We start from the raw sequence: 144,179 nt of genomic DNA on the forward strand, positions 1-144,179 counted from the left end.
CCTTTGCCAGTTAAAAAAAAAGATTTCTAGGCTATGCGCTGCTTTGATAGAACTGCTTCTGATAGTTGATGGTACACATGGCTCCAGACCCAGAGCTGGTGGTAAACTGTACCACCACCATTTTGGGAAGCTGAGGTGGGTGGAGCCAGCAGCCACAGCGGCGTTTCAGTCTTACAAAGATGGATATTACACAGAGAATCTGGTTTATGTTGTCTTTGGGATTTTTAACCACAGAAAAAGATTTGATCATAAAAGCTGTTGAGTTAAACAAATATGTAAATTTTAAAGGTAACTTGACTTCAAAATTTGGATATAAGGATATGATGCTTTGGAAAAGAGTATCTGATTTTGTTTCCACAGAAAGCCAGAGGCTATGGATTTGTTCCAGATTAAGATACATCAGGTTTGATCAGCCAAGACCACCTGAAAGGTCTCCGATGACACCATGGCCCAGATGATCTGACATCCAGAATGGTTTCAAGGCAACTGGCTCAGAGGTTCACCCTAATGGACTACTCTATAATCCTAAAATTTTCTTTGTATCCCCATAAGATACAGCGCCCCCCTCCAGCAGGAAGTAGTAAGAGAAACTACGCCCACATTCCCAAAATTATCAAGCTGGCTTTGGAGATGGAATTGGCTCACTCCTTCTCTAAACCCAGACATATTGCTAAAAGAAAAGGTTAAGAGATTCTTGTGTCCCAAATCAGAAGAGCCCTCTGGTGTGGGACAGAGAAAAACCAATATTTTTCTTTAAAGCAGTTTGATTATAAATGAGATCTCTTTCTAAAGAAGAAAAGGGGATATGATACAGATATAATAGGATGAAAGGGTAGATTAAGGAACTTACTTCTAAAGAGCAACAACTTGTTTAAAATGTTTTACATTGGTTTAGATTTTAGTCTATTGATACAAACTTAGTTAATTTTGTTATACTATGTATATATTTCTACTCGTGTTTAAGGTTTGTATAGCTCATTTTAAATTAAAATGGATAATTAAAAATAGATTAATAATTAGTCATCTATGATAATCATACTCGTAGCCATGTTAGTTATGTCTTCTAAACATACATAGACATATTTCAGATAGATAGGTAATCTTCAAATACTTCAAAGACCTACAGAATATGGCATTTAAAATTTAGACTTTCTGGACAGTGAGACATGTCTGCTCCTGGCAGCACCGATTTACTTCAGAGAGGAGGATGGGCATTGAAGACACTTCATATGGAGTTTATTTTCACCTTGGCAAAAATAGCCATTTGGGCAAGAAACTGTTCTTGCCTGGACTGCTCGATCACCTGGACATGCAGGACCCATTGAAAGGTGACCACTGAACTTTGCTTTCAAAATGGTCCTTCAGGTTCCTGCTTCACAAAGGAAACTGCCAGACATTCTACAGGACACTGAGAGAAGTGACCGAGAGACTCTATCCCTGTGGGCTGAAGACAAATGCCCCAACTTTACAAAGGAACATTAGGTGATTGTCCAGGCTGCCAGCTGTCTCTGTCTACTCTTGCAAGACTCCTAAAAAATGCTTACATCCTTCTCCCGGTTCTCAGGTAATATTATATCCTTCTGAGGTCTTTGATGTGGTTGAAGGCTAGATAGTTATAATTTCCTCAGTTATGATAAAAGATAAGTTAGATATAAAACCTTAGACTCACAAATATAAGATAGATAGGATATCTTTAACATTGAAACTGTAATTCTTGCTAGATAATTGTTTTGTTATATGTAATTGTACTATGTAAAAGTTAAAACCTTCCTTTAAAAAAAAAAGAAAAGGGGAAGTGCTGTGGATATCGCTCTGTGTAAATAAAATTCTGATTGGCCAGTGGCCAGGCAGGAAGGATAGTGTAGGCAGGCAGCAAGATATGGCCTAAGCGCAATATCTTCATGGAGTAGGATAGTGAGTCCTGTTGGCCAAAGGGTGGTATAGCTGAGTCATATGGTAGATTTTTTGTTAGCTCTTTGATAATTCTCCACACAGATTTCTGGAGTGGCTTGATTGATTTGCAACCCCCCAAGAATTAATGAGGTTTCTCCTTTCCATGCATCCTCTCCAACATTTGTTGTTTGTTTTGTTGATCTTAGCCATTCTGATTGAGATAAAACGAAATCTAGTCATTTTGATTTGCATTTCCCTAAGAAGGGATAATGGACAACCTGTTCTTATTCCTGATTTCAATGACATGGTTTCAAGTTTTTCTCCATTTAAGATGATGTTGGCTGTAGTTTCCCCATATATAGCCTTTATTATGTTTACTATACTTTGCAGAATGTAGAGAAATCAAACTAGAAGTGCTGGAATCTCTTGTGACTAGCTTTCATAGTGCCTTCCAAATATTTATGTCTGCACCCATACATTAGTGCTGCTCTCAGCCTTGGTCAGAGAAGCTACTGTTTGCATTGGGCAGTGGGTATTGCAGAGACTCCTAACTGGCCCAAGTGTTGAAAATAAATGTCTTAAAATGGCTCATCCCTAAATGATATCTATCACTACCTCCAAGGCTTAGGGCAAATTGTGGAAGATGATGCTGAAAGAACATAAGGGTAGGAGGCGTAGAAGTGTGTTGGAAATGGTTTGGTTTTTTGTTTTGTTTTTTGGGTTGTTTTTTTTTTTTTAGCATGACATGACTGTTGCACTCATGAACCAACAGCAGCTTCTGCTACTTGCGTAAGACTGGGCCTATCAACATTCCATCACAGGTTCAGGGGAAGGTCATGAGGATCCACCCCTCTGTGAGCAGATATAGGTTAATGGCTGCTGGAGGAAGGTAAGGCATATTCTTCAATGATGTATCCACTACTATGTTGTCCAGGATCAAACAACCCTCATTAATTTTCATGCAAACAACCCTAACTAAGTGCAATGGGGGACACACACACACACACACACACACACACACACACACACACGAAGTAATGAAAATAGGATGGGGAACTTGCTGGGAAGTTCAGTTGGATGAGGAAAGGGAGAATTGAAGACAATGGAGATATGTAATTAAAATATATTATAAATATATACATGAATATGTATACATATGAGGGGCCGGAGCCATGGACCAGTGGAAAGAGCACTAGTGGTTTAGAGTATTCAGGGCTGGAGAGGTGGCTGAGCAGCTCTTCGTGACTAGGCTCAACTTCCAGCACCCACATGGCAGCTCACAATCATCTGTAACTCCCATTCCAGGGGATCAGATGCCATCTTCTAGCCTCCTGGGGCACTAGTCATGCAAGTGGTATACAGACATACATGCAGGTGAAACACCCATACATTAAAAGTGGGGTGGGACACTATAGTGATGGCTATTCTTGGTTGTCAACTTGACTACATCTGGAATTAAGTTACCTTTAATGTTGTCAGATGCAAGTTTGCATGGTGGCTCTGAGAAGCAATTGACATGGGGATCAGTGAAGTGAGATTGAGAAACCCTGACCTAAAGGTGAGCAGCATTTTTTTTTTAAGCCAGTAGTGTTTGGTTCTATCCCTGGGCTTCTGGTTCCTGTCCATCATATCAGTGGCTACAATGCTAAAGAAAAGTGACTCTCCCTCCCCTAGAAGCCATCAACTAAAACTAGGACCTTACAAGGGGTGGGGACTCAAAAAGCACTCCTCAGTCCACTTTTAGGAAATTTTCACTGTCATGATCTCATGACGATCTTCTCAGGGTAACCATTGCAGTTGTCCATTCATGTATGCAATATCCATGTCATGGACAGAGCGCAGTGCTCCTCCTCATCCTCCAGCTCTTATATTCTTATTTCAGCCATCTTTTGCAATGTTTCCCGAGCATTGAGGGTGAAGGTTTGTTATAAATGTCCTCTTTCTGATTATTCACAGTTGCTTATTTTCATAATTTAGATAGGTTATATCTCTCTATTAACTACCACTTCTACAATAGGAAGCTCCTCTGACCCAGGTTGGGAGCAATAGAAATCTATGAATAGAAGCACAAATATTTAGAAATCAGTGTGTCATCATGAACTTAGAAAAACATCAGTAGGTTCTCACTGAGGACCTATGACTTTCCTTGCCATGAGTTTTGAGCATGACTTTGCTCTTGTGGAGCAGGCTTGAAATCCCATTGACAGCTGTAACCTCCATAAACATTCTTTCCAGTAAGACTATAGCTTGCCTGTTTGAGTATGTCAGAATATTCAAACATTCAGAGGGATGGCCGTTTATTTAATCCTGTATTGTACCCCCCCTTTTTTTTTTGCATAGCAGTGGACATTCTTTACATTTAGGCTGATTATTTCTACTGCAGTAGTTCTGAGATCGAAGCACTGGATCAAGTTTGCTGGCAGACATTTCTAACTATACTGAACTAGCAGAGCTGATGTTTACTCTTGTGGTTTTCAATTTGAAAGCATTTGTAAAGATAAACTACCCCTAGGAAAGCAACTTAAGGTAGAAAGAGTCCATAGTTAGTATTGACCATGACCGAGAAACCAAGAAAGCAGAAGCATGAAGTACTTGGTCACACTGCATTCACCCTCCAGAACAGAGTGGCAAATGCTTACCTGCAGCTCAGCTTATTTCTACTTATGTAGTCTAGGATACCAGCTGGAGTTGGTGTCACCTCCTTTGGGTAGGTCTTTCTCAATACAGATGATCAACCAAGTTTTCCCTCCTCTTGTCACCCTGACACCCAAGTTCAGCCCCCTCATTACCCTGACACCCAAGTTCAGCATTTTCAAGTATAGTCTCCTACCCTTTGTCCCTATAGGCTCTGGTGTCATTCTTTGTTAATACCAGCACTCCTGTGGCAGAGGCAGGAAGAAAGTTGAGTTGGGGACTAGCTTTGTCTAGAGAGCCAGTTCCATGCTAGCAGGAGCTACCCACAGAAACCCTGTCTTGAAAAACAAAAACGCAAAAGCAAAAGCAGAAAACAAACCCAAAAAGAAAATATAATAACATTCTCCTTGCACTTTGGTCCTGTACTCTGGAATAAAGCTGTTCCAACTTGACATTTCACTGCATTGTAGGACAACATGCTTTGGGATTTGGGGTGCACTCATTCCTTTTCTCTCAGCTCAGTATTGTCCACTTGCCTTTCACCCCTAAAATTGTGCCTTAAGTTTGTTTTGTACATTCCAAACTCATGCCCTAAGAGGAAAACACAGGACTTCAGAGTGGAAGCAGACCACAGGTACATTCAAACAAAGGACCAGGCATAGGATTTGATAGGAAACTGAAAAGATTAGGGAAGAGGTAAAAACCCAGGAATTTCTCCCATTTTACATTTCAATGCATCCAGTTTCTGCCAATTTAACTAAAACATACCAATAAGAGACTACAATTACTCAATGTATAAATAAAATAGACAAAGATTTAGAGTTATAAAAAGCAATCACTGGGTTTCCATTCATAGAACTAAATACTCAAAAGAATTTCACACTGGTGAAAAACTGTAAAAAAAATACGGTAAAGAATTCATTTATTGGGAGTAATGTCATCAAGCATGAAAGAATTCACACAGGATAGTTTCCTTGTCCATGTGAGTAATTTTGTATCTCTTCACGAACCCATATACTCTCACAGTGAAAAGAAGTGCAGTGGGCAGAACTTATACAAGTACAGTGTAGCACTGCATTTGGTCAACTTGATTTTATTGTGAGGCATGAACAAAGAATATGATTGGACCATGGTATGGCTCTGATAGTAATGATTCTTGCCAGAAAGCCTGATGTTCTCAGTTCGATTCCTGTGTCTCACATGGTGGAAATAGAGACCAAGTGCCTGAAAGCTGTTTTATGACAATCCAAAAGCTGTTGTATGACAAACATACACACACACACACACACACACACACACACACACACACACACACACACACACACCAGCAAGTGAATGTACACAGAGAGATACAAATGAGTAAATTAAAAAATGCCATATTTAAAGGAGTGGAGACATAAACTAACAAATGCCTTTTTATGTTTAAATAAACAGATTGTGAGACCTGCAAAAGTGTTATTTTAACTACACTATTTACTATATGAAGGATGAAAGCCAATTGCAGTAATACTCAATGCTTACCTTTTCCTCCCTATGGATAGGACAGTAGCTTTCTACACCACTGTAGTGGTGTGGATGAGAATGGCTCCTACTGTGGGAAAAGGGGCTGGCTAGAGAAATCCACCCTGACTCTGGAGCCTAGAGCTAGGGAAAGATGACTCAGAAAAGGCCAGTGAAAGAAACACAGTTTGGCTCAAATCAGAGCCATCTCTGCCCCTAGCCCACAAAACTGGCCAGTCCCTGGGCAGAAAAAAAAACAAACAAACTAACCAATCACTGGTTGACTCTGCCTCCAAGGCATCCTATATAAACTGCCCTGCATGATCAGTTGTGAGCTCTCTCCACCCTGGTAGAGGCAGCTACTCTCCTGGACTTGTCCTTCCCAAATAAATCTCTTTCTCAAAAGAGTTTTGAGTCTGAAGATCTTCATTCGCTGGTATAGAGAAAATCCTTGCTGAGATGTCCCTCATTGGACAGAGCAAGAGGGAGCTGAAAAAGTAACACTTTTCTCCAGAGCGAGAGGAGATTGGTACATTTCTGCAGGGGTTTCCTCTTTTGCAGAGTGAAGCAAAAGAAACATCTTATGCTGGAGAAGCAGAGCTCTGCTAGGAAACTCCCTTAAGTGGGGGCTGAGCAAAACCCTGCTGTAGTAGCTCTCCGGGAGAGGAGCAGGATTGCTATATCCTGTAGGGAGACCATTCCCCATCATACCAGGTATAGCCTGATTCTCCCAAAAAGCCAGGATACTCTTCCCTTCAGAGCTCCTGGCAGTTCCAGACCTAACTTTCCCAAACAGTTAGGATACCCTTCCCTGCTGAAGTGGTTCCAGGGCTAACTCTCCCAAGCAGTTAGAAAAACTTCCTTTCAGGCCTGAGTTGTCTCTTGTCAGCTCCAGCCATCAGAGCTGGCCTAAGCATCTCCAGATGTCTAGGATACCTCGCCTTCCAGGCTTAAGCTGTCTCTTTGCAGCTCCAGCCATCAGAGCTGTCCTAAGCATCTCAAGGTGTTGCCTGACTCCCCAAGTTGTGAGGATACCTTTTCCCAGAGTTGCAGAACTCTGGGACCAAACCCACAGAATTGCAACAAATTTACTTACACCTATAGACTCATATGCTTGGATACTTTGTTCATTATTGGTGGAACTGCTTGAGAATTATTACAAGGTAAGATTTTGCTGGAGAATATCTGTCACTAGAAGCAACTTCTGAGGTTTTAAAAGACAAGTGAAGCTCCCAGTGTGCTCTTCTGCCTTCTGTTGTGCATTATGATGTGAGCTCTCAGCTGTTCCTGCTACCATGCTTTTTTGCTCCACTCTCATAGACTCTAACCCCCTGTAACTGCTACCAATTAAATAGTTCCTGTTAAAAGTTACATTGGTATTGCTGATTTTTCACAGCAAGAGAAATAAACTAACACAACCACTTAGGACTTTTAAGAACAAGCAAATCCAGTCAAATGAAATTTGCATTGTAAAACTATGAGAAAGCTATGTGTTGTATCAAAAGAGATAAAAAACTTGTGAAAAGCTTTATGTAGTTGAATCTCATAACAGAAATAATATTTTATGGAAGCTTATGCAGAATATTTTAGAAACAAATTTCCTGAAAGACAGAAAGTAAAATTTTGTGCATTTTTATTATTAATTTATTCTTGCACAAGTTTTATTTTGCATTATCGTGTTTAATTTTGAAGTTAAGATACAATTTCTCTGTTCACTCTAGGTTATTATTGCACATTGGAAGATTCTGAGCTAGGAAGCATAGATGAGAGAGGAAAAGCAATATCTGTCTTTCAGGGTCTGGGGTACTACAGTTATTTTCTAGTTCCACCCATCTACTTGGAAATTTTATGGTTTTGTTTTTCAGTTGAATAGTATTCCATTGGGTATTTGGTAGGGGATAGAGTGTTTATTTTAGGATACTGGTGATATGGAAGGGGAAATGGAATAACTGGGAAGGAAGAAAACTTTAATTGTGGATGGGATGAGGGAGATCAATGCAGGAGAGGGTATTGGTGAAATTATTTAGGCCACTCCATGTAGTTAAAAGGGAGGTTTATTTTGTGGGGTAACTTACAATGAAGGGGTAGGTTGCAGGGTCTGGCAAACGTATAGTGCAGTCCAGCGGTGTTCTCTGGAGAACTCTGCTCGGTCTCCCTCCAGCGTCCAGGGTCCCGGAACCAAGCGCGCGACCTCCTCTCTATCCTCTGTCTTCCGCTCCCTTCTCCACCCTGCCTTGTGGGCGTGACCATTACCGAAGCCTCAATGGGGGTTGGAACTTCCAGGCCAATGCTGGGATGGCTATCCACTACAAGAGGGAGGAGGAACTAATACATAAGATTTTTGATAAAGCCCCAAGGAATCATTATTTTGTATTTACCTAAAGTTATATAAAATGCATAGAAGTGTTCATATAAAATTATGTATGACACTCCATTATATATAATATAATTATATATAACATAACCATATTATATATAATATATACATAATACACAGAATAGAATATATACAGTAAAATTTAATGAGCAATACATCATATATAATGTGATTATATATTATCTATATATATATATATAATGAAGTTATGCCACTTGGGTTTACAGCGCTTACCCCAAGAGCCCTACAGTAAAAAAACTACCAATACCAGGCATGAGACATCTATTCTAGGTAGACTAAACAATCTAGTCTATTGCTGTTTCCCTTGATCTTCTATCAGAGGTTGAAGGTAAGTCTGTATTGTTGGAACCATTACACACTTTGGACGAGGACTTGAGAGATTTGAACTGAATCTAACAAGAAAGTCATTATTCATCAGGGTCAGTTAATATATCTACAACAAATTCCTGCACCTAAGGCTCAAGGAGGCTTTCAGAAGGAATGGAAAGATTGTAAGATCCAAATGACCAGGAAGTCTAGGGTGAGACTCTTAGAAATGACAGCGAATCTACACCTCAACAATATGGCTGTTTAAACAAGCACAATGAAAATGCCAATAGTCAGAGAAGAGGAAAAATCTCATGGCATGCCACCCCTAGACAAAGAACAATAGGTCACTAATGAGAGAGGGTGAAGTAGTATCTTCCAGTTAAGAGCCATGTAATTGGCCATCCAATACACAGTGGTCAAACCTAACATTATACTCCTCCAAACAAAATGGTTTCTTGAGGTTATAGTCATATCTTTATGAATTTCTCAGCAATTGGCAGTGCTTACTGTTCTTGCAGAGTACCCAAATTCAGTTCCTGGCACCCACACGGTGGCTCACAATTGTCTGTGACTCCAGCCCAGGGCATTCAATGCAACTTCCGATCTCTGCTGGTTTTTGTGAGCACATGGCACATACCTACTCACACATAAAATTAAATAAAGAAAAAATTTAAAGAGAAAGATTTGCTTAATGTTTGCATGATTCAGCTTACCTGGATTTCTGTTGCTTGGAAATCTGAAGAAAATCACAATCTCTCTAACAATAGCAAATATATAAAGAAAATGATTTTCATTCTGAGAGATGGCTTCATGATGAAGAATGTTGGCTGCTATTTGGAGAGCTCCACTTTGTTTCTCAGTACTCATGTCAGGTGACTTGCAATCACATGTCACTCCAGTTTCAGAGAATTTGACAGTTTCTTCTATCCCTCCAAAAATATGCATGCAATTGCATGCACTCACAAACACATAAATAAAAAATACAAATTTTAAAAATAATTGTGTTTCAGAGATGGTTCTATGACTTTTTTTTTTCCCAGAGGAAGTATGTCAGTGTTCTGTGTTGCATGGGACCATTAAAGAAAGAGGGTCACTCTAGAATGTAATTCAGGCTCTTTAGCAGCAGAAAGGCCTGGCCTCTGATGGTATGAATCTCAAAGAGCCATTCATAAATGTATTTATTGATTGTTTCACAAAGATTGTTTTTTGGGTAAAACAAGTTCTTCATACCAAAGCCTTTTGATCTACTCAATGTTTCCCAAAGAAATCACCATATCCCTGCAGTTTTAATCTTTATTGTGTACTGTTTGCAGTGCCCAATAATGCAAGATGCTCCAGGTGTGCAAGGATAGTCTTGTGATCAAAGTCATGCAACAGATGGTGAACCCCTTCAGAAAAACAACTCTACAAATCACAGAAAACAACCTTTCACTACAATGATTCCCTCATAGTCTAAGTACCTCCAACAAACAACTATTACATTTTACTGTTACACTAGATATAGTGAAAAACAACTATTTTATTCTGATGTTTACCCTAGACAAAATGATTCTAATAGATACCCACTACAGAAGTGGGTTTTTGTTGTTGTTGTTGTTGTTATTTTTGGTTCATCTGAAATTGAAACTATTGTTTTTTATACTAATATATTTTCATTGACTTTTATATGCCAAATTCCTGTTTTTCATTGTTATTTTTAGCTTATTGGTAATTACATTTATGTGAATAAAGGTTTTCTGAGTGAATTTTATGTAGATGGTCTTCAAATTTATACATTTCTCAACACATTCTCCTCCTTTTGTGTCCAGTTGTGGCCTGCTGAGTTTAATTTGAGTTTCCATCTGAAGCCTGTTTGGAAATTTCTTAACTGGAGCAAGAACAAATATCTGTGGATACACAACTGAAGAAATTGACTCTTCTTTCCCCAGAGACTATAGAATCCAAGTAGTCCTTTGAAATAGGTCACTTACCTTTTCCCTTGTCCATTCATGAATAAATGCTCCCACCCAATTGTGGGAGTCCACAGAGTTTTCCTAGTGAGATCTGAGCTTGCTTTACTCAGCAGGGCTGCATAAGGGGATGAAGTGGCCATGTGCATGGATACCAGGTATTTGGAAGGGTCTGTACTTGGCTGTGCTAGGGGGAGGTCTTTTGTTCTATGTCATATCCTGTTGTAGCCCACCAAGGTTTTCTAGTGACTTTACCCATCGTATAAGAGGATGATTGGACCATGGGCTTGAGTACCAGGTGTTTGGAAGGGTCCACACTTGGTTGTATCTAGCAAAGGGGAGGTCTTTTGCCCCTACCCTTGGCATTGTTATAAAAAGTTCTATTGAATAAAGTTTTGGTGGGTTTTGAACCAGGCCCTCCAAAGGCTATCCTATGTTTCTAACTATCTCTCTCTCCTCTATATTTCTATCTACATATTTCTCACTTCTCCTTCTTCAAGAGTATGCTGGGGGTGGAGTGGGAGCTGGTCGCCCTCAAATGGTGCCCAAAGAGGAACCAGGGACTTGGTGAAAGGGGGGTTAGATGGCCCCATGGAAAGTTACGGCTTGGAAAATCAGAAAAAATACGTATCAAAGATGAAAAAATGGGGAGAAAAAGATTCCCGTTGGAAGCTTTTGGTCCCGAGTGCCAGAGGAAAGAATTTTTCCTGAGGTGGATATAGGTGAAATAATACTTTTCACTCTGTTGATGCTGCCACTGTAACACTGTAACATCAGAATTAGTTTCCTCTTCACCATGAAGCCAAAGTTTAGAGAGCAGAAGTCTTGGGGAAACTTGGTGGTCTTTCTCTCTCTAGTAAAGTAAGTCATAAGTTATTTTGAGAAACATAGATTTGGGTATATTAGGGTAGAATAAGCTTTAGGCATAAGAATATTGTGTAGACTTGGGTATAATAGAAATTTAGAAAAGAGTAGTTTTTCCCCCCTGAGTACAAGCAGAACCTGAGATGCAGAAAGCAGGTCCATAGCAGACTACCAGCTTGGCAGTCTGAGTGGCTTCAGAAACCCCAGAAACTGCCAACAATGGTGGACGCCAAGAGCCAGCACAAACAGCAGTAGCCAGGCATCAGCAGCTGAGACATGCAGGACATCAGCACATCACAGGTGGCAGATGTCTGAGACAGCATGAGAAGTGAGGGTCTGCAAGCTTTCTGCCACAAAAAAAGCTACTGTGAGGACCAGAGATGCTGTGCTGTGAGAGACATGAATGGCAGGGAGAGGCTTGGAGTGCAGCAAAGACTTCAGACCCCAGCTGCTTGAGCAGGTCTGTCTACTGGAGCTTCAGTCTCTCGTGGCTGGAGCCTGACAGAGATGCCTGAGGAGAGGCAGGAGCACTAAGCGGGCAGCTGGAGAGCTGGAGTGCAGAGTGCTGTGGCAGCTGTGCAAGAGACAAAGCCTCCATAGAAAGATGCCCTCGGGGTGCACACCAGAAGGGCCAGGGAACAGGCACTCTGAGTCTGAGTGCATTCTGGGAACACCAGGGAGCCTGAAGCAGCATTTGGCAGAGCACAGGACATGAAGACCAACGTCAGAGCAGGTAATGCAGCTGGGGGTGGGGGGTGCATCGACCACAACTGGCTGTGGTTGGGTTTCCTCCCAGACCCCAGGTGCTGAGAGCAGTGGCTCATAGCAGCAGGGGTGGCCTCTTGAGTCCCTGTAGAATGAGGCAATTGAAAGCCCTCAGGGACTCAGAACACAGGGGTCCTGGGAATGGCCAGTTACCAGAGGCACAGACAGACAAGGACTGTGAAAGCTGTGAAAGCCAGGAGCCAAAAGCCTTGCAGCTTCTGTTTGCTGGCTATGCAGAGAGCTTTTCTGAAGAGCTTGGTAGCCACTCAGTTACTATGGCAGTTACTTAGTCGTGAAGCAAGGTTGCTAGGGAAAGACTGCCATAAAATGCTTCTGTTACTGTTAAGTGCCTCTGTGCCTAAGAATGAAAGTTACAGAGATGGCTTGTTTGAACTAAAATTATTAACTGCACAAAGTTTTTGGTTGTGAGAAACATTTCTTCATATTTGGAAGACTGGTACCAGAATTCATTTATTTTATTGAACTTTTCATTTATAACAATGCCCCTCCCCTTGGCATTGATATAAAAAGCTCATTTGAATAAAGTTCTAGGCTTGTGGGTTTTGACCTGGGTCCTCCCAAGGCTATCCTATATTTCTAACTGTCTTTCTCTCTCTCCTCTATATTTCTATCTACATATTTCTCACTTCTCTCTCCTCAAGAGTACCCTGGGGGAAAAAGTAGGAGCTGATCTCCCTCAATATCCTGAGAATTTAGTTGCACTTCTTCCCATGCTCTGGTTCTTAGAATCTGTCCACCCTTCTTCTGAGATGTTCCCAGAAGCTGGCTGCTTTGAACCATTTCAAATCAAATGCTCCACCTTTCCATCTAAGAGCACTTGTTGCTTTTCGAGAGGACTCAAGTTCAGTTTCAGTGTTCTCTGATCAATGTCTATATTGTCTTCAGCCATAGCACTTTACTATCAAGTTTTGATGGTCAACCATGAGTAATGGCAATATACTGTGTTTTGAGGGAGATCTTCGTGATTTCTGGCTTTAAAAAAAAATCAACAAATTCAGATGCCCATAGGTGTGTAGACTTATGTCTGGGTCTTCAGTTCAATTCCATTGACAAAAGAGTCTATTTTAATGTCAATACAATGCTCTTTTTATTGATATAGTTCTGTATTACAACTTGAAATTTGGGATGGTGATACCTCCCTCAGTTCATTATTCAAGGTTTGTTTTTGTTTGTTTGTTTGTTTGTTTGTTTGTTTAGTTATTTAATTTTTTTGTGTTTTGTTATGAAAGTGAAAATTGTCCTTTCAAGTTCTGTGAAGAACTGTATTGGAATGTTAGTGGGGATTGCACTAAATCTGTAGAATGCTTTCATAGGATGGTCATTTTTACTATATTAATCATACCAATCCATGAGCATGGGCGATCTTTCTACCCTCTGATATCTTAAGATTTTTATTATACAAGTCTTCCATTTGCTTGATTAGAGTTACCACATGATATTTTGTTGTATGTACAGAGGTCCTTGTGCTTATAGATAAGCACTAGGGAATGCAGGATTGTCTCTTTAAAGAAAGAAATGTCTAACCTGTTTCTTGCCCAGAAGTCTGGAAATGGAGGTGGTTAATAGCCTGGTGACCTTTGTGCTATATGTAGTACCAGGCCATACCTGACGTCTCAGATTTTATGTTTATCTAAGTCATCCTCTCTAGACCATTATCTTGAGCATTGTTTCTCAGTCAATAGAACACATCTTTGTAGGAGATATTACATGGACTTTACAAATGGTAGTGGAGTATTTAATAGCCTGGTGACCTCTGAACTATCTGTATGGCCAGGCCACTTTATGTTTAGCTCAGCCATACTCCCAAGACCTTTATCTTTAGCATTGTCTCTCAGTAAATAGAAGACATCTTTATGAAAGAGGTTGCATGTACTTTGAAAACAGTTTCAACGTGATTCTATCTTAAGCTTTGTTGTACACATGGGATTAAATTAATTATTATCAGGAGATTTTTTTCAAAGATTGTGCTGCACTTACATATACCTAAAATAAACTGCCTGGTGTCAGACTCTAGAAATTTGAACCAGGAGTAGATATTGAGTCATGTTGAACTAGATTTCCTTCTTGTGTCACACATGTTGACACTCTGTTGGCCCTGCTATTTGCAGAGACTCCCACATATTGTGAAAGGTGTTGTTTCCTGATTTCTTTGTCAGTCCATTTGTAATTTGTATCCTGATACTTTGCTGAAAGTGTTTATCAGCTGTAGGAATTTCACAGTGTAATTTTTTAGGGTTACTTATTTAAACAATAATATCATTTGCAAACAAAAGTACTTTGACTTCTTCCCTTCCCAATTGCATTACTTTGATCTCCATTATTTGTTTTTGTTTGAGCTAAGACTCAAAGTACTATTTTGAATAGGTGTGGAGAGTGTGGATAGTTTTGACTTGTTCAGAATTTTATTGGAAATACATTAAGTTTCTCTTCATTTAGGTTGATGTTGGCTGTGGACTTGCTATAAATTGTCTTTATTATGTTGAAGTATGTCTCTTGTATCCCTAGCCTCTCCTGAACTTTTATAATGAGGGGGTTCATATAATTTTTGTGTTTCAGTCTGTTTATATGGTTAATCACATATATCAATTTACAGTTGTTGAACCATCTCTGCCTCTTTGGGATAAAGTCTTCTTGATCATAGTAGCTGATATTTTTAATGTGTTCTGGAATTTGGTTTGCAAGTATTTTATTGAGAATTTATGCATCTATTTTCATAAGGAAAATTGGTTTGTAATTCTCTTTCTTTTTTGAATCTTTATGTGATTTGTGTATCAGGGTAAGTGTGTTATCTTAAAAACAACTGCTCAGTGTTCCCTTCTCTTTTTATTTTGTGGCTTAATTTGAGGAAGATGGGTGTTAAATTTTATTTGAAAGTCTGGAAAAATTCTCCACTTCTGGCTTGCTAGGTTGTGGTGGCACACGCCTTTAATCCCGGCACTTGGGAGGCAGTGCCAGATGGATCTCTGTGAGTTCAAGGCCAGCCAGGGTGAGACCCAAGACAGGCACCAAAACTACACAGAGAAACCCTGTCTCAAAAAACCTAAATAAATAAATAAATAAATAAATAAATAAATAAATAAATAAATAAAATAAATAAAATAAAAACCTTCTGGCCCTGGACTTTTTTGCGGGGTGGGAGAAAAGGTTTAGTTGTTGCTTCTATTTCACTAGAAATTTTAATTTAAACTGGTGATATGATCTTTGATTTTACTTTGGTAGGTAGTATATATCAAGAAACTGATTCATTTCTTTCAGATTTTCTAATTCAGTGGAACAGAGATTTTTAAAGTATGTTTTCATGATTCTCTGGATTTCCTTGGTGTCTATTGCTATGTCCCCTTTATATCTATATCTATATCTATATCTATATCTATATCTATATCTATAATTTTATTAATTTGGGCCTTCTTCACCCTTCAATTAATTTAGCTAAGCATTTATCAATGTTACTGATTTTCTTTTAAAAAAACAGATTTATTTATTTATTTATTTATTTATTTATTTATTATGTATACAGTATTTTGCCTGGATGTATGCCTGCACACCAGAAGAGGGCACCAGACCTTATATATAGATGGTTGTGAGCCACTATGTGGTTGTTGGGAATTGATCTCAGGACCTCTGGAAGAGCAGTCCATGCTCTTAATGTCTGAGCTGTCTCTCTAGCTCATTACTGATTTTCTTAAAGAATCAACTCTGTTTCATTGATTCTTTGCATTGTGGTTATTTCTGTTGTTTCTATTTTATAGATTTCAGCCTGAACCTGATTATTTCTGGCTGTTTACTGTTTTTGGCTATTATTTCTTCTTTTTGTTCTAGAGCTTTCAGGTGTGCTATTAAATTACTATCATGAGATCTCTCCCATTAAAAAAAATCAAAACTTAATTTGCCTCTTAGAAACTCCTTCATTGTGTCCCATGTATTTGAGCATGTTATGTATTATTTTCATTTAAGTCTAGAGCATTCTTAATTTTTTTCTTAATCTCTGTATTGACCCATTTTTTATTCAGTGGTGAATTGTTCAGTTTCTATGAGTTTGTAAGCTTTTTCGTGTGTGTTGTTGATATCTAACTTTAATTCCTGATGGTCTGATAGGATGCAGGGTTTTCTTTCAATTTTCTTGTATCTGTTGAAACTTGCTTTTTGTTCAAAGTCTGTGATCAATTTTTGAGAAAGTTCCATGAAGTAATGAGGATAGGGCATATTCTTTTGTGTTTAGATGAAATGTTTTGTAAATATTTGTCATTTTCATTTGGTTTATAATCTAAGTTAGCTCAGTATTTCTTTGTTTAGCTTTGATCTAGATGACCTGTTTACTGCATAGATATTTAGTATTGCAGTATCTTTTTGGTGTTTTTTTCCTTTGATGGATATATAGTGTCTTCTTATATCTTGTGATTAGTTTTGTTGCAAAGTCTATTTTGTCAGATACTAAAATGGCTATACTGGTTTGCTTCTTGGGTCTGTTTGCTTTGAATATCTATTTTCATCCTTTTACCCTAAAGTGATGTGTGTCCTTGCTAAGTTTCTTGTATGCAACAAAAAGATGGATCCTGTTTTCAGTTTGTTGGTCTATGTCTTTTTATTGGGGAATTGAGATCATTGATGGTAAGAGTTATCAATGAACAGTGTTTGCTGATTTCCTTTAGTTTGTTTTTTGTGATATGTGTTTTACATCCCTCTTTTGATTTGCCAGTCTTAGATTATTTGTTCCATGTGTTTTTTTTGGTTGTGGTTAACCTCTTCAGATTGAAGTTTTCCTTTTAGTGCCTTCTTTAGAGATGGATTTGTAGATAGTACTTAAATTTGATTTTATCTTGGAGAGTCTTTTTCCATTTATTGTGAAAGTTTTTCTGGGTATAGCAGTCTGAACTGGCATCTGTGATCTCTTAGAGTTTGTAGAATATCTGTCCAAGCCTTTCTGGCTTCTAGAGTATCCATTAAACAGCTAGGTCAGTTTTCATATGTTGCTTGGTCTTTTCCCTTGTAGCTTTTAATATTCTTTGTTCTGTATGTTTAGTGTTTTATTATGTGCCATGTGGGACTTCTTTCCTGTTCAAGTTATTTAGTATTCTTTTCTTCTTCCAGAGCTGAGGACCAAACCCAGGGCCTTGCATTTGCTAGGCAAGCACTCTACCACTGAGGTAAATCTCCAACCCTGTTATTTGGTATTCTGTATGCTTCTTGTACCTTGATAGGCAACTCCTTTTGGTTACAGAAATTTTCTTCTGTGAATTTGTTGAAAATATTTTCTGTGCCTTTGAGCTGGGTTTACATCTCCCTCTTCTGTTCCTATTATTCTTAGATTTGTTCTTTTTATAGGGTCCTAAATTTCCTGGATATTTTATGTCTATATTTCTTTAGACTTGACTGAGGTATCCATTTCTTCTACTTGTCTTTAGTAACTGAAATTCTCTCTTCCATCTCCTGTATTCTGTTGGGGATGCTTACATATGAGGTTTTTCTTTGACTTCCTATATTTTTCATTTCCAGTTTTACCTCACTTTGGATTTTCTTTACTGATTTTATTTCTACTTTCATGCATTAAACTGTTTGCATCATTTTATTCCACTGTTTTTCCACAGACTACATTAAGAGATTTATTCCTATCTTCTTTAGGTTCCTTGAATGTATTAATAATAGCTTATAGAAGCACTTTAAATGTGCTTAAGCTATATTGTATAACTGAAGGCCTACTGTTGCATGGTTTTTGGTTTCTGGTAGAGACATACTGTCTCAGGTATTAATGACTGTGTTTCTGTACTGGTGCCTAGGCATCTGATTTTGGTTATAATTGCCAATATCTGGTCTTGTCTTTGTTGGGTATGCATTCTGTTCCTTGGTTTCTGTTGCCCTTTCTCAATCTTAAGAATTTGTGGTGGCTGTGGGTTTTCTGGAAGGAAATGCTTCTGAGTCCCTGCCAGGTGAGATCACAGGGGAATCCAGGTAGATTGTGTTTCTAGTCATTGGGGGATGATATGAAGGAACTGAAATGTGCTGGAATGGATGCTGAGAGGGTCCCTAGGAAGGAGGAAAGCTGGGAATGCCTCAAGTATTGGTGGAGTCCCCAGGGAGTGGAGTCTGAGAGGGAAGATAGTCCCCCAAAAGTGGTTTATAACAGATGTGGGGATGAGACTGAAAGTTTGAACTGGAAGACAGCAGAAGAGTGTCAACTGCTTACCTGATTGCCAGATGGCTCCCAGGTAGACAGTGCCTCCAGGTATTGGCAGGTGACACAAAGAAATGTGGTTAGGGAACAAGGCTGGGTTCATTACAGGGTCCTGCAGAGTGTCCAGGGAATGGAGGCAGAGAAGGAGGACAGGACTACGCAAAAGGTCTGCCACAGGGCTGGGGCTGAAATTAGAACTTGAAATGGAGGACAAGAATGTGAGTAAAGATTTCTAATTTGGTAATTGGATTTTTTGGTTGTTTGTTCTTTTGAGACAGGGTTTCTCAGAGTAGTTTTGGTGCCTGTCTTGGATCTTGCTTTGTAGACCAGCCTGGCCTCAAACTCACAGAGGACCTGGCTCTTCCTCCTGGGTGCTGGGGTTAAAGGTGTGTGCCATCATCACCAGTGGTAATTGGAAATTAAAAGATTAAAACTTATATAGAAATATATGAAACTGTCAGAAAGTATGTAGATCAATAATAAGTAGAATCTTTATTTAAAGAACACTCAAAAATCTTTCACTAAATGATTTCATCTGTTATAAATGTTGGATAAGTTTGTAAAATACTGTGACAACAGCTGTTTTAAATAAACATGTCAACTGCTGTCTAACAAATAAGATGTTACATCACTCTGAAGTAATAAGAAAAAGTGTAGCTGGCAATAAGGGATTCTTGTTCTGAGGACAAGGAGAATAATAGGAAGGTGAAACCCTCAGTCTTTTAAGGACATTATCCTGCTTCAGTTCACTCATTTAAAATCAGCAATGTGTTGTGATTTTCAGTGTGCACTTTAATGCTCAATTTTGTAAATTCAAATTCAAATCTGATGAGAAAGTACATCTGTGACTGGTGCTTTCATGAATGGCATAATGTTATTCAGGGAAGGGTTGCCAAGTAAGCTGGACTTCTTCAGATAGTGGCCCTCACTGGTTGTCCTTCTCCAATTACTCATTTGCCCATCAACTATATATAATGTGGCATAAAAGCACCATTAGATATTGATTCCATAATTTTGGATAATAAAGCCTCAAGCATACAAGAGAAAACATTTTTATCTCTTCTTTTTGCGACAGGGTTTCACTGTATGTAGTGCTGGCTGTCTTGGAATTCACTCTGTACACCTGGCTGGTCTTTAACTCACACAGATCTGCCTACCTCTGCCTCTCAAGTGTTGGGAGTAAAGGTGTAAGCCACCACTGCCTGGCATATTGACTGTTTTTCTTCTATTCTTTATGTTACCCTGCATGTAGTATTCTATTATAGCAACATAAAATAGATTAAGTCACCAAGGATGATTTCCAGAGGATTTTACTTGAAGTAAATTACTTGACAACTTCATACTTTAAACTGGTAAATGTTTTAATTTTTTCCAATTTGTAAACTCCTTCCACACAAATGGCAGATAATATTATCATTCAGGAATTTAAAAAACCTTTGTGTTTCTGCTATGGATAGAGTCTTAGAAGAGATATATGACCTACCTAGGATATATACATTCTTAGTTAGAGTTGCTATTAGCCTGGCAATTCATATTATATCCTTAAAAAATGGTTTGAGTACAGTGTCAAGAAATGAGAAATTTACTGAAATGATGCAGACTTTGCAAAGTGGTAATGAGAAATAAGCCCAAAGGATTCATTCCATTGAAAATGATAATGATAAATTGGCAGATAAAATTCATTCCATGAAACATGGGAATGAAAAATTGGCTGATAGAAGCATGTTTTTGGAAGGGAATTTGCATATTGTAAGATATGGATAGGAGAGGTGATTTTCAAAGGCATAAAGAGACATCAAAGTGTCAAATGTTTTAATTGTGATAAACCAGGCCATATAAGAAGAGTACACAGGGTGCTCCTAGAAACAATGTTTCTTCTAGGAATGACCCAGACAGAAGGCTATAACCTTCTGGATTATGCAGAAGATGAGGCAAAGACTGATATTGGACCAATGAATGCAGATCAGTGAGAGACAAACAAGGCAACACTTTACCACTGGGAAATCCCTTGGGGGGCCTCTCACAGATCCCCACATCAAATGTGATCCAGTCATTTCCAGTACTGTAGAGGAAACTCCTCCCCAGAACAATTAGATGATCCAATGCCCAACATGAAAATCAATACTGCTCTGGATAATAGAATATCTTTGAAAGATGAATAAAAAAATTCCAAGAAAAACCATAAGACTAATATTTTGAGAAACTTTCATAAATGAACAAAGACCAAAGCTAAGGTATGAATAAATAACATTACAATTGAAGGCTTGTTGGACATAAGAGCAGATGTGACTATGATTACACCAGAATCATGGCATCTGAATTGGCCTCTTCAGGAGGTAGATGTTCAGTTATTAGGGACTGGAATCCTACCTTAGGTAAAACAAAGCATCAGATAGGTTGAATACATGGGGCTATAAGGACAGACAGGAAGGCTGAGGCCATATATGGCCAATGTAGTAGTAAATCTATGGGATCATGATTTGTTACAGCAATTGAATACTCAGATTAATATTCCTCCAATCTCAGAAACAGACCATAAGCCAATCGATATTTCTTGGAAGAATATCATAACACACTATAAAAAACACTGACCATGGAGATCCACAAACTATGAGTGCAGTCTCAGACCAACGTGGAGGTGTCTCAACACTTACTGGATTGGACTCTCCCTAACTACTGGAGTCTCCTCTCCCAAATGGTGCAGTTCTGCCTTGCATCTCCTACCAGGACCGTCCAACAATAGATGTCTGCTGGCTCAGCTTGTAGTTTATTGCATACTTTCCAGACCACCGTACTTTAGCAGCAGCCTGCATTGCATCCTCTGGCACCATGAAAGCTGGTCAGCAGGGAAGAGGCCTACAGCCCATTCCAGTTTGGTTTCTCTGTATCTTGCACCCACTGATAGAAGAAGAAGAAGGAGGAGGATGAGGAGGAGGAGGAGGAGGAGCAGGAGGAGGAGGAGGAGGAGGAGGAGGAGAAGAAGAAGAAGAAGAAGAAGAAGAAGAAGAAGAAGAAGAAGAAGAAGAAGAAGAAGTTTAAAAACAAAAGCCTTTTCTGGATGGGTACTTACTGTGGCCATGGTCCTTTCAGCTTCTCTTCACTCCCCACTTTAAAAAGTAGTGCTGGGATTTCGAGTGTAAGCCACACCTTTGCTGCTGCTGCTGCTGTGCTTTGTTTTAAGCCACACAATGAAAACTGTTCTTGAACTGGAGCTCCGTCTCCCCGGCTTCCCTGGTGTTTGGATTTTGGAAGTGCATCTTGTGAAGGACAAGTATATGTAGTTGGAGTTTTCCTGCTTGGCCCATAGTCAGGACAACTATCTCTCACCCGCCAGTCCCACAGTCACTCAGACCCAACCAAGAAAGCTCACAGAAACTTACATTGTTTAGAAACTGTATGGCTGTGGCAGGCTGCTTGTTATCTACCTTTTCTATCTTAAATTAACCCATTTCTGTTAGTCTATACTTTGCCACATGGCCTGTGGCTTACCGGTGTCTTTACATGTTGCTTCTCATGGCAGTGGCGGCAGTGTCTCTCCCCAGCCTTCTACTTCCCAGAATTCTCTTCTCTCTTGTCCCGCCTATACTTCCTGCCTGGCCACTGGCCAATCAGAACTTTATTTACACAGAGCGATATCCACAGCAAGTATAAAACAAGTTATTGCTCAAAATCTTGCTTGGTTGCCATGTTTCCATTTCCTGTGCTTACTGTGCCATATCTGAGCATGCTAAGAATTGCTGGCTTGTTTGCCTACTGTGTCTGGTAATAAATTTTTAATGATTCGCTATGTTCTCCAAATGTTCGAGGCAAAATGAAGTTTGTTCTTTGGCAGCCACTTTTTGCTCTGCCATACTGGAAGCAGCTTGCTGGAGGTGATGGGTTCTCAGGTGCAGCCGACTTCGGATGGAGCTGAATAAATTCATTCAGGGCAGGTAGATGCCCAGAGGCCCAGACTAGTGTAGTAGCCTGTTGAACTGTAACCTTTATTGCCTCAGAGGCTAATGAAGTCATGGAGAAGCTGATAATTTTTTAAGACAGATTAAGAGCAGCTGCTGATTCTAAACATGCAGATTCTCAAAGTCAATTTTTAGCTAGTTCAAGACCTTTCTCTATGATATATATGTCCATTTGTGTATGGTATAAACAAGGAGCATTTATGTATGAGCAAAAATGTCTCGTTGACTCTTGTGAAATATTTTTACTTGAAACAGAGCAATAAAATGCTACTGTGTATTAAAAACAAAACAAAACACTGACCATTCAGGCTGTACAAAAACAAGGTACAATAGCTGTTGAGCTCTCAGAGGTACCAAAGGCCCTACCCTTAAAATGGCTAAGTGACAAACCTGTCTGGGATTGGTGGACTATGACATCAGAGAAGCCTTAGAACAGCTGGTTCAGGAGCAGCTAAATGCTCAACATATTGAAAAATCAACCAGCCCTTAGAATTATGTATTTGTTATTAAAAAGTAATCTGGGGGGCTGGAGAGATGGCTCAGAGGTTAAGAGCACTGGCTCTTCTTCCAGAGGTCCTGAGTTCAATTTCCAGCACCCATATGGTGGTTCCCAACCATCTGTAATGAAATCTGGTGCCCTCTTCTGGCCTGAAGGCATATATACAGACAGAACACTGTATATATAATAAATAAAACTAAAAAAAGTAATCTGGGAAATGGAAGATGCTGACAGCTCTGAGAGCCATATATAAAGTAATTCAGCTAGTGGGGTTCTCTACAGCCTAGGGTGCCTTTGCCTTCTCTGTTACCTAAAGAATGGCCTATTATAATTGTTGACCTAAAAGACTTTTTAAAAACCATAACTCTACAAGAAAAGGATAGAAAAAAAGTTGCCTTTACTGTACCTACTTAAAATAATTCTTAGCCAGTTAAGAGATATCAATGGAAGGTTCTCTCACAGGGAATGTTAAATAGTCCCAAACTGTGACAATATTTTGTGCAAAAACCATTGGAAATAATTCATGTACAGCTTCTACAATATATAATTTACCATTATATGGATGGTATGTTATTAGCTGATTCAAATGTAGTAATTTTTTGAGAGATTAAACAGTTATTCTAAAAGTGAGAGAATCAAATTCATAAAAAGAACCAGTTGAGTCCTTCCTCACATTGTATGAAGAACACCAATCTCTGGAGTCCCTATGTTCTTTATAGATGCAAATAAATCAGGAAAGGCAGGATATAAATCAGGGGATTTAAATAAAGTGTTTCAAAGCACTTACAGTTCTATACAAAAGTCAGAATTGTATGTCATTCCTATGGTACTAATAGACTTTACAGAACCTCTCAATATAGTTACTGACTCTCAATATGCAGAAAGCATTGTTTTACAGACTGAAACTGCTGAATTTATTCCTGATAAAAACAGATTTAACTTTGCTATTTATACAATTACAGGAAATAATCAGAAATAAGGATCATCCTACATATATAACACACACCAGATCCCATATGGGTAGGTCTGTCAGGTCTTCTAGCACAAGGTAATGAGGAAATTGATTGATTAAATTAATAGGAAGTATGCTGGAGGCCTCAGAATTTTATAAAAAAAGAATCATGTCTATGAAAAAAAGTTTAAAAAGATATTTCTCTATCACTTGGCAACAAGCCAAGGAAATAGTGAAAAAAAAAAATGTCTTATTTGTTCTTTCTACAACTAAACTCCATTACCTGCAGGAAGTAATCCTAAAGGTATTCAGAGAAGAGAAATTTGGCTGATGGATGTGTTTCATTTTACAGAATTTGGAAATTTAAAATATGTACACCATACAATAAATACAGGATTCCAATGGGAAAGTGCTTTGAATTCTGAAAAGGTTGATTTTGTAATTACACACCTATTAGAAGTCATGGCCATAATGGGCATACCTGTTCTCTCTCTCTCTCTCTCTCTCTCTCTCTCTCTCTCTCTCTCTCCAAAGGGAAAACCGGAATAGAAAAAGAGCCTATGGGATGAGAAAGGTTTTCACAAATTGGAGTTGACTGAGGATTAATAAGTAGAATATGTAAAGAACTAAAAGAAATTTGAAGAAGCCACAGAATCCATTATACTGAACTTGTTACTGTGACTGAAGTCAATGCAGTAACTGCTGCTGCTGCTGCAGAATCCACCAGACACTAGAAGGCTGAAACCAGGTGAACAGACCTCTACTAAGAAATCTACAAAAGATGTGCTGGTAAGTAGTCTATCCAGTATTTCCCCAGGAACTGCTGCTGGGACCAACACCATCATCCCAAAAGGAAACTAAAACTTTGAACTAAGTTCAAATTCTAGACAGTGCTTCAGGCACTGCAGACTCCATCAATTGTGTTTTATTTTTCTCCACTATCCCCAGTTCATTTAATGGACTTGAGTATGGCAGCAAGAACTCAAAAAGAAATAGAACTGGGAATATGTAAAGGGTATTTGCCATAATTAATCTGGTCACATTGAAGGGATACAGGAATGGTTCAACAAGCATAAATCAATAAATGTATTTCTTTATATAAATGGACCCAAGGATGTAAACCACATGATTAGGGTGCACAAAAGGCCTTTGGCAAAATCCTAAATCCTTTTATGATAAAGTCCCTGGGGACACTAGAAAGGGATGGGACATATATATCTCAACAGGTATAAATGAAAAATCTGTAGCCACCATTATGCTAACTAGTGAAAACCACAATGTATTCCAAGATCATGAACAAGACAAAGAAATCACCTGTCACTATTCCTATTCAGTACAATGATTGAAGTACTAGCTAAAGTAATAAAAGACAGAAATAAAAGGGATAGGAATGGGAGAGGTCAAAGTATCCCTATTTGGAGATGCTATATTCTATTTATGCCATACTATTTTATGCAGAGGACCTGGTGCAGACCCATGTAGGTCCTGTGATTGCTGCTTCAGTTTCTGTGGGTTTATGTGAGCTCTCCTTAGTTCATTCAGAGGGCCTTGTTCTCCTGTTTTCCTCCATCCCCTCTGGCTCTTACATTCTTTCTTCTTCCTGTTCTACAAAGTTCCCTGAGCACTGAGGGGAGGGATTTGATGGGACATCCCATTTAGACTCTTTTCATGTAATGTCTGACTGTGGGTCTGTTATTTGTTCCCATCTGCTGCAGGAAGAAGCATCTCTGATAATGACCAAGGAACTGATCTGTGAGTATAGCATAATATCATTACTATTAACAAGGTTGTTTTTTTTCTTTTTAGACTAGTAGTTTTTGGTTTTCTCCTAGGTTTCTGGGATATCTAATCTCTGGTTCTTGGTCACCCAGTTTCAGTTCTGTGTCAATGGGTTCTGTCTTGAGTGAGGCTTATGTCAAAGCAGACACTGGTTGGTTATTCCCACAAGTTTTGTGCAATCATTGCCCTAGCATACTTTGTAAGCAGACAGATTGTAGATCACAGGGTTTGTCACTAGTTTGGTTGTTTATGCTTCTCTTCAAGTAGCCTGCAGAGTACTTTCCCATACCAAAGACAATAGAATGTGGCAGTGAAGGTTCTGTGTAGGCACCAGCTCAATTTCTCCATGTTTAATGAGTTGTGTGGGTGTTGTTTTCAGCAATGGGGCTTTGCTGTCAGTTTGTGTGTGGCAGGGGCAGCCTTTGTCTTTGGAACAGTCTGGGCTGTGTGGGGGAATTCCATGAACTGTGATCCTAATTAGTCTTATCAAATAAAAATCTGCAGTGAGATATCAAGGTAAATGCTGAAAGATCAGAGAAGCAAAGGAGCAGCCAGTCACTTCTTACTTCACCAAATCCTCAGAGAGATGCCAAGATCCTGTCTTCACCCTCCTTATATTCCCATCTCCACCTGATTGTGCTGAGATTAAAGATGTGAGCCTCCCAAATGCTGGAATCAAAGGCATGAGCCTCCCAAGTGCTGAGATCGAAGACAAGAACCTCCCTAGTTCTGGGATCAAAGGTGTGAGCCTCCCAAGGGCTGAGATTAAGGATGTGAGCCACCACTGCCTGGCCTCTATGGTTAACTAGTGGTAAGATCCACTCTCTGCTCTCCAGGCAAGCTTTATTCGTCAGAACACAAACAAAATATCACACATTTCCATAGGACCCCTTTGGCCAACAACTCAACTGGATGTGTGCCTGTACTGGAAGCTTCACTGGGTGATGAGAGATGCATGCCTGGTTGTTCAAACCCAGTTTTAAAGCCTGTGGTCAGTGAGGCCATTAGGTCCTGGAGGAAGGGCCTTCTTACTATATAGATAAATGGTCACTTTGTCAAACCATCTTGTAAGTATTACCATACAGATATTAATATACACATTCTTCATCAGAGATGCTTCTTATTGTAGGAGGCAATGGCTTAGAAACCCCATGACTGAGTAAGTACCATGAATATGTAAGAAACTCGAATTACACTCAGTGGGGCACACACAGAACATGTAAACAAGAAGGGGACTTGTGAAGTATCCCAGCAACAGAGGGATGGAGATGAAAAGAGAATGTGGAAGAGACTAAGATTAATTAGATAAGTACATAAAACTGTCAGAAAAAAATGAGAGCAAGAAAGGGCCAGAGAGAAGGTTCAGCAGTTAAGATCTCTTGCTGGTCTTAAGAGGACTTGAGTCCAGTTCCCAGCACCCATTTCAGCTGTTTGACAACAACCTATAACTCCAACTCCATGGATCTGATGATTGTGGCCTCCACAGGCACCATTATGCAGGTGATCTTAAACATGCACTCGCCAGTAATAATTTTTTTTTTATCAATTTTTTTTAAAAACTAAAACACACAGCCAAGCGTACTGGTTCATGCTGTTAATCCTGGCATTTGGAAGTCAGAAACCAGTAAATCTATATGTTTGAGGCCAGACTCTCCTACATAGCACCAGGACAGCCATAGTTACACTATGAGACCCTTCCTCAAAACAAAACAAAACAAAACAAAACAAAACAAAACAAAACAACAAGCAAACCATCAAAAAACCCAACCAAATAAAAAATTGTAAAACACATATACAAAAATCTCATTTGAGCCAGGTGTAGTGGTGCAAGCTTTAATTCCAACTCTTTGGAGGCAAAGGCAGGAACTATGTGAGTTCTAGGCCAGCCATGCCTACATAGTGAGATCCTGTCTACAAACAAAAAAGAAACAAAACACTATTATTAGAGCACCACATACATTGAAAAGCTAAAAATATAAACTCTATGTAAACACCAGAAAATTTCCCTTTTTCATATAAATGTAAGGAAATTGCAAAAAGAATTAGTAAGTTTTTTAAAATATGATATTTAATGAAAAAATACTTTTAAGAAGCATAATTTTCACTTTCAAATGAACCACATTACCAACAAAGTAGGTAAAATTAAGTCTAGTGTTTTATTAAAAATTCACGTCAGTTCAATGAATCCAACAGCTCTACCGTAAAGTTGAAAAAATAATACCTCACTTCATGTAAACAATACCCATTTTTTTGCACTTAAATTAACCAACCAAACTTACATCACCTCAATGCAAATGTTTTTTATATGGTTGCTATTGTTAGAGACAGTGTCTTAGTAGCTTCAGCATTCTAAGCACTAGGCAATACAGGCAGGCAAAATTATGACATTATTCACCAAATCTAATTTCAAAACTATAAAAAAACAATAATGCAAACTAAAAGTATATAAGAATTGAACAATGAGAAAAATGCTCATAATTTTACTGTACTCCGTTATTTCCAGAAATATTCTGTGCAAATAAATTTGTTTAGTCTCTACATTTATTACTCTTATAAGATTGAACTACATAACATTTCATAAATTTTCTTATTTGAATAAACACAGCTTTCTCCTAGATGCTCTATTCATATAATTATTTAAAGATGTGTTTTTATTTATATGTATGTGTATCACATGTGTACCGTACCTGCAGAGGCTAGAAGAGGGCCTCATAGTTCTTGGCTTTGGAAATACAGGTGTTTATGAGCCACAGTCTGTGGATGTTGAGAAACAAACTCAGGTTTTCGGGCATAACTGTATGTGCTTTGAACAGACGAACCATGTTTTCTTTTTGTAAAGAAAATTCCACTTGCTCACAACTGGTTAAAGTCCCATGTGGTGTTGAAACCCACTATATCCATTATAGTTCTCTACTCTCCACCACCCACCTCACCCAGTGCTAGAATAAAAGGCATGGCCCACCATGCCCAGTGCAACAGAATTTTAACCTATGTATGTTTACATATTGAGGATACAACTATACTTTTCAACTTTCAGTTACTCTCCACTGCTTTCTTTTTCTTTTCTTATAATAAATATTAAGCTTGTGTGAGAGCCCATGTGTGTTCATGGAACTCAGAGATAAACTTTGGGAATAATTCTCTATTTCCACCATATGGGACCCTGGGATGGAACTCAGATTATCAGACTTAGAAATAAGCACCTTTACCCATTGAGCCTTTCTTATGAGCTGTTCATAGTTTTCTTTTGTACTTCACAATATAAGTAAGTTGTCCATAGACAAGGCCACCAGATATACTCCTGCAAAGTCTTCAGTTCTTTTCTGTTGGCTCTTTCATGCATATAAAGGGATGTGGAACACATAAAAGCTTCTCTATTTTTACATGTGTAAGGTTTCTCTCCAATGAATTCTTTCATGCTTCACAAGATAGCTGCAATCACTAAATGCTTTCCCACATTTTTTACATACATAGGGTTTCTCTCCAGTGTGAATTCGTTCATGACGGTAACGGGCACTCTGATGTGTAAAGGCTTTCCCACAATGCTTACATATATAAGGTTTCTCTCCAGTGTGAGTTCTTTCATGGTTGCGAAGGTATGTGGAACACCTAAATGCTTTTCCACAGTGTTTACACACATAAGGTTTTCTCTCCAGTATGAGTTCTTTCATGATTGTAACAAGCCTTACGCTGAATGAAAGCTTTCCCACAATGTTTACATGGGTAAGGTTTCTCCCCAGTGTGGATCTTTTCATGGCTGATAAGATGACTGGAATGAATGAATGCTTTCCCACATTTTTTACATACATATGGTTTCTCCCCAGTATGAATTCTTTCATGACTGTAACGGGTACTGGAATGGGTGAAGGCTTTCCCACAATGCTTACATGTATAAGGTTTCTCTCCAGTGTGAGTTCTTTCATGGTTGCGAAGGCATGTGGACCATGTAAATGCCTTCCCACACTGTTTACACACATAAGGCTTTTCTCCAGTGTGTGTTCTTTCATGATTGTAACAAGCATCACGCTGGATGAAGGATTTGCCACACTGCTTACATGCATAAGGTTTTTCTCCAGTGTGAATTCTTTCATGGTTGCGAAGGGATGTAGAACAAGTAAATGCTTTCCCACATTGCTTGCAAACATAGGGTTTCTCTTCAGTGTGAATTATTTCATGTCTGTAACAGGCACTGTGATGGCTGAATGCTTTTCCACAATGCTTACACGCATAAGGTTTCTCTCCAGTGTGAGTTCTTTCATGGACAAGAAGGTGTGATGAACGAATAAATGCTTTGCCACATTGCTTACACACATAGGGTGCATCTCCACTGTGGATTCTTTCATGTTTCTGAAGGTATGAATAATGTCTAAATGTTTTTCCACACTGATTACACACATAACATTCCTCTCCAGTATGAATTCTTTCATGGTAGACAAGTTGACTGAAATTAATAAAGGCTTCCCCACATTGCTTACACATAAATGGTTTCACTCCAGTGCAGATTCTTTCATACATCTGAAAGTAACTGTATTTCCTGACAGCTTTTTCAAACTGATTATATTCGTGACATGTTCCTTCACTGTAAATTCGCTCATAATTTTGATCAGAAGTGTGACTCCTATAGGGTTCATTAGATTGTTTCTTTTTATAAACTATCTGCCTAGGACTTTTGAGTACCTGAAAGGACTCAAAAGAAGTGAAATCTGTATAACGTTTCTCATGTTGAAAAGATACCTCCACATGTCTCTTGTTGTCAAATGGTTTCTCTCCAGTTTCAATTGTGAGATGCACACCTGAGGGTAAATAACCAATGGTGTCTCTTGCACATACATTTCTTTCATGTACTGCTGTTACAGAAGGTGTGTCCTCATTAACAACATATTCTGGAATCTGCTGGTGGGTTTCTCCACACTGACAACCATCTCCATATTTACAGTCTCTCTCAATCACTGGAGTTCTGCAAAAAAATGAAAAAGCATAACTAATATTTTGTGATTAGCCATCAGAAGCATTGGAGGCTGGATGCTGTATCTCATTCCTATTAATTCCCATTAATAGAGTACTTAGGAGGCAGCAGTAGAATGACACCAACTTTGAGGTTCACATAAAAAGAGCTTGATTTATGGGACAATACTAAGTATTGACTTTACTTTTATAAGGAGTTTTTTCTACAAGAGTGTGGACCCTTATGGGTTTTTCATGCCACACTGGAATATCCATACCTACTGCTATATAGGTGATACTAATTGGAATCAATGAGTTATTTGAAAAACAAAACAAAAACTTTTAGAAAGAAGACACGTAGTTACTGGAACAGGGATGTGAGGATGGATGCCGGAGGAGTTGAAGAGGAAGAAGGATAGATCTGTGATTAGATACAATGCATACATGTATGAAATTACCAAAGAATAAGTTTTTAAAATGTGTACACCAGTTAATAATGGGGAAAATTATTTATGGAAAGGATGTGGATCAAGCATGATAAAATTTGAAATACCTGAGTAACCTTCATGAGATTTATTGAATCTAGATCCCAATTTAAAACTGAAATTCACTGTACTTAACATAGAAGCATATATCCAAAATCCTTAAGACAACCTGATAAAAATATATTAAATACTTTTGTGCATGAAGAGAAGTCTGTATATCTCAAATCATCAGAAAATATCTTACATGGCCCAAAGTTATAATACACTTAGGAAATATTAACAGATTACAGAAGTGGAATTCTCAACAATTCTGGATGCACAAACTCAATCCAGTTTTAGAAAAATTTATCATAGAAGCATTTTACATTTAGATGTAGTTGGATCACTGGTTTGATTTTCATATTTCCTAAAACAAATTGCAAATATTTGATGCAAATTCCCCCTTTTGAGTGTGAATTACCGCAGACAACTTCTGACATTTGCACACTCTTCTCCAATGTTTTCTTCTGTTTTCCCTGGAAGTAAATCAAAAGAAATCATTATAACTTATCCAACACTAGAAAACACTTATTATAGTCGTCCTTTTACTGTGTTATAATAACCTGGCATGCTACAGTCACCATCGTGTTCCCTTTCAATATTTCAATCAATACAGAGAGAAGCAAGAAATAGCTGTTGTCTCACTAAATAAGCAAAAGAATCATGGTGGGTTTTTTGTTTGTTTGTTTATTTGTTTGTTTTTGTTTTTTACCTATGGAGATCAGGTTCATAAAGGTTTCTGTCATCACATCTCTGTAGAGCTTCTTTTGACTAAAATCCAACAAAGCCCACTCTCCTGGGCTGAAGTTCACAGCCACATCCTCAAAGGTCACTGGCTCCTAAAGTAACAGGGAAATGGTTAGTGTTAATTGCCAATTTGACAAGATCTGCCACCTTGACAGGACCAGGCCATCATAGTGAAAGCTGGAAGACAAGAATGCTGACAGAAATGCAGACAGGTAAATGTCACCTTGTGACATTTTAGAGAAAAATTATAACTCCATCAGGAAGTGAGATAGAGGCCATTCATGTCCTACTTTGCCACAAATCTGGATTCATTTTGCCCAGGGCTTAAGAACCTAGATGAAGTTGAATATAAGATAATGGACTAATTTATATGACAGAGGAAAGGGGTGTATGCAGTCTTAAAGTTTTGGACAAGCAGATTACAGACAACAAAGCAGATGTATTGTTAAAGGGATTAGCACTGGACACTGGGACAATAGAGAGGCAGCAAGCATAGGGAATAACTGAACAATGTGTGACTCTACTTGGCTTAGACAGTGCAAATATCCCTTTCTGAAAAATGTACCTACTAATTTATTGACAACTTACTGTAGTATCTTCTATGCATCAGGATGCAAGTATGCCTGCTTTAAACAATTAAAATACATTATTCCACTTAGCAACACCTTGGTAATGTCTGGACTCCATTCAAATACAAATTAGAACACACCTGACTATGGGTTGATCTGACATCAACTAGTTTTAGGTACATGGGCATTATGGCAAACACCGAAAATGAACCTATAAGGCTAATCAATCTTCTTTTTTCTATCTTACACCTATGCATAACTGGGCATGGGTATGATCAAATTCTGATGAATTATGGAAAAGGATGTGTGCAGTGAACAGAAACTTACCCCAAACCCGCCTATCAATCAGAACCATCTGTGCATGCTACCCTCCTCAGCAGCCAAACTCCTCCTCCTTTCCAACTCCATAACAAAAGGAGGCAGAACCAATAACTGAGATTCCTGAGTACCCTCACTTCTCAGGACTGAACCAAACTTTGCAGCTACTTGGTTTTACAATGCTTGTTTTAGGGCTGGAGAGCTGGCTCAGCAGTTAAGAATAATAGCTGCTCTACCAGGTGGTGGTGGTGCACACCTTAAATCTTAGCACTTGGGAGGCAAAGGCAGGCAGATTATTTGAGACTGATCTACAGAGCAAGTTTCAGGACTGCCAGGGCTACAGAGAAACTCTGTCTCAAAAGAACAAAACAAAACAAAAGAAAGAGTAATCAGTGCTCTTAAATACGAGTCTAGTGTGTTCCCAGCACCCATATCCAGGTGGCTTACAACTGCATGTAACTGCACTCCAGGGAATCTGACAACTTATTTGGGCATCCACTGGCACCAACAAACACTCTCATGCATGCTGACATATATATACAAAATTAAAAAGAAAGTGTCTTTTCATAAAAAAAAAAAAAAAAAAGGATTTTCTTTTTCTTCTTTCCACTTTCTCCTCTTTCCTGTGCTCTCACATGTGTGTGAATTATGGAGCATCATTGCTTCAGTAACTTCAGTGTGTGATTGTAGAGACAAGCAGCAAAGTAAAAGGGGAAAGGAAAAAATTCTCTGTGGGTACAGATAACAGAAAACAACTGTATTGTGTTGCTGGCCACATGTAATATTGAGAAATCATGGTGGAAAATAGCTCTGGTCTGGGCCTTGGGGCCTGGAGCAAAACTAAGTCTGTCCTCCCAAGGCATAACTGCTCTGTCACAAGCTCCACAACCATCTCAAGAGAGCGAGGCCTTGACTGGGGACCATTTACTCCTTAGTCTTTCCTTGAGCATTCCTTTTCTCTCTAAGACTCCTGCTGTCTGACCACAACATTATACAGTGAAGAGTCAGTAGGTGTCAGCCCAAGGATAACCAGGTCACTAACCCGGGAATCAGACCTTTCCTGGAGTAAGACAAACTGAAAGATCAATGTCTGTCTGTCTAATATTTTCATCCTTTCTGTGGCTTTACATCTTGTGACTTTTTCAAATACTCCATCCTTTTAAACTAATACAATATATACAGGTAATGGCTCAGGGATCCTGTCTCTCTTTTTTTTTTTGGTAACATAAACTGCTATAATCTGATCACTCTAATTATTGAGTAATAACCATACTATGGATTATTTCTCTCCCCTTTCCTAATTAAACCCAAAGGAAACAGGTTTTCTCAGATCACAGCATTTCTTGGACTTTCTTTACTGGATATAGGGCCTGGCAGTACTCCTCTCTTGTAATGATTATAAGTCATCACTCCTACCAATAGATAAACCTCTTCCTGAACTCTCATTCAAACAGTGACTCAACTCACAAGTCAGTGCCTTTACAAGGGGCTCACCGGTAGATCATGCTCTCCAACTGTAGGTTAGCACAAATATATTAAGGTATGAAAGCACAGGAAAGACTTTAGCAATATGGGACTTCACTTAGCTTGGATTATGCACACATGCCACTCCAACAGGGCACTTAAGAGCATGGTAGCAACCTAGGACATGTTCCCATAGTCCTGCATCAGGCTACTCATATACCGGTTTCAAATGATGGAATAAGTTACTCCCTTTAGGAAACCCTCATCAAAGACTCATTTCTATTCAAATACAAACCAATACACATCCAAGACATATGGAAATCGGGCCAATTCAGTATTAGCTAGTTTTTGTTGTAAGCTTAATAAGACAAATTATGCCCTCCAAGGGATCTTTTTTAAAATGGAGAATCCAATATTTACAATCTTATGCCTATGCATACTTAAGAGTGCATATGAGAGGCTTGAGAGATGACTCAGAGGTTAAGAGCACTAGCTGTTCTTCCAGAGGTCCTGAGTTCAATTCTCAGCAATCACAAGATGGCTTACAACCATCTGTAATGAGATCTGGTGCCCTCTTCTGGTCTGCAGGGATGCAGGCAGAACACTGTATGCATAATAAGTAAATAAATATTTTTTTAAAAAGAGTGCATATGCTGGGCGGTGGTGGCGCACACTTTTAATCCCAGCATTCGGGAGGCAGAGCCAGGAGGATCTTTGTGAGTTCGAGGCCCTGTCTCAAAAAAAACAAAAAACAAAAAAACCAAACAACAACAACAAAAAAGAGTTCATATGATTAAAACCAGATGCATTATGGGAAATGACATATTAAGTCTCACCAAGGGTAGTTCTCTGTTAACAATGAACATATGATTTTTATGGAAGAAAATAAGCGGAAAAAGATACAAAGGAAGCAGTTAACATACTTTTTTTTTTTTTTTTTTTTGTATGTGGAGCAGAGGATCGAACCCAGGGCCTTGCACTTGCTAGGCAAGTGCTCTACCACTGAGCTAAATCCCCAACCCCCAACCCCTTTTTATTTTTGACAAGATTTCTCTGTGTAACAGCCTTGGCTGTCCTGGAACCCAATCTATAGACTAGGCTGGCCTAGAGCTCACAGAGATCCACTTGCTTCTGCCTCCTGAGTGCTGGGATTAAAGGTTTGGGCCACCACACCAGGCAAGTGCACATATTTGTTGGTGGCCATGTTAAAGGAGCAGCAGGTAACAAATGACTTCAGTAGTTTGGCCTACCAGAATGCAAAATGATGATGAGTGAATCTTGGATAGGCAAGACCCCAAGGGCTTCGGCTCCAAAATGTTTCTTGCTATTGCTGTATCTTTGCATGTTTTCCACTGCCATTTTTCTTTGGTATCTGGCATGGTATGACTGGGTGTGTGGGGGTATCCCCACTGCCTTTAATGTAGTGTGTTTATCTCATGGGAATATCCCATTCTACTGGGCATTTTTACCTGTGGATTATTATGAAGATGATTTCCTCTTAAGTTGTAGTGTTTAACTGAAGCAACAATTTTATACAAAAATAGAGTTAGATTAAATAGAATTTTGTTGATTGAGGGCTTTTAATAATTATAGTAAGGGATTGTGATAGAGGTTAGTTTAGTGGAAAAATTAACATAGGTAAAAACAGGATATGGTGTTGCGTACACCCCTGAAAAAGCAGGGGCTGTAGAGGATAGAAAATAAGAACAAGGAAATGTCTCTCAGGTAGGACTTATGAGTTTCCCTTGAGAAGCTATGTAGACTGTGACTTAGGTTAATGGTTAAGAAACACAACTGAGTACCAGAAACTAAGGTAGCTCAAGTTCTTTTAATGTTAATGTTGGTAAATATGTCCATGAGTTTCAGTCTGCATCATAGCTAAAACAAAGCTTTAAATAATGATTTAAGGTTAAGATGTTTTTGCTTTAATGTAGTAAATCTTGGGGAACAATTTAAAAACTATAAAGGCACACTTTTAATAATTGAACAAGGGACTCATTGAGGTCAGGGAACAGGAAGAGTGGCAGCCTAGCTATTGCTGGCTGATGTGGCTTTCTTGCTAAGATGGGTTGGTGTTCAAAACTGATGATTAATTCCTTGTCCCCATTTCCGCCCTCAGCTTTCTGATATAAAAAAGTGTTGATAAATGGGTGTGCATCCTAAAGATTGATTGAAAGTAGAGCTGACTGTTTTTTATATATAAAAATTTAGATTTGTGATTCTTTTAAGTTTTTTTTTTTATAAAATTACCTTTTGAGATAAATAATAAAATGATTGATTCCTTTTTTGTAACCAGCAAAAAAAAGTGGCTGAGAAAAACACCATGCTTGTTTATACTCGTTAATCTATAACAAGTTGCTTAGGTATGAATATATATGTGTTCTTGGGATAACTTGTTTTTCACCTGTAATACCTAAAATGTTTAATCATATAAGGGATATGGGAAATACTTTTTTTTTTTTACTTGTATTCATTATAATCATTCTTTTAAGAAATAATGAAACCATATTGTAATTTTGTATACTGCTTGAAAGATTTTGCTGGGGTATAAAAGCTGTAAGGGAAAAATTAAAGTTAGTTAGAAACAAGACATCAATAGAGGCAGAAGGTATATAGTTGGATAGAGGTAAGAAAAGAAATAAAGAAGAGAGATGATAGAGAGATCCAAAGGGATGTGTGTGTGTGTGTGTGTGTGTGTGTGTGTGTGTGTGTGTGTGTTCCTTTTTGCACTGGCCCCAGAAAGTTAAGTTTTGCCCCCCTCAATGGCCCCAGAGAATTAAGTTTTACTCCCTCAGAAAAGTCAAGTTGAATGATTAGTTCACTAACTCTATGAATGTCCCTCAATCCTGCTGAAGACTGGTCCTTACAGATGGAATACATATTCTTAGGACCTTAATGTCACACACCAAAACAAACTCTTTATCATGGATGCATCAAAGTATGAAATGCTCACAATACTTCAGGTTATGCTAGTTAAATTCCAGCATGAATGTGGGAGGACTAACAAGGGAGAAGAGGAATCAGTATTCCTTTGTGGCTACTAGTATGCTAATCATGCTCCAGTGGATGAGGCCACATCATCCATTTTATGTGCCATTTCCTAGTAGCTGAGGATGTTGAACACTTTTAATTTACTAGTCATTTATATTTCTTCTCATGAGAATGTTCTCTTCAGTTCCACCGTCCATTTTTTTTTTTTTTTATTTGCCTTGGTGGTCTTCCTGTATGTATGTCTGTGTAAGGGTGTTGGATCCCCTGGAACTGGAGTTATAGACAGTTTTGAGCTGCCATGTGGGTGGTGAGAATTGAATTGGGGTGCTTTGGAAGTCAGTGCTCTTAACTGCTGAGGCATCTCTCCAACCTCCACAGTCCACTGTTCAATTAGGGTGTTTGATGTCTTGATTTTTAGGTTTTTTAAAAATCATTTTATATGTCCTAGACACTAATCCCCTTTCAGATGCTTAGCTGATTTTCTCCCATTCTGTGGGTTGCCTCTTCACTCAACTGACTCTTTCTTTTGTTGTACAAAAGATTTTCAGTTTCATAAAATCCCATTTGCTTTATCTGGACTCCTACTTAAAAAGTACGTATCTGTGCTTGTGAACTGAAGCGCACTTACAACATAATTTTCATCTAGAAATTTCTGGATATCAAGTTGTATATTAAGATCCTTAATCTATTTGGAGTTGGGTTTTGTGCAAAGTGAAAGATAAGGATCTAGTTTCATTTGTCTGCATTTTGCAACTACATTAAGATTCTATCTCACTTCAGTCAAAATGGCTATCATGAGGAAATAAAAATGACAACAAATGCTGGCCTGGATATAGGTAAAATGTAAACTAGTGCACACCCTCTGGTAATCAGCCTGAAGGTTTCCCAAAAAGAAGAAGAAGGAGGAGGAGGAGGAGGAGGAGGAGGAGGAGGAGGAGGAGGAGGGGGAGGAGGAGGAGAAGAAGAAGAAGAAGAAGAAAAATAGGGCTGAAAACATGTTTAGCAGTTAAGAGCACAGGAAGCTCTTGCAGAACCCCCAGGTTATATTCTTAGCACTCATAGAGTATCTCATAATTGTAACTTCAGTTCCAGGGGACCCAACACCTTCTTCTGGCCTTCATGAACACTTATATACATGTAATATACAGACACACATGTAGGAAAAATAACCATAGAAATAAAAATAAATAAAATTTTTTAAAAATTGAAATAGATTTACCATATGGCCCAGCTATACCACTCCTGGGCACACACCCAAAACACATTGTATCTTATTATAGACATACTTGCACATCCATGTTCATGGCTGATCAATTCACAATAGATAGGAAGTAGAATCAACCTAGATATCCTTCAATTTATGAATGGATAATGAAAATATGGTGTATCTACACAATGGAAAATGAAATAATGAAAACTTCACATAAATGGACAAAACTGGGAAAATTACACTGAGTGAGTTCAATGAGGCTCAAAAAGAGAAACACTAAAAGGTCTTTCTCATATGCGGTTCCCAGGTTCAAATCGTTTTTTGTGTATTTCTAACACTGAGTGTATGTGGAGAAGAAGAAAGCAAAAAAACAGGCTACTGGTGGGGAGGACGTATGGGGGGGTGCAGAATATGATTAAAATGAAAGTAGACAGGGGAATACTGGGGACCAAAGGACCCAAACAGGTTTAGGAGTGACAGAGATGGTAAAAAGAGGGGCTAGAATAAAGGTTAAACAAAATGAAGAACACACAAGGAAATTATTTGGGCACCAGTAGTCTTGAAATCCAAGATATATAATTACACATATACTATAATATACATAGTGAAAGGGGATAGTAGAACATATGTCATATGAATGAACAGTGAGAAAATACTGGAAGCTAAAGGTTTAAGAAGGGATGTGGATGGAGTGTAGGGGAAAGAAGGGGTTAGGAACTGTGTTAGCCAAAACTAAAGACCTGTGAAGTAGTGTTATGAAACAGCACTAGTTTGTAAGCTAATCTGAAATACATTTTTCTTGAAGAGAGTGGGGAACAGAGCCTTACTATGTAACTCCTGTTAGCCTGAAACTCTGTATATGGACCAGACTCACCACAAACCCACAAAGACCTAAACAAGCAGAAGTACCACGCATTAGTGAACAATGCCACTCCCCAAAAGCCACAAGGGAATAAATGAAAATGTCAGTGTCAGGCACAAGTCACCACCATATAAGTTATTGATCAGACAGGCTTCAGTGGCATCCAAACAATATAAGCTACTGCCATTGCTCTGGGTTATTAACCATGGCTAGATGATAAAACCTATCTGCTGAAGACACCGCACATTTTGCTTGCAGGACAGAGGAAAACCAGCCATGAGCTGACCAAGAAACTGTCTTCCATAGTGCTGAATGATACTATGAAAGATGCTGGGGGAGAAGATGCACAAAATATTTTATCCTGAGCTGAACCTAGGATGCTACAATATTGGTATGCCAGACAAGATGTGCCTACTTGAAAGAATGTTTATGGAGCTAAGGAACTGCTGCCAATGAAATTTCAGGCCTACTGAAGAGGGAAGTCATGTCTGATAATTTAACATGGGGAAAAACTACGGTGAGGGATGTCATAGGTCCTAAGGGAGAACCTACTGATAACTGGTCATGTTGACATACTGCCTTCTAAATATTGGTGCTTCTGTTCATAGATTTCTGCTTCTTACTGTAGCGATGGTAGTTAGTACAGAGAAGCATTACTATTTAAGTTATGAAAATAACTGTGTATACTCAACCATAGATGGGACATTATATCAACCTCCTATTCCCAAGGCCCAGGAAACACTGCAGAAAATCTGAAGTGAAAATTTAAGAGCTGGTGGATGGGAAGCAGTACATCAAATGCTGTGCTCTGTACTTGACATGGCTATTGCATACATGAATTAACAATAGCCGTGGTTACTGATGCAAGGTCTGCATGAGATCATGCTAGTGAAAAATTCCAGCAATAGACTTGGGAGTGGTTTCCAAAGCCCTATCCTTAACTGAGAAGCTAGTTTTAGTTGGTAGCTTCTTGGGGAGGAAGAGTCATTTTTCTTTAGAGTGTGGCCTTGGAATGTTTGCCATATTCCTGTATATAACCCCATGTACATGTAAACAAGAGCTGCAGTAATTAAACTCAATGGGTTATAAGTAAATTATTTTAGAAACTGACCCTATCTTTATACCTTTCTGAATCTACCTTGAACTTAAGCTTAAAGTATCCTAAAAATATTCTTTTGCTTAACAGGTAAATAAAAGAAAGATTTTAATATATAGAACTCCTATGACGTTTTGAAAGATGTTGATCATGATAGCTGAGGAAATGAAGCTATATATTGCTGCATAACTATCCTTCCCGGTGGTAAAAAGACTTTCATTAATTTAAACTGCACGAACAATGCCCATCATATTAGGTGATAGAAATCAAATCATTTCTCCTGTGGCACACATATTTGTGGTCAAGTTGTTTCGGTTTGTTTTGAGACAGGACTCATACTCTAATTGAGGCAGGACTTGAAATTATTTATAGCTTATGATGGCACTGAACTAATAGCAATCCTCCCAGCTCTCTTCTATGTGATTATTTTTAGCCACGGAAGAAAGACAGTGAGGTTTTCTATTCTGATAGTCTCTGCCACTCCCTTTTAATTGGTGTGCACATGCATGCACACAATATTGAGATTTTAATAGACAATTTTAAGAAAAATGTGTATGTCTTTCATGTGTAATTGCTTTCATTGCAATCAACAATGTTTTGTTTTATTTTCTTTCATTTAGATTTGTTTTTTTATATGTATGTGTGTGTACCACCTGTGTGCAGGGTCTAGAGGCCAGAAGAGAATGTCAGGTCCACAGGAGCTTGATTCACAGGTGTCAGTGAGCTGCCCAACCTGGCTGCGGGAACAGAAACTAGGTTCTCTGCAAAAGTAGCAAGTATTCTTGACCGCTGAGTCATCTCTTGAGGCCCTAAACTTTCCTTTTAATTTGGTATTTATTTATTTTCTTTTTAACTTCTACTAGAAAATTAAAAGTGCTCTTTTCTAAATACTGATTACCCAGAGTTTTAAAAAAATTCAATGTACAAGTAATCTAAATCCACTTTCAAATAACAGTATATTGTTTCATATACAATATATTTATTTCACCCATTCCAAGTTGGTCTTTCTAAGTTTAATATGCAAATATTCATTATTTTACTTATCATTAGCTAGAATTATCTAATACACTGCTAATATTCCCTTCAGTTTGAGCATGAATACAATATAGAGGCAATTTTAAAAAGTAAACATTTTCTTTGTAGCATTTAATAGTTTCTTGAACACAGCAGGATATAAAGTCAGAATTCAATAAGCAATATCATTCCTCTATTCCCATAAAGACTGGGGTGAAAGAGGAGGCCAGGAACAAAGTCCCATTCATAGTAACATGAAAAGAACTAGAAATAAAAGATCTTAACAATGACAACTTCAAATGGTAAAGAAACTGAATCCTCAAGTCCATTGATTACCAGAAACAATACCGTTTCTACTGAAAAGACTAACTTTCTTTTTCTCAAAGAATGTCATTTGGTAAATACTGATTAAGAACTCCCAGTCTCAATTTCTTCTATTTAGAGAAGCAGCTCAGAGCACACAAACAACATTTCTGAAGCCAGAATTTGGATTTTTGAAAAGTTTTGCTAAACCTGGTGTTTGTGAGCCCAGGTTTAGCAAAACTTTTCAAAAATCCAAATTCTGGCTTCAGAAATATTCAATGGAAAAAAAAATCAAATTTAAATGTTTCTCCTTCCTCCAAGATGGGGAATTTTGGGCCATTCTTACAGAGGGCACAATCAAATACTTTCTTAATCATCATTTTTAAAAGGGCAGCACACACACACACACACACACACACACACACACACACACACGATTTGATTGATGAGTTGATGTACTGGGGTGTGGGGATGTAGCCTAAAGCCAAAGCCTTGTCCTTTTTAACTGTAGTACCAAAAAGAATATAATGCAGAAGGGTGATGACAGGAAAAATCTAAAGCAGCCCAGACATATCTGTAAAGACAGACGAGCAACAGCTCACACCACCCATGTCCCCTCACATCGCAGTCTGGACTCAGAGTCACCAACCTGCCTCTGCTGCTGTGTGTGCGGAGGCACAGGTCTCAGGAGACTACTCTCTCTAGGAAGACAGGGACCTGGGACGAAGTAGCTTCCCTGGGACAGAACAGGGAGGGATCCGGTGCCCGGCCACTGCTCTGCACACAATTCCAGTGTTTTGGGGATCAGCGAGCCAAGGCACACTCGGCTGGACAGCACCAGGGAAGCGGCCAGGCAACAGCGCCGCAGCCTCTGCACTGTCACAAATCTGCCACTTACGACTCCAGGAGCCCAGGGTACACTCACCATTTCCTTTCAGATGCATCCAGGTCTTCTTCAGAAACGACCTATAAAACCAGGAGACACAGGTAGTCTAGACCAGACACCATAGGCCTTCTCAACAAAACAGGACTCAAACATGGCAGCAAGGGCGGGGCCTTCCGAATATACGTGCTCCTCATTGGACAGTTCGTGAAGGGCAGTAACAGCTTCCCTGATTGACGAAAGATACGGATAGCCTTGAGTTTAACTGCTTGAATTAGTAACATACCCCTTCCTAATTAAAGTTAGAATTGCAAATTCCATTGTACTTCAGTTTTTTTTGTTGTTGTTTTTGTTTTTGTTTTGTTTTGTTTTTTAAAGCTGGGCTAAGCCTGTCCCGAAGAGGTTTATAGCTTCTCATTTAAGGGAACATACTCCGAACTTTTTGGTGCACACACTCGCTTTTTGTGAACTCTGGGTGGGGGGTGAGGGTGGCGGCGGTCTATTGCTTTGATCACAAACAGTGCCCAAGTTTGCACTGGAAATTGCTGATTCAGGTCCTTAGTGGAAAAACCAGAGTCAGGGTAAAAGGAATCCCCAGGTCTGTCCAGAGACAGGAACAAGGAGGGCCTGCTATGTGAAGTCAAGAATTTGGGATGAAGTAAATGTGCTGTAAAGCTCTCTCACGCCTTATGTTTCAACGTATTCACTTTGTTTTAATTTTGTTTTTGAGACAGAATCTCTCTGTTATGTAGCTCTGGCTGTCCAAGAATTCACTATGTAGAACAAGCTTGTCACGAACTCACAGTGATCCATCTGCCTTTGCCTCCAGAGTACTGGGATTTAAAGGTGTGGGCCACTATGCACTACCACCCTACAAATAAATTTTCTACCAAGAAAATTAAAACAACAACCAACAAATATAATTACTGAATTATTGAACAATGAAATTACATAACAGCAATATTCAACATAGAATTTAAGACATCTAAAGAATAATCCTTGAATTCAGACAAAAAGTTCTTTGGCCTGAAGTCTGGTGGTATGTCTACATCCACAAGTGTAAGCATAATCACAAGCCTCAGGATTATTCTTATATGGTGGTCCTTCCCTAGTGATGAAGCAGAGACACATAAGAACTCTGGGAGATCACCATGCCTTCTATTGCTTCTTCTGCCAAGAAAACTCTTTCAGCACCTTAATATTCACAAGAGGGACAATATCATCTACACTGGTATTAAGGTGTTGTTATAGGTGAGGTGATCCGAGTCTGGAGGGGAGGTGCTTGTGCCTCTTTGCAGTGACTTGTACAGAGACAGAGAGGACCACATGTAGGAACCTGAATATGTGCCATATCTGGACTCTGACCTGGCTCTCAGACAGCAAAGTGGGGGTGGTGGGAGGGGGCAGAAAGGAGGGCTTTTATGGGTCATTAACATACTATGCATTTCCTTCAAGGTCTCATAATGGGGATTTTCCAAGAGGGCTACCTTGGGTGAACGCAGCTCAGGTATATATTAAGGACTCCCAGACTTTTTATATGTGCAGCCCTCAAACCTCTTGTAGTTTCTACATTTTCTGCCTCAATTCCTTTGTGAGTGCTGTGGTCCCCAAAAGCTTTTGAGACTGCAGAAGGGTTTTGATCAATCATGTTGAATAACTATTTCCTTACTGGTGATGGGCATAGTCACTGCCTAAGTGGAAGCACAAGATTCACTAGGTTATCTGTTTAAAGAGAAGGTTTTGGACTTTCAGTCCTAGCAGCAGGGTTTCAGCTTGCTTTCAGTGTCAGCAAGTGGGAAGGGCAGATGTTCTGTATAATGGAGAGAAAACAAAAATGATTACTATATATGAAGATGGTGGTGGGAAACAAAGAACATTTTGAAGAAAGTATCTATCTGTTGATGGGATAGATGAAAAGGAAATAGTAACTGTTGAGTACCAGCAATGTTAAAAAGATAAATGAGGAAGAAAACTAGAGCAAGAAATAAGGATGCAACTACTGATAGATTTAGATATACTTATGTAATAGGTTTATATAGAGGATATTTTTGCATTATACTTGGGGTGGCTGTGATTGTCCTATCCACTATGTCAGTACATCTTATACAGGACCTAATGGGAAGGCCTATATAAGGTCTGAATTATCATTTGTCTCTTTCAAAGCCTAGGTTAGCTTTGTTTTGTCTATGCCAATTATTTTCATCTTTGGTTATAATTTCCTGCTGGGGTATAAAATCATTGGGGGTGGCCAAAAATAACCATCATTATTATTGTTAGTATTATTATAAACACTATTGTTATTTATAGCTATTATTATAGCTGCTGCTGTTAAGGCCAATTTAGACTACAATCCATGAAATATTGGGTATTTAGGAGGAGTCCCAAGCTCCTTTAGCTTTTTACCAGTGCCAGTAGCCAGGCAAGCAAAGCTCAGAGCAGTAGCTAAGACCTTACATCATGATATGAAAGTTGGAGGCAGAAAGAGCTAACTTGGAACATGGTGAGCACTGAAAACTCAAAGCTACACCAGTATCTAACCTTTTCCAGCTAGGCCACATCTTCTAACCCTTCCCACTAGTGCCACCATCTGGTAACCGAGCATTAAAATACAAGAGAATGGGGGCCGTTCTCACTCAAACCACAACAGAGCCACAGCTGGGGAGGGCCACTGACTGCTTCTCTCCCTTGGCAACTTGCACTGTAGCTATTGCTATGGCAGTTACACTAAATGAAGGTGGTTTCAGTGTTAGATCCAGCTCACCCCTTCCAAGTCCTGCAACCAAAGTGTGCAGTGGTTCAGCAAATACCTTCAACCTCTCAGAGATGACCAAAGGAAAGAGTAATGCGCTAAATTACTTGGGGAATTACATAGACTATCCTAAACATCTTAAATGGAGATTTTTTCATGCCTGGTAGTGGTGTTTTTATTAGAACAGGGTTCTTGGCGGAGGCACTGTAAAGCCAAGTGGCATAACTTCATTTAATGAATGTGTGTGTGCATAATCTCATAGTCACACTTTTATGCATTATATATAACTTTAGGCATGAAAAAAAAAACCCAACTCCTTGAGGATTATCAAACAGCATTGGTAGTTGTCCCTCCTCTCTTGACTGTATTGACCTCTCGCATCTCATGTCCAATTAGCAATCTCCTCCTCCACAGTTTTCATTTCCCCTCATAGTCCTCACATCTAGCTACTCCCCTCTCCAGCCTTTTCCCTACTTACCAAGGGAATACGATTCAGGGACAAAGAAATCTTAAATCAGAAAATGGTTTGGTAGATGGAATCAACTAGAAAACAAGTTAACTCATCTCAGAAAGACAAATCTCTTTTTTCTTTCATTTGTGTTTTCTAGTTCCAAATCTTCAGATGTGAAAAAATAATCTGGAGTAACTACAGAAACCATACCTTGCCTTCTTAATAAAAACAGAATGCAAAGTAAATCTCCTGTATAGGAATGGGTCAATAACAAAAATACTCAGAATTTGACTGTACTTTTTTCAAAATATTCATTTCTAAAACATTCTGGAATAACTTTCAGAAAGTATTTATCTCTTGTATGTAATTCAAGTACATGGAAAATGTTTCACAATTTTTATCTTATTTAAAATGGCACTAGGTTTTTCACAGTTTTGAAATGAAAATTTCTTTTGACTGGATTTGGATCTTCTTAAAGTCCAAAGCAGATGGTATTTCTATAGCTGCAACTAATCACAACTACTAAAGTAACCTTTAAAAGGAAGTGTTATATTTGGCTTGCAGTTACAGAGTGTTAAGAGTCTCTGATGGCAGAGCAAAACATGATGGTAGCAATATCTCAGAGCTCCCATAAAAATCCACAATAGAGGCAGAAAGAACACACTGGGAGTGTCATTATCCTTTGTGTCAGCTTAAAACTTGCCTAGAATGACAGATATTCTCCAACAGGCCATACCTCCTATCATTCTCAAACAATTCCATCAATTGGAAACCAAATAGTCAAACTTAGGAGACTATTGGTCCATTGTCACTCAGACCACTAGTAGAGTCATATTCAAATGTACTGTCAATGCCATAGGAGGCAAAAGACAAGTATTATTGCACACCCTGCAAGTGGTTTTTATCCTATGTAGAGTAACACATTGAGAGTTAAGAACTACACTTTTACTGTCTCATAATGTTTCTTTCTACACTAAAAATGTATTTTTTAGTTTCTGTTTCCACTGTTTTGAACATTTTATTTAATTATTCATTTGTATGTCTCTTTGTATTTGTTCATTGGGAAGTGTGCATGTGATTGTCAGAATACAACTTTCAGGAATTGGTTCTCTATTTCCACAGTGTAAGACCTAGGGAGGTAATTGAGATGGTCAGGTTTTGAACAAGAACCATTACTAATTGATGGACCTCATGATCCAACCACATCTTTCTTTCAACCCTGCAATGGAGGCAAGTTGACCAAATGTAGTGTCACATACTTACCCCGGTACAAATTCTACTCACTGTGAAACACAGACAAGCAGGCACACTCTGACTGCATGGAAGAGGCTTCTAAACACTATGAATTATTTCCCACATTTATTCCAAACAAAGTTTTCCACCACTGTGAAATTTGTTATGAGTATAATAGTAACTATGACTGTGAAAGGCTTTTCCACATGGTTACAGGTGTGTGGCATCTCTCCATCCTTCATGAATATTACAGCAACTGGAACTGGGGTGGGCTTTTCCATAGTGCTTACATGCATGAAGCTTATTTCCAGTGTGAGTTGTTTCCTGAATGCCACATGAACTTGGGATAGTGAAGGCTTTTTCACAATGCTGAGATTGGTAAGGTTCCTTTCCAGTGTGAGATCTTTTATGCTTAATAAAGTGAGAACAAAGGAACAGTCTTCCACATATTTCTTGCCAATGTGAATCCTTTTATGGCTCTTGCAGCAAGTTGAACTTATGAAGGCTTTCCCACAATTCTTACATCCATTAGTCTACTGTCTCATGTGATGCTTTTTATGATTGTCATGCCAACTGGAAGTGGTGAAGGCTTTTCCACAATGTTTACACGTGTAAAGCTTCTCTCCAGTGTAAATTCTTTCATGGGTGTGACAGGAACTCAAAATGGCAAAGGTTTTGCCACAATGCTTACAGGCATAAGGTTTCTCACTAGTGTGAATTCTTTCATGAATGTTACAATATGTAGAACTGGAGAAGGCTTTTCCACAATGCTTACATACATAAAGCTTCTTTTCAGAGTGAATTCTTTCATGTCTGTTATGACAAAAAACACTACTGAAGGCTTTTCCCCAATGCTGACATGCATAAAACTTCTTTCCATAGTGAATTCTTTCATGAATGTTACGATAATAAGAATTGGAAGTTTTCCCACAATGCTTACATGCAAAAGGCTTCTCTCCAATGTGAATGCTTTCACGTCTGTTACAATAAATGGAACAGGTAAAGGCTTTTTTACAATGCTTACATGAGTATGGCTTCTCTCCAGTGTGAATCCTTTTATGAATGTCACAATTATAAGAATTGCTGAAGGCTTGCCCACAAGGAGGTTTATATACATAAAACCTCTCTCCAGTGTGAGTTCTTTCATGAATTTGACAGCACGTGGAACTGTTGAAAGTCAAAATGCTTACAGGCATAATAAGGCTTCTTCTTTACATTGTGAATTATTTCTTGAATGCTATGCAGACTGGGAATGGTGAAAGTTTTTCCACAATGCTTACGTGCATGCATAAGGCTTCTCTCCAGTGTGAGTTCTTTCATGGGTGACAAGATGATAAGAGAGAAGAAACACTATCCCACATGTTTTACAATGAAGGGTTTCTCTTCAGTGTGAATTCTTTCATGAGAGTTCTGATAACTGGAGCCAAAGAAAGTTTTCCCTCAGTGCTTACATGCATAAGGCTTCTCACCAGTGTGACACCTTTCATGAATGTTATGCTAACTGGAGCTGGTGAAAGTCTTCCCACAATGCTTACAAGCATAAGGTTTCTCTCTGGTGTGAATTCTTTCATGAGTGTCATGAGAACTCAAAGTGGCAAACGTTTTGTCACAATGTTTACATTGTATGATTAAAAACATGCTCTGGGATTTGGGGTGCAGTCACTCACTTCTTCACATACCCAGTATTCCCACCTGATTTCCCCATAAAGTCAGAGACTTAAATTGGCTCAATACATTCTAATTTCTTGCTCCAAAGGAAAAAACAGGACTTCAGGGTAAGAGCAGGGCACCAGTAGATTCAAGCACGGAAACCACATATAAGACTGCCTAGGAAACCTCAGAGATTAGGGATGAGTCAAAAGCCCATGACTGACTGCCTCATGCTCTGTGTTTTAGTACATCCATATTCTGTTAATATAATTAAAGCACACCAACAAGTGAATATAATTACTCAATATATAGATAAAATAGACATGCATGCCATGAGCACTCCACTAAAGATTCAGAGTTAGGAAAAGGAACCCTTGATCTTGCAAAAAGGTTTTCTTGTCCAAGGTCATAAAGAAAGCCTCCATTCACTAGAGTAAAATACTCCTGAAATCCCAAAATAGAATAGGTTTATGTCAGCACACAAGGATTAAATGTTAATGTATTTTTTTAATTTATGTTTGTTGTTTTGCTTATTTGTTTGTTTTGTTTTTCTAGACAGGGTTTGTTGGGTAGTAAGTCCTGGAACTAGTTCTCTGTACCAAGTGAGCCTCCCATTTAGTGATCTTCTTGCCGCTGCCTCTATTGCAGGGATTAAAAATGCCTGCCACTAGCAGAGCGTGGGGGTGCACGCCTTTAATACCAGCAGTCGGAGGCAAAGGCAGGAGTATCTTTGTGAGTCCGAGGGTAGACCTCAGATGGTCATAGTGTGCTTCCATTGTAAATTTTTTTTTTTTTTTTTTTTTTTTTTAAGTTTTACTTAGCAGAAAATGTTCTTGAAAGGACATGGCTTGGACGACTTCGTGTTCTGTGGCATGCAGGCGTCTTTGGGAGGACAACTGGACACCTCAGAAGCATGAAATGGTGCGAGAGCATTGGGCTCCTGGAATCCTGGGTGGCCGGTTTGGGACACTAGCTGCTTTGGAGCTATGTGGTGGTACCAGCTCCTGCAGTTTCCCCTGGTGCTGGTCTACAAAGCTAATCCAGGACAGCCAGGGCTACACAGAAACCCTGTCTGAAGGTGGGGTGTGGGTGTGGGTGGGGAGCCTGCCACGTGTCTGGCATATTTGTTTGGTTTGATACGTAGAGTGACTCACCATGTATTCCTTAATGCCTCTGAATTCACAGAAGTCTGCCTTCTTCAAGATTGCTGGCAGTAAGGCTTTCGCCTGATCTTTCCTAAAAGGTTTAGCTGCATTAGGCTGAGGGTGCGGCTTGAGTAGAGTTCGCCAATCAGGGACGATATTACTAAAAGGAAAGACCTGTCCAATCAGGAGCACGGATAGTCATAGTGTGCTTCCATTGTCTTTTTTTTTTTTTTTTTTTTTTTTTAAGTTTTACTTAGCAGAAAGTGTTGTAAGAACATGGCTTGGGGACTTCGTGTTCTGCCGAGTGCAGGCATCTTTGGGAGGACAACTAGACACATCAGAAGCAGGGAATGGTGAGTGAGCATTGGGCTCCTGGAATCCTGGGTGGCGGGTTTGGGACACTAGCTGCTGCAATCTCCCCTGGTGCCGTGCAGGCCAATGGAAGGTGGAGACCGGCCCAGCAATGCCTGTGCCCACCCGTACTTGAAGTGTGCACCTCACCGGCAGCCTTGAGCCCCGAGTCCCCCCACTGTTCTGTCCTAGTGAAGTTGCTTCCCCGCAATTCCCCAGCACTCTTGGGTGAGTCCTTTCCGCGAACCTGCGCCTACACAGACCTTACAGCGCTGGCGGGTTGGAGATGCTCAGTCCAGCCTGTACTGTCAAGGAACGTGAGTGGTCTGTGCAGTTCTCTTCTCCTCTTGTACTTCTGTTTGTGTTGATTTTGCTTTTTCTGTTACCGTCTTGGATTTCTTTCCGGCCCCATCTGGTATCCCTCAGATTGTTTCCCATGCCTCCTGGTTTTAGAGAAATTTCCCACAAACTGCGTGTCTATACTTTAACACCTCATTCTGTATGGTGTTTGCATATTTCATTTTTAACAAAATGATAATGTGTGAGAATTTTAAATTGCTCTCCTGACTGCAGTTGGCCAGAATTACTAGTCTGATGAAAGATATTTCAACTTGCTACACTTTTTGTTTGCAGTAATCTTTTTTGAGCTCAATATTGGAATTTTGAAAAGTTTCCCCAACTTTGCAGAAAAGGCCAAAAAAAAAAAAAAAAGCTGGCAAAGAGCTTCATGGCATTGGCGTTATATTTCTGTTGCTGCTGCTTGTTTGGCCGTAGGTTGCTTTAAATATTGGGATTGAGAGTGTCAATTCTGTAGCAAGTAATTTACAGTGTTGCAGTCTCTGGGAAAATATTAATATTTCACCTCTTTCCTTTGGCCTCTAGATAGTTGGTTTATGTAGATAGTGTAATTTCTGACCATTTGGGAAGCTTCAGAATGTTCATCTGGGAGAAAGACAAGTGTGCTTTCTACCTGGTGGAGAAAATGTTCTTTATTTGAATGTTGACTTGAGTGTGGACTATATTTATAATATATTTATTATGCTTCTGTATATAATTATTCTGATTTTCATTTTATTTTTAACTTGTATTAAATATGTTATTATTTATTTATTTGTTTTGTTTTGTTTTGTTTTCTTTGGAACAGGGTTTCACTCTGTAGCCCCTGATCTCCTTGTGTTGACCAGGCTAACCTTGAACTCGGAGATCACCCTCCTCTGCCTCATGCATTCTGGATTAAAGTCTTGCATCACCATGCCTGACTTTGTGGGTTTTGGTTAACTGACTCAATGTAATTACATTTTCACTTACACTCATTTGCTGGAAATTTCGTTTCAGATTTATTCACTGCTGAGTGGAAATCATTGTGTTTACATACTGCATCTCTGTCATGTGAACATCAGCTGATGGGGATCCAGGCTGATTCTTTTTCTAGCTATGGGACTAGAGCAGCAATGACCATGTGTGTGCAAGTGTACAAAGTGTTTTCATTATATTCAGGGAAATTCCCACCCCCACCCCCTCACCTGGAGCTGAGGACTGAACCCAGGGCCTTGGGCTTGCTAGGCAAGCGCCGCTCTACCACTGAGCTAAATCCCCAACCCCTTATTCAGAGAAATGTATGCCTTGATGAAATAATATTTCTATTTTTCACTTTTAAGGGAAGCACACATTGATTGACTTATTAATCCCAGCAGTTTAAACTCACCAACGGTGAGTAAGTATTCACTTTTCTTTTTTTTTTTTTTTCCCCAGAGCTGAAGGCCGAACCCAGGGCCTTGTGCTTGCTAGGCAAGCACTCTACCACTGAGCTAAACCCCCAATCCCAAGTATTCACTTTTCTACACATCCTCAATAGGGTTAAGCTCTTCAGGCTTGTGGGGCAAGATTTCCAACTGCTTACCTGTGCCCTAGCTCTATGGACAGTGTTTTGTTAATAAAAAGCTCAACAAAACTTTTAAATTTATTTTTGTTAGGGAATTTCTTACATTTGAGTGATGCATATTAATCATATATATAGCCCTTACCCCCCCAGCATACCCAGTTCTTAACTTCCTGTCTTTTGGTTTTGTTGTTTTGTTTTTCTTTCTTTCTGCCTCCTTCTTTCTTTCTCTTTTTCCTTTTTCTTTCTGTCTTATAACCCACTGAGCTCAGTTAGTGCTGTCCACATGTGTGGCCATCCACAGGGCATGGGCAACATACTAGTGGCCACATTCTTGAGGAAAAATAACTTTCCATTCCCCTGAAGGCCACCGGTTGCCAATACCTTCTTAACAAAGAGTGGCCTTCTTGAAGACCAATCCCATTCTGCCCCAATTTTTAGGCTGACATGATCTACAGTGTTTGGGGAATTTTAGAATTTGATACATGAATTGTAGAATATTTTTGGTGAAATTGAGTTAATCTCAGTAAGAGCACTCTTTATACCTTGTGTCTTTGTCCTTTGATTTTCTATGAAACTACAATGTTCAGATGTAATATAGACAATTATCATTGTGTAACAGATGTAGTATTAAGTCAATAAGAAATCAGGTGCTTCCAATTGAATAAAATTGTCTATGCTCTTAAGTATTAAACTAACAATAATTAATATTTTTAAGATAAATTTTAACCTGCAACATTAAAGAGTAAGACTTATGGCCCTTCTATCCATGCTTTCTTCTTTAATGACAGGTTTGTCCAAGTTCTGTTCTTGTCCAATTAAACTAAAAGAGAAAAGTATCTGTTCAGCCTACTCAAAGACTTCCCAGTAGTCATGTTAGGCTTCGTGTCTTTTACATCCAAGGATTTCTATTTAGAAATTACAATCATATTTTCAGAAGGATAGCCTTTAGATTTAGGATTTCTAATGCTAGTAAAATATGATCTAAGATCTAATCAACAGTCTAATTTAAAATAGAAAACTGATATAGTATCTTTGTTTTTAAAATGATCTTCATTTTACTTATGTAAATATGTATTGTTTGCATGAGCTTCTGTTTTCTTATTGGTTCCACCATACTTTTTGGCTTATTGTTAAGTGATATTAATATAAATATCCAGATTGGCTTAAATTCGTTTTAGTTCATAGTGTGATCAAAGCTTCTTTTTATAAGTTAGATAAAATATTACTCAATATGTTTTTGGGTTAATCATCATCTCAGCTCTGAGTCTATAAGAAGTCTAAATGTCCCTGTTGCTCTCAGGACACAGCATCTTCTATACAAGGGTCCAATTTCATTGTCATGAACAATAATGCTCTTATCTTAGAGAATGACAATTTAGGTTCTTCCATTCCTAAAATGTAAAGATTGAGAAAATAACTTAGATCTGCGATTTCAGACCCCCAAATATATGTTTCACCAAAGTAATTGCTCATAGATAGTTTCCACTGAAAATGTCTTTTTTTTTTTTTTTTTTTTTGACTTGGGGATCAAACCCAGGGCCTTGTGCTTGCTAGGCAAGTGCTCTACCACTAAGCTAAATCCCCAACCTAAAATGTCATATTTTTAATTTAAAAAATTGAAGTCAAGTTTATTTAAGATAATTTACTGTCAAGGTTAGGCAAGTATTAGAGAACCACTAAATAATATTTTAATTAAAAAACTTTAGAAAATGGGTGGGTTGAAACATAAGGTGTGAAAAAGCCTCCAGTGTCTTTCCATCATTCCGAACTCTTGTGTTTGCATAGCAGGCCCCTTCTGTTCCGTGTCTGACAGACTTAGGGATCCCTTCTACCCCAACTGTATTGGTTTTGGCCTCAGGATCTCCAATCAGGAATATCCAGGCCTTCTGACTCTTCCTCAGTAAGGGATGCTGTTACTTCCCTTCATCAAATATCCACTGAGTACATGGATATTCATGCCACCAAGTTTGTATTGTGTGTACATGCTGAGGCAAGTGTTGTTGGTCCTGGATGACATTTCCTTCTGCTGATTTTAGGTCCATAGGAAGGACACCCTGATCCATCAGGAGCAGGAGATGGTGAGTGTGCCCAGTAATTCTGGAATTGTGGGTTGTGCATTTGTGACACTGTGGTGATATATTGTGTACCCTAACAAACTTGCCTGAGGATCAGAGGACAGAGCCAGCCACTAGATTAGACATAGAAGTCAGGCAGTGGTGGCACACATCTTTAATCTTATCTCTTGGGAGTCAAAGATCTCTGTGATTTCGAGGCCAGCCTGGTCTACCGAGTGAATTCCAGGAAAGGCTCCAAAGCTGCAGAGAAACCATGTCTCAAAATTCCCCCCCCCCAAAAAAAAACCAACCAAACAAACAAAAACCCAAAACAAAGGCTTTGTCATTAGGCTATATCCTCCATTTCCCAACTCCTCATTATTTGTGTGTGTGTGTGTGTGTGTGTGTGTGTGTGTGTGTGTATGTGTGTATTTGGTTTTTCTTTTTTTAAATCGTGATGAGAGAGGACTGGGTTGCTCTCCCTGTAAGAGTGGGTCAAATTCCCAGTCACAGTGGAAGAGAACCTTCAAGTATGTATATTCCTGCACTGATCATTTCTGATGTTTAAGTTGGGGTGTTTGAAAAGCTGTGTCAGCACTGTCCTTTGTGATCCCTGTGAAGGGGGTCATGGACTTCAGAATGCATTCTTGTTTGCTTGGTTTACTCTACGTTGCTTCTCTAAGTAGAAGAAATTGCATGAGGGGAGTACTTATTCGGTGCTTAATGTTTTTTTTAAATTTTTTCCAGATGAAATTCTTTAGAGATTAAAAACACTAGTATTTTCAATAGTGTTATACTTTAGGGTGCAGAATGAGGAGACAAAAGACTGGAAACAGTCCAGAATATGACCTCAACAGGCAACACTGGTTATTAGCACAGACAGCAGAATACACTGATTTTCCTGCTGTGCAGTGGGCACAAGCTGCCTGGGGCCCTTTTCAGAGTGCTGGCAGGGGCTTGGGACTGAGGAAGTTGATGCAGCTTCCTGGGCTATGATTTGATATGTAGTCTCTTCTTCCTGAAGTTATTTGCCCAAGGGAGACAGGCTGTCTCAGCAGACATTCCATTCCTCTCCTGGAGTTGAAATTTCATAATTAAAAGAACTCTTAAGGAAAGAAAATTAAGCAAAACCGTATACAAACTGTCATTACAATTTTCTGTTTAAATATCAGTTATTTCTGCATGTTGTGTGTGTGTGTGTGTGTGTGTGTACAGTGGTTAGAGGACAGTGACAGAATGTTACAATATGAGACCCAACTTTATTTCCTCTATAGGAAAAGGAACTCTGTATTAGAGATGATGTGTAACAGTTGTGAGGCCATTATTGAAGGGATGCAAAATCTTAGGTGTTGCTGATCATGATGGCTCATGGTTGAAATCCCAGCACTTGTATGACCGATGAGTAAAGAAATGAGGAACTATTTTCAGAATAACGTAGATTAAGCTAGTGGTAGATAAACCCAGGTATTAACACAGTTCCTATTTTTTTTTTTAAATAATTTACTTCTACCCCACTGGGTCTAATTAGTGAAGCCCTCATTTACAGTGTGCATGGGGTCATACACAGCAGTAAGGATACCCTGCAAATGACTACATTCCTAAAGAAAAGTGACTACTTCCCTTAGAAGCATCAGCTAAAACTAGGATCTCAGTAAGGGCTGAGGCCTCAAAGCACACCTCAGCCCATTGCGGGAATTTTTCACTACCAGGGTCACATGCAGATCTTATGAGTGAATCCACAGCAGCTGTGAATTCATCCATGTCATGCACAGAGCACCGCCTTCCGCAGTACTCCCCATCCTCCAGCTCTTAGACTCTCACTTCAGCAGCCTGTTGCAGTGTTTCCTGAGCTTTGAGGGTTATGGGTTTGATAAAAATGTCCCATCTATGGTTCAGTAGTCACAGTTGCTTATTTTCATAATTTAAATAGTAATCCTCTCTGTATAAACTACCACTGCTAAAATAAGCGTGTCTGATCCAGGTTGGTGACAATAGAAACGCATGGATAGAAACACAAATGTTTAGAAGGCAACGTGTCAACAGGAGCACTTAGAGACGCACCATTAGTAGGGTCTCCCTGAGGACCTATGACTTCCCTTGCCATGACTTTTGACCCCGCTAAAGTACCAGGCATGGTTTCTCTCTTGTGGAGCAAGCCTGCAATCTCATGACAGCAGTTGATCCCTTCCATCGTTAGTCTTTCCAGTAGGCACATGAGTATTGTAGCATCCAAGATCCAGCACAGGATAAACCCCTGATGCCTTTTCTTCCTCACCTGTTTCCATAGTACCTTTCAGCACTAAAAGGTGTGCACCTGGGACAAGTCAGTTTATGATTGATTTTCCTGTGTTTTGTAAACACAGTGCCTGATGTCTTTAGCAGTAGTGTGTTATCTAATTTTTGTGGGCAACCAACGGCATTAGCAATAGCTTATATTGTTTTGTGTGCTTTGTGACCCTTTCTGACCAAGTATCTGTGCCTGACACTGACATTTGATTTAGTCACTCATGGCTTCTGGGAGCGGCTTCTTCCCTGACTATTCTTCAGTAATAGTTCCTCATTTCTTTACTCATCGGTCATACAAGTGCTGGGATTTCAACATGAGCCATCATGACCAGCAACACCTAAGATTTTGCATCACTTCAATAATGGTCTCAATATCTGCTCTGAATATCTGCTTGTTCAGAGCTTTGTGAGTTTGTGGGTAGACTGGTCTATATACGGAGTACAAGACCTGGTCTATGAGGAAAGTTCCAGGACATCCATGGCTTCATAGTGATGCTCTATCACTCCCCCAGAAAAGTATTTTTAAATAGCTTACAAGCTACAGGTGTTTCATAAGGCTTTTTAAATATATGTTTAAGCTTTCTTGGACCCACTTCCTCACCCTCCTGTCCTCTACACTGTGTCCTCATCCCTGTTTAAACCTTCAGCTTCCAATATTTTCCCAGTGTTCATTCATATCACATATGGACTGCTATCCCCACTTATTAGATGCGTATGTGTTTATCTTGTAATGCAATGTTATAAGTTCCCAAGTAACTTCTTCATGTACACTTCATCTTGTTTAAGCCTTCTTCTGGCCTCTCTTTACCCATCTCTGTCTCTTCATTACCTATTTGAAATCTCAGTCTCTAGGATTCCCCTCTCTTCTTTCATTTTACCTATATTCACCCCTCATACCCCTCACAATCCATAGTGTGTTTCTAGCTCCTTATCTTTTACATGTACTCAATGTTAAAACTACACATAAACAGAAGATTTGAAACTAGGAACCTCATATGAGATAAGGCCATTTAGTGTTTCTCTTTTTGGCCAAGGGTGATCCCACTCAGTAGAATTTTTTTTTTAATGCCACCCTTTTCCTGAAAATATCATGATTTCATATTTTTACAGCAAAGTAATTAATATAACATTGTACATATATACTAGATTTTCATTATCTATCCAAGTGTTGATGGGTGGCTAGGTTGATGGTATTGTCAATAGAGCTCCAATGTACATGGATATGCAAGTATCTCTATAGTATGATATAGTTCTCTGCATATATGCCTATCAGTTTTATAGTTATGTCATATGGTAAATCTATTCTGAGGTGGTTTTTTTTTGTTTTTTTAATTTTTTTTTTCCTTCGGGTAGGAGATGAGGAAGAGATGTAGGGAAAGACTGGGGTTGCGTTGCTTGTTTGATTTTCTTTTTCTTTCTTTCTTTTTTTTTTTTTAAAGATTTATTTATTTATCATATATACAGTGTTCTGCCTGTATGTATGCCTACAGGCCAGAAGAGGGCACCAGATCTCATTACAGATGGTTGTGAGCCAGGAATCATTGCCGGGAATTGAACTCAGGACCTCTGGAAGAGCAGCCAGTGTTTGGGACACATTCATACAGTTCTACAAAGTCTTTTGTTTCTGGATTTCTGTATTGACCTATTTTTTATTAATGTAAATCGTATCATTTCATTTATATAATTATTATGTAGTTAGTTGTTCACATTCTGTGAGGGTAAGCTTTTTTTTTGTTTTTGTTGTTGTTGATATTCAGTTTCAATTTATGATGCTCGTATAGAATGCAGGGTGTTATTTCAATTTCCTTGTATCATTGCAGACTTGCTTTGTACCCAAGAATGTGGTCATTTTGAAGAAAGCTCCATGAGGTTTTGAGTAGAAGGTATATTCTTTTGTATTTGGGGGAAATGTTCTGTAAATATTTGTTAAGTTCGCATATTTTATACCATTAGTTAGCTCAAGCATCTCTTTGCTTGGCTTTATCTGGATGAGCTATGTATTGGTGAGAGTGGAGTAGTGAAGTCTCCCACTGTTATTGTGTGAGGGTCAATATGTCATATAAGCTGTAGTGATGTTTCTTTTACAAACTTGGATGCCCTTCTGTTTTGGCGTGTAAATATTAAGAATTGAAATGTCATCTTAGTGAATTTATTCTTTGGGTATGTAGTGTCCTTCCTTGTCTCTTTAGATTAGTTTTATTTTAATGTCTATTTTGTCAGATATTAAATTGACTATACCAGTATGCTTCTTGGGTCCATTTGTTTGGAATAAGTTGTTCCACAAGTTTACCCAGAAGTGACATATATTGTTGATGTTAATTTGTGTTTCCTGGAAGCAGCAGACAGATAGACCCTGTTTTCACATCTATTCTATTAGTCTGGTTTTTTGTTTTTTGTTTTTTAGATTTATTTATTTATTATGTATACAGTGTTCTGTCTGCATGTATGCCAGCAGGCCAGAAGAGGGCACCAGATCTCATTGCAGGTGGTTGAGAGCCACCATGTGGTTGCTGGGAATTGAACTCAGGACCATGGGAAGAGCAGCGAGTGCCCTTAACCACTGAGCCATCTCTCCAGCCCTAGTCTGTGTTTTTATTGGAGAATTAAGACTATTGATATTGGATATTACCAGCTAGCAGTGTTTGTTGATTCTTTTTTATTTGTTTTTGTTGTTGTTTTGGTGGTAGTAGTTTTGGTGTGTGTGTGTGTGTGTGTGTGTGTGTGTATGTGTGTGTGCGCATGTGCGCGCGCGCTGCTGCTTTGGGATTATTTATTCCTTGTTTTTCCTTGGGTGTGGTTAACTTGTTCACGTTATAGTTCTAATTTGAGCTTCATTGTAGGGCAGGATTTTAGATTGATATTGCTTTGATTTTATCCTGGAATGTCTTAATTTCTCTATCTAATGTGATTCAAATTTTGCTAAGTGTACTAGTCTGGGGTGGCACTTTTGGTCTCTTGGAGTCTGTAGAAGTCTCTCCAATCCCCTCTTGCTGTGAGAATCCATTGAGAAGTCAGGTTTTACTCTGATGGCTTTGCCCTGATATGTTATTTGGTCATTTTCCTTTGGAGCTGTTCAAATTCTTACTTTGTTCTGTACTTTTAGCGTTTTGACTATTATGTGCTGAGGAGATTTTCTTTTGTGGTCCAGTTTACTTGGTGTTTTGTATGCATCTTATACCTTGATGGGCTTCTATTTTCAAGGCATCTATTTCTTCTCTGAGTTTCTTGAAAATACGGGTTTCTTTTCCTCCCCTATTCATTACTATTATTCTTAGATTGGTCTTTTCATACTTTCCCAGATTTCAATTATGTTTTGTGCCAGGAGTGTTTTAGATTGAACATTCCTTTGACCTAGGCATCCATTTCTTCTATCATGTCTTCAGTGGCCAAGATTCTCTCTTTCAGATCTTGTGTTCTCTTGGTGAGGTTTGCCTCTAGGTAAGGTTTGAGTTCCTAAATTTTTCATTTTCAGATTTTATTTTGTTCAAGTTTTTTTAAAAATTTATTCTATTTCCACTTGTCTTGAATGTTTTATTCATTTTCTTCCACTGTTTGTTTTTGTAGATTTCTTTAAGGCCTTCATTCATTTCTCCTTCAGAGACCTTTATCATGTTCATCAGGACTGTGAGTGTTCTTATGAATGTGAAGTGTTTGAGCTATGTTGCCTGATTCAGGGCCTGCAGTGTGTGTGTGTGGGTGGGGGGGTAGATGGCTCTGCTGTGGTGGGGATATCCTGTCCTGACTGTTACTGGTTGTGTATTTACACTGGAGTCCAGGCGTCCCGGAAGATTGTAATTCAGGTGTTGATGCCTGGTATTGTATCTGTCGTGTGGGTGTATTGTTCCTTGGTTTCTCTTACCTTCTCTGGTTCTTAGCAGAGTGCTTTTCATGTTTTCCCTGGTATAACATGCTTCGGGATCTTGTTAAGTGTAGCCACTGTGGGTTCCAGGTAGAAAGTGTTTCTAAGTGTTGTAAACTTGGCACCTCTGCCAACCTGTGGTGGCTGTGGCAGCTGAGGTGGCAGCAGCTTGAGCAGTCACTGCCAGGTGGGGCACATCCCCACTCTCATGTTGCTATGGGTTGTGCCCCCTTAAAGCCCCTGGCCACTCCAGAACATTCTCTCCATCTTGTTCCATCTCTCTGTCTCCTGGCTTTGTGTGTCTGTCTGTCTCTGTCCTGTCCCAGTTCTGCCCCCTCCCTCAATAAACCTCTTGCTTTAGTTCTGTTTTGAGGTGTGATTTCTCAGGGACTCACCTGGGCCTGCCCAGCAGAGGTAACCTTTTCCTTGGCTTTATCATTACACTAAGTATTGAGAGTTGAAACTGAAGAATGGAGATGAGCTTCATTATGAATGAACGGAGGTGGCTGAGGGAATACACAGGAGGGAGCAAAGCAGTGTGCTCCACTAGGATCTGCTCAGTTTCTTCAGAAGTTGTGGGGATAGTGAGGACAGGGAGCAGCAGAAAGTCTGCTGCAGAGCTGGGGATGAGAATTGGGGATGGACTTGGAGGAATGAAGCGGCGGAGGTGAAGATCTGCACTTAGCCTACCTGCTTCGCTGCTAAAAATAGCCTGCAGGGAATGCCTATTTGTGTAGGGCCTGAGATAAAGTAAAGAGTGGGCCAAAAGACGTTTGAAGGGGTGTGTCTGTGTGGTCCACTGGAAAAGAAGAAGGGGAAGCCACAGAAGGCGGTTTGATGCATGTCTGGATGGAGAGGTGTTGCTCAGCAATTAGCCAACCTGCTTCCCCTGCTGAATTGGCCATGTGATTAGAATGTGCAGATCAAACTGAAGGTAGCATCATTTTGGAAATGGCAGGTGGGGAATATTGAATGGCTTTGGATTCTCAGAAGACCATCTCCCTCAAGTGTGCTGGCAGTAAGGGTTTACACCAGAACTTCTCTAAAGTGTTTTATTAATTAATGAAGCCGGGCGGTGGTGGTGCACACCTTTAATCCCAGCACTCGGGAGGTGGAGGCAAGCGGATCTCTGTGAGTTTGAGGCCAGCCTGGTCTCCAAAGCGAGTTCCAGGACAGGCGCAAAGCTACACAGAGAAACTCTGTCTCAGAAAACCAAAAAAAAAAAAAAAAAAAAAAATTAAGGCACAGGAGACAGAATGTGAACAGTTCATCATTCATAGACCTTATTACTTATAAACTAAACTGTCCAGTGAGGATCATGGATAGTCATAGGATGCTGGGCACACTGCCTCTTTGTGGTAGAGGAGAGCAATGTCAAGTCAAGTCCAGGCTTGGGTGAGTGTGTGTTCTGAGGGCAGCAGGCTTTTTTGTGACAACACCTAGACACTTGAGAAGCATGGACTGGTGAGTGTGTCTTGGATTCCTGGATGTCTGGGTGGCAGCACCGGGACGTTAGTTGCTTTAGAGATGAACAACCCCCACCGGAAGGTTCCCCTGGGGCTATAGGGCCCAGTGGAAGGTGGAGTCTGAAACAGCAGGTGCACCTGACATGTGCACCAGCAGGCAGTCTCTATCCCTGCACCCCCCACTCCTGTGTCCTGGTGAGCCTGATTCACCACGATCCCCAACACTCTCAGATGAGTCCTTGCCACCGACTGTGCTACACAGATTTTGCAGCACTGGCGGGTTGCTGATGCTGCGTCCACACTGTGCTGGGTGGGGATGTGGGTGCCCTGTGCAGTTGCCCTTCTCATCTTGTGCTTCTGTTTGTGCTGATTCAGACTGTTTCCTCTTGTCACCTTTGATTTCCTTCCTCTCCCCCATCTGTCTGGCCTCTGACTTGAGCCCTATGCCTCCTGGTGTTAGAGGAGTTTCCCACAGAGCAGCAGTGCCTTTACCCTTAACACCTCATCCACTTTATTTGTTTGCACTGATCTTTTTCAAGGCCGAAATTGAAATTCCAGAAAGTATTTGTAACTTTGGTAAAAGTGCAGAAGGCCAGCAAGGCTGACAGAGAGCTTCATGGCGTTGGCACTGTATTTTTGTTGCTGTTGCATGTTTTGCTTTGTTGTGCCCAGGTCGCAAGACCCCCAAGTAAGAGCACCACAGAGCCGATATCTGATGCAAGCACAGAGGTTTTTATTAACAAAACAAGCAAGTCCAACATCGGGGCATGGTCCAGCATCCTACACTGCGGGTGGAGGAGGACGGCCCTGAGCACTCACTTTAAGGGGTTTATATAGGAAAAGTTTATGTGCAGCTTGAGATTGGACGAGGGGGCTGGGGTGAGGTAGTTCTTTGAAGTTACTGGCTGAACTATAAGCATGAGGTTACTGATGGCTAACAGGATGCAGGGCATCTACAGAGACATAAATTTTTACTCCCTATGTCCTGCTTTTGTTGAACCCAGGATTCAGGTTTATTGTTCCAGTACTATTTTCCCCTAAGTTCAACTTCTGGTCAGTTGAGTCTGTTACTCCCAATATCCTGTTTTACCAAGTCCAGGATATATGGATTTATTGTTCCAGCCTTATCTTCCTGTGAGTTCAACTTCTGGTCAGTTCTAAAACTGCTGGTCAGCAAATACCTTTAGAGGAGGCGGGGAGCATCTCTCAAGATGGCTTCTGATCTTTCCCTTTCCCTTTAGCTGTTTTAAATAGAATGAATTGGAAGTGTGAATTTTGTAACCAGAAATTTCCAGGATTGCAGGCTTTGGGAAAAAAATACTAACTTTCTTTACCCTTCAGGTAGTGGATAGTATCAGGCTTTTGGCTTTCTTCTGAGAGATCTTAATTTTGTAAAGTATCAATTTCCACAAGAGATGTCAGTTTTAGAATTCTACTGCTGGGACATTGTCTCTCTGAGCATGGTTGTTTCCATGTATTGCTAATTCTACCAGGTCAAAAATAAGACAACTACTATAACTTCTGAGGCAAATTTGAAGCAAGCTTTAATTAAATACTGCCCAGGTGTATGGATGGACTCTGGCTCAGTCCATTCCCAGGTTGCCAGGAAATGGCAACAAGTAACATTTTTCAGAGGCTTATCAAGGCAAACCTGTAAGGGTACGTATTTCCCACCAGGTTCAACCAGGGGCAGACATATTTCCTGAAATACTTCCTGCCTACTTACCTCCTGCATACATGTGCATATCCAGTATAGTTGAGTCACAGGAACTTGTTTAGGGGAGCAAAAGTGTGGCTTGTTTACTTACATAAACAGTAGCCACAAGCATTGCAGGAAGTGTATGTCCTTAGGCAAGGGGCTTACTGGGTAGAGGGATTGCTGTGGATATTGCTCTGTATAAGTAAAATGCTGATTGGCAGTAGCCAGGCAGGAAGTATAGGCGGGACAAGCAGAGAAGAGAATTTTGAGAACAGGAAGGCTGAGACAGAGACGCTGCCACCACTGTGAGCACCAACATGTAAGATACTGGTAAGCCACGAGCCATGTGGCAAAGTATAGATTTATAGAAATGGGTTAATTTAAGATAGAAGAACTAGTTAACAAGAAGCCTGCCACGGCCATACAGTTTATAAGTAATGTAACTCTCTGTGTGTTTACTTGGTTGGGTCTGAACAGCTGTGGGACTGGTGGGTGAGAGAGATTTGTCCTGACCGTGGGCCAGGCAGGACTGGGGAAAACTCCAGTTACAAGGGATTTTTGTTTTATGAATCTTTTAGGCCCAGTAATTAAAATGTAAAACATAACTTCAGCTCTCACAGTATCTTGGTCAGGAAATGCTGGCTTTCACATGCCAGTGAAGAAGATGGATGTCTTAATCGATTTGTTGCTGCTGTCATAGAATATGACATGCTGGATAACATGTCCAGCCAACAAGCCAAGTATTGCTAAAATTTCTTCTTCAAGGGAGATGTAAAGCAATTCCTTCCAAGACCCAACCAACAAACTGAGGCAGGGTTCTGCCCCAGTTCATCCTAGGGAACCCATGGGTTGATTGGATCCTTAAAGTGCATACAATAAAGATTATTTACAAGAGTTTGGCCATTTCTCCCTGCAGCCAGCTGATCCTGGAAAACCTCACTCAGCAGGGATGAGTTTCCCAGTAGCTGCAGAAAGAGTACCCCACCCCAGTCCTTGTCCCCTTCATTCTTCCCTGCTTCCATATACCTTATCCCCTTTCCAGATCTCATCACCTTGTGCTTTCCTCCATCCCTCCATGTGGGATTGTAAATGGTCAACAAGTCCAGCTGTGATGATCTTATGCAAGTGGGCACTTAGGAATTCTCCAAGATGGAGGGTGCTTATCTAGGAAGACAGTCCGTCACATCATGACTAAGATTAGTTACAACGGTCTCTCATATGAAGAGCATCTGTGATGGTCATGTTTTGAGACCTAATTTGATGGACTTGAAGAAAGTATTGGTGAATTTTACTGTTTATTTTTGTTAAAATCTTAATGTGAATAAGGGATGGAGAGATGGATCAGCAGTTAAGAGCACAGACTTCTCTTTCAGAGTACGGAATTTGATTCCCAGCATGCACATGGTGACCCACAACAGTCTGGGACTCCACTTTCAGGGAATGAAATGTCTTCTGGCTTCCTATGGCACCAAGCACAAAAAAATCCATACACATGAAATGAAATCAATTAATATTAATGTGCAATTACTTTTGGGAATATTATGGTGTGGAAGGAATTATTTCTTGGCCTGTAAGCAATAGCAAGCATGGTGAAGTCTCAGGGTTGATCATTTAGTGTCTCTGCATCATCACTAGAGAATGACCATTGTGGGCTCTTTGTTAGGAGACTGTGAGATCCTGAGGTTTGGGAATGTTTACTCTACTGGAGGGAGGGTTTCCTCATGGCCGTCTGCAAAGAAAACCTTTTCTGAAATTCAGGTGTTCCTTTTCATAACTGGGTCCTAAGTGGAGTACTCCTGCCATGTATGTCTATTTTATCCACCCATTGAGTAATTGTATTCCTTGTTGGTGTGTTTTAAGTATATTGGCAGAAAATGGACACATTGAAACATGAAGTGGGAGAACATCATAGGCATTAACTCATTCCTAATGTTTCAGGTTTCCTATCAAGCCCTGTGTGGTTCCTGTGCTTGAATCTACTTGGAGCCTGCTCCTACCCTGAGTGCTGTTTTATTTTGTTTGGTTTGACTTAGCAAAGGGTATTCTCCTGAGCACCTGTTTGGGTGACTGTGTGTTCTGCTGACTGCAGGAGTCTTCAGGAGGACATCTGGACACATCAGATGCACAAAATGGTGAGTATGCCTTGAGTTCCTGGAATCCTGTGTGCAGACCAAGTAGAGTTCCAGGTTGCTCAGTTTTCCTTGTGTTTCCTGCTTCACTATTGTCTTAGTATTAATCTTGCCATCAATTACAGCAGTTCTTGTTTAAAATTTTAGCTTGCTCACATTCTTTCCCTCTACCAAAGCACTCCACAATCTGTACATTCAAGTTAATTTCAAGCTGTCTGATGTAGGGTAGAATGAAGTTCTATTCTTCACTCTAATATCTCAGGAATAGCCCTTACTCTAGTTCTGGACAAAGTCCTAGTTCCCACTGAAACTTCTGATCCATGCCTCTTCTCTAGTCACTTCTTTTAGCGTTTTTTTGTCCTTAAAGCATCTACCAGAGTGATTTATTCAGCTTTGCGTTCAGTGTGTTCTAGACTTTTTCTTGATTAAAGAGAATTTTCTTGCCAGTTCCTCCACATTTCTTCCAAAACATGTTCAAAATGCCAACAGAGAACCTTGTTAGTTCTCTTAGAATTTACAACAAGGTTCCACTTCTTTAAAAAATCTATTTCTTGTATCAGGCTTTTCATCTGGCTGCCATAAATGAATAGGACCTTAAGGGAGAATTTATTTCCTCTCACAATTGAAGGTCAAGTCCATAAAATGCACGACTATGAAGTGACTGGTCAAATCCCACACAATCAGGAACTGAGTGATGTGTAGTTGTCAGTGTCTCAGCTCCCTCCTTCCACTAATCTAATGTAATTCCTATACTGTTTACAACATGCTGCATCTCAAGTAGATGCGCGCGCGCACGCGTGTGTGTGTGTGTGTGTGTGTGTGTGTGTGTGTGTGTGTGTGTTTTATGACTGGCCCCAGTAGGCTTGTATATTTGAAACCTTAGTCCACATGTAGTGGAACCCTTGAAATAGGAGGTGTGTCAAGGGGGGGGGTGGTTTTTTTAGGTTTTAAAAGCTTATTCTAGGCACCATGTCTGTCTCTGCCAGCTGTGTTTTCCAGCTGGCATTCAGCTCCTGTTCCAGCTCCATGCCTGTCTGCTTCCCACCATACTAATCATTGACTAACCCTCTAAACGTGTAAGCAAGCCCCCAATTAAATCTTTCTTTTATAATTGTTGCTCAGTCCTTCTGAGCAGTAGAAAAAATCTCTTCATAGCAGTAGAAAAGTAACTGAGACAGTGGATGTTATCATATTACACCAAGTAATCAAGACAGCATCACAGAGACGCTTTTGGGTTAGCCTTTATCTGCATAATCACTTGCAAGTGTCTTTACAAGCTTCTGTCCTAGATGATTCTGTATATTGTCAGCCTGTCAGTGAAAAGTAAACCATCCGAACCTGTGCTCTGTCTTAGGAGCCAGTGACCTTTGAGGATGTGGCTGTGAAGTTCACCTCAGGAGAGTGGGCTTTGTTGGATTCCAGTCAACAGAAGCTCTACAGAGATGTGATGATGGAAACCTTCTTGAACCTGATCTGCATAGGTGAAAAACACAGCATGCTCCTGTTGCTTATTCAGTTAGAGAACAGCTTATGTGTGTAGTGGTGTGATTTGAACTCTTGAATGGAACATGTGGGGAATTGAGTGCTTTAATCTTGAATATGTCATAATGAATTATTTGGTTTTACTTCTAGAGAAAGGACTAGAAGAAAATATTGAAGAGGACTACAAAGATCTCTGCAGAAATCTGGGGTAATTTATATGCAATAGAAAAGAATTTATATTTAACATTTGGTATGGGAGGTTTTTCATCTTTCCCTAAGCTCGAATTAGTCCACCTACGTTACTGTTTGACAGATGTACCTCCCTAATCAGACTTTCACCCGGCACTGTTCCCAGAGCAGGTCTGGCACTTGGTGCCAAAGGCAAAAACAGCCCTTCTGGGCTTTGTCCCCCTCCCCCCACCTCAGTGGGCAGTGAAAAAACAAGGAGAGTACTCTGAAACAAGAGCTTTTGTTTGTTTGTTTGTTGTTTTTCGAGACAGGCTCTGTGTAGCTTTGGAGCCTGTCTTGGAACTCACTTTGTGGACCAGGCTGGTCTCGAACTCACGTAGCTCCACCTGCCTCTGCCTCCCGAGTGCTGGGATTAAAGACGTGCGCTACCACCGCAGGGCTGAATCAAGAGCTCTTTTAGAAAGACTTTTCCCCCCAAGCTAGAGCTCCTACCTGTCCCCACTTGTCTCCTCCCCCGAGATGCAGAGTTCTTGGTGCCACTATTGCTGCTCAGGCCTTCTGCTAGCCACTTTTTGTTCTGGGGGTAGGGGCTTGAGTCCCCATTTCTGCCTCATTTGCACAGCCAAATTCTGCCTCAGCATTTCCTGTGCTGCCATTGCAGGAACTGCTAGGGGCTTAGCCCTTGCCCTCTTTGTTGCAGGGAGGATTTCAAAGCCTCCACTGCTTTCTCCATGCCAGCAGCTTTTTTCTGGTCCCACACTGCCTCTGCTGCGGATCCCCACTGGAGACGCTGCCTAGTGACTGCAAGGACCCTGGAGTCCCTGGAACGCACTTAAATTCAGAGGTGCTTGCTCTCTGGCCTCTGCTAGTCGCTTCCTGAATGCTGGTTAGAAGAGGAGACACACACTAAGAGTGAGGGTTTGCAGTGTTCCAGGGCATTTTTTTTCTAGGGCAGGTACAGGTGACTTTCCCATGCTGATAGATGTTCTCTCCAGGTGAGTCTAATTTTGCCCTTACAGAAAGAAGATGAGACCTAAAGAGCTTCCAATTTTTTGAATAAGAGAAATTACTAGATTTTTCCTATATTCTACCTTACCCTGTTTTTTCCTACACTATATTCCTATCTTCTACCTTACCCTGTTTTTTCTTACCCAATATTCCTATAAATAACCCTATATTTTTGCTTAATTTTAATACATAGAAATTAAGACACACACAGAGAGAAATAAACCTAGATAGAGAGAGATTCTGGCAGCCTAACTTCTCACTTTGGCTTTTCTTTGCACCACTTTGCTTCATGAAAATAGAATAGCGTGGCCTTTACTTTTAATTCATTACCAGGCATGCTCCCCTGCTCCTGTGATGCCCCGACTCTCCTTTCACCAAGTCCCTAGTTAAATTCTTGTTCTGTGGGAATCCCTGAACCTGTGCCCCATGTTCTGATGCCATCTGTGGGAGGCCAGCTCCCATTTTTTCCCAGGGTACTCCTGAGAAGAGGGGGATAAGAAACTTTTAGATAGAAAGATAGTGTGGAGAAGAGACAGATAGAAAGAAACACAGGATAACTTTGGGAGAGCCTGGATCAATATCTACCGGCCCTTCTATCTCTTCTAAAGGGCTTTTTATAGAAATGCAAAGGGGCAGGGCAATAGACCTCTCCTGAGCACAGCCAAGTGCAGACCCTTCCAAACACCAGGTAACCACGCACGTGGTCAAGCCATCCCTTAATGCGGCCCTGCTGGGTGAAGCACGCTCAGGTCTCACTAGGAAGCCTTTGTGGGACCCCACAATTTGGGAGTGAGAAGACAACTGAGAAAGTACAAAATGACCCAAATATACCTTGGTGCAAATTGAATCTAAGGACAAATTCCTGTAATGGAACATGGAATTGTATCATTCAATATTTGTGTATCTCATCCGTGTAATTCATGATTATCACCATCATGTGATAGACCAATAATTTCTGAAAGATCTGTCCCAGTAGTTTATTACACAGAACCTTTCCATTCTGTGTGTTCTCTGCAGCTTTGAACGTAAGTGTTGTGTTTTGTCTGCTTTCTTTTGCTGTGACAGATAACAACTCTTCCTTGTCATAGTCCCGTCGTGAAGGGAAGCCAGGGCAGGAACTCAAGCATGGCAGGATCTGATGACAGGAAGTGAACAGAGGTGATGGAGAAATGCTGTTTACTGGTGTGCTCCTCATCCCTTACTCAGCTCCTGCCTTCTTCAACCCTGGCCCACCTCTCCTGGGGGACACAACCCACAGTGGGCTGAGCTGTTCTGCCTTAATCATTAATTGGAAAATTCTCAACAGATCTGTCAATCTGATAAAGCCATTTTCCCTGTTGGCATTCCCTCTTCTCAAATGTGTGAACTAGCTTGAGTCAAGTTGATGGAACCTAACTAAAACACTTGACTTCATGTCTACAATACACACAAATCCCACACTATTAATCCAGAACCTTTCATGGTTTGTTTCTCTCTGAATCATCTTAATCTCACAATATACAGCATGATGTAACATTAGAAACCACAGATTTTTAATAGAAACTATCACTACCCCAGTAGAACCCTTGAGATACCTTCCATCATCCCTAACACTATAGGAGTCAGACTTCCATCACTTACATTGTTCTAAGCATTCCTGGCCTCTGAGGTCCTACAACATCCTCTTAGCCTTAATGACTAAGGTCCTTTAGCCTAAGGTTCCAGATATTTTCATAGTCCTCACAACAGCCGTGGCCAGCTTTGTCACAGTGCTACTCTGTAATGAGAGTTCCTTCTGCAGCTGGTTTGATTGCAGAGTGTTAGCACCCGGCTTTGATCTGCCTTTTGTGTTTTTGTGACTGCTACCTTTGTGTCCACTACCTTCTGGTTGAAGTATGTAATTTTTTTTGTTTGTTTGTTTTGCTTTTTGAGACAGGGTTTTTCTGTAGCTTTGGAGGCTGTCCTGGAACTCGTGGCCTCCGCGGTGGTGGCCGCCGCCGCCACCACCACCTGGCAGTATGTAAATTTTATCTGAGAGCTTCCTAAAGGTTCAAAGCCTTTTGCAAAACTTTGTTATGGAAGGACTCAGAAAACTGAAATATCCTGTGACTGGGAGTTGCTTTGGCATTTGTCTCTTTGGGAAACTTCAGATAAGAAGTTTTGGTATGTGGAAATTGACTTGCTAAAGGTGTAAATTGTTTAACAATAAAAAAAGTTCTTGCCAGGCGGTGGTGGCACACACCTTTAATCCCAGCACTCGGGAGGCAGAGCCAGTCAGATCTCTGTGAGTTCGAGGCCAGCCTGGTCTACCAAGTGAGTTCCAGGAAAGGCGCAAAGCTACACAGAGGAAAAAAAAAAAGTTCTTTGCAAGGTTACAATTAGTCAGTCTGAAAAAGGCTGATCACCCGATGGCTGAAAAGAGTGATCCTGATTCTTCCACAACCTGTGTGAACTGAACACCCGGACACAACACTACCCCATGAACCTGGTAACCAGCTTCTGTTTGACAGTGCTCTCTGCTCCTGATAAACACCATGACCAAAGTCATCTTTGGAGGCCATGGAGTTTATTTTGGCTTACACTTCCATGTTATAGTCCAGCAAGGGGAAGGCAAGGGCAGAGCTCAAAAAAGGCAGGGACCCAAGGACTGCAACTGAACAGGAGACCATGGAGGAAGTCTGCTTACTAGCTTGCTCCTTGTGGATTACTAAGGTACCTTTCTTATAAAATGCACACCTCCCACCATGGACTAAGCCCTCTATCATGAATCAGGAATGGGAGAATGCTCCCACAGACTAGTTTACAGCCCAATGTTTTCAAGCCATTTTTTTCAATTTGAGGTTTGTAGATGTATCCTGCTTGTTAAATAAGAAACACAGAGCCAGTTGCAGAGTTAAAAACCACGAGGTCAGAGCCAAAGCAGAAAACCTTACCCTTCACTGCTTCTGCGGTTCTTCCTCTTCGCCAGAGACCTACTTCTGTGCGTCCTGTCTATTGAAAGACTTTCTGTTCTCCTCCCTCATTGGTTGTAACCCAGCCACATGACCTCCTCGTCACTGGCTGTTTGTACAGACCTCCAGGTCTTCTATGGTTGGTATTGAAATTAAAGGAGTGTGTCGGCTCTGCTGGCTGTGTCCTTGAACACACAGAGATCCGCCTAGCTCTGCCTCCCAAGGGCTGGGATTAAGGGCGTGCCCCACTACTGCTCGGCTTCTGCTCTGGCTTGCTCTGACCTCAAGGCAACTTTATTGACATACAAATAAAATCACATTTCAATACAAATAAAATATCACTATAGAGGTTCCTTATTATCAGATGATGATAGGTTGGTCTAGTTGAGAACAAATTAACCAAAAGAGGCTGAGTATTTAGAATGTCAAAATGCAACTTTATATGGTTGTTATGATTCTCTTACTGCCAAAAGCTGTCCCTGAATGATCATGTCTTTTATGTTCATCAATTATTTATGTGTATGTTTGCTTTGTACACCACTTGTGCCAAAAAGATCAGGGGAGGGCAGCAGATCCTTCAGATCTAGAGTAACAGGACCTTGTGAGCCTTACACATGCATGCTGGCCATCAAATTCTGGTTTGCTGAAAGAACAAGAATCTCCAAGACTATGATATAGCTCCTTCATAATTTGTTTGTTTATTTTGAGGCAGGGTTTCTCTCTGTAGCCCTAGCTGTCCAGGTACTAGCTCTGTGGATTAGGCTGGCCTTGAACTCACAGAGGTCTGCCTACCTCTGTCTCCCAGTACTACATTTAAAGGCCTGTACCAGCGCCATCCTTCCACCTTCATAGTTCTTAATGAAGCACAGTCAACACTCTACTTCTTTACATGTGACAGTGGTTTCACATTTTGTAATATTGTCCTCACCATTGGAGCCATTCCGTTTTTGCCTCTCTAATAGTAAGGTTGTTAGTCGACCACATGACCCAGCTTCCATTGTTCCACTTGTTTACAGTAATGCTCTTCTTATTGTTTGCAGAACTCAGGTGGTTGAGAAAGACTGTGGCCATGAATGTAATACTCGGTGTGATGACAACTGTCAGCCAGTTCCAAAGAATATGTTTAATGAATACATTCCTCATATAATAAGAGGATATGAGAGCCTGTGGCATGTAAGAAACATCATAGATCATTCATTCTCACGTGTGTTACTCAGAGTCCATTCTAGAGGGAAACAACCTCAATGTAAGGAAGCTTTTATACATCAGAAACATTGGAAAAATATCAGTCATTCTGAATCTCTTCAGGTACTTGAAACTTTTCCTAGAGAGAAACCTTACAAGAATCAGCAATGTAAGGAAGCCTTTAGGAGTCTCCCTTCTGATAAGCCTCACAAGAGAATACAACATGGAGATAAATTCAATCGGAACTTATTAAGGAGATACACAGATAGCCTGAAAGATGATGGAATCCATACAGAAGTGAAATCATTTGTTCATAAGCACAGGGAAGAATCCTTTATTGATTCCAGTAACCTTATCAACCTTGAAAAAGGTCATATTGGAGAGAAAAGGTACATTTGTAAGCAGTGTGGGAAAACATTTAAATATGCTTCATGTTTTGAGAAACATAAAGTAACTCACAGAGAAGAAAAGCTATATACGTGTAAGCATTGTGGAAAAGCCTTTACTCGATCCAGTTACCGTAACGTTCATGAAAAGAGTCACAGTGGAGAGAAACCCTATGCATGTAAGCACTGTGGCAAAACCTTTGCCATTTTGAGTTCATGTAGCACTCATGAAAGAATTCACACTGGAGAGAAGCCGTATGCATGTAAGCACTGTGGAAAAACATTCGCCAGTCTAACTTCCTGTAGAATTCATGAAAGAATTCACAGTGGAGAGAAACCTTATGCTTGTAAGCACTGTGGCAAAACCTTTGCCATTTTGAATTCATGTAGCACTCATGAAAGAAATCACACTGGAGAGAAGCCGTATGCATGTAAGCTTTGTGGAAAAGCCTTCAGCCATTCCAGTTACCGTAACATTCATGAAAGGGGTCACACTGGAGAGAAACCTTATGCCTGTAAGCACTGTGACAAAACCTTTGCCATTTTGGGTTCTCTTATCACTCATGAGAGAACTCACACTGGAGAGAAGCCTTACATATGTAAGCACTGTGGAAAAGCCTTCACCCAAGCCAGTTACTGTAACATTCATGAAAGAATTCACACTGGAGAGAAACCTTATGCATGTAAGCACTGTGGTAAAGCATTCACCAATTCCAATGCTTGTACCATTCATGAAAGAATTCACACCGCACAGAAGCCTTACACATGTAAGCACTGTGGAAAAGCCTTCACCCAAGTCAGCTCTCGTACCATTCATGAAAGAATTCACACTGGAGAGAAGCCTTATGCATGTAAGCACTGTGGAAAAGCCTTCAGCCAAGCCAGTTATCGTAACATTCATGAAAGAATTCACACTGGAGAGAAACCTTAAACATGTAAACATTGTGAAGAAACTTTTGCCAATTTCAGTTGGTATATCACTCATGAAAGGATTCACACTGAGAAACAACTTACGCATATAAGCATTGTGGAAAGCATTCTCCCACTCTAGTTATTTTAACATTCGTAAGAGGTGTCGCACTGAACAGTAGTTTTATTTATATTATGTAAGTATGGTGGAAAAGCCTTCTTGGTAATTAGATTCATGTGAGTAGCCATTTTCTGGATGACATTTGTGTAGATTTTGTTCCCCAAAGTTTTATAGTTTCTGTGTGTCTGTTGTGTTTATGTGTATGTGTGCCCATGCATGTAAGTGCCTGAGGTCAGAAGAGGGTGCAGGATCCCCTGGAACTGGAGTTAGAAGCAGTTGTGAGCTGAGTGAGCATAGTAGTAGGATGCACTGCAGTACTTTGGAGGAGTGGCAAGTGCTCTTCATCTTTACACAGTCTCACTGTCAACTTCATTTATGGATATTCTAGGGTTTGTACTTCTCAATATTCTTCAAGGACAGAATTGGAGTTTTCTTCTTCAGGTTTTGATGATGCTTTTATTTTTTGGCTGATTCATGATCTAAATATTTTAGTAATCGGTAAGGAAATAGTTATTCAAGATGATTGATCATCATCCTTCTGCAGGTGCATAAATTTGTGGGAGCCACATCACTCACAGGAAAACTGAGACAGGAAAACTGGAAACTGCAGGAGGTTGTGAGGATGTATATACAAAAGACAGTGGCTGCTGAGAGACTAGCAGCTTCAGTCTACCTAAGCTTCATTGAGCCTAAAGATCATCTTTAGAAGATCCCAGTTTTAGATCTTGGAGATGGCTACTAAGTTAATGGCCCATACAAGCTGTCACTTGAACACTTCTACCCCTGCTCCCTTGTTTTGTCCTCACCTAGTTGTCAAGCCACAGTGGCAATAGGGCGTACAGTTCAGGCTATTCCAAACCTCCTGTTTGTGTTCCTATACAAGTCATTGTAAAGATACACAAGAACCTAGAAGGCATGCTTGCCCTGCACACACAGATCACCTCACCCATACGAATACCTTAATGTAAGTGTAGATAATATTGTCCATCTTTGAATATAAGGTGCTGAAATAACTTTATTTGCAAAAGAAGCAATAAATAGAAGGCATGGTGAGCTCCAGAGTTAAATTCTTCAATGTCTCTACATCATCACTACAGAAGGACTTCCGTGTGAAAGGACCAAGCAGACTCCATTACAGGCTCCCCAGTCTTCTCTCAGAGATCAGGCCTCATTTTCAGTTTCCTGAGACTTGAGCAAGCAGTTTCTGGGAGGGCCATGAACTAAAGACAATCACTGACAGGGACAGTGAAATAGGACGCACTGAACTTAGGCCACTGAGCCAGTCCTCACAGTCAGTACACGCTAGCCCAGCCAGCCTCCATGGCAGCTCAAGGACAGAGCCTGGGACTTGTCCAGGTCTGCCCCAAAATGGATAACTGTAACTCCCAACTTACTCTCCAATTAAAAGTTACTAACATGACTGACACTCACATAAACCAATCCTGAGTGTGTTTCTATGTAGTCTGTGGATTCCAAGACGCCCACTAGCTTTACTTCCTATAAATACCCTACCCACTTGCTACTCAGGGTCTCTCCTGCTCTGCTACTGCATCAGACGGATGGAGAGGCCCAGGTTAACTTGAAATAAAAAACACTGTTTTTGCATCAGATTTGGTCTCTTGGTGGTCTTTGGTGGACTCTGACTACAACATTGTGCCCATGTGATATTGAGGTTTGTGAATGTGTTCCCACTCTTGAATGTAGACATTACTCCTGTTTTTGTTTCAAGACATTTCTTTGTCTGGTTTTAAGCCTTTTCAAAACTTTGAATAACTTGTTGAAAACTGCTTCCATGTCATTTCATTTTTCTGTGCATTCAGTAATTGTATTCTCTTCTTGGTATTTCAGTTTTCTTTTTATAAAATGGTCACATTGAGTAGGACATGGTAACTGAAACCTTTTATCCCAGAACTCTGGAGGCAGAGGCAGGTGATGGGAGCTCCTGGCTAGCCTAGTCTATATTGGGTGTCTCAGGCCAGTCACTGCTCCATAATAGAGAGGCTCTGAATAAAAAAAAACAAAAACAAAAACAAAAAACAAAACAAAAAAAAACATAAACAAAAACAAAAAAACACACAACCAAATAAGGAAATGGATAGGTTTAAGTGTAAGGTTAAACTATTGTGTTTGCCTAGAAGGCTCTCGTTCACATTGCTGTGTCTAGAGAGAACTCAGGATTCCTTCTACCCCAACTCTATTTATTGATTTTGGCCTCAAGATCTCCAATCAGGAATATCCAGGCCTATGTCTCTTTCATTAACCAGGGATGCTGTTACGTCCCTTCATTAGATGTCCACTGAGGAGGATGGATATTCTGAAAGCCTCACCATTGCCACTGGGTTTCATTGAATCCAGTGTAGATGCTACAGTGTGTGCTGTCGGCTCCTTCCACTTTCACGTCCACTGACGTTAGGCCCATAGGGAGGACACCTTGATCCATCAGAAACAGGAAGGACTGTGTCCACTGCTCTTAGAATCCTGAGTTGTTTGTGACATAGCAGGGGTTGTGCCTCTGTGGCTTTGATGTCCCCTGGCACTGTGCAGACAGGAGTGTACCAGAGAGTACTACACTGGCTTCCTCCTGTCAAAGAACGGGAATTGTGTGCAAAGCAGGCAGCTGTGCACAAGACCTGTTCTGTCCCAGGGAAACTACTGCGTCTCAGGCTAGTTTCTTGCTGTGATGAAACAGCACCTGGAACCTGTGCCTTTTCAGAACTTGGAGAGCTGCCAGTGTGGTGATGCTGAGTCCAGAATGTGGTATGGAGGGTCTTGGGTGGTGTGCTCTCTTGGTAGTCTCCTTTAGAGCTATGTCTGTGCTGCTTTAGAGTTTTCCTGTCATCACCTTTGTCATTTTATATTTTCTTAGTACTGAACCCGAAGCTACACTTGACATAATGTAAACACAGGCTTTGGTATTAGGCTACATTCGCCAAGCAAAAACTCTTCAGTGTGTGTGTGTGTGTGTGTGTGTGTGTGTGTGTGTGTGTGTGTGTGTGTGTGTGTAAGTGTGTGTGTTCTGTCCTATTAAAAAATGATGATGGGAAAGGACTGGGTCAAAATTCCCATCCACAGAGGAAGAGAATTTTAAATTAGATTTCTTTTTTCACTAACCAGTTCTTCGGCAAAAATTGGGATATTTGAAAAGCTCTCCCAAGCTTGCCCTTTGAGAGCCCTGTGAAGGGGATCATGGGCTTGGGAATGGATTGTTTCTTGTTTGTTTTACTCTAGCCTGCTTCTCCAAGTTGAAGGGACTGAACGAAGGAGCACTTAATCAGTAATTAATCATTTTACAGGATGAACTTCTTTAGAGGCAAAATAGTATTTTCATTAGTGTTAGATTTTAGGGTACAGGAGACAAAAAGCTGGAAAGAGACCAGAGTATGACCTCAACAGACAACACATACAGCAAGCTGTACCTGCTTTTGCTGTGCAGGGAAGCTGTGCAGTGCGAGAAAGCTGCCTGACACCTTTAGAGGAGGGTCTTGGGATGAGGAAGTTGAAGCACCTTGCTGTACTCAGCCCTGATCTCTTTCTGAGATCATTAGCCCAAGGAAGTCAGGCTACTTTGGGAAACAAGTAGTCTCAGCAGATTTTTCTCTCTGGCCCGACCCATAATGGTTGAGAATTTCATGCCTTCCTCAATCCCTCCATGTCGGGTTTAAATGGTCAACAAGCCCAGCTGTGATAATCTTTTTTTGGAGGAGCACTTTGGAACATCCAAAGACTTAAGTTACTTAGATAGGAAGACAGTCACTTACAAAATGGTTATGATTAGTCAAAACAGTCCCTCTCATATGAAGAACATTTTCAATGGTCATGTTTAGAGGCCAAATTTGGTAGGCTCCTGAATAAGATATTTATGAATTTTACTCTTTATTTCTGTTAAATGGACAATGTGAATAAGGGTTGGAAAGATGGCTCAGTATTTAAGAGCACAGACTTCTCTTTCAGGGGACCACAGCACGTGAATAGTGGCTCACAACAGTCTGTGACTGCAGTTCCAGGCTATACAGCACCATCATTTGGCTTTCTAGTGCACAAAGGGCACATGAGGTGCACTGATGTAAATGTAAGAAAAACATCCATACTCAGGTATAACATGAATTGCTGAACAGTCTTATTAGGAAAAAGAAAAGCAAAAAACAAAAAAAAAAAAAAAACCCAAAAAAACCTGTAGCCAGATATTGGGGTGATTACTGGAAGATCAGAGAAACAGAACAAGCCACATCCAACCTCACCTTAACCAACTCCTCAGCCGCCAGAGTGAGCTACTTCCTGTATACACACACCTATATACTTTTCTGTGCCCTACCACCTTACTTTCTCTGCCCAGCTCTATCACTTCCTTTCTGTCTGTATAGACCTCCAGACTTCTATGGTTAACTAGCCCTGGGATCAAAGGCATGTGCCACCATGCTTGGCTCTGTTCCTAGTGTGGCCTTGAACTCACAGAGGTCTGGATGAATCTCTGCCTCCCAAATGCTAGGATTAAAGGTGTATGTATGCTACCACTACCTGACCTCTGTTTAATATAGTAGCTGGCTTTTTCCTCTGATCCCCAGATAGGCTTTATTGGGGTGCACAAATAAAATATTATCACACTCAGGAAATGAAACAAATAAATCTTAATATGCATATGAGTGGCAGTATTACTCTGGGGAATATCCCTGTGTTGTGGGAATTATTTGAAAGCTCTGGAAACAATAGCAGGCATGATGACATCGCAACATTACTCATTTAGTGTGCCTGCATCATCACCAGAGAACGACCGTAGTGGGGCTCTTTGTTAGCAGTCTGTGAGTTGGGAGTATTTACTCTAGTGAATGGAGGCTTTCTTCATGATCTTGGGCAAAGCAAACCTTTTCTTAAGTTTAAGGATTGCTTTTTCATATCTCCAAATCCTGTCATATATATTTTATCCATCCATTGAGGAATTGTTATCTTCTTGTTGGTATGTTTTAATTTTCTTGGCAGAAAAAGGATACCAAGAAATATCAAGTGTGAGATAGTAATGGGCTGTTGCCTTATACCTGATCTTTGTGTTTTTCTATCAAGCCCTGTCTCAATTAGGGTTTCCACTGCTGCAACCAAACACCATGATCAAAAAGTAAGTTGGGGAGGAAAGGGTTTATTTGCCTTACATTTCCACATTGCTGTTCATCACTGAAGGAAGTCAAGACAGGAACTCAAACCGGAGGCAGGAGCTGATGCAGAGGCCATGGAGGGGTGCTGCTTACTGGCTTTCTTCCCCTGGCTTGCTCAGTTTGTTTTCTTATAGAACCATCATCCCATGGATGGCAACACCCATAATGGGCTAGATCTTCCCCCCTTGATCATTAATTAAGAAAATGCTTTATAGCTGGGTCTCATGGAGTCATTTCCTCAACTGAGTCTCCTTTCCCTGTCATTGACTAGCTTTTGTCAAGCTGACACACAAAATCAGTAAGTGCAACTCACCCTTGTCATCTTGACACACAAACACTCCACTATTAAGCCACAGCCCTTCCTTTCTTATTCATCTCCAAGATCTCACATTCAAACCTTAAACAATTTTAAGTTTCACAGTCTTTACAATTCAACTCACTAAAATTTCAGCCTCTGTAAGATATCAATCTCTTAATAGTTCAAGTATTTCATCTGTGTGCTCCTTTAAAAATCAAGATGAAATTAAATAACTTCTTCAAGAGGGAAAAACTAGAACACCATCACAATCTGAACCAAGCAAAACAAAACCCCCAACAGTGTAAATAACTCAATGTCCAATTATCTGGGATTCACTCATGATCTTCGGGACTCCTCCAAAGGGCTTAGGTCATTTATCCAGATCTGCCCTCTACAGCAAACCCAGCTTGTCTTCTCAGCTCCTGCTGGTTCAACTCCACTGCTGCTGCTGTTCTTGGTGATCTTCCCATGGTACTGATATCTCTAGATGCTGGGGTTCTTTGCTGCAACTGGGCTGCACTTTCACCAATAGGTTTTCTTCCTTGTGCCAAGCCTTAACTCCTCTGCTTGAGCCTTTCAGTACTGAGTTTTCAACTGCTGGTAAGGCTGTACTTTTACCAATGGCCTCACTCAGTGCCAAGCCTCAGGTACTCTCCATGACTCTTCATGCCTTCAAAACCAGTACAACCTGGGTGTCATTAACAAGTCCTGCTGCCAACATGATATACAACCATCGCCACCTCTGAAACACAGCTTCTCTGTGCTCTCAGGAAACTCTTCTTAGAATATTCAATTCAGTGATGCTGATTTCTTCTTAATCACTGCTAATTTCATAGCTTCAGCTCACCAGCATCAATTGTTCCAATAACATAAAGGTTTTACTTTAGTAGTTCTGGTATTTTGTTAATCACAGGACTATCTAGGCCTTATGTCTCTTTTGCCCATCAGGGATGCTGTAACTTCTTTTCATTAAATGTCCATGGAGGTGCATGGATATACAGAAACACTCACCATTGCTACCAAGTTTGAGTCCCTTGTAGATGCTGAGACTTGTGGTATTAGTCTGGTATGACATCTGCTACTAATACTAGGCCATGCAGAGGACATCTTGGTCCATTAGCAATAGGAAAGTGAGTGTGCCCTGTACTCCTGGAATTGTGGGTTGTGCATTTGTGCCATTGCTGAAGCTGTGGGCTACTGTTTGATGTTCCCCTGGCACTGTACAGAGTGTGCCCTGGTCTCCTACACTGGCTTTGTCTTTCCTGAAGCAATGGAATTGTGTGCAAAGCAGGCAGCCAGGCCTTTGGCCCTGTTTTGGCCCAGGGAATCTACTTTCTATCCGGGCCACTCTCTTCTTAGGGTGAAAAGGCTTCTGGGACCTGTGTCTTCCTGTTGCTTGCTGTGCTGCCTGGTTGGTGACACCACATCCTGTCTGGTATGAGGGGACATGAGTGGTGTGCTCTCTCATTGCTCTCCCTCATGGCTGTCTCTGCTGCTTTTGATTTTTCCTGACATCATGTTTGTGAGTTTATATTTTTCTTAGTATTGAACCACAAGCCAGACCTGACAGAAGATAAACAATTGTTTTGTCATTAGGTTTTATTCCTCCATTTCCAACTCCCAATTGTGTGTGTGTGTGTGTGTGTGTGTATGTGTTCTGTCCCTTTTAAAAATGATATGGGAAAAGACTGGATTGTTCTCTCTGTAATAGTAGGTCAAAATTGCCAGTCACAGAGGAAGAAAATTTTCAATTGGATTTTTTTAAGTGACCTTTCCTCAGGCTAAAATTGGAGTTTTTGAAATGCTGTGTCAGCCTTCACCTTTGTGTGCCCTGTGAAGGGGATCTTGGGCTTGTGATTGAATGGTCTGGTTGCTTCTCCAAGTAGAATAAATTGCATGAGGGAGTACTTCATGAGTACTTTTTTCCAGAGGTATGTCTTTGGAGAAAAAAATTAGTGTTTCCAGTAGTTTTGGATTTCACAGTGAGGAGTGAGGAGACAAAGGCTGGAAAGAGACCAGAGTCTGACCAAGCAGAGGACACTGGTCATTAGCACATACCCCAGTGACACTGATGTTCCTGCTGTGAACTGGGATCAAGCAGCCTGGGACCCTTTAAAGGTCCCTGGCAGGGCCTTGGGACTGAGTGCTGCTTTCTGGGCTAGGTGCTGCTATGTAGTCTCTCCTTCCTGAAGTTATTTGCCCAAGGGAGACAGGCTGTCTCAGCAGACATTCCTCTCCTGGGATGGTTGAGCAAGGCAGGCTGTGGTCTCCTAGGAATGCTGTGTTTACAACCAAGATACTCTGTCAAATAGAATGGTATTTGTACAATATTATTCCTGGACATTCATGGACATGAGTATTCAAATTCTTTACCATTTGAGGTTGTCATTGTTGCTGGTTTTTACCCTCTTGCTTGGGTTTATTTCTAAATAATTCTTTTCATGTGACTATGAATGGAATTTTGTCACTGATTTTCTCTTTCATCCGAGTCTTTACTGGATCACAGAAATGCTATTGCTTATTGAATGTTAATATTAATCCTGCCACATTACTGAAAGTATTAAATGTTTTTTTTTTTTAAAAGGTGGGTACATTTTACAGTTCCCTCTGTATTTTAGTGTAAATTTTTGCTCAAATTGAAATGAATATTAGTAGTATACTAGATAATTCTAATGATAGGCAAAATAATTGCATATATGATAAGAAGACCAACTTTGAGGGTTAAATACTTATTAACTTTATGTTCATTTTTACATTTATAATATAAAATTTAAATTTATAAATATATAAATACTTATATTGTGTATGAAACAGTCCACTTTCATCTGAAAGTGTATACACATCAGATGTATGAAATGGTGAATGAGTGTTGGGTTTCTAGAATCTTTGGTGGCAGTTTGGGACACTAACTACTTATGTGGCACCAGCACATAAGTTTCCCGTGGTGCTGGAATATGGAGTCTGACCAGCAATGCCTATGTCCATGTGCACTTAAGCGTGCACCTCACAGGCAGCCTTGAGTCCTGAGTCCCCACTGTTCTGTCCTGTAAAGCTGCTTTCCCACAATCCCCGGCACTTTTCGGTGAGTCCTTGCCATGAACCTGTGCTACACAGATTTTAAAGAGATGACAGGTTGGTGATGCTGAGTCCAGACTATGTCTTTACCTCTTAACACCTCATCTAGTATGATTTTTGCATTTTTCCTTTCCCCTTTTTTATGATAATGTGTGACAACCTTTTCTTGTTATCTCTACTGCAGTGGTCAAAATTACAAGTCTGAAGAAAGAGAAATTTTGGCCAGGTGGTGGTGGTGCACACCTTTAATCCCAATACTCGGGAGGCAGAGCCAGGTGGAGCTCTGTGAGTTCGAGGCCAGCCTGGTCTACAGAGTGAGATTCAGGACAGGCACCAAAAACTACACAGAGGAAACCCTGTCTCGAAAAAACAACAACAGAGAGAGAGAGAGAGAGAGAGAGAGAGAGAGAGAGAGAGAGAGAGATTTCATTTTGCTTCATATTTTATTTGTTTGCAGTGATCATTTTTGAGGTTAAAATTAAAATTTTGGAAATTATTTCCAACATTACTGAATGTGAAATGGGCCAGATAGTCATGTGTAGAGTTTCTGGAATTGTGTTTGTTGCTGCTTGAAACAGAAGGGATTGGGAGTGTGAATTCTGTAATGTAATTTCTAGGATTGCAGTCCTTGATCTCTTTTGTGTTGCCTTCAGATAGTTGGTTTTGTCGGTGGTGTAATTTTGAACCATTGAGAAAGCTGCAGAAAGTTCATATGATAGAAAGACAAATTTGCTTTTTATCTGATGGAGATGGTTTTTAATTGAAGGTTGATATGAGTGTACAGTACATTCATAGTATATTAATTACTCTGTGTTTGTAGTTACTTTGATATTTATTTTTAATTTATATTTAATATATAATTTTTTATTATTTGTTTTGTTTTGGTTGGTGACAGGGGTTCTCTGTGTCATGCTGGAACTCATTGTATTGACCAGGTAGCCTTGGACTCAGAGATCATCCATCTCTGTATCATTCATTCTGGGATTAAAGGCTTGCATCTTCATGTCTGATTTTTCATATATTTTTTTAGACAGGAACATTTGTGTACCAACAGTCTGTTCCAGAAATCAACTTATAGCTGAGGATAATCCTGAACCTTGGTACTCCAAACTCCTCTCTGCCCCATCCCTTACTTGTTTTTACCTTTTCAGTCCTACTGAATCCTCACTGCACTTGCACATCACATGCCTGCTACTGGTCCTGTACCACTCCACCTGCCCACAGATCTCATGGAACCAGTCTTCTCCATGCGCTCTATGGACACTCAGTCCAGTTCTGAAAGAGATGGGTAAGAGGTTAAAGGCAGAATCCATATAAAAGAAAGAACAGACAACAGTTGACTTTTGGCACTTTGGTTAGCTCATTCACTATATTATATTTCAAGTTGCATCCATGCAATTGCAAATTTCATTTTAGTTTTCTTCATTGTAGAGTCAAACTCCAATGTGTTTATGTGCTACATTTCTATTATGCAACATCAGCTGATGGACCTCCAGGCTGATTTTTTTTTTTAGTTATTGGAAGTAGATCAACAATGACCATGTGTGTGCATGTATCTGTGGTAGATGTTTGGACTCTTCATTATATGTGGAGAGATGTATGCTGTGGATATCGCTCTGTGTAAATAAAGTTCTGATTGGCCAGTGGCCAGGCAGGAAGTATAGGCGGGACAAGAGAGAAGAGAATTCTGGGAAGTAGAAGACTGGAGACACCGCCAGCTGCCTCCAGGAGAAGCAACATGTAAAGACACTGGTAAGCCACGAGCCATGTGGCAAAGTATAGATTAACAGAAATGGGCTAATTTAAGATAGAAGAAGCAGATAACAAGAAGCCTGCCACGGCCATACAGTTTCTAAACAATGTAAGTTTCTGTGTGCTTACTTGGTTAGGTCTGAGAGACTGTGGGACTGGCGGGTGAGAGAGATTTGTCCTGACTCTGCGCCAGGCAGGAAAACTCCAACTACAGATGTATAGTTTGTTGAAACGGTAAATCTGTATTTTACTTTTGAGGCAAACTCACAGTGATTTGCTTGTTAATTGTAGCAGTTTAAACTCCCACCAACACTAAGTATTCACTTCTCCTCATCCTGAGGTTTGAGGTCCTCAGGCTTGCATGGCAACCTTTATCATGTGTACCCATATCCTAGCCCTACAGACATCTGTTTGGTGTTATTAATACAAATGTAAACAGAACCTTTTAAATATTTGTTTTGGGGAGATTTTCTGCATATAAGTGATGTATTTTAATCAACTTTATACCTTACACCCCCAGCAGCCATCTCTTAGTTTACACGTGTTTCAAATGTGTGTGGCTGTGCACAGAGTGGGGGAAACCTGCTAGTGGCCACATTCCTGAGGAAAGATGACTCTTTTCCCTCCAAAGCCATCGGTTGTCAATACCTTCTTACCTAGGGGTGGCTTTCATGTAGGCCAATCTCATTCTGCCCAAATTTTTGACTGACATGATCTAAAGTGTTTTGGGAATTTTGGAATTTGATACATGCATTGTAGAATTTTTTGTGAAATTGAGTTCATCTCAATAGGAGTCCTCTTCTTTCCCTTGTGTCTTTGTCCAGTGAATTTCTACAAAAATGCAATGTTCAAATTCATTATGGACAATTGTTATTGTGTAACAGATATAGTATTAACTCGGTAAGATTGCAGTTGTTTCCAGCTGATGTTCTGAGTGACACAGGAAGAAAAAGAAACAAAGGAGACAAAGACAAAACAAAACATTCTCCATCAGTTCCAAGAGGCTGGAGACTTGGGCCAGAGGAATTGTCCTAAAGTGACACTGAGGAGTCCTGCATTGTTTGTGATTTGGCAGAGTCACATATTAATCCTCTTTTCTCATATTTATATTGATGTGTCCAATCCTGGTGAACAACCTGACAGAGGCAGTCCATTATCAGCTAACTTGTATAGTAGGACCTGGAGGCCTCAGGTTGATTGTTTTTTGTTTTTGTTTTTGTTTTTGTTTTTGTTTTTGTTTTTTTGGTTTTTTGAGACAGGGTTTCTCTGTGTAGCTTTGTGCCTTTCCTGGAACTCACTCTGTAGACAAGGCTGGCCTCAAACTCACAGAGATCCGCCTGGCTCTGCCTCCAGAGTGCTGGGATTAAAGGCGTGTGCCACCACCGCCTGGCTGGTTTTTTATTTAGCTATCATTAATCTGAGAAAAGTGACTTAAGGTGGAAAGAGTTTTTTCAATCTCACAATTGAAGGGTACAGTTCCCAAAATGGAACTGGTCAAATCACACACAGTCAGTGATAGAGTGTAAATGGAGTTTCTCTGTCCCACCTTATTTCATAGCTGCTACCAAATAATCACTCAAAGGCTTATATTAAGTATGAAAACTTGGCCAGTAGCTCAGGCTTATTACTAACCCTTAAATTAGTGAATCATGATCCTAATTAGTTTTAACAATAAACACTCAGAGTCAGAAACAGAGGGTGAAAACTGAAAGACTAGAGAAGCAGAGGAACAGCCACTAGACTTTGCACCTCTATGAAATCTCAGATTGAACAGGGCATCCCGTCTCTATGAATCCTCAGACTGAATGTGGGCTAAGATCCTGGATCTACCTGCCTTATATTCTTGTCTCCACTTCCCTAGTCCTGGAATTAAAGGTGTGAACCTTCCAGATGCTGGGATTAAAGGCCTGAGCCACTACTACCTGGCTCTGTTTCTCCTTTAGAATAGTTCAATCTTGTGTAGCCCAGGGTGGCTTTGAACCCCTGATCTTCCTGCTTCCTCCTCCCAAGTGATGAGATTAAAGGTGTGTGCCACCACTGCCTGGCCTCTACAATTAGCTAGTGGCTAGCTCTACCCTCTGATGTCCAGGCAAGATTTATTTGTCAGAACATAAACTAAATACCATACAACATTAACCCATATTTCTAATCTGTGCTTTGCCATGTGGTTCATGGCTTGTTAGCTCATTTTCTACACATCTTGCTTCCTAAGTGGCTGGTTGGCTGGTGTTTGCCCTGACACTGCTGTTCTTCATCTCCAGCCTCAGTTTGATTGTACCACCTAACCTTATCTTGCCTCGCCATTGGCCAAACATCTTTATTATCAACCAGTGAGAGCAACACATATTCACAGCATACAGAAGGACATCTCACAGTATCTCCCCCTTTCTGTCTAATCAAAAAGGAAGGTTTTAAATTTAACATAGTAAAATTACATATAACAAAACAGTTATCAAGCAAGAATTACAGTTACAATATTTAGTTTATTTGTATTTGACAAGATTACAGAAAACATTCAATTATCTATCTTATCTTGGGTGAGTCTAAAGTTTCATATCTAATTTATCTTTTATCTTTTAAGGAAAACCATAATTATAGCTATCTAGTCTTCAGCTCCACCAAAGACCTCAGAAGGATATAATATTACCTGAGTAAACAAGAAGTGCACTGGAAGCAACTTCCAAAACTCTAGAAACGACAGAGATATCTAGATACCTGGGAAGTCATCCAAAGTTCTTCTGCAACATTGGGGCATCCATCTTTAGCCTATAGGACTAGAGTATTTGCAGACTTTTTCTGAAGCAGGAGATTGGAAGGACTGTCCTGCCTATATGGGCAAAGTTCATCAGCCACTTTTCTCTGTGTCCTGTAAAATATCTGGTGGTTGTTTCTGACCGTCCCATCTTGTTTTGGCAGTTCAGTGGTCACTTTTTGGTGGGTCCTGCATATCCAGTTTATACAGCATACTGTCAAGCAGTCCAGGCAAGAGCAGATTTTTTGCCCAAATGTCCACCCTTTCCACATTGAAAGAAAGCTCCATAAAAAGTTTCTTCATTGCCCATCATCTCTGAAGTAAATTGGTGCTGCCAGGAGCAGATGTGTCTCATTGTCATGAAAACACTTAGGTTAACAAAACATTTTAAATGCTTATTCCATAGTATGTGAAGATTACCTAATTGAAATATATTTTTGTATACCTAGAAAATATAAGCAATATGATTATAAATTTGACTATTATAGGTGACTATAATCTGTATTTTTAATTACACATTTTAAAATGAGCTGCACAAACATAATACCTTAAACAAGACTAGAAATATACATACAGTATAACAAATTTACTTTAAATTTTTATCATTAAACTAAAATCCATACCAATGTAAAATATTTTGAGATTAACAGCTGTTTTTTTGGATTAAAGCAGATTAAATAATTTATCAGAATAATCTACCCTTTTCTCCATCATTTCTATACCATATCCCTTTTTCTTCTTAGAAAGAGACTGATTATGACCATTAACAATTTATAATCAACCTCCCTTAAATGAAAACAAGGATTCATAAACAATATTTTGGGAATTTAGGTGTAGTTCTCTAGGCTGCTTCCTGTTGATTTGTGGTTCTGGTAATCTTATGGGGACCCTGAGAAAATTTAGAATTATGGTCAAGTCCTGACTCAGGTATTTTGTGCAGTTGGTCCATCTCAGCCAGCAGCCTTGAAACTGTTTAGATGCAGAACTCCTAACTCCAACACGGAGTTAAAGTCATGTACTACCATAACCTGTGGTCATTTTTTATTATTAATGATTGATGTAGACCAAGATCATTAGGGACACTGCCACCCCAGGGCAGATGGTCCTCCATGGTATAAAATAGCAGGCTGAGCTACCTATCAGGAACAAGCCAGTAATTAATATTTTCCATGTCTTCTGCTTCATTTTCTGCCCCCCCCCCCAGTTTCATGTCTTTGCTTCCTACTCTGATTTCCTTTGACTGTGGTAGACTGTGGTATGGGATCGGAAGTGAAAATAATCTTCATTTTCCAAGTTGACTGTGGTCATGGTGTTTTATGACAGCCATAGAAACCCTTCCTAAGACAAGGGCATGTGTAGTATCATATCAGAAGGCAAACTTCAAGACAAATCTAGTCTGAAGAGGGTCACTTAGTGCTTATTAGAGGAACAACCTGCCAAGAGGAATTTACATTCCTAAACACACATGCCACGCACATTGGTGTAATCAATTTCAGAACTGACATGTTGGTCCTGGAAAGCCTTACCCAGCAGGGACGAGAGCTTTTCTGTAGCTGCAGAAAGAGTCTCCCCTCCCCACTTTATTCTTTCCTGCCTCAGCATAAGCTATCCCTTCACCAGACTCCTTACAGCTGGCTCCTCAGGTAGAAGCTTGTGCTTTGTGATAATCTTTGGAACTCCCCCAAATGGAGGTTGCTTATCTAGGAGGACAGTCACTCACAGCATGACTAAGACTAGTCACAACAGTCCTCCCTCTCATATGAAGAGCATCTGTGATGGTCATGTTTTAGAGACACAATTTGGTAGACCCCTGGAGAAAACATTTGTGAATTTTACTGTTTATTTATTTTTTAAATCTTAATGCAAATAGGGGGTGGAGGGATGACTCTGCTGTTAGGAGCACAAACTTCTCTTCCAGAGGACCACAGTTGATTCACAGCACCCACATGGTGGCTAGAACAGTCTGGGACTACAGTTCCAGGGAATAAAATAGCATCTTCTGATATTCCAGGGCACCAAGCACACATGAGGCACACTGCTGCACATGTAGGAAAAACTCCCACAACGGTGAAATAAAATAGGTAAATCTAATGTGCGTGTCAGTGACATTACAATTCTGGAGAATCTTAGTTTTGAAAGAATTATTTCATGGTCATGGAAGCAATAGCTGGCATGATGAGGTCCCAAGGATAAATCACCCGGAGTGTCTGCATCATCACTGGAGAATGACCATTGCAGGCCTCTTTGTTAGTAATCTGTGTCATCCTGATGCTTGGGAGTGTTTCCTCTACTGAATGGAGGCTTTCTTCATGACCTTGGGCAAAGAAGACCTATTCTGAAGTTCAAGCATTTCTTTTTATAAGTCTGAATCTTTAGTGGAGTACTCCTGCCATGTACGTCTATTTTATCCATCGAGTACTTGCATTCCCTTGTTGGTGTGTTTTCATTATATTGGCATAAAATGAATATACAGAAACATGAAGTGTGAGAAAGTCAGGCTTTTGCCTCATCCCTAATCTTTCAGGTTTCCTATCAAACCCTCCATGTGGTTTCTGTATTTGAACCTGCTTAGGGCCTGCTTCTATCCCGAAGTTCCGTTTTCTCCCTTGAGGCAAGATATTGGAATGTATAGAGCAAACTTAATGCATTATCTTTATGGAAAAGGCAGGCATACTGTGTATGTGAGGAAGTGAGTGAGTGCGTGCATCCCAAATCCCAGAGCATGTTTTCTTACAATGCAGTGAAATGCCAAAACCAGACGGGTTCATTCCAGAGAGTACGGATATGTTAGAGTTTTTGTTTTTAAATTTATTGTTGTTTATTTTGCTTCCTTGTTTGGCTTGGTTTTCGAAACAGGGTTTCTTTGGGTACTATTATCTGTCCTGGCGCTAGTTCTCTGGACCAGGCTAGCTTCCACTTACTGATCACGATTAAAAATGCCTGCCTCCATGCCAGGCTTCTTTGTTTCGTTTTGAATCAGGGTCTCACCATGTAGCCCCGAATGTCTTTCACAGAAGTTCGTCTTCTAGAGTGTGGGCAGTCAGGGGTTGCCCCTGAACTTTCCTAAAATGTTTTGATACTTACCGCTGAGTGAGTACAGTTTGCCAATCAGGGACCATAGTACTAAAAGGAATGAACTGTCCAATCGGGAGCACGGATAGTTGCAGCGAGCCGGGGAAGGGTGGGCGAAGTCTTTTTTATGTTTTGCTTAGTATGGCGGGATCCTTGTGAGAACCTGGTTTGGGAGACTTTGTGTTCTGCTGACTGCAGGCATCATTGGGCGGAACACTAGATACATAAGAAGCCAGGAATGGTGAGTGTGCCTTGAGCTCTTGGAGAGGGTTTGGGACGCTAGCTCCTTTGGAGTTATGGGGCGCCAGCTCCTGAAGTTTCCCCTGTTGCTATGTCGTACAGTGGAAGGCGGAGTCTCGCACAGCAATGCCTATGTCCACGTGCACTTGAAGTGTGCACCCCATAGGCAGCCTTGAGTCTGGAGTCCGCCACACTAATGTCCTAGTGAAGTAGCTTTCCCGCAATCCCCAGCCCCCTTGAGTTAGTCCTTGCCATGAACACAGACCTTACACGGCTGCCGGGTTGGAGATAGTCCCTCCAGACTGCTGTGAAGGGATTTGGGTGTTCTGTGCAGTTTCTCTTTTCCTCTCGTACTTTTGTTGGAGCTGATTTAGTTTTGTTTTGTTTTTCCATTATCACCTCGGATTTAATTTCTCTTCTGTCCTCTCTCTCATCTGGTCTGCCTCAGAATTGTTCCCCTATGCCTCCTGGTGTGCGAGAAGTTTCCCACAGAGCTGTGTCTCTCTACCCCTGAACACTTGATCCAATATGGTTTTTGCATTTTGTTTTCTTGTTTGTTTGGTTTTGCTTTAGTTTTTCTGTTTGTTTGTTTTCTTTTAGATTTATTCATTTTATTTTGTGTGTGTTTTGCCTCCATATGTGTCTGTGTATCACGTGCTTGCTTGGTGGTGCCTTTGGATCCCATGGAACTGGAGTTTCAGATGGTTGTGAATCACTTTGTGGGTTCTGGGAGTTGAACCCAGGTCCTCTGCAGGAGCAACAAATGCTCTTAACTACTGAGCCATCTCTCTGGCCCCCTTGTTTCGATTACTTTTACAAAATGATAATGTGTGAGAATTTTTTCTTGTTCTAACTGCAGTTGGCCAAAATTAACAGTCTGAAGAAAGAGAGAAATTTCAATTTGCTTAACATTTTGTTCGTAGTTATTTTTTTATTATTCTTTTAAAATGATTTCTTTTTTTAAAAATGTATGAGTGCTTTATGCAAGAGGACATCAAATCCTACTATAGATGGTTGTGAGTCACCATGTGGTTACTGGGGATTGCTCTTAACCACTGGGCCATCCTCCAGTCTCATTTTTAAAAAAATTCTTTTTTTCCCCCCTCCCAGAGCTGAGGATCGAACCCTGGGCCTTGTGCTTACTAGGCAAGCGCTCTACCACTGAGCTGAATCCCCAACCCTAAAAAATTCTTATACAACATATCCTGATTATTGTTTCCCTTCCGTCTTCTCAGTTCCTTCCCTCTTCCCCTCCCCTTCAGGTCCACTCCCTTTCATTAGAAAAGAGCAGGCTTCAATGAGATAGCAACCAAACATGACAAAATAAAACATAATGAGATAAAGCAAAAAACATTACATCAAGGCTGTACAAGGTAGTCTCACAAAAGAAAAGGAGTCCCAAGAGCAGGCACAACAGTCAGAGACCCACAAGTTCACACACTAGGAGTCCGATAAAAGTACTAAATCAAAGGCTGTAATATATAACCAGAGGACCTGGTTCAGATCCGTGCAGGTCCCTAAGCTTGCTGCTTCAGTCTCTGTGAATTCATTGTAAGCCTTGCTTAGTTAAGTCAGTGGGCCTTATTCTCTTGGTGCCTTCCACCCCCTCTGGCTCTTACACTCTTTCCCCTCCTCTTCCTTGGGGTTCCCTGAGCTCTGAGGGGAGGGATTTGATGGAGACCTCCCATTTATATGTTCTCTCCAGGTAGTATCTGGCTGATGGTCTCTGCATCTGTTCCCATCTGCTGTAAGAGGAAGCTTCTCTGATGATGACTGAATAAGTCATGATCTATGATCATTAGCAGTCATTTTATGGATACTTTTCGTTTTAGATCAGTGGTATTTGGTTTTACCCTAGGTCTCGGAGCTATCTAGTCTCTGGTTCTTGATTACCCAAGCAGCGTCTGGTGTGGGTTCTGTCCTGTGAAGTGGGCCTTAAGTCAAGCCAGACATTGGTTGGTTACTCCCACAAGCTTTGTACCACCATTGCCCTAGCATATTTTGTAGTCAGGACAGAGTGTAGGTCAAAGGGTTTGTGACTGCTGTTTACATTTCTCTTTTGGTAGCCTGCAGAGTACCTCCCATGCCTAGGACACTAGAATGTTCAATGAGTTTTGTGGGTATTGTTCTCAGCAATGGGGCCCCACTGTCAGATTTGGGAGAGCACCCATTGTCTTAGCAATAGCCTGGGTTGTTTAGGGGGGTTGTCAATTGAATGCAACCTAGTTGTTCCCCTAATGGAAGCCTCTTTTGGTGACAAGAGATGGCCAGTTGAGACTCCTCATCCCTCATTATTAGGAGACCTCATTAGGATCCCCTTCATATATTTTAGGAAGTTTCCACTGAACTAGGTTTCCGTATCATCCCACAAGTGCCCCTCTTTTCCTGCTGTCTCTTCCATAGTATTCCCGTTAGCCCTGTCCATGCTCATCTTCCCCACCGGCTCTAGGCTACCTGTAAAATCTATTCTATTTCCCTATTCTAAGGTCCCCCTACGATCCCCCTCCCCCCATTACCTATGGCTCTATGACTTTTAGCTTCATTATCATTTACTTATCTGCTAATTACCACATATAAGTGAATTCATACCATATTTAAACAGATGAATAATATCTCATTGTGTAACTATACCACATTTTTTTTTTTTCTTTTTTTTCTGTTGAAGGACATTTAGGCTGTTTCCAGTTTCTGGCTATTATGAATACAGCAACAATGAACAGGTTGAGCAAGGATCCTTGTAGTAGGATTGAGTGTCCTTTGGGTTTATGCCCAAGAGTGGTATAGCTGGATTTTGAGGTAATCAAGTCCCAGCTTTCTGAGGAACTGCCACATTGATTTCTATAGTGGCTGTACAAGTTTTCACTCCCTCCAGCAGTGGATGAGTGTTCCCTTTATTCCACATCCTTGCCAATCTGAGCTGCCACATACAACTTCCTGCTTTGTTTTGTTTTTTGCTGCTATTATTATCTCTTGGTAATTACACTTATGTGAAAAGGCATTTTCTGAGTGACATTTATGTAGACTTTTTTCAAAGATATCTAGCCGTGTGTGTGTGTGTGTGTGTGTGTGTGTGTGTGTGTGTGTGTGTATGTATGCTTTCCCATGCATGCAATAATGACTTGGGAGCCAATACTGGTGTAAAAACTTGCTAGCTCAGAGATACAGAAAAAGCATCCAGGTGACCTTCCTCTGTCTGAAAATAAAATTCCTCCATCTGAATGTCCCTCCCTTCTACTTCTTATGCCTGTCTTTCTCCAACTTCCTGGCTTCCCCTCATACTATACTCTGTGGTTATTTCCAGTCAACTGGTTGCTTGCTCTACCTCTCCATCTATGGTTGATTTTATTTAATCTTGTTTACAGTATTGCAACAGAAAGCTCTTGGATTAAAGGTATATGCTAAGGGCTGATCCACAGCACAGCTAAAAGTAGGTTCCTCCAGTAAATAATGTGATCTTGGGGTTCACAATGTGATCAAATATTTCTGCAACATTTAACTCTAATACAGTAAAACTGTTCATAGCAATAAAGCTATTTTTGCTATTTTCTACAAGTCCAGCTTGGTTGTATTTGGCAGTTTTAGGACTAAGTAGTTCTAAGTTCAAAGTTCTGTAAAATGTTCCTGTCAGTTTCATTTCATTCAGTGATTTGAATGTCCTGCACAGTGTGTAGTCTGAAGCTGACATTTGTGTGGTGTTTGTCAGCTTAGTGTCAATACCACAGTCCAGGTGGATTTGTCACTGCAGGGCCCCGTCATCTTCTTGGAGACCTCAAAGGTCTGCATAGAACCTGGCCAGAGAAGAGAGCTGGAGGTGGGCGATGTCACTTCGCCAATTTACTCTTTTTCCCTGGACATTTTCTCTTGATGATCTGTCTTTATTTTTCAGATGTCTCACTCGTCCAGTGGTCTCCGGATTCCTTAGTTGGATGCTTCTATTCTCCTGGAAAGACAAAAACAAAACCCTGCCCAACCCTAATTTTGGGGAGTTCCTTTCTTTGGCAGGTTATATTTTTGTTAAGGCAAAATGCTTTTTTTTTGGCAACAGAAAATGTGTTATCTTTTAACTCAACACTGGCAAAGAGCTTGTGTAATTTTTGGGTAGAAATTAGTAACAAATATCCAAAAAGCAAGAGACCACTTTATAAAAGAACTGATTGGATTCTCCTTTGTATCCTAAAAGGACATCTGATCAGACATCGTGTGGTGATGTCTGTGAGGGATTCTTTTAATTGATGGGGCTGTGGAGTGCTGGTACAGAATGCGCAGCATCATCCTTTTGCAGGTGGTCCTGGACTATATAAGAAAGTTATCTAATTATGATCCAGTCAACAGGTTCTTCCACAGTTTCTGCTTATTTTCCTGCCAAGGCTTTTTTTAAGGTTGGATTGTGACTTGGGTGTGTAAGCCAAATTAACACTTTTTCAACTGTGCTGCTTTCCGTCATGGCATTTAATCCCAGCAACTGGAAGCAAACTAAAACACATAATAATTTCAGAAAACTGCCACAGAGCATAATCTTCAAACATATTGTGGAACTATTTTATAAATGATAAAATTCCAGTGGTTTGAAGTTGATACAATTCAAAATGGCAGCTTTGGTATGAGAAGGTAGATTTGCACAGCCTTCTTTCATTCCCCTTTTCTCTTGCATTTTGAGGAGAGGAGGATGTAGATTTGGATATTTTCTATCTTTACAGTGATGTATTCAACGAATAAAGGTTATATTTGCTCCTCCTCAGTCTTAGTTCTCTCCTATTGCTTCTCACCTCATATTTTCTATAATTTTGCTGACATGATCTTAAAACTTTGGGTCTTGTTTATTGAGGGAAAGGATTATATTAATGTAATTCCAAGCACAGAGGCAAGGAAAACATGCAGATTAATCCTTCTGCTGGGATCCTGATCTTCCGAAATTCATTTTTCTGGCAAAAACCATGACCAAGATATGGTCATGTGACTGAGAAAAACTGTAAGCATGATAGAAGTTAAGTCTAGCAGGATGGCCTTTAGGGGTTTCACCAGCCATGGCATCTCTCTCTTAAGTATAGACTTTAAAGTCATCACCAAATGACAACTGTCTAGTGATATAAATGTTTAAAAGGAATTATACATCACTGCTAGATAGTAATCACTCTGAGTATATTAGATTTGAGGTTATTTTTAAATCATTTAATGGTGATGTTCCCATACAACAGATACAAAGAATGGGAATACTAGACCTCCAGAGTTGGTAAGTGGTATCTATAAAGAATTTTGTCCATTTTTTTAGACTTTCCAATTTTGTGGAGTCCAGGTTTTGAAAATGTGACCCAATGATTCTTTGAATTTTTCCAGTGTCTGTTGTTCCGTCATTCTTTTCCTTTTGGATTTTGTTAATTTGGATATCCTCTCTCTGCTTTTTATTTAATTTGAATAAGTGTTTTCTATTTTGTTGATTTTCTTGAAGAACCAACTCTTTGTTTCATTTCTTTCTATTGTTCTCCTTGTTTCTATTTTATTGATTTTAGCCCCCAGTTTTATGATTTCCTGGCATCTACTCCTCTTGGGTGTGTTTGTTTCTTTTTGTTCTAGAACTTTCAAGTGTGCTGTTAAATCCTAGTGTGATATTTTCCTAATTCTTTATGTGGGCACTTAGTGCTATGAACTTTCCTCTTAGCACTGTTTTCATAGTTTCCCATAAGTTTGCGTATGTTGTGCGTTCATTTTCACTGAATTCTAGGTTGTCTTTAATTTTTTTTCTTAATTTCTTTCTTGACCCAGTGGTAATTCAATGGAGAGTTGTTCAGTTTTCATGAGTTTGTAGGCTTTTTCTTAGTTTGTGTTGTTCTTGAACTCTAACTTTAATCCATGTTGATTTGATAAGTAACGGGGTTATTCTAATTTTTTTGTATGTGTTGAGAGTTACTTTGTAAGTGAGTATGTGGTCAGTTTTGGAGAACATTCCATGAGGTGCTGAGAAGAAGGTGTGTCCTGTATATTCTTTAGTGTGGTGAACTCCATTGCTTTGGTTCAGTTCTCAGCAGTAGAGAGTAGGTGAGTGACTTGCCTGTCAACTGTTCTGCCACCACACCCTGGATTCTATTCTCCCAATCTCGCTCTGCTGTCCAGCCCCTCCTACCTCAACTTCTTCCCTGTGGACAGCCCTTTCCCACAACTCTGGCAAACTCCATAGGCCCAGGAACAGTCCACACCAGAAGACCTGCCTCCCTGTTGGGCTGCTGCACTTACTTACTAGACCCTGATCCCCAGGGCACATCCCATTGCTCTCCCCCGCCCCTCTTACCTTCCCCCCACCCCCCCGCCCATGGTGATATTTCTAATCTAAGAAATAAAGCTTGTCTGAAGATCAGAGGACAGAGCCAGCCACAGAGGTCAGGCAATGGTGGCACGTACCTTTAATCCCAGCACTTGAGATCTCGTGCCTTTGCTCCCAGTATTTGGGAAGCACACATCCCACTACTAAGAAGGCTGAGACAGGAAGTGAAATGGCTGGGCTGAGAAAGGCATATAAGGTGGGAGGAGACCGGAACTGAGGCCTTTTGACTGAGGACTCAGGGGCATTCAGTCAGAGGATATGTGGAGTTGGGGAGGTGAAAAGTGGCTGTGCCTTGTTCCTTTGTCTCTGATCTTTCAGCATTTACCCCAATATCTGGCTCTGGGTTTTTATTATAAAAACATTTAGGATTTGTGCAACACCCCCTTGCCCATAGCCCCAGCAGCTTTACCAGAGGCCCAGCTGGTCCTAGGGATGCCAAGTAAGACACTGACCATTGCTGGCTAACACTTCTCAAAGCCTGCCCAACAATCCCAGACTGCACCCTCTGGGTTCCGTAGCCCTGCCTACAACTTTAGAAGAAGACTCAGGCTGGATGTTGAGACTCAAGGTAAGACACCTTCCACCACCTTCTAACACTCAGGTAAAGCCTGTCCTACTTCCCCCAACAGCACCTCCTCCCTTGGACTCCATACGATGAGGTTCTGAATCCTTAGTACTCCTGGCATGCATGTCTATTTTATCTATCCATTGAGTAATTGTATCCCTTTGTTGGTGTGTTTTAATTATATTGGCAGAAACTGGATACACTGAAACAGTGTGAGGAAATCATGGGCTTTTCCCACCATCCCTAGTCTTTGAGCTTTCCTATCAAGTCCTATATGTGGTTCCTGTGCTTCAACCTTCCTGGGGTTGGCTTCTACCCGGAAGCTCTGTTTTTTTCCTTTGGGACATGAGTTTGGAAACTTAAGGCACTACTTTATGGAGAGGGCAGATGGGTAGTAGTGGGTATGCCAGTAAGTTAGTGAGTGTACCCCAGATCCCAGAGCATGTTGGCTTACAGTGCACTGAAATTCCAAAGTGTAATAGATTTATTCCAGAATGCAATAATAATATGTTATGGTGTTTGTTCTTTTTCTCAATTTGTTTATTTTGCTTTTGTTATTTTTTGCTTGCTTAGTTCTTTTTTCTTTTCTTTGTTTTGGTTTTTCTAGCTATGGTTTCTTTAGATATTATTGGGTGCCTTTGAACTACTTCTCTGGACCGTGCTGGCCTTCAATTTAGTGATCTTTCTGCTTCTGTCTCAGGACTGCAGGGATTAAAAATGCCTGCCACCATTTCATGCTTCTGTGTTTGGTTTTGAGTTGGAGTTTGACTGTGTAACCCTGACTGGCTTTGAATTTGCAGAAATTTGCCTTCGTCACAAGTGCTGACATTGTGGGCTTCCACTTGAACTTTCCGAAAATGCTTTGATACTTTTGGGCTGAGTGAGTACTGTTAGCCAATCAGGGGCAGTATTACCAAAAGGAGGGAACTGTCCAATAAGGAGCACGGCTAGTCACAGTGTGCTCCCCCTTTCCCACGCCTTTTAAAATCTTTGCTTAGCAGAGGATATTCTTGTGACACCCCCTGTTTTGGGCGATAATGTGTTCTGCAGAGTGCAGTTCTCTTTGGGAGGATACCTAGACACATCAGAAGCACAGAATGGTGAGTGAGCCTTGGGCCCCTGGACACCAGTTTCAGACACTAACTAGCTGCTTTGGAGCTCTGTGGGACCATCATGTGAAGTTTGCCCTGGTGCTGTACAGTCCAGTGGAAGGTGGTCTGGCCCAGCAATGCCTAGGCCCACCTGTGCTTGCAATGTGCACCCGACAGACGGCCTTGACCCCAACTCCCCAACTTTTCTGTTGTAGTGAAGCTGCTGCTTTGCAATCCACAGCATTCTTGGGTGAGTCCTTGCCATGAACTTGTGCTACACAGCCCATCTGTGCTGGTTGGTTGGTGATGCTGACTCCAGACTGTGATGTTATGACACAGTGATATGTGCTGTTTTCCTTCTCTTGTACTTCTCTTTGAGCTGATCTGGGTTCTTTGTTTGTTTGTTTTTTAATGGTAATCACCTTTGATTTCCTTTTTCTCTCCTCCCTCCTCCACCTGCTTTCCCTAAGAATTCTTCCCAGTGTCCCCTAGTGTTAGGGGTTTTCTCACAGAGCGATCTATGGCTTTACCCTTTAACACCTCATCCAGTATAGGTTTTGGCATGTTTATTTAAAAACAAAAACAAAAAAAACTATGTGCAAGAATTTTTTCTTGCCCTTCCCCCACCCCACCCCCCAGTGGTCAAAATTACCAGTTGGAAGAAAGAGAAAAATTTCAATTTTATTTCCTTGGGATGATCATTTTTGAGTTTAAAATTGGAATTTTGAAAGCTATGTCCAACTTCACTGAAAGTGAAAAGGGCTGGTGGATCTTGAAAAGATCTTCATAAAATTGAAATCATATTTCTGTTGCTGTTGCTTGTTTTGCTGTAGGCTGCTTTAAACAGAAAGGATTGGGCGTGTGAATTTGTAACTAGTAAATTTCCAGGATTCTAGTCCTTGCAAAAACAAAACCAAAACCAAAAAAGAACCCCAAAATATTAACAATTTATCTCTTTGTTTTTGCCTTCAGATAGTTGGTTTTGTAGGTAGTGTAATTGCAGACCATTGGGAATGCTTAGGAAAGTTGATAAGAGAGCAAGACAAGTTTGCTTTCTACCTGCTGGAGATATGTTATTTGAAATTTGCCTTGATTGTGCAATACATTGGTAATATATTTATTACTCTTGTATGTGTCATTGCTTTGATTTTCATTTTAATTTATAATCAATATTTAATTTAGTGTTGTTTGTTTTGTTGTTTTGTCTTTGGTGGCAGGGTTTCTCTGTAGCCCTGGAACTCCCTGTGTTTACCATACTAGCCTTGGACTCACAGAACACCCTCCTTTGCCTTATGCATTCTGGATTAAAGACTTGCACCAACACCCCTGACTTTTTTTTCTTTTTCCTTTTTTTTTGAGTCAGGGTCACTTGTGTGCCATGGGGTGGGTCTGTAAATTACTCTATAACTGAGCATAATCAAGAGCCTTGATATTCCAACCTCCTCCTCTCTTCCTTTCCAGTGCTTGTTTCAGTTTTTCAATTCCCAGTGTATTGACCACTCTACTTGCATATTGTGGTGACTTCAAAGAAAATGGCCCCCAAAGGGAATGGTACTATTAGGAGGTGTGGCATTTTTGCAGTATGTGTGGCCTTGTTGGAAGAAATCTTTCACTGTGGTGTAGGCTTTTAGGTCTCCTTTGCTCAAGCTATGCTCAGTGTGGTATACAGTTCACTGCTTGTTGCCTACAGATCAAGATGTAGAACTCTCAACTCCTTCTCCAGTGCTGTGTCTGCCTGCATGCCGCCATATTACCTGCCATGATGATAATTGGCTAAACCTCTGAAACTGTAAGCTAGCCAAAATTAAATGTTTCCTTTTAAGAGTTGCTGTGGAAATGGCATCTCTTCACAGTAATAGAAACCATAATTAAGACAGAAGTTGGAGGGCTGGAGAGATGGCTCAGAGGCTAAAGAGCACTGGCTGCTCTTCCAGAGGTCCTGAGTTCAATTCTCAGCAACCACATGGTGGCTCACAACCATCTATAGTGTGATCTGGCCGGCATACATGCAGGCAGAACACTATACATAATAAATAATTTTTTTTTTTAAAGAAGTTGATACCAGGAACTGGAGTATTGTGATAGGCCTGACCATGCTTTTGTTTGGAGGAATTTGGACTTTGGGAGTTTGGGTTAGGAAAGGGTTTCTGTGATCATGGTATCTCTTCACAGCAGTTGGAACTCTAAGACACATTTCTAATGTTTTCTACTATACTTGTAACATTCCACCTACCCACAGATCTCATGGAGCCTTTCTCCATGGTCTTTATGGACATTTAGTCCAGTTTTGGAACACATGGGTAAGAAGTCAAACAGAGAATACATATGTAAAAAGACAGCATTTGACTTTGTGTACTTAAGACACGCATGCCTTTAATCCCAGCACTCGGGAGGCAGAGGCAGGCCGATCTCTGTGAGTTCGAGGCCAGCCTGGTCTACCAAGCGAGATCCAGGAAAGGCGCAAAGCTACACAGAGAAACCCTGTCTCGGAAAAAAAAAAAAAGATGTGGCTCAGTGTATTTATACATATAGTTACATCCATTTTCTTGAAAATTTCATTTCAGTGTCAAATTGCAGTGTGTTTATGTGCCACAATTCCATTTTCCAGACTTTAGCTGATAGATCTCCCTGATGATTCTTTTTCTACCTGTTTGTACAGGAGGAGCAATGAACATGACTATGTGTGTATCTGTGGTAGTATAGGGCCGCTTGTCATTATATTTGGAGAGATGTTTTTACTTCTGATGCAAGCCCACATTGATTTCCTTGTTAATTGTAGCAGTTTAAACTTCCACTAACAGTGAGTAAGTACTTTCCCACACATCCTCCATACGGTTTGAGGTCTTCAGGCTTATATGGCAAGCTTTTTACCTGCTTGCCTGTGCCCTAGCCCTACAGACATTTCTTACATTGTTTTGTTATTAAAAGACTAACAACTCTTTCAAATAAATGTTTGTTATTGGGAATTTCATACATGTAAGTGAGGATTTTATTAGTACCTAGCCCTTACGCCCTCTGCACACGTGACTCTTAATTTCATGTGTTTTTATGGTTGTTGTTTTATTTTCATTTTTTATAAGCTTCTTCATTCAGTTAGTGCTGTCCAAAAGTGTGTGGTCATCCAGAGGAGCATGGACAACATATTAGTGGCCATATTCCTGAAGATAAATGACTTTTGGTGCCACCAAAGTCATTAGTCGCCACTACCTTCTTAGCTAGGGGTGGCCTTCTTGAGGGCTCAATCATTTTTTACCTAGTGTTTTTACTGACAGGATATAAAGTGTTCTAGGGATTTTGGAATTTGATACCAGAATTGTAGAATATTTTGTGAAGTTGAGCTCTTTCTCAATGAAAGCACTCTTCTTTCCATTGACCTTCTAGAAAACACCAGTGTTCATAGTTAACAGACAATTATTATTTGTGTAACTGGTGTAGTATTTGTCAATAAGAAACTAGTAGTTTCTAAATGATGTTGTTCTGAATGACACAGGGAAAAAAAGAAAGCAAATGAGACAAAGACGAAAGAAAAGCCTCCCATAAATTGTAAGTGACTGTAGATTTAGGGCAGAGAAATTATCCTAAATTGAAATCAAGGAATCCTACATTGTTTGTGAATTGGCAGAATCGCCTACCAGTCCCCTTCCCTTGTCTTCTCTATTGATTTCTATCCAGTCCTGGTGAACAGCAAGGAGTTGAAGGTCCCTTCTCAGCCAAGCTGTATTATAGGACATGGAGGCCTTGGGTTGATGATTGCTGACAAGATCTGATTAGTTTAGTTATTCATTGCAGCCATAGATGTCACAATGAAAGTGGGGCAGAAAATATTGAGGACAATTTTTAGTTATAAGAGAGAAAAATGCGTTTACTTCCCTCTGCCAGTTTGCCCAGCACTTAATTAGTTGTTTGAGTCTGGACAGGGTTTTCCTGTGTAGAGAAAGGTAACTTTGTTCAAAGCAAAGGTATACTTCAGGAGAGAAATATACAATGAAAGGTGTCAGTGGGCCCTGTAAGTAAGGGTAAACAAGGGTGTAATTTATCTTAGGGGGCTTTGAAGGAAAGGGGATTTGGTTGCTAAGCGTCACAGCATGCACAGAAGTTTGGGTGTTTTGACTGACAGGATTACATTTGGTCGGGCTTGCTAACTACACATGCTTCTTCCCATAGTGATCTGATTTTTAAGATGTGCAGATCCAATTATTTAGAGTCAAAAAATTCAATAAAGAAAAAAAGAAAGCTCGTTCTTTAACATTCATTTTGAGAACAGTTTGCACATGCACCTAGAGCTACTCCATTGCAGGTCAGCCTATTTCCTGTGTGTTCCATAAGTTTTCCAAAAGCTGTTTGAATGCAATAAGGAGTTACTAAGGCATATTTTTAAAGGAGCTGTAGATCTAGCCCACTAAAGATGTTTGTTCAAAGAAGGATACTCAGTGGTTGCTAGGTGCATTGTTCAGAGAGGACTGTGTGCAAAGCCCAAGTCAAATATAGTTCCAGTTCGCCTGATGTTACCCGCTTCACCATTGTCCCAGTGCATAGTGCTAAACTTGTCATCAATTCCTACTACTCCCCCTATTTAAAATTTTGGCTTGCTCACATTTCATTTCCTCTACTACAGCAGTCTATGAGCTGTGCATTCACACTCATTTCAAGTTCTCTGATGTAAGGCAGAATGAAGTTATATTCTCGAATGGTGCAGGAACAGCCTTTCCTTGTTCCATTGATGGTTCCTGATCCCCACCTCCTCTCTGAGCATCTTTGTCTCTGATGCTTCCTTCGGAATGACTCTCTAAGCTGGGCTTTAGTGTGCTCTAGCTTTGGTCCTCTCTAAAGAAAAATCTCTTGCCAATTCCTCCCCAAACAAATTCTAAATGGAAACAGGGAACCTGGTTAGATCTACTTATACCAATGGCCCACTTTTTCTTTTCTATTTCTCATATTAGGCTTTTCATCTGGCTGCCATAAGTGTCACTGAGAGAAGTGATGTAAAGCAGAAAGAATTTATTTTATTTCACAATTGAAGGGTATAGTCCATAAAATGTAGCACTTTGAAGTGGCTGGTCAGCTCCCACACAGTCAGGAATTGAGTGATGTGTTGTTGCCTGTGTCTCAGCTCCCTCCTTCCACTGATGTAATCCCTTTATAGTTTATAAAATGCTGCCTCGCAGGTAGGTTGTGTGTGCAGTATTTTAAATGTGACTAACCTCCATAGGATCATATGTTTGAAAGCTTGGTCCACAGTTAACTGTTGGAAAAATATTAGGAGATGTGGTCTTATTGTAGGAAGTGTTTTAATGGGGGTGGTATTTGAGGTTTTAAAAGGCCATGCCAAGCCGGGTGGTGGTGGCACACACCTTTAATCCCAGCACTCGAGAGGCAGAGCCAGGCGGATCTCTGTGAGTTCGAGGCCAGCCTGGTCTACCAAGTGAGTTCCAGGAAAGGCGCAAAGCTACACAGAGAAACCCTGTCTCCAAAATCCAAAAATAAATAAATAAATAATACATACATACATACATACATACATACATACATACCTACCTACCTACATACATACATACACAAAAGGCCATGCCAGACACTGTGTACATCTTTTTGCCTGGTGCCTTTGGATCAGGAATAAAACATTCATTTACTGTTCCAACTTCATGCATGTGTGCTTCCTGTCATGATTCTCATTGACCAATCCTCTAAAAGTGTAAGCAAGCCCGATTTAATGTTTCCTTTTCTTTTTCTTTTTTCTTTCTTTTTTCCCCCCCAAGACAGGGTTTCTCTATAGCTTTGGAGCCTGTCCTGGACTAGCTCTGTATGTAACGGTTCCTTTTCCTGACAGTTGCTTTATCCTGGTTTCTCTTCACAGCAGTAGAGTAGGAGCTGACTGTGCATCTTCCTTTCTTCTAATAAGAACTCAAGGGAGCATACCACAGATATTCTTGGGTTAACCTTTATCTATATAATCACGTCAAGGTGTCTTCAGAAACATCTGCCTTAGATGATTCAATTTCCTTCTGCCTGGGTCTTAAAAATAACCAATCCATTATGTGCTCTTTTTTAGGAGCCAGTGATCTTTGAGGATGTGGCTGTGAAGTTCACCTCAGGCGAGTGGGCTTTGTTGGATTCCAATCAAAAGAAGCTCTACAGAGATGTGATGAAGGAGACATTTTTGAACCTGACCTTCATAGGTAAAAACAAGCATGCTCCTGTTGTATATTCAGTCAGAGAACAACTATTTCCTGCTTTTGTGTGTAGTGGTGTGATTTGAATTTCTGAATGGAGCATGTAGTGACTTTAGTGTGCATGCCCATCTCATTAGAGCTAGATAGTAATAATTTTAAAAAAAATCTTGAGTATGTCATAATGAATTCTTTGGGTTTATTTCTAGAGAAAACACTAGAAGAAAATATTGAAGAGGACTACAAAGATCTCTGCAGAAATCTGGGGTAACTTATGTTCAATAGAAAGCAATTTACATCAAACAATTGGACAACTGAGATCCTACATAATGATCCAAATATATCTAAATGCAAATTGATTTCACACAGATTCCTATAATGGAATACTGAATTGTATCATTTAATAATTGAGTATCTCATCTGCACAACCTATAAATATCGACAACATGTGATGCCACATCAAATTCTGAAAGAGCTTTTCCAGTGGTTTATGGAGCAAAAACTTCCCTTCAAAAGTATTTACTATCTTTCTATGTATTCTTTTTAGACTTTGAACATAAGTGCTGTGTTTTGTTTGCTTTCTTTTGCTGTGACTAAAACTAACTCTGGGGTGGAGCTCATTTTTATTTACTCTTCCTTGTCACAGTCTCATCATAATGTGAAGCCAGGGCAGGAACTCAAGCATAGCAGGAACTTGGAGGCAGGAACTGAACAGAGATGATGGAGAAATGCTGTTTGCTGTTTAATGTGCTCCTCATCCCTTTCTCTGCTACCTGCCTGATTCAACCCCCGCCCACATCTCTAAGGGAACACCACCCACAGTGGACTGGGCCACTCCATATCAATAATTCATTAAGAAAATATCCCCCACATACTTGCCTAAAAGTCAGTCTGATCGAGCTGTTTCTCCAGTCGAAGTTCCCTCTTCTCAGAAGCGCTTTCTGTCTTGTGTCAAGTTGTGAAATTCGAACCAGCACAATTGGTCACGTGACACACAAAATACGTGACTAATAACCTCTAGTCTTTCATGGAATGTTTGTCCCTAAATACTCTTTATAAAGTAGAATATGACATTTGAAGTCTCCCAGTGTTAAAAAGACTCTAACAGTTTAACTGGTTAGTCACTTTAAAATACCTGGATCTAACTGGAAAAAAAGAAAAAAGAGAAAGAAAAGAAAAAGAAAAAAGTACCTGGATCTCTCTAAAGTCTCAAAAGGTCTCTAATGTGAGCTCCTGAAAAATTATTAGTAAGTTTGTGCTTCTCTTTTCAAAGTGAGAAGAACCGGGGCTTACTTCTAGTCAGATCAATGCAAAACCAAGATTCTATAGTGTCAGTCCTCCCCCAGAACCATATCCCATGTTTGGAATTCGTTCACAATCTTCTCATTTCCTGACTGTTTTGCCTGGTCCACACTTTTCGTTCTGCCATGCACTTGTCTGATAGTTTCAGACTGACCTCATTGTACAACTGATTCAGTCTGTGGCAGTCTTCCCATGGTTCTGGCCTTTCTAATACATCAGAAGCTCCCCACACTAAACCTTCACCAGTGGCCTCCTGGCCTCTCTTCAGGGAGTCCAACCCTATGACATGGTGCCATACATCAGCTTCTCCCAAAGCTCTTCTATCCTGGTGTTTCCATTTTGTCCAAATCAGCACCTTCAGTAATGGCCTCTCCTGGCCTTTGTTGGTGTTAGACCTCAGTTTCTTTCCAAAACCCCTTCAATCCAGCAGGTCTCGGGATGTGAAAACCAGTACTGCCTGGAAATTTCTCATAAACTATTATAATCTCAGCCAGCTTGAGATCTGGACTACATGTCTGTCTGCTGCAGGCATCTTCATGTGCAGTTGGGAACCCTGTGGACTTCAAGTCTGTGTGCTGACTGAAATCCCCTAAGATTTTTCTTAAATGATGCTGTTTTCTTGTTAATACCAGGTCATTCTTCAAGCCCAGGTGATAGGGAAGCACAGATTCTTAATTTAAAACATTATAAAAACTGCCCCATTAGAGTATTTGATGTGCCCTCAATCATCTCTAAATATATACAAGCCAGACTACCATCTTTTACGTTGTTCTTAGCATCCTTGTCCTCTAAGCTCCTGCAAATGCTCATTAACCTCTGAACATTCATTGATTTTTTTTTTTTCCAGCCCAGTGTTCCAGACATTCTCATAGTCCTTTGTACAGTGGTAAGCTCAGCTCTACAGAAAAATACCCCATGAACCTGGAACTCAACTTGTATTTTAGAATGCTTTTTGTTCTTGTGATAAACACAATGGCTAATATCATCTTTGGGGTTAATGAGGCTTATTTTGGCTTTCACTTCCACATTACAGTCCGGCAAGGGAAGACAGGACAGGAATTTAAAGTAGGTAGGAATCTGTAAGCCAGAACTGAATTGGAGATGCTGGAGAAATGCTGCTCACTAGCTTGCTCCTCACAGATTATTAAGATATCTTTCCTACATAGCTCAAGCCCTCCTTCCTAGGGACACACCACATAACATGGTGTAAGCCCTCTCATCAATCAAGAATGAACAAATGCTCCCGTAGACTTGATTATAGGCCCATCTAATGAAGCCATTTTCTCAATTGAGGTTCCCTATTCTTAGATGACCCTGGCTTGGGTCTAGTTAATAACAAACTAACCAACACAAGTAGAGTATATAGAATGCCAAAATGCCATAGTGTTACACAACTTTAAGTCATTATTATGATTGCTTCACAATGCCAGGACCTTTGCCTGAATGTCCACTCCTTTTATGTCCATTGATTATTTTATGTGTATGTATGTGTGCTTGTGTATATAACCTGTGCAAAAAAAGATTTGTGGAGGTCAGAAAATGACAAGAGATCCGTCAGATCAAGAGTATTAAGAATTTATCAGCCCTCCACATGGCAGCTGATAAGCAAACTGCAGTTAGCTGGAAGAGTAAGTATTGTTCTTAACTTCTGAGCCTTTAGCTCCTTTGTAATTCTTGTTTTCTTTTTCTTTTCTTTCTTTCTTTCTTTCTTTCTTTCTTTCTTTCTTTCTTTCTTTCTTTCTTTCTTTTTTAAAGACAGGGTTTCTCTCTGTAGCTTTTGGAGCTTGTCTTGAAATTTGCTCTGTAGATCCACCTGCCTCTGCCTACCAAGTGCTGGGATTAAAGGTGTGCCCCCTCCCCCCAGCTTCCTTTGTAATTCTTATAGAAGTAAAATCAACACTATACTTATTTGCAGGAGAGGGTCTTTACATGCGGTCTATATACTGTCTTTAACATTGGAGGCGTTTTGTTCTTGCCTGTGGAATAGCATAATTGTGTGAGTCAGACGATCTAGCCTTCACTATTTCCCTCATTTACAGTAATGGTCTTCTTTTTATTTTTTTGCAGAACTCAGGTGGTTGACAAAGACTGTGGATATGAGTGTGATAGTCAGTGTGATGAAAACCAGGAACCAATTTCAGAAAATATTGTTAATAAAGACATACCTTCTGCAATAAGAGTTTGTGAAAGCCAAGCGAATGTAAGAAACGTCATTGGTCATTCATCCTCACATGTGTGTCCAAGAGTCCAAACTAGAGTGAAACAGCCTGAGTACATGGAAGCTGTGGCAAGGGCTTTCAAACATGAGAAACATTGGAAAGATCTCATTCATTCTGAGTCACTTCAGATACGTGAAACTTCTACAGAGAAATCCCATAAAAATCAACAATATAATGAAGCCTGTGGGAGTCTCACTTTTGACAAGCCTCAGGAGAGAACTCAAACCAAAGATAAGTTCCATGTGGGAGTCTTAAAGAGATACAAATATGTCCGGAAAGATGAAGGAGTCAAACCGCTAGTGTGTGAGCATTGCCAAGAAGCTTTCATTGATTCCAGTGACCTCATCAACCACCAAAAAAGTCATACTGGACACAAAATCTACATTTGTAAGCTATGTGGGAAAACATTTCAATATGCTTCCTGTTTTGAGAAACATAAAGTAAGTCACAAAGGAGAGAAGCTTTATGCATGTAAGTATTGTGGGAAAGGCTTCACCCGCTCCTATGGTCGTAACATTCATGAAAGTATTCACACTGGAGAGAAGCTTTATACCTGTAAGCATTGTGGGAAAAATTTCACCAGTCCCACTTATTTTAAAATTCACGAAAGAATTCACACTGGAGAAAAACCTTACACATGTAAATATTGTGATAAACCCTTTGCCATTTTGAGTTCTCGCAATGCTCATGAAAGAGTTCACACTGCTGGGAAGGCTTATGTGTGCAGGCACTGTGGAAAAGCCTTCACCAGTTCTAGCTGGCGAAACGTTCATGAAAAGGGTCACACTGGCGAGAAGCCTTATGCATGTAAGCACTGTGGAAAAACCTTCTTTGGATCTAGTTCTCGTAACTGTCATGAAAGAATTCACACTGGGGAGAAATCCTTTGTGTGTAAAACATGTGGGAAAATGTTCCTTCTCTCTCATCATCTTATGAGCCATGAGAGAATTCACACAGGAGAAAAACCATATGCGTGTAAGCTTTGTGGAAAAACCTTCACCAGTTCCAGGTGGCGTAAGACTCATGAAAGAAGTCACAGTGTAAAGAAGCCTCGTTCTGCATGTAAGCATTGTAGAAAGGCTTTCACCAGTTCAAAGCTCTGTGCTACTCATGCGAGAACTCACACTGGAGAGAAGCTTTATGCTTGTAAGCTTTGTGGGAAAACCTTCACCAGGTCCACTCACTGTAGCACTCATGAGAGAACTCACACTGGAGAGAAGCCTTATACGTGTAAGCACTGTGGAAAAGCCTTCCCTAGTTCTTATAATCGTAACATTCATGAAAGATCTCACACTGGAGAGAAGCCTTATGCCTGTAAGCAATGTGGGAAAACTTTCACCAGTTCCACTCGCCGTAATATTCATGAAAGACTTCACAGTAGAGAGAAGCTTTATGCATGCAAGCATTGTGGGAAAACCTTCACCAATCCCACTCGCCGTAACACTCATGAAAGAACTCACACTGGAGAGAAGCCTTATGCCTGTAAACAATGTGGGAAAACCTTCACCAGGTCTACTTACCGTAACATTCATGAAAGAATTCACAGTGGAGAGAAGCTTCATGTATGTAAGCATTGTGGGAAAACCTTTGTCACTTCCACTACCTGTAAAATTCATGAAAGAACTCACACTGGAGAGAAGCCATATGCATGTAAGCATTGTGGCAAGACCTTTACCATTTTGAGTTCACTTAATACTCACAAAAGAATTCACACTGGAGAGAAGCCTTATGCATGCAGGCATTGTGGAAAATTCTTCGCCCGCTCCAGTTATCGTAATATTCATGAAAGAGGTCATACTAGAGAGAAGCCTTAAGCATGTAAGCATTGTGGAAATACCTTTGTCAATTTCAGTTGGTGTAATACTCCTGAAAGAAGATCGGAGAGAAAGCCTTTGTGTGTGTGGCAACTGTTCAGTCTGATGATCTTACATTCATGAAAGAATTCATACTGGAGAGAAGCCTTATGCGTGCAAGCATTGTGGAAAGGCCTTCAGCTGCATTTGTCCTAAGAATCATGAAAGCTGTCACACTAAAAAATAGTATAATACATGTAAACATTGGGGCAAAGCCTTTACAAATCCCACTTGCCATAGGAGTCATGAAAATATTCACACTGGAGAAAAACCATTTAAAACTCGGGAAACTGTTTCTTTGCTCTCATTTTATCAAGCACAAAAGATCTCACAATGGGGAGGAACATTATTAATGTCACCATTATGGGAAGCCTTTAGTGCTTCCAGTTTCTGTAGCATATATGGGGCAGCTTACACTGGGGAGAAGCCTTGTGAATGTAATCATCTAACAAAAGCTTTCACCAGTTCCATTTGCTGTAACATTCATAAAGAATTCACCCTGGAGCGAAACTGTACATGTGTAACCCTGTGGAAAAGCCTTTAGCAGTAAGTTTCTACTGTAGTCATGAAAGAGTTTCCCAATGGTGAAAAACTTTATAATAAATGTGGGAAATAATTCATAGAGTGTAGAAGCCTCTTCCTTGTGAGCAGTGTGTGCCTTCATTTCTGTGTTTCACATCCTTACACAAGCCTATACAGTATCAGAGTGGAGTACACTGGGTAGAACTTGTTCCAGTATTAACTCTGTGACACTGCATTGGTCAAATTGCTTCTATTGTGAAATGTGAAAGAAGAATGTGGTTGGACCAGGAGATGCATCAGCTAGTAATAGTTCTTTCCGGAAAACCTGATTATCTTAGTTACCTCCTTGGGTCATATGTGGTGGAAGTAGAGAACCAGTTACTGAAAGCTGTGTTTTGACAATTGCATGCACATTTCCAAATGTGTGTGTGTGTGTGTGTGTGTGTGTGTGTGTGTGAGAGAGAGAGAGAGAGAGAGACAGAGAGAGAGACAGAGAGACAGAGAGACAGAGAGAGAAATGAGTAAAATAAAATGTTCAAAGGAGTGGAGACACTAACAAATACAATGTTTTAAATGTGGAAAGAAACAGATTGTGAGACCTTTTAAAACCAATTTTAACTCTCAGTATTTTAGTTTATGTAGGAGGAAAGCCACTTGCAGTGTATGTAATAATATGAGTCTTTTTTTTTTTTTTTTTTTTTTTTTGGTATACCCCTAGGACATAGGCTTTGAATACAAGTGTAGTAGTGGTCTGAGTTGGAATGGCCCCTGGAGGCTCATAGATTTTAATACTTTGTTCTCAATTCATGGAACTCTTTGAGCATGATTAGGAGGTATGGTGTGTTGCAGAATATCTTTTACTCCAGGAAAGTTTTGAAGTTTCAAAAGAAACTGGAACTCCCAGTGTTTTCTCCCTGCCTCCTGATGGATTAAGATGTGAGCTCTCAGCTGTTCCGGCCACTGTGCTTTCGCCATGCCATTGTGGACACTAACCCTCTAACTGCAAGGCCAATGTAACACTTCCTTTTAAAAGTCACATTAGTATTTGATTTTTCACAGCCGTAGACAAGAACCTCTGACAACCAACTTGGAGCTTTAACAGAAACCAAATTCAATCAAAAGAAATTATTATTGTAAAATTATGAAATGGCTTTGTTTCATTTTAAATGAGATAAAATTTTTGTAACTTTTTTATGTAGTTAAATCTTATATCAGAAATACTTTGTGGAAGTTAGTCCAGAATATTTTAGAAATAAACAGCTTGAAAGAAGCACAGTCAAGTTCTGAGCATTTTTATTATTGGCCCATTCCTACACAGGAGTTTTACATTTCATTATACCTTTATTAGGAAGTTATGATGTGGTTTTTCTGATTACTCTAGGTTACATTTTCACATCTGAAGACATGGAGCTAGGAACTGCAGATGAGAGATGATAGATGGTATTTATCTTTTTGGGTCTGACTTACCAGTTGGCGACACGGCTGAGAAGGATAAGGGGATATGGCCTAGTTGGAGAGGGTGTGGCACTCGGGTGACTTTGAGGTTTCCATGCGCTTACTGTTTTAAATTAGCCTTATTTCTGCTTTGAACTTTCAGATCATGATGGAAGCTCTTAGCTACTGCTCAGGACGATGCTTGTTTGCCTACTGTTGTCTTTCCTGCCATGACCGTCATGGGCGCTAACTTCTGACAGTGCCAATACATGTTTTCTTTCATAAATTGCTTTGGTCATCAAGTCTCTTCACAGCAATAGGAAAGTGACTAGGAATCCTGTGAACCAAGACAGTGATCATCATGGCAAGGTCTCAGTAAAGGTGCAGTAGTGGCATCCATATCTTGTGGGTAATCAGCTGTACAATTATATTTAAGATCTGCTCAACAGGTTAGAAATTATGCCTGTAACTGGAATCCTGATCAACCAACCAGAATATGTCATGGAACTTAGGGAACCTACATCTGCCTTTTTACTAAGTCAACATAATTCCTGAGTCACAGAACTCATTTTTTTTTTTTAAATTTAAATTTCTTTTTTAATGTGGAGCTGAGGATCGAACCCAGGGCCTTGCACTTGCTAGGAAAGCACTCTACCACTGAGCTAAATTCCCAACATCTTAATTTAAATTTTTATTGACTGGATCATGCATCCTGATCCTGTTCATCTCCCATCCCTTCATATCCACCCTCTGCCCTTGCAACCTCCCCCCAAAATAAAATAAAATATCATTGTGGAGGCTGTACTGTGGCCCAGTGTGAGTCACACCTTACACCCTTTAGTCCATACATCTTTGCTTGCAAGTGTTTATTGCAACGAGTCATTGGTCTGACTTGATGCTCCTTGCTTTTCCTACACTATTAGTGCTGGGCCCTCACTAGGACTCTTCTTGGCTATCCTGTTGTCCTGTTGGATGGTGATTCTACAGGTTTAGAGCTGTAGGACTGGTCCCTTCATATGTTAAGTGGTTCATAGATGGGGTGGCTGTTGCAGTTGGCCAATTCATTCATGGGCCCTGGGCCTGGGCCTGGGTGGTAGCTGGCTAGATTGGTCAACCCAGCAACTCTCCCTCATCCTCTCCAAGGTGAACTCTCCAACATTGCCCTGGCTACCTTATCCAGTGCAGCAGGCAGCAAGGGGCAGGGACAGCTCTGCTTTCATGCCATCAGGGACCAGCTCACTTGCACACACACCACCACAGCCAACTCTACTGTATTACCCTGGTGAGTTGTGGGCCTGCTCTCAGTGAGCGCTGCAGCTCATACAGCGCAAGTCAAGCTTTCCCATGACCCGGGGGCCAGCTCTCACAGGTGGCAAGCGGTGGGGGAGGGCATCTTTCCCTTGCCCACATCACCATCTGGCAGATGAGAAGCTATCTTTCCCACTCTCATACCCTTGGAGCTGGCATGCCCATGCTAACAAGCTTAGCTCTACTATGTTGCCCAGGTGAGGTGTTCTGAGCATTGCTGCTGGTGAGGGGAACGGCCTGCTTTCCCACTCCTGACTACTGGTCAGCATTTCCACCTGCATCACGTGGCAAGGGGCAATGGGGTTTCATTTCTCCAGCCATGCTACTACATGGCAGATGAAGGGTGAGGCCAACTCTCCCATGCTCACACCCTCAGGGATGGCTCACTTGCACCCATTCAAACAAGATTAGCTTAACTATGATGCCCTGGCATGAAGCAGGGCTCACTCTCCCAAGTGCTGCAGCTGGTGAGGGACAGGAGCAGCTCTCCCATTCTCCTGACCCCAGAGACAGCTTTGCTGCCTGTAACTGGAAAGAGGGGCAGAGCCAGCTCTCCCTAGTGTAGCATTCAGTGAGGGGTGAGGACAAGTCTTTGCAGCCCTATCCTCATGGCCTTGACTGGTAACAGAAGTCAAGGAAACAAACCATGGTTGTGGTAGGGTCATGGACCCACACATGGCCCTTGGCATACAACTCATTTTTATACTCACAGAGAAGTATAGTCCATACATTTATTTAAATAAACTCTTCAGTGCAAACAATTCCAGAAAACCACAACTTTTCATAATGTAGAGATCAGCTAATGGTCAGGATCTCAGGCCCACTTATTACACCTACACACAACTCATGCACCTGCTGCTCATTGAACATCTTCAAAGGAGTGAAAAGTTCGTAATAACCGGACTATGAAGCTGTTTAAGGTGAGACCATGTCTCTTAGAAATAACAGAACCTACCCCTATAATGCCTCAGCAATATGGTTGCCAAAACAAGAACAATGACAATACCAACAGACAGGAAAGGAGATTTCATGGGGCTACCACTCCTAGACAAAGAAAATATAGGCAACTAATGAAAGAGAAATGGTATCTCCCAGGTCTGAGCCCTCTAATTGGTTATCCAGTACACAACAATCAAACCTAAAATCATACCCACCCAAACAACAAAATACTCTCAGGAGGTTGTAATCATAAATTTATTCTGTTATAAAACATACGTTTCAATAATAAGTCAAGCATGCCATCAATTCCAGAATTTATTGTTGGTACATGGCAAGGGTTGGAGGGAGAAAAGGAAAGGGGAAGTGTGGTTATTATTAGACTTTTTGTTTTTGTTTTTTTGTTTTTTGAGACAGGGTTTCTCTATGTAGCTTTGCGCCTTTCCTGGAGACCAGGCTGGCCTCGAACTCACAGAGATCCACCTGGCTCTGCCTCCCGAGTGCTGGGATTAAAGACGTGCGCCACCACCACCCGGCCATTATGAGACTTTTAAAAAGGAGTTGGAAGGTTGACTCAGCAGTTGTGAGTGCTTACTCTTTTTGCAGAGTTGCAAGCACATATGTTGTCTGTGATTCCAGGTCCAAAACATCCAATGCCACAACTGAAGTCTGCTGGCTCTTGCAAGTACCTTGGTACACCTAAATGCACAAATACACACACATAAAATATGTAAAAAATACAATTTACATATAAATATTTGCTTAATAATGATGGCATGATTTTCTTCCTTGTCATTCCTGTTGCTTGGAAACCTCAGGCAAACAATAAACTTTCCAACAGTAACAAGCATATAGGGAAATGATTTGCAGTCTGGAGAAATTGATCCATGGTGGAAAGCCTTGGTTACACTTCCTGAGAGCTTCACTTTGTTTCCCAGCATGCAAGTCAGATGACTTACAATCACCTGTCCTTTTAGTCAGGGATCTGACCACCTACCTCTTCTGGTCCTCAATAGGCACATGCATGATTGTGTACACACACATACACATAAATTTAAAAGTACAAGTTAAAAAGGAATTGAGACCAGGGAGGTGCTTTAGTGGTTAAAAACATTTACTGCACATTCGAAGGAAGCTAATTTTTTAGCATTTGTGTTTCATTTAAAATTTAAACTATAGTGTTCATTATAGTAATACTTTTAAACTGCTCTAACATACCAAGTTACTTTTTTACTTGCCATTACTAGTTTACTGGTAATTATATTTACATGAATCTGAATTTTCTAAGTGTCATTCATATAGACTTTTTCTGAAGATGTATAGTCTCCTCCCCCCTTGGTGGTGGTTGTGGTGGTGGTGGTGGTGGTAGTAGTGTGTGTGTGTGTGTGTGTGTGTGTGTGTGTGTGTGTGTGCGTGCACACACACATGTACCTGTGTGCATGTGTGTCCATGCCTGTGGTCAGAAGTGGGGTTAGTTTCCACTGAAACTGGAGTTAAAAGCATTCATGAGCTGCATAAGCTTGGTACTAGGATATAAACTTATCTATCTGCTTTGAATATTTGGAACATCTCTCCAGTGCTGGCATTTAGATAGATACTGTTTTTTTTTTGGGGGGGGGGGCATTGAGAGAGTTTCTTTGTGTAGCCCTGACTCTTCTGGAATTTGCTCTGTGACCAGGCTGTCCTCAGGCTCCCATGTCTGCCTGCCTCTGCCTCCCAAGTGCTGGGATTAAAGGTATGTGCCACCACTGTCTGGCTGTTAGGAGTGTTCTTAAAGTAAAGTTACATAGCCCTCCCCCAATTTGTACTGGTATTTTTTTCACAGTTTAATGTATTTCTATAATACTTTAGCCTTGCAGTTTCCTATTACCCATTTTCAGTACCTTCCCTCTATTCTTCAACACCTGCTTCTCAATGTGGTTTCTTTCTTTGTCTTTCTGTTTGTGCCCTATGTAGTTTAAGTTTTTTTTGCTGAAGCCTGCCTCTGAATGTATTAACTGCAACAAGGGCAAACATCTGTGGATATATCACTGAAGAAAATTACTCCTCTATCCTTAGAAACCATGAATGAAGTAATCCCTGGGGATTGATGGTCTCTTAGTTTCCACCCCCTCTTCACCCATGATGAAATGCTCACCGGCCAAATCTCATGTAGCTTTTGGGCACTGCCACAGGTGCCGTGAGTTCTTGAGTGCAATAGCTGTATCATCTGCTGAAAAGATTTGGTTGCACTTCTCATGTTGTGGCACACAGAATCTCCACCTCTCTTCTTAGATGGTCTCTGAAGCTTGGAGTCGATGATAAGGCTGACCCATTTCAAACCAAACTGTTCCTCTGCGTGGCAGTTTGGGCAATTATAGGTTTCTTAGTCATCTATACACCCCTGCAGTAAGAAGTTTCTGTGATAAGTGCTTTGTGCAGCACCCATCTATGGATATGAACATGCAAATTTACAAAGCAGTTTGACATCAACATTCTCCAAGGCAGTAACAGTATTATGTTCTGCCTGAGAAATGACCTCCCCAGTCATAGGCTCTAGACAAGGTTTAAAGGATCTGGAATGGGGACCAAAGAGATGACGATGTAGCTATAAGTACTTGCATGTCTTCTAGAATACCGATGTTCATTTCTAGCCACTCATATTATGTGACTGTCACCATTATGTAATGCCTTTTCTAGACCATCATAACTCTCCTATGGCCCTTACAGACACAAATACATGGTGCACATGCGTGCACACTCGCATGAGCACAAACATGTAAAAATGACTATTTTAAGAACTCAGCATGAGGGGCTGGAGAGGTGGCTCAAAGGTTAAGAACACCGGCTGTTCTTCCAGAGGTCCTGAGTTCAATTCTCAGCAACCACATGGTGGCTCACAACCATCTGTAATAAGATCTAGCTCCCTCTTCTGGCTTATAGGGATACATGCAAACAGAACACTGTATACATGATAAATAAATAAATCTTAAAAAAAAAAAAGAACTCGGAATGAGGTTTCTCTGTGGAGAGGGTGACAAATCCAATGAGAAAGTGATGGGTCATCCTAATACCATTCATTCCACAATTTGAGAATATATATATTTCCTGACAGGTTGATAATGTACCTCATGTAGCTGGTAATATGTGATGACTTTTTTCCTCACAGATTGCAGAGGAAATTCTTGTAGTTTGAAGCCATGAGAGTAAGAGAATATTTCCAGCTTTGCTTCAGCTTGATTTTTCAATGTATTGTGATCAAAGTATGTTGTCATCAGCCATACAGTCTTACCATCAAATTCTGATGGCAACCACAAGTAATACCTTAACCTATATTTTGAGGAAGATCTTAGTTCCTCCCTAGTGAGCAAGTATTGGCTAGTTTTGTGTCAACTTGATACGAACTAGAGTCATTAGAGAGGAAGAGGCCTCCATGAGATCTAGCTGTAAGGCATTTTCTCAATTAGTGATTAATGAGAGAGGGCCCAGGCCATAATGAGTGGTGTCATCCCAAGGCTGGATGGTTCTGGGTTTTATACGAAAGCAGGCTGATCAAGCCATGGGAAGCAAGCCAGTAAGCAGCAGCCGTCTTTGACCTCTGTGTCAGATCTTGCTCTGTTTCAGTTCCTGTCCTGAGTGCCTTCAATAATGAACAGCTATATGGAACTATAAGCCTTTCCTCCCCAACTTAATTTTTGGTCACAGTGTTTCTTTGCAGCAATAGAAATCCTAAGTAAGACAGAGCTATCAGAAATTTGGCAACCAGTTCTCATTAGTAATCAATGACACTGAAAACAGCATTATTCATCAAGGAGAATGTTGGTTGAAATATCTATATTTTTACTAAGGTTTCATACAAAGTTTCTGTATTTTTTGCATTGTTTTGGTTTCCCCTCCCACGGGCATATACCCTTTCTTTCCTAACTTACAACTTTCCTCTGTGCTATACCATTCTACCCAGTGTTACCACCTCTGCCTATTTATATATGATGTTGTGAATATCCACTTTTTCTCCATCTAATAGCCCCGGTCTTTCTGGTCTTTTCTTTAATGGTATGTTAAGTACATACCATTAAAATGTTACAGCTAAGATCTGCATACAAGGGCAACATAATGCATCTGTCTGTCAGGTTTGCTCACTCAGATTCTTTTTCAAATTGCCTAAAACTTTCATTGTTTTTTTTTTTTTTTTACCCTTTAATAAATTTGATTGAGAATGTGTGTCACATTTTCAGTATCTATATAATTTCTCTCAACCACTTGAGTTCTGAAAAAATTAGAATAGTATTACCGTACTTGAAAATTTCACAAGGAGAAATGTTGGATGCTGGATGATGTGCTTCTGTTATTATTTTACTAGGATGCAGTAGAAAGCGCAGCATGTTTGAGGTCTACCTGGGCCAAAAACAAGGAGCCTGGGGAGGGACAATGACAATACTGAACATGTTTCTGTAAGAATTTGTAAATATAAATCAATGAACATTGAACTGAGGTCCTGAGAAAACTACACAATCATATAAAACTACACAATCATATAATGTTCTAGAATACTATTCCTTTTTGGTTGTGTTCTACTAAGAAATTAAAAGTATATCTGGAAAAGTGTGTGAAGCTTATTAGCCTTGTGATTTCTGTGCCTTTAAAAGATGCTTCTCATTGTGTGTGATGATGTGATAAAATATTCCTCTCACAAGAGTGACAAAGTTTCAACATAGCATCCAGTCTAGACACTGTGTGCTTTGGATAGACATGTGATTGTAAGAATAATAGCTCTTCTTTTTATTTTGACAAAATAAAGTACAATATGGTAAAGCAAAACCCTCATATTGAAGTTGGACAAGTCAACCAAATAGGAGGTAAAGAGTTCCAAGGTCAGGCTCAAGAATCAGAGATTCACTCATTCTCACAATCAGGAGTCCCAGAAAATACTAAGCTAAATTTACAATATATATGCAGAGGAACTGGTACAGACCATGCGGGCCCCGTGCTTGCTACTTCAGTCTCTGTTAGTTCACAGGAGCCTTACTTAGATGACTCAGAAGCCTTGTTCTCCTGGTGTCCTCCATGCCCTCTGGCTCTTCCACTCTTTCTATCTTGTCTTCTGAAGAGTTCCCTTGAACTCTGAAAGGAGGGATTTGACAGAGACATCCCATTTAGGTTCTCTTTGTGATGTCTGGGTGTGGGTGTCTGCATCTATTGTCTGTTCCCATCTGCTGCCAGAGGAAGCTTTTCTGATGACTGAATAAGACACTAATGTATAAGTATAGTAGAATATCAATAGGAGTCAGTTTATTGACACTTTTTTTTAGACCAGTCATGGTTGGTTTACCCTAGGTCTCAGGGCTCTCTAGTCTCTCATTCTTGGTTACCCAAGCAGTGTTGAGCATGGATTCTATCTCATGGAGTGGTCTAAATCCATTGAGACATTATTTGGCTACTTCCACAAGTTCTATGCTAGCATTGCCCTAGCATATTTTGTAGGCAGGACAGATTGTAAGTCACAGATTTTCTGACTAGGTTAGTGTTTATGTTTCTCTTTTGGTGCTCTGCAGAGTACTTAATTGCACCAAAGACACTAGAATGTAGGGGTGAGGGCTCCATATAGACACCAGCTCAACTTCCATGTTCACTGAGTTTTGTGGGTATTGTCTTTGGCAATGGGTCCCAGCTCTCATTTTGCAGAGACGAACCCATTGTCTTAGCCATGGCCTTGGTTGTTTGTGTGTGGAGCAGCAGTTCAGCTGAGAGCCATTGGGATGAGGACACAAAAGCTTGCAGTCTGAGGAAACAAGACCAGCTGAGGAACTGGCAAGGTGAAGAAACTGTGGTTTGTACTGCTTCTCTGATCTTCCAGCATTCACCCCAACAACCGGCCTCAGGTTTGTCCTTATTAATAAGACCTGTTAAGATTCCTGCTACATCTGGTGCCCAATCTGGAAAAGGTACTGTGACCTTTTCTTTGAAAGCAGCTGAACAGGCAGTGAGCCAATGGCTTCTGAGGTGCAGTGGAACAGCAGATAAAACAGTTATTCTTGAAGAGTAACTAAGCTTATCCCTCTCAATAGTAGAGTGTCATTTAATAGAGGAGTGTGGAGAAGAATGGGATGCCAAGATGAAGCCACGTACACACACACACACAGCCAAGAAAAATGGACAGCTGAATTAAAAAAACATCAATAATTTCCAGAATTTAAAATCTTGAATCATGACATGACACTAATGGAATTCATATGTTTCTGGTACATGGACTGCTCTCACCAAATGTGAGGTCAAACTATTGACCTTGTATACATCCTAGTTCACAAATGAGTCTGTCAGATATGCTAAGCCTATAGGCTGAAGATGATGCCCCAACACTGTGGAGAAACCTCAGGTGACTGTCCAGGCAGCTGGCTGTTTCTGTCAACTCACATTTTTTTTTTGAAGCTGCTTGCATGCACTTCCTGTTTTTATTTTTTATTAGGTAGTATTATTTCCTTCTTGGGTCTCTGAGGGAGTTGAAGATCAGTTAGTTATAGTTATAATTATCTTTGTTAAGGATTTCAGAAAAACTCACTAAGAGCTGTAAGTGTATAAATTTGAAAGACGTTATAAGACAATTCCATTAGTAATATAAGTTAGGATAGAAAGTGAATCAGGTACATTCTGGACTTACCAAAATAGGATAGATAATGGAATTATTTTCTCTGAATTTGTCAAATGCAAATGGACTAGACATTTTAGTTGTAAGTTTTTTCCTTTTTTCTTTTTATTAAAATAGAAAAGGGAAAACGTGGTGATCTTTTATTTGTACTGAAATGTGATTTTATTTGTATATTAGTAAAGTTGCCTTGGGGTCAGGGCAAGCAGCAGAAGCTGGGTGGTGGTGGTGCATGCCTTTAATCCTAGCATTTGGGAGGCAGAGCTAGGCAGATCTCTGTGTGTTCAAAGACACAACCAGCATGGAGACACATGCCTTTAATCTCAATACCAACCACAGAAGACAAAGAGGTCTGTACAGAGAGACAGTGACAAGGAGGTCATGTGTCTGGGTTTACAACCAATGAGAAAGCAGAACAGAAAGTCTATAAAAAAGAGAAAAATACAGGAAGTAGCTCTCTTGTGGAGAGGAAAGACAGAGCAGCAGTGAAGAGTAAGGTTTTCAGCTCTCAGCTATTGCTCTGACCTCTTGGCTTTTAACTCTGCAATTGGCTCTGTATTTCTTATTTAACAAGACGGTTACATCTACATTTGTGGATGGCCATGGGGTCCTATGGCCACAAGTTCAATTGATTGCAACCCAGTCCCACTCCTGGAAGATTCCTTTGGTGACAGAAGATGGTCTGCTGGGACTTGTTCTCCCCCATTTCTATGAGACCTTTATAAATTTTAGGAAGTTTCCACTTCACTAGGTTTCTGTATTGTCCTTCAAATGTCCATCTATTCCATATGTTTCTTCCTATATTCCCTCAGTCCTCTCCATCTCCTCTCCCCCTCCCCACTGGCTCATCCTATTCCTGTCCCTCCTCCTGTTGCATTCCACTTTTAACATCTTGTAGACGAATTTCTAAACAGTCTTTTAAAATAAGAAACACAGAGCCAGATACAGGCGTGACAGCTGTAGAGATGAGAGAAATAGTGATAGGTATCAACTAACCTTAGCTCACCACACCACGGTAGCTTCCCAAGAGAACCAACTTCTTCCTGTAACCTGCACCTTTATTGCCATGCTGTTTTGCCTTCTCACTGGCTCTTAGCCCAGCCACCTCACTTCCTCGTCACTGCCTGTCTATATAGACCTCCAGGTTTCTATGCTTGGTACTGGGATTTAAAGGCCTGGGTCACCATGCTTGGCTATCCTTGAACCCACAGAGACTCTGCCTGCTATGTGATTGGGTTAAGGGTGTGTGCTACCATCACCTGGCTTTTGTTTATGGATGGCTATCTATGTCCTCTGATCCCCAGGCAAACTTTATTTATTAACATACAAATAAATATCGCCATATTTTAGCACAAATAAAATATCACCACATTCCCCCGTTTTTCCTGATAAAAATAAAAAATAGCCGGGTGGTGGTGGCGCACGCCTTTAATCCCAGCACTCGGGAGGTAGAGGCAGGTGGATCTTTGTGAGTTCAAGGCCAGCCTGGGTGGGCTACAGAGTGAGTTCCAGGAAAGGCAGAAAGCTACACAGAGAAACCCTGTCTCAGAAAAAGAAAAATAAATAAAAATAAAAAATAAAAAAGTTATAACTAATATAAAAAACTATATACAATAAGTACAATAACTATATACAATATATACAAACAATAAATACATCAACAATGTCTAGTCCATTTGCATTTGACAAACTCAGAGAAAATATTCCATTATCTATTCTATTTTGGTGAGTCCAAAATGAACCTAAATCACTTTCTATCCTAACTTATTTTGCCAACAGAAAACTATCTTATAATGTCTTTCAAACTTATGCACATTATAACTCTTTAGTGAGTTTCTTTTCTGAAATTCTTAACAAGGAAAACTATAACTGTCTAATCTTCAACTCCCTCAGAGACCCAAGAAGGAAATAATATTACCTGGTAAAACAGGAAGTACAAATAAGCAGCTTCTAAAAAAATGCGAGTTGACAGAAACAATCACTGGAGGTTTCTCCACAACATTGGGGCATCATCTTCAGCCTATAGGCTTAGCGGATCTGACAGATTCATTTGTGAAGCAGGATGTACACAAGGCCTACAGCTTGACCTCACAATTGGTGCGAGTCTTCCATGTACCAGTGTTCTGTCATGATTCAGTATTTCAAATTCTGGAAATTGTTGGGGCTTTTGGAGTTCAGCTGTCCATTCTTCTTGGCTTATGGGTGGCTTCATCTCTCTTATTAAATGCCAGTCTGCCATTGAGAGTTTAGACTCTGTCAGACTGGTTACTAGTTTCAGCCACTGTTCCACGGCACACCAGAAGCCATCGGTCCACTGCCTGTTCAGCTGCCTTAGAAGAAAGGGCACTGTACCTTTTCCAGATTGCAACACCACTTCAGGGATGGTGCCATCTTGTGCTAGCCTCAGAGGATGCCTGTTGCTAAAGCCACAACCACATTTGTCTTGGCAAGGACTGGTAGTCCTTTATTTCATGCCCTGTCTGTCCATTTTGGATAGCATATTGTCAGTAGTCGATCTGAGGGTACTTTGTTGTTCAGTGGCTAACTTTTGCCACAGTGAAAGTTAACTCCATATGCAGTTTCTTCAATGCCCATATCATCTCTGAAGTAGATTGGTGCTGCCAGGGGCCAACATGTCTTATAGTCATTAGAAAAAACAAAAAAATTCTAAGCTACTAAAACATTTTAACTGCCATATTCTGTAGATCTCTGAAGAGTTTGAAGATGACCTGTCTATCTAAAATATATCTCTGCTTAGCTTTGAAAATATACCTAATATGACTACAAGTTTGATTGTAATGTCTAACTATTAACTTTCATTTCTTTATATTCTAATAGTTGGTAATAATAACATTCAAAGATTAGCAAATTACATTACATTGTTAACTGAACTGTGTAAGTACAATATCCTGAACAAGATTAGAAATATATATACACCATTTTCTAACAATATCAATCTCAAAATATGTAATTTGTATACAATATATAAAAATCCAATCCAATGTAAAGTATTTAAAACTAACAGTTGTCTTTTTAAAGTATGTTCAACAATCTATCTTTTTATTTATATCAAATCTATATCCTTTCTTTACTTTTCATAGTAGATTCAATAATCTAACCTCTATTCTATCATTTCTATATATCCTTTTTTTCCCAAACAAGAATCTTAAATATAATCTCTTTTGTTTAGCCCTATTCCTAACCATTAACAACAATGGCTTGTAACCAACCCTCCTAAACAATGAAAATTATCCCAAACCCAAAACCCATAGAAAGACCAAAAACCACCTGCCAACCCTCTGTCTCTTTGGCAATGTGGGCATCATGTTCTTAAAATTGCTTCCTGCTGTTTGTGGGCAAAGGCATCTTTAGGGGATTGTGAAAAGAAAAATTTTGGGTTAATTGTCAAGTTCTAGGAAAGGTAGCTGTATCATTTGTTGTCCGGTCTCTGCATAATGCCAAAGTTCAGGGCTTATCTCTAGTCCTTGTTCGAGTAGTCTGTGAAACTGGATCATCTCAGCTAGCCATCTCAAAATTGCTTTGAGCAGTTTGTAGTCCAAAGCTGATCTGTGGGTGATGTTTGTCAGCTTACTGGTATTACTATTGCCCATGTGGAATCCTTGTTGTGGGGCCCCATCATCTTTCTGGAGACTTCAAATTCAATGTTAGGCCTCATCATGATTCCCTGCAGAAAACTGATAGAGGCTTAGATACAGAAGCATGTATAGGCAGCTAATTGAAGCCTTTTTTTTCTAGAATTAGTTAGTACTCTATATGACCATTAATATCATAACAAAAGTTTAAAATATATATTAATTTTATAAATTTTGATATAAAATTTATACATTAAGAGAAGTTTAAAGAATCAAAATAGAATCAAAGAATTGGGTTTAGTGGAAATAGAATAGTCCCTTAATTTTTTCATTTTCTTCTCTCCCATATCAGAAGATAGCTCTTTCTTCTGGCATGACACAGAGATTTTACATTTTCCTTTTAACAACATGCTTGGGTTTAAAGAAGGAGAGAGCCATTCTCCAACTCCAAAGCCAGCTTTAATTTTTAATTGAACTGGGACTACAAGACCATTTGTGTTAAGTATCTGTAGAGAACAGCAGAAACAAACATTTAGAAAGACTTATGAAATTTTATATGTGATATAACAATAGGTCAATTTACTCTTTTTCTTGGGACATTTTTTTCTAGATGATTTGTCCTTTTTATTCAGATGTCTCTTTTGTCCAATGTTCTTCAGATTCCTTAGCCTTCATTCTTGAAAACAAAAACAAAAACCTTTTCCTAAGCCTAACTTTGGGGAGGTTCCCTTTTGGCAAGTTATATCTGATTAAATGAAAAACATTTGTTAGTGATATAAGTTAATTTAAATTGGGTGGTGATGCTGGTGGATGAATGATCACCTCTTCTAATTAAGGGGTCTCTCTTGTTCAAATTGGACCTTTATCAATTTTGATGATATCCACAGCTTATCTTCTCCTGTAGAAACAAAAGCAAAACCTTGTCCCCAACATAACACATATCCTTGTTTCCATTCTGAATTCGGCACATCTTTAAAGTATATAGGCTGATTTAATTCTGAAGTTTTTTCTCTTATCCAATGTCTCTTTGCAGCTGTTGTTCCTTTCTCATTAGCATTAAGAAAATTCAAAATTAATAGGGCATTATGTAATCTATTTCTGGGGGCTCTTGTTACACCTTTCTGTTTATTTAGCATATCCTTTAGAGTTCTGTTTGATCTTTCTATAACTGCTTGGCCTGTAGGATTGTGTGGTATACCTGTAATATGCTTTATGTTGTAATAAGCAAAAAACTTGTTTCATTTTTGCCAGAAACATATGCTGGAGCATTGTCAGTTTTAATTTGCACAGGTATACCCATGATGGCCATAACTTCTAGAAAATGCATGATTACAGAATCAGCTTTTTCAGAACTCAAAGCAGGTTCCCATTGAAATCCTGAATAAGTATCAATGATATGGTGTACACATTTCAATTTTCCAAATTCTGCAAAGTGAAACACATCCATCTGCCAGATTTCATTCCTCTGAGTACCCTTTGGGTTACATCTTGCTCATAGCGGAGTCTGATTGTAAAAAGAACAAGTAGGACATTTCCTTACAATTTCTTTGGCTTGTTGCCAGATTATGGTAAAATCCTTTTTTAAACCTTTACTATTGACATGATGTTTTTATGAAATTCTGAGGTCTCCAGCAGGTTTCCTATCAATAATTTATCAATCTTATCATTACCTTGTGCTAGAGGGCCTGTCTGACCAGTATGGTATCAGATGTGAGTTATATAAAAAGGGATGTTTCCTATTCTTGATTATATTTTGTAACTGAATAAATAGTGAAGTTAATTCTGACTCATCAGGGATAAATTCTGCAGTCTCAATATGTAATACCACTCTTTCAGCATACTGAGAGTCAGTAACTATGTTGAAAGTTTCTGAAAAATCCATTAATACCAACAGAATAGCATACAATTCCGATTTTTGAACCTAACTATAAGGACTTCAAACCACTTTATTTAAATTTTCTGATTTGTAACCTGCCTTTCATTGTTTGTTGGCATCTGTATAAAATGTATGAGCTCCAGTTATGGGTGCTTCCCATACAATGTGAGGCAAAATTCAATCATCTCTCTTTATAAGTTCAATTCTATCACTTTTGGGATATTTGCTGTTAATCTCTCCCAAAAAATTACTGCAAGATCTTTGCCAAAGTTCACTCTCTGCCCATAATTTTTCAGTGTCCTCCTTAGTTAAAGGTATGACAATTTCTGCTGGGTCTATTCCTACTAATTGACAAAGTCTCAATTTTCCTTTTAAAATCAAGTCAGAGACCTTTTCCACATAAGTTTTTAATTTTTTACTCTGTTTATTTGGTAGAAATATTCATTTCAATATAATGTGTTGCCTATGCATTAAAATTCCTGTAGGAGAATGCCTACAGGGTAAAATAACCAAAATGCAATCAAGCTTTGGATCGATATGATCCACATGTCCTTCCTGTACTTTCTTTTCCACCAAGGCCAATTCTCTCTCAGCTTCAGCTGATAATTCTGTTGGACTATATAAGTCCTTGTCACCTTTAAGGTTTTGAAAACATTACTCATTTCATCATTTTTTACCCCAGCAATAGTTTGTAGATGGGAAATGTTTGAAAGTCATTAAGAGTCTGTAATCGACCTCTCTTAATTTGTACTTTCTGGGGTCTAATTTTTTGTAGATCTATTTTATATTCAAAATAATTAATTGAATCTCCTCTTTGTATCTTTTCAGGAGCAATTTGTAATCCCCAACAAGGCAAATTTTTCTTTACTTTTAAACATTCTTTCTAACGTATCTGCACTTGAATCAGCTAGTAAAATGTCACCCATATAATGATAAATTATAGATTTAGGAAATTTTTTACATATTATTTCCAATGGCTGTCATACAAAATATTGGCACAAGGGTGGGCTATTCAACATTGCCTGATATCTCTTAACTGGTTGAGAATTATTATAAGTAGGCACCGTGAAGGCAAATCTTTCTCTGTCTTTTTCTTGTAAGGGCATTGAAAAGAAACAGTCTTTTAAATCAATAACTACAAGAAACCATCCTTTAGGTAATAAAGTAGGTGAAGGAATTCCAGATTGTAGAGAGCCCATTGGCTGAATTACTTTGTTATTAATTGCTCTTAGGTCTGTTACTGATCTCCACTTACCTGCTTTCTTTTTAATAACAAATACAGGAGAATTCCAAGGTCTGGTCAATTCTTCAATATGCTGAACATTCAACAGCTCTTGTACCAGCTCTTCTAAAGCCTGAGTTTTTCTGTTGTTAAAGGCCATTGCTGAACCAATACAGGTTTGTCTGTTAACCATTTTAAAGGTAGAGCTGTTGTTGTCTTTGGAAGATCATCAGTTGTTGTGCCCTGTTCTTGTACAGGTAACCACTGGTAACCACTCTTTAGAAGAATACCTTCTAATATTTCTCTCAGAAACATGTGTTAATTTATGATTTGTTTCTGAAGTTGGCTATTTCTGAGAGGGCAGCTCCAAATATAAAAGTTTCTTCTTTCTTTAGTCTATATTTGTCTTGGCAGACTTTACTTGGCTGGTAGACAACACCCAGAATCAGCTGTATACAACAAACTGCTTTAAATGTGGCCTAAAGCACACCTTCTCTAGGTGTCTTACAAAACCAGAAAGTCTAAGACTTGATGCAAACTAGTCCCCTCAATATGATTGCTCCCTGTTTCTTCAGCTGGGTCAGAAAACCATATTCTTCTGATGAGTACCCCTCTTGTCCTAACCCCTCCTGGCCAATGAATAACATGCCTGCCTTCCTGAGACCCTGACAACATTGTCCTAACTTGAAAGGAAGTAGTTATCAAAGAGTGTAAATTACCCCTTGTCCTCCACAAAGCACTGGAATATTAGGTCCAAGAGAAACTTCTCAGCAAATGGAAGAAAATGATAGTACATATTGGCATACCAAGATTATATAGCCTTAAAATTTTGTTCTTCCTATTGATAACAAAACCTGTATAGTTTATGAATGGGTCATACATCTTTTAATACATTACAACTTTTCCCATATAAAGAATACCAAGACCCTATCAAGGATTTAACAGAAACATATAAGACAAAGTGGGGGAGGGCTTGAAAACCATGTTATTGTAAAGACAAACTAGGCCAATTCCTGTTTGTTATCAAATTTGTTTTTCAAAGATTGAGCTATGACTCACTTACCTGTAATAACCTTATCTAAAAATGGTTCTGTATAGCCTATTCCAGAAAACTGCAACCATGCCCTTGTTTTAAAAGGTTATTATAACCATCTATTTTTATGGCCACATTGTTATAACTACCTTACAACCATGTCTTTCTTTCAGGAGGTTATTATGACCAATTTGTTATGCTTATGTTCTGCTCCTATAACCCTGCCTATTGGTTTGCCAAATATCCCATTTGGAAAACCTGAGTTGTTCCTACACAGAATGCTGATATCTTGAACTCCAACTCAGGGGAAGTAGCATGCATACATGAATAAAAATTTTGTTTAATTAATTGCTAGCTTTAATTAATTTGGCCATAATGAACTGTGTCTTTGGTCTTTCTCCATTCATCTTTGGGATTAACAGATTCTATTTCATGTCCATTCACAACAGAGTATCAATGAACATGGATAAACAACTTTCTCTGCAATAAGATATTGAGTTCTCTGAGTATATACCCAGAAGTGGTGTAGCTAGGTTATATGGTCAATCTATTTTTAATGTTTTTTAAAAGTTTATTTGTTTTTATGTGTATGAGTATTTTAACTTCATATATGTTCATGTGCCTCTCTCCTGATGTGTTCTGGGAAGTCAGAAGTGAGTTTTGGCTTCCCTATAACTGGAGTTACAGATAGTTGTAAGATACCAGGTGGATGATGGAACAGAATCTGAGTTCTCTGGAAGAGTTACATGTGATGTTAACTGTTAAGACATCACTTCATGTCCATTTCTAGTTTTTGGAGAAACATACAGACTGATTATCAGAAAGGCTGTAGTACTTTACACTACTCCCAAAAGTGTACAAGGGTTCCCTGTGGTCCAGATACATCTCATTATATGATGTCATTTGTATTCCTCTTGAAGGCATATCAAGTCTGGGAAGGGATACAATCTTGATGCAGTTTCAAGGTGCAGACTAGTGAAACTAGAATCTTAACTTCTACCTTGCACAAAACTCACTTCCAAATAAATCAAGGAATTCTTAGTGCAACTTCCCATGCAGTGGTTTCCACATTTGTAGGTGTGCTTGAATTTACAAGTACTGGTAGAGATTTTCTAGATGGACTTCAGTAGCTGAGGAAATAAGACTTACAAGTAACACAAATGGATTTCATGAAACTTAAAAGCTTCTGGACAATAAAGAAAAGAGAACTGAGTGGAGAGGCAGCTTACAGAATGGGGAAAATTTTGGTCAGATGTGTATCTGTCACAGGATTAGTGTCTACAAACAAATAAACAAACAACAAACCCTAAATAGGAACTTAAACAACCCAATTAAAAATATTCTTTTGTGTTTAAGTGGAATGTTATGGAAATATTCCCAGCTCTTGGAGTCCTATTTATTAAATCTTTACATGTCTTTTAAATACACCTACAAATCTAGAAACTTCTGCATATGAAGTTGCATGTTGAATCCCCCAATTCATTTGGACGATATCTGTAACTACCCCCAGCTCTGTGGCATAAACATGCTGCAGCTTCTCCTTCCTCTCTGCTCCCATCTGCAGCGGATTATATAGATCACTCCTCCTAAGTTCCTCCCCCACACATTGCATTATCAACCTCCAACACCAGCAGGCATTTCTAGGAAATCCACAGGCAACTCCAACCAGGGAAGCAGGAGGGCTAATTGCAGATCTCCATCAGTTCTTTCATATTCCAAATCAAATCACACAATCGCTTCCCCAATTCTTCAGCAGACCCTCTTCCCTTTGGGTGCCCTTCTCTGGTACATCAAGCAGATCTTCCTCTCCAAACATCCTTTGCCTACTCATTGCTTTATGTGAGCTCCCAACACCAAAAGACATTCCCTAGGAATATGTAGGCCACCTTGGCCAAAAATACAGATTGGCTAAATGTATATCTTCACCTCCATTCCTCCATGTCCAATCTCCTATTCTCATTCCCAGATCTGTTGCAGACCTTCTGCTGGGGACTCTCCAGACTCTCTGTCCCCTTCCAAGGAGACCAAGCAGATACAGTTGGAAAATCTTTTTCCACCCTCTTCTGGATCGCCTTTCCTTTTCCTCTCCTAGCTCATTCCCATTCTTAAGTGTCAGCTACCAAACCCACAAACACATTTTACCTGGCAACCCAGTGGCTACAATTATCAAGATCATAGAATAATTTCCTACCAGGCAATACATACACATCATATTCTGCTAAAAACTGCCGAGGCTGTGGTGGTTCAAATAGGTTTGAATGTGTTTGAATGCCTGACTCAAAGAGTGGCACTATTAGGAGGTGTAGCTATGGTAGAATTGGTGTGGCCTTGTTGGAGGAAGTTTCTCTGTTCACTTCTCTCTCCCTATAGATCAACATGCAGAATCCTCAGCTCCTTCTCCAATATCTGCCTGCATGCTGCTGTGTCCTGCCATGATGATAATGGGCTAAATCTCTGAAACGGTAAGCCAGCCACAGTTAAATGTTTTCCTTTATAAGAGTTGCCATGATCATGGTGTCTCTTTACAGCAGTAGAAACCTTAAGACAGTTCCATAGTCCATTTTTTAATTGGGTTGTCTGCATTCCTAATATTTAGGTTTTTAAAAAAAATAGTTTATATATTCTGGACACCAATCCTCTGTCACATATATAGCTGGTAACCATTTTTTCCCATTCTATGGATTGACTCTTGAGTTAGTTCTCTTTCCTTCATTGTCCTGGAGCTTTTCAGTTTTTTGAGATCCCAATTATCTTACTTGTAAGTCTTACTTTCTGAGCTACTGGAGTCCTATTTAGAAAACCCTTACCTATGCTTGTAAATTCAAGTATACCTATAAGGTTTTCATCTAGTAATCAAGTTGTACACTGATGTCCTATTTCCAACTGGAGTTGAGTTTTGAGCAAGTGAAATATAAGATTCTACTTTTGTCTAGTCTTCATTTTGAAACTAAATTAAGATTCCATCTCTCCTCAGTAAAATGGCCTTCACGAGGAATACAAATAACAACAAAAGTATGCATGGATGTGGGTCCAAGGGAACCTGGCTACCCTATTGGTTGGAATGTAAATGCTGCAGTCTTTCTGGAAATAAATCTCTAGACTTCTCCAAAAACTGAATGTGAGTGGATAGATGGCTTAGCAGTTAAAAGCACAGGCTGCTCTTCAAGGGACTTAGCTTTTATTCCCAGCACCCAAATTATAACTCCAAACTACCTATAACTCAGTTCTAAGGGATCCAACACACATTTCTGGCCTCTACAAACATCACACAGAACTGGTACATAGACATGCATGCAGGTAAATTGCGTAAAATATATTTAAAGACATGAAATAGATTTCCTATATGACCTACCTTCACCACTCCTCAGCATATACACAGAGGATTACAAATTTTATTATGGAGATACTTGCATATCTGTGTTCGCTGCAACTCTCTTGATAATAGATATGACATAGAATCAAACTAGTTACTCATCAATTTACAAATGGATAATGGGAATGTGACACATAAACACAATGGAATGTTACACACTTGTAAAAAAAAATCAGGAAAATCAGTAGAACTAGAAAAAACTCTATTGGGCGGGATCACCCCTGGCTCAAAGAAGAAACACTGAATGCCCTTTCTCATATGAAGTTCCCAGCTTCAATTTTTCTGTGTGCTTTTCACAGTGAGTGCATGTGCAGGGCAAGAAGATAGAAGAGCTATTGATGGGGCATTTGTGTGGGGTGTGAATATGGGTAAAATGAAAGTAGGGAGGGGGATATTGGAGACAGAAGTTTCAAGCAGGTAGTGGGGTGACAAAGAAGGGTAGAGGAGAGGCTAGAAGAAGGCATAATAAACATGATAAACAAAATAAAGTGGACATGAAGAAGTTATTTTGAAATCTATGATAAAAAAACATGCATATTGTAAGTGGGGACAGTAGAACATATGTGACATGAACCCAGAGAAGCTAAAGGTTTCAGTAGGTATGAAGACAGCAGCGGTAGAGGAATAGATGGCTAGGGAGTGGATTAATGAAAATTAAGATGCATAAAAAGATGTTATAGATAGCTTTATTTCAACGTGATGTAAGTTACAGTTACCCAAGAGGAGGGAATCTCAATTAAGAAAATGCCTGCATAAGATCAGTCTGTAGACAACCCTGTAGGGTATTTTCTTAATTCCTCGTTGATGAGGAAGGGTCCAGACCATTGTGGGTGGTGCTGTCCCTGGGCTGGTGATCCAGAATTCTATAAGAAAGCAGGGTGAGCAAGCCATGAGGAGCAAGCTAGTAAGCAGCAATCCTCCATGGCCTTTGTATCAGCTCCTGCCTCCAGGTTTGTGCTCTGTTTGAGTTCCTGTCCTGGCTTCCTTTGGTGATGAAATGTGATGGGAAAGTGTAAGCTGAATAAACTTTTTCTTCCCCATATTGTTTTGCTCATGGTATTTCATCACATGGTAACCCTAAGGTGGGCAGAAGTGAAGCCTTATGAAACACCACTAGTTTGTATGCTACATAAGAATAATTTTATTGGGGGTAGAAAGAAATAGATCCTCACAATGAAGCCCTGATTGGTCTGGAATTCTCTGTGTAGACTAGGCTTTGAATTCTGTGTGTAGAGCCATTTAGACATAAACCCGTAATGATCTGAATAAGCAGATAATACTACTATTACCACATGTTATTGGAAAAAGCTGCTCCCAGAAGCCATGAATGAGTGACTAAATGAATGTCAAGGACAGGTGACCTCTATATAAGTTGTTGGTCAGAGATGCTCCAAAGTCACACAAAATGTTATAGCTATTGCTGTTGCTCTTGGTTGCCCATCAAAACTAGATGATAAAAACCTATTGTTGAAGACATCACACTCTTTGCTTGCAGGTCACAGGAAAACCAATTATGGACTGACCAGGAATCTCCTTAGTGTCTATCTTACATAGTGCTGAATGGTACTATAAAAGCTGCTGGAAAGAAAAGGCATCACTGTTTCTCCTGTGCTGGACCCTGGATGCTACAATACTGACTTTCCAGACAAGATCAGTGTGACTGTTTATGGAGTTAACCAAATGCTGCAGTCAAAGAAATTTCTAGCATGCTCCACAAGAGCCAGTAGTGTTCCCTTGAATAATGGTTGCACTAATGTTACACACCATCTCTTAAAAATGTATACCATCTTTTGCTGTAGTAGAAAGAAAGTTGAGTCTCATATTCTGTTGTTCTCTGTCACGTTCCTCTAATTTGTACACACACACACACACACACACACACACACGCACACACACACACACACACACACGTGCGCGCACATACACAAACAAGCACATAACACATGCGTGCACATACACAACAAGCACATATTCAGGTTCAGGTTACTGACTTTTAAATGGATAATTGTAATGAAAAAAAGGCTTTGCTTAATCCTCTTTCTCTAAGATTTATTTTATTTTCAGGTATGTGTGTATGTGTGTATGTGTGTATGTGTACCACTACGTACAGGGGCTGGATGGGTCAGAAGAGAATATCAGACCCATGGCAGCTGCATGTACAGGTGTTAGTGAGCTGCACAATATGGTGCTGGATTCTTGACAGCTTAGTCATCTCTTGAGGCCATAAACTTTTCTTTTAGTTAGGCCTTTATGTATTAGTATTTATGAAAATACTAATGGTTCTGTTTTCTGAATAAAATTTATCCAGAGACTCAAAAAATTCAATGCACAAATAATCAAAATTGGTTTTCAGTTTTACAATGTAAGTATTTTACTCTGTTGAAGTTGGCCTTTCTCTTCTTATATGCAACAGCTCATTCTTTTACCAGTCATTAGCTATAACTACTTAATGCACTGCTGGTAGTTCTATCAAATTGAACAGGAATTTCCCCTAGAACACAGAGGAAGTTGTAAAAATTATACATTTTGTATGTACCATTTGGTACTTTCAGTAACATGGCAGAATATAATATCAACATTCAATAAGGAATCTTATTCCTCTGCTCCAATAAAGACCAGGGGCAAAGAGAAAAATCAGTGACAAAATTTCATCCATAGTAAAAAGTACAAAAAAATTACTTAGAAGAAACACAAGCAAGAGGAGAAAAGACTTCCACCATGACAAACTCAAATGACGAAGACTTGAATACTTATGTCTAAGAATAGCCAGAAATAATACTGTACAAACAAACATTCTACTTGATAGAGTGCCTGGGATGTAAACACAGCATTCCTATGAGATTACACATGGCCTTGTTCAACCATTATGGGTCAGCCAGGAGAGGAGTATCTACTGAGAAAGCCTGTCTCCCTTGAGCAAATAACTGCAGGATGGAAAGATTGCACTCCAGCAGGAAGCCCATGAAGCTGCACCCACTTCCTCCTGTCTACATGCCTCCCAGGCCCTGTAAAGGGTCCCAGCCATCTTTTAAGCATTGCAAAACTTCCCTGAACAAAGTGAGTGCCACTTGCTGTATGTGCTAATAAACAGTGTCATTTGTTGATCCCAGACTTTGGTCTCTTTCCTGCCTTTTGTCTCTTCATTCTGTGACCTAAAATCTAACACTACTGGAAGTATTAACATTTTTTTTTCTCCAAAGAAGGTCATCTGGTAAAATGATTAAATATTGATTAAATAGTCCCTCACAAAATTTCTTCTATTTGGAGAAGCAGCCTAAAGCAAAACAAACAAACAACAATCCAATCTCAAACCTGTAATTCTCTTAACAGGACCCATGAAAGGCAAGGCCAGGAAAGATTTTCAAAAATCCCAATTTTCCCCCTCAGAAATAGTGTAAAAAAAGTAAAATTGTCTTCCTCTGAGACTGGGAATTTTGAGCCACTCTCACAGAGCAAACAGTCCAGTCCTCTCACATCATCATTTTTAAAAGGACAGAACACACACACACACACACACACACACACACACACACACACACACACACACACAAGAACTGGGGCTTGGGTGATATATCCCAATTATAAAGACTTTGTTTAGCTCATGTCAGGTCTGGCTTTGGAGTTCAGTTGCAGTAATAAAAAATACAAAATATAAAGGCTGTGACATGAAAAATTTAAAGCAGCACAGACATTCTTGTAAGGACAACTAGTGTGAATGAGGGCAGCACATCCCATTCATGTCCCTTTGCACCAGAGTCTGGACTGCCAGTGCTGCAGTGCCTGGGAAGGCACAGATTCCTGGCATAATCTCTCCCAAGAATCCTGCAAAGAAGCAGTTTCCCTTGGAATGAGAGTGTGGGACATCTAGAGCCAAGATGCCTGCTCTACCCACATTTCCAGATATCTGAGGTAGACAAAGCCAGTGTCTATTCTGCTGCACAGCACTAGGGATGTATGTGTCCAGGCGGTAGTGCCACAGCCTATGCAATGTGACAATCCTGCCAGCCACAATTCCAGGAGCCCAGGGTATACTGCCCTTTGCATCAAGTTTTCCTCCTTATGAGCCTAAATTCAGCAAAAGGGAATGTATCCAGGACCAGCATTTCAGCATCCCTCCACCAAAATCAATTAAAAACAAAACAACCAGTTTCTTGTAGAGGCACAGAAATGACAGAGTTAATGAATTCCATTCCCTCGTTGGGAATATTTTAAATTTCTTTGTTGAATGTATCCAAGGGTGCCGCGGACTGGATCTCAGCTGGACCACCTGACCGAGGGAGAACAGGGTGAAGGTACTCAGGATAAGTGGTATTCGGTGAATGACAGACAGCCACAGACATGAGAGTACGTTGTGAAGCTGCTGCAATTTTACTCAGACCAAGCAGTGAATTTTATACAGTTACTTGAGGAAACATGGCAATCGGCCAGTAGGGTGACAGACATAGAATTAACAATGTAGTTACACACTTTTCTCAGAATGATTAACAGATCTCATGAGTATAGCCTTTACTTTTTCTTTTGTGGTTCCTCATCCGGACAGAGAACATTACGGACCTAGCTGTAGTTTGACTTCAACACCTTTGTTCTGTATCAAAATTAAACCCTTTCCATCATTGTTCTGACCATGGTTTCATTTGTGTGAAAATATTTTAACATTTGCCTGCAGATGAGAAGGCACCAGGGGGGTCGGTACCTAGCTAATCTTTCCATGAACTGTAACTTATGCCTTTCTGTTTTCATGCCATTATGATTCACCCATCGGTTCCCATGTACATCATAAGCTCCAGTAAAAGGTAATGGCTCTAAATAATTATTATATCTAGGACTAAAGTTAGGGGGTTGCCACCATCACCCCTTGATGAGATACTCTATTTGTCCCTGGATAATTCTTGTAGGAATGACTAATTCCTGTAACTGCTTCCTCGCAGCTGCTGTTGGCTGCACATGTGGATTGCCTATGAGTGCCTGTACCTTTACTTTCATTCTCTCCTCACTAGAATCTTTGTCCTTCTGAATCATAAGTTCTTTCTGCTCTAAATCATTCATGAATTCCCCCAAACTTTTGGGACCCTCTTGAACTGTTTGCCTAAGAGCTTGAATCATAGGTGGGGGTATTGAAGCCACTTTTGAGCAATCATTACTCTCTTTATGGGGCACATCAGGAACATTAAGGGTTAACTTCCTGGAATCAATACACAAGGAAACAGCAATAATCACAGAGGCAAAGAGAAGAAAGCAGAGTGTCAGCCAGCCTCTGCAAGCAGATCTGCATGGTTCCGTGTAGCCTGGCACCATGAGTCAGGCAGATTGATGAGGGGTCGCCGGGGACATAGACCTGAGGGCCCCAAGCCCCCCTTTCCCACGTAACTACCTCATCCAAGGCATTTGTCACGCGGGCGACACCATCGTGGGTGTGGCACAAGGGGCCATATATTATAGAACTTTATGTGATTGTGTACTATCCTCAGGACCTTAGTTCAATGTTGAGTCCATCTATATTTGCAATTTTTTTTTGAGACAAGGTTTCTCTATTTAGTCCTGGCTGTCATGGAACTCACTGTGTAGATCTGGCTGGCTTTGAATTCACAAAGATCTGCCTGCCTCTGCCTCCCAAATACTGAGATTAAAGGCATGCACCAGCACTGAATATTTACAAATTCTTATAGAAACATAGTCAGCACTGTCATCACCCCTCCAACAAGATCTTTGTATTTGGCGCAGATGGTCCTCAAACCTGTTATGGTCTTCCTACTGCGTCCTAACAGAGTAATAACAGAGGCACACCATCCACCCTTCAAATCTTCTCTTAGTGATATTTAAAATTGTAGTAACGCTATTGCTTTTTTTTTTTTTTTAAAGAAAGCAGGGGGAATTTATTAAATCAGTAGAAATTTATTAAAGGTTTATAAGCAATGAAATTTGTAGGCAATTTGATGGGTTTGGGAAAAGCATGAAAGTATAAACCTAATACAAAAGACAAATGCCTTATGTTGTCACTTGCCTGTAGATCCCAGCTATAACTGCCCAAATTGCCATGAAGATTGAGAGTTTGGTTTGAAATGGGTCAGCCTTATCATCCACTCCAAGCTTTAGGGAACATCTAAGAAGAGGAGTAGAGATTCTAAGGGCCAGAGCATGAGGAGAAGAGAAACCAAAGCCTTTTCAGCAGATGATACATCTATTGCACTCAAGAACTCACTGCTCACTGCCCAAAAGCTGTAGGAGAAAGGACTATAGTTCATCATGGATGAAGAAAGGAAAAAACGAAGGACACCATCTCTCAGAGAGTATGGGCAATTCATGGTTTCTGAGGACAAGGGAGTCATTTCCTTCAGTGGTGGGTCCATAGGTATTTGTCCTTGTTGCTATTAATAAATTTCTGGTTGAGACTTCAGCAAAAAATAACTCAAATTAAACTCAGCACAACACGAACAAAAAGACACAAAAAGAGGAAAATGTGTTGAGAAGTAGGTGGTAAGGAATAAAGGGGAGGTACTGAAAAGGAGAAATTGTAAATTTAAAAGCCAACATATTATAGAAATACACAAAACTATCAAATATAAATGGATCAGCAAAAATTGAAATAGAAAACTACAATTCTTTACTTGAAGAATACTGAGAAATTCAAATCACATAATTTCCATATATATGTGTGTATGATGGAAAGATTGTGTAAAGATTAAAAGCACTTACTGCTTCTTAGAAGTACTGCAGTTTGTGTCCTAGTATTATGCTCATTCAGCTCACAACTACTTTTAACTCCATCTCCAAGGATTTCTGCACCCTCTTCTGACCCCAGGCACTTACATGCATGGAAACACATACACACAAACACAGCAGACAGACAGAAACCATAAAAGTTTGGAGCCAGGTGGTGGTGGTACACGCCTTTAATCCCAGCACTCAGGAGGCAGAGATAGGCGGATGTCTGTGAGTTCGAGGCCAGCCTGATCTATAGCGTGAGATCTAGGACATTCACCAAAACTACACAGAGAAACCCTGCTTTGAAAAAACCAAAAACAAACAAATAAAAACTTTTAAAAAACAGTCTACATAAATGACAACCAGAAAATACCCAGTCACATAAATCTGTTTACCAAGATGCTAACATTAGCAACAAAAAAGTAAGTTGCTATGTTAAGATAATCTAAAACTTTTTTCATGAATGTTATGCTAACTGAAATTGATGAAGGCTTTCCCACAAAGCTTACATGCATAAGCCTTTTTTTTTATATTGAGTAAATTCTTTCATGCCTGGTACGATCATATGGCTGAAGGAACAATTTCTAACACATATTACATGCAAAGGCTTTCTCTCAGGTGTGAATTATTTCACATGTATAACAGTAAAGGAACTGGTTAAGGCTTTCCTCCAATGCCTCCATATGGTGATATTTCATTTGTACTGAAATGTGATTTTATTTGTATGTTAATAAGTAATGTAGCCTGGGGATCAGAGCTAATAGCAAGCCATAGCAGAAGCCGGGCAGTGGTGGTGGCACACACCTTTAATCCCAATCACATGACAGGCCGATCTCTGTGTGTTCAAGGACACAAGCCAGCATGGCAACACATGCCTTTAATCTCAATACTAATCATAGAAGACCTGGAGGTCTGTATAGACAGGCAGTGATGAGGCAGTCATGTGTTTGGGTTTACAACCAATGAGAAGGCAGAACAGAAAGTCAATAAAAAGACAGATACACAGGAAGTAGGTCTCTTTCTGAGGGGAAGGACGACAGTGGCAGCGAAGGGTAAGAAAGGCTTTTTAGTCTCAGCTCTTAGCTACTGCTCTGACCTTTTGGGCTTTTAACTCTGCATTTGGCTCTGTGTTTCTTATTTAATAAGACTGTTACATCTACACTTCCATGCATAAGACTTCTCTTTAGTGTGAATTTTTTATGAGTATTGCATCAACTGAAATGGACAAATGTTTTTCCATAATGTTTATATGCTTAAGATTTCTCCCCAGTGTGACTCCTTTCAATAATGTTGTGATAATCAGATCAGGTAAAAGCTTACATGTGTAAGGCTTCTCTCCAGTGTAAATTCTTTCACGAGTGCTATGAGAACTCAAACTGTCAAAGGCTTTGCCACAATGCTTACACACATAAAGTTTCTCTCTAGTGTGAATTATTTCATGAATCTTCAAGAAGTGGGACTGGTGAAGCTTTTTTTACAGTGCTTACAGGCATAAAGCCTCTCCCCTGTGTGACCCTCTCATGAGCGTTGAACCAACTAGAACTAGTGAAGGCTTTCCCACAATGCTTACATGCATAAGGCTTCCCTCCAGTGTGTGTTACTTTACGTTTCTCAAAACATGAAGTATATTGAAATGTTTTTCCCCATTGCTTACAAATGTACATTTTCTTCACAATATGACTTTTGATTAGGTCATTGGAATCAATGAAGGCTTGTTCACAGTGCTTATGCATAAATGGTTTCACTTCTACATATATTCCATCATCTTCCTGGTCATATGTTATCTCCTTAGTATGTTCAGAATGAGTTTATCTCCACTTTGTGTTTTCTCATGAGGCTGATAATAAGGAGGACTTCTACAGGCTTCCGTACATTGTTGATTTTTATAGGGTTTCTCTGTAAGAAAGGTTTTGGGTATTTGAAGTTCTTCAGAATGATGAACATTTTTCCAATGTTTCTTATGTATAAAAGCCTTCACCACAGCTTTCTTACATTGAGATTGCTTCCCTCTACTTTGGTCTCTGATATACACATGTGAGGATGAATGGCTAATGATATGTCTTAAATGCAATGGGCTTTCATATCCTCTTATTGCAGAAGACATGCCTTTAGTAACCATATTCCTTAGAATTGGATCATGTTTTTCATTACACCCACTATCACATTCTTATCCACAGTCTTTCTCAATCACCTGGATTCTTCAAAAAAAAAAAAAAATGAGAAGAGCATTACTGTAAACAAGGGAAATATTGGAGGCCAACTTGTGTGGTCCACTTTATCTTACTATTCCAGAGACAAGAACAGATTGCCTCCAATGTTAAGGTCAATGTGAAAACATTGCCATGTATAAAGAAGTAGAGTGTTGGGGCTGGAGAGATGGTTCAGAGGTTAAGAGCACTGGCTGTTCTTCCAGAGGTCCTGAATTCAATTCTCAGCAACCACATGGTGGCTCACAACCATCTACAGTAGGATCTGGTGCCCTCTTCTGGTGTGCAGACAGAACACTGTATCCATAAAAATAAATAAATAATAAATAATAAATAAATAAATAAATAAATATTTTTTAAAAAAAAGTAGAGTGTTGACTATACTTCATTAAGAATTATGAAGGAGCAATATTACAAGCTCAGAGCTTAAAAAAATCATTGCTCTTCTAGTAGACCAGTGTTTGATGATGAGCATTCATGTGAAAGGCTGTTACTCTTGATCTAAAAGAACCATTGCTTTCTTCTAGCCTCTACAAATCTTTTTCACAATATGGTATACAAAACATACATGTGCATACACATAAAATAATGGACATAAAAGGAGTGAACATTTAGGCAAAGGTCTTGGCATTAAGAGACAATCATAACAATCACATAAAGTTATAGCATTTTGGTATTCTAAATACTCACCTCTGTTGGTTAGTTTGTTATCAACTTGACCCTCCTAGGGTCATTGGAAAATTAGTACCCTCAATTGAGAAAATGGCTAGAAAACATTTGGCTGTAAACAAGTCTTTTGGCGCATTTTTTTCATTCCTGACTCATGAGAGAGGGCTTAGCCCATGGTGGCAAGTGTGCCTCTGAGCAGGTGGGTGTGAGTTTTATAAGAAATGCACCTTAGTAATCCCTGAGGAGCAAGCTAATAATTAGCATTCCTCCATGGTCTCCAATAAAGTTCCAGCCTCTGGGTTCCTTCCTATTTTGAGCTCCTACCTTGCCTTCCCTTTCTGGACTATAACATGGAATTGTAAGCCAAAATAAAAACATTGCCCCAAAACATGACTTTGGTCATGGTGATTGTCATAGGAACAGAGAACACTCTCAAACAGAAGTTGGTTATCAGGTTCATGAAGTATCATTGTGACAGAGCTAACCATGTGGTTTTTATGAGGACCATGGAAATGTCTGGAGCATTAGACTAGTAAAGTCATTGAGGCTCAGAGAATATTGAACTCTCATAAGAACTCAGAGGATAGGAATGCTAAGATGAATGTAAATGATGAAAGCCTGGCTTGTATAGTTTTAGGGATGATGGAAAGGTTCTACAGGAGCAGTTCCTGTGATATTTTATATTAAGAATCTGTATCTGTGCTTTCCAATGTTATATTACATTTTATGTTATGACATTAAGAGTATTTAGGGACAATAGAGTCATAAAAAGCTATGGATTAATATTGTGGAATTTGTGTGTAATATCAACAACAGAGCAATTGTACTAGTTAAATGTCAACTTGATACAAGCTAGTTTACACATCTGAGAAGAGGTAACATCAGTGAAGAAAATAGCTCTATCAGACTGACATTTAGGCATGTCTATAGAGACATTTTCTTGATTACTGAGTAATGTTGAGTGGCCCAGAAAACTGTGGGTGGTGTGCACTTAAAAAGTTAAATCAGGGTTGAAAAGGCAGGTAGTTGAGTAAGGAACGAAGAACACATCAGTAAGCAGCATTTCTCCATTACCTCTGCTTCAGTTCCTGCCTCAGAATTCCTGCCATGCTTGTGTTTTTGACTTAGCTTCCCTTTATGATGGTACCGTGACAAGGAAGAGTAAATGAAGATGAGCTCCATCCCAGAGTTGCTTTTGTCATAGCAAAAGAAAGCAAAAAAAGCACAGCACTTAATTTCAAAGCTGCAAAAGAATATATAGAAAGATAGTAAATATTTTTAAATATGAAGAGAAGCTTTTGTGTGAGAAAACACTGAAAAAGCTCTTTCAGAAATGATGTTCCATCACATGTTGGTGATAAACACAGGTTACACAGATGAAATATAAAAATATTGAATGATATAACTCAATGCTCCATTACAGGAATTTGTGCTTAGATTCAATTTCCACTGAGATATGTTTGGATAATTTAGTAGGTTCTCTGTTGTTCTTTCACTCCTAAATGTTTGATGTAAATTGCTTTCTGGTGAATATAAATTACCCCAGATTTTGGCTGACATCATTGTAGTCCTCTTCAGTATTTTCTTCTATTCTTTTCTCTAGAAATAAAACCAAAGAATTCATTATGACACCTTCAGCATTTAAAATTTTATTATTATAATCTTGGTCTTATGAAAGGGATGTACATGCTAAATTCACCATATGTTCTGTTTAAATATTTAAACCTCACCACCACACACAAAAGCAGGAAACAATTGTTCTCTGGCTGAATAAGTAACGTAAGCCAAGTGTGATTTTTACCTATGTAGATCAGGTTAAAAAATGTCTCTTTCACATCTCTGCAGAGCTTCTTTTCACTGGAATCTAACAAAGCTCACTCTCCTGAAAAGAAACTCACAGCCACATCCTCAAAGGCTCTAAAACTGCACATGTTATGATGGTTAATTTAAACTAACAGGCTAACAACATGTAGATCATCTAGGACAGAAGCTTGTAAAATGATTATGCAGATAAAGATTAACACAAAAACATTTGTGGAATTCCATGTTGATTACTTGGTGTAATATAGTAAGATCCATTGTCTCAGTTACTTTTCTACTGCTGTGAAGAGACAGACATAATGACCAAGCAACTATTATAAAAGAAAGTATTTAATCAGGGGTTGCTTGCATGTTTAAAGAGTTCGTCAGTGATTATTATCACAAGAAGACAGGTGTGGAGCTGGTGTAGTAGCTAAATGTTTTAATTCTGATGCAATGTCAGAAGGGAAAAAGATAAACATGGAATAGTCCTGGAATGGGCTTTTAAAACTTCAAAGACCACTCTGAATGACACACCTCCTACATCAAATCCACAGCCCTTAATATTTTCCAATGAGTTCCACTAACTGGGGACTAAGTCTTCAAACATGAGTCTATGAGGGCCATTCACATCCAAAAACAACACATCCATCTACTCAATATGCAGCATTTTCTGGACTGTATAGGGATTACATTAGTGGAAACAAGTAGCTGAGATACAGGTAACTATATATCACTTTATTACCGAATATGGGTGTGATTTGACCAGCCACTTCATAGCTATGGATTTTTTGGATTGTGTCCTACAACTGTGAGATGAAATTATCTATTTCTACTTTAAGTCACTTTTCTCAGAGTCATTTATAACTGTCAGATTAAAAAGCCTAATATAAGGAATGGTTTAACAAACAAAAATCCATCAATGTAATCCACCATATAAACAATCTGAAAGAAAAAACTTATGATGATCTCATTAGATGCTGATAAGGTTTTTGAAAAAAATCCAACACTCCATAATAAAAGTTTTAGAGAGATCAAGGATACAATGGACATACTTAAACATAATAAAGACATCACACGACAAAGTGATAGCCAGCATCAAATTCAATAGAGACTCAAGAGATTCCACTACAATCAGTAACAAGATACAACTGTTCACTCTCTCCATACTTATTCAATATAGTAATTGAAGTTCTATATAGAGCAACAAGAAAACTAAAAGAGATAAGGGGATACATTTTAGAAAGGAAGAAATCAAATAA

General features: G+C 39.9%; 2 protein-coding genes and 1 pseudogene across 2 annotated transcripts; 2 read left to right on the plus strand and 1 right to left on the minus strand.

Annotated features, from left to right (window-relative positions):
* Nucleotides 1–27,825: 27,825 nt before the first annotated feature.
* On the minus strand, nt 27,826–42,779 carry LOC118571538 (annotated as a pseudogene).
* Nucleotides 42,780–50,135: 7,356 nt separating this feature from the next.
* Nucleotides 50,136–110,243, plus strand: LOC118571537 (zinc finger protein 14-like). Its single transcript, XM_036170564.1, has 5 exons — nt 50,136–50,194; nt 54,111–54,152; nt 104,132–104,258; nt 104,459–104,516; nt 107,619–110,243. Exons 1-5 carry the CDS (start codon nt 50,192–50,194, stop codon nt 109,582–109,584), a joined length of 2,196 nt encoding a protein of 731 aa, XP_036026457.1. The 5' UTR covers nt 50,136–50,191; the 3' UTR covers nt 109,585–110,243.
* Nucleotides 50,139–73,997, plus strand: LOC118571540 (zinc finger protein OZF-like). The gene is made up of 7 exons (XM_036170569.1): nt 50,139–50,194; nt 51,851–51,902; nt 54,111–54,152; nt 65,377–65,570; nt 66,922–67,048; nt 67,200–67,257; nt 72,217–73,997. Exons 4-7 carry the CDS (start codon nt 65,559–65,561, stop codon nt 73,676–73,678), a joined length of 1,659 nt encoding a protein of 552 aa, XP_036026462.1. The 5' UTR covers nt 50,139–50,194; nt 51,851–51,902; nt 54,111–54,152; nt 65,377–65,558; the 3' UTR covers nt 73,679–73,997.
* Nucleotides 110,244–144,179: the final 33,936 nt, after the last annotated feature.

This window comes from Onychomys torridus, chromosome 21, assembly GCF_903995425.1.
Source record: "Onychomys torridus chromosome 21, mOncTor1.1, whole genome shotgun sequence".
Classification (NCBI taxonomy): domain Eukaryota; kingdom Metazoa; phylum Chordata; class Mammalia; order Rodentia; family Cricetidae; genus Onychomys; species Onychomys torridus.

What these genes read in the sequence shown, in the direction of transcription:
- LOC118571537 (XM_036170564.1), top strand. An exon ending in TCCATCAGGAGCAGGAGATG is followed by an intron (nt 54,153 to 104,131) that starts GTGAGTGTGCCC and finishes GCTCTTTTTTAG; the next exon opens with GAGCCAGTGATCTTTGAGGA. An exon ending in TTTGAACCTGACCTTCATAG is followed by an intron (nt 104,259 to 104,458) that starts GTAAAAACAAGC and finishes GTTTATTTCTAG; the next exon opens with AGAAAACACTAGAAGAAAAT.
- LOC118571540 (XM_036170569.1), top strand. An exon ending in CTTGAACCTGATCTGCATAG is followed by an intron (nt 67,049 to 67,199) that starts GTGAAAAACACA and finishes TTTTACTTCTAG; the next exon opens with AGAAAGGACTAGAAGAAAAT. An exon ending in GATCTCTGCAGAAATCTGGG is followed by an intron (nt 67,258 to 72,216) that starts GTAATTTATATG and finishes TATTGTTTGCAG; the next exon opens with AACTCAGGTGGTTGAGAAAG.